The sequence below is a fragment of the Dermochelys coriacea genome, chromosome 9 (assembly GCF_009764565.3).
Source record: "Dermochelys coriacea isolate rDerCor1 chromosome 9, rDerCor1.pri.v4, whole genome shotgun sequence".
Classification (NCBI taxonomy): domain Eukaryota; kingdom Metazoa; phylum Chordata; order Testudines; family Dermochelyidae; genus Dermochelys; species Dermochelys coriacea.
Window position 1 is genome coordinate 7,791,932 of NC_050076.1, and position 144,179 is coordinate 7,936,110.

At 45.2% G+C, this 144,179-nt stretch overlaps 2 protein-coding genes and 1 long non-coding RNA gene across 10 annotated transcripts; 1 reads left to right on the forward strand and 2 right to left on the reverse strand.

Annotated features, from left to right (window-relative positions):
- Positions 1-19,942: 19,942 nt before the first annotated feature.
- RNPEPL1 (arginyl aminopeptidase like 1) lies at positions 19,943-49,288 on the reverse strand. Its single transcript, XM_043492538.1, is given in 13 exon segments — positions 19,943-22,433; positions 23,241-23,380; positions 23,574-23,642; positions 23,645-23,693; positions 23,695-23,804; positions 24,759-24,869; positions 26,164-26,280; positions 27,340-27,453; positions 32,634-32,869; positions 34,680-34,796; positions 37,053-37,204; positions 38,004-38,144; positions 48,378-49,288. Coding segments are annotated over 13 exon segments (2,385 nt in total). The 5' UTR covers positions 49,134-49,288; the 3' UTR covers positions 19,943-22,160.
- On the forward strand, positions 47,940-55,909 carry LOC122455828. The gene is made up of 2 exons (XR_006274318.1): positions 47,940-48,425; positions 53,750-55,909. It is a non-coding gene; the product is annotated as an uncharacterized LOC122455828 (long non-coding RNA).
- On the reverse strand, positions 54,823-118,332 carry ABCC5 (ATP binding cassette subfamily C member 5). 8 transcript variants are annotated; one of them, XM_038415588.2, is made up of 30 exons: positions 118,179-118,331; positions 115,983-116,165; positions 94,321-94,478; positions 93,902-94,057; positions 92,960-93,107; positions 88,153-88,386; positions 87,881-88,054; positions 86,073-86,220; positions 85,409-85,557; positions 84,519-84,626; positions 81,237-81,587; positions 79,267-79,338; positions 78,568-78,692; positions 77,891-77,963; positions 77,199-77,402; positions 76,116-76,259; positions 73,924-74,026; positions 72,768-72,952; positions 69,320-69,466; positions 68,757-68,886; positions 67,741-67,894; positions 67,477-67,605; positions 66,623-66,809; positions 65,805-65,894; positions 62,794-62,983; positions 61,770-61,929; positions 60,864-60,942; positions 59,875-59,988; positions 57,949-58,113; positions 54,823-56,411 (listed from the first exon to the last, which is right to left on the reverse strand). In XM_038415588.2, the coding sequence occupies exons 2-30, from the start codon at positions 116,109-116,111 to the stop codon at positions 56,310-56,312; spliced, it is 4,308 nt and encodes a 1,435-aa protein (XP_038271516.1). In that variant the 5' UTR covers positions 116,112-116,165; positions 118,179-118,331; the 3' UTR covers positions 54,823-56,309. The 8 variants fall into 8 exon arrangements, with proteins under 8 accessions (XP_038271516.1, XP_038271512.1, XP_043348471.1 ...); XM_038415584.2 differs by having other exon boundaries at positions 94,321-94,481; XM_043492536.1 differs by lacking the exon at positions 69,320-69,466.
- Between the last annotated feature and the right edge of the window lie 25,847 nt (positions 118,333-144,179).

The window sequence follows — 144,179 nt, forward strand, 5'->3', positions numbered from 1 at the left end:
GCTCGGCCAGCACTGCAAACGCTCGAAGAAGGCGATGGCCCCATTTCTCAAAGGGGAGCCAGCTTGCGAGCCCAGAACACCAACTAGCGCAGGGACCAGCTACTCTGAGTGCGGCCTCCCATCCCAAATTGAAAACACTTTTAATTATATTTAACACCATTATAAGTGGAAACATCTACACTCCTAGTTTTAGTCCCGAAACATGAGCGTGAGTCAATTGACCCAGGCTCTGACTTGCTGCTGCCAGGCTGGTTTTTGTTTGGGTTTTTTCAGTATAGACATACACTAAATCACTTTAGAAAATGGGACTTACGTGATTTTGAAAATTTTATCCCTAGCCCATAAATCCACATTCGGCACATAAATGAGACACCTGATTTTTGAACGGTTTCAGAGTAGCAGCCGTGTTAGTCTGTATTCGCAAAAAGAAAAGGAGTACTTGTGGCACCTTAGAGACTAACAAATTTATTAGAGCATAAGCTTTCGTGAGCTACAGCTCACTTCATCGGATGCATTGAAGCAACAGAGCGTCAGTAGCTTCGGTGACTTCATACAGGCACTCAACATCTTTGAAAATCAGACCATTTATGTAGGTGTTTAAATATCGGTTAGTTGCCTTGGTACAAGAATCCCATCTTGAAAAACGGTGGTGATGTTTACAGGTAGAAGGAAATAACTACAATAAATGACAGAAATTACGTCAGCACCTATAGATAAAAGTGCATTGATAGTCATAGAATATAACAGTACAACCATGGGTAGAAGTGCACTCTGCATTAGACAGGTGTCCCCCAAGGCATTTCAACACCTCACAGTCACTGGTATCAAAGGAGGCTGCTAGCTCTAAAAGAATTCACATTGGACAGCCTATTATCCTCCCTCAAACAACATTCCCAGCACACTATACACTGGTCTGAAACCAAACTAACTGGGGTTAAAGACCTCAGGACAAAAGTACCGCTGGCAACGTCTCCCCACATCCTTCTCTATAATCTTTCCCAAACATGGGAGGATACTGTGATGACTGGTTAGAGAGAGACAAGGAAGTTCCTTGGCAAAATCTAACAGTTATTTCTGTAAGCGCTTGGAGGTGGGGAAGGGAGGGCTCTAGCAGGTGTAGGAATAGGTTGCAGGGAAAAAAACATTGAACAAACAAACAAATAAACCAATTCTCCAGGAAGCCTCTGAGCCCTGCCATGTATAAGCCCACGACACAACATGGGGAAGAAATACTGGGAACGAACCTTCAAGTGTCACTTTGCACCAAAACGATATAAGAATGTTAAAGAAAGAAATAACCCTTTTCACCAGTAAGACTTTTTAAGTTGGGGGTCCCAGGCCGACCAGAAAACTCTTCTGAATGGAAGATAAGACCATCTTTGACAGCTTGGAATCCATTCAGTATCACCATGGGGGTCTGTCCCAGCCACAAAGTGTAGATATTTCCATAAATCTTTGCCAGCTGGAGAGAGAAAATTGGCAAGAGAATTAGATGTTCACATCTGTATAAAACAGAAAACCTATCTTAGCCTACATGGGTGGCAGGAGGAGCCCCCTTTGGGGAGGCTAGCCCCTGGTTCCACCCCTTCTGCCACACCCTCCCCATGGCCAGAGCCCCAAGACACCCTGCCCCCACAACCAGAGCCACAAGTTCCCCCTCTCCCCGCCACAGGAGCCCCGGGCTAGCTAAAAGCCTGAGCACTCCCTGCTCTTGGCTGGAAGAGCCCCGAGCTGGCCACAGCCCAGTGCATACCACTCAGCTGGAGAAGCCATGGCCTGACTGCAGCCCAGAGTGTCTCCCACCCTCGTACTGTGCTTCCCCTCCCCGGACCAAAACTTCTGTTACTTAAAAAGAAAAGGAGGACTTGTGGCACCTTAGAGACTAACAAACTTATCTGAGCATAAGCTTTCATGAGCTACGTACTCCTTTTCATTTTGCGGATACAGACTAACATGGCTGCTACTCTGAATTTTGTTACTTAGTAGACACTTTTGATAAACCCCATAGAGGTTTTTGGAAATATAAGAAGTGGGTTTCTCTAGACCCAACAACTAAGCAAGTCAGGAGACTAGGTGAGGCTGGTCATTAAATCCTATTAATTGACTGAAAAAAGAGCTCTGTTAAATGATTATATACAAATAAATACCTCAATAAGAGTCTCATGCTGAAATCTGAAGCCCAGCTGCCACATGTTCCCTACGATCAGGACTGGGGGTTGGACCGGGGGAAGCCCAACGCAGCTTCAGATACAGCACAAGCAGGAAACGCGCAGCCAGAGCTATGAAACTTATCCACATCTCCTTGCCTTTTTGTCCTTCTCTTTATTCGGGTCTCTCTGAAAATCTACTGCACTTGTGGAGACTGAAATATCTGTGTCATGAACTCTTCTGCATCCTCATTCTTCCCAAAGGCTCCTTGCTCCTATCTGGGTCTCTCTTATTTATTTCCCCTTTCCACTCCTTCATGTTCCCTCCTATTAATCCTCTTTTATTCTTTATGATGACATGACTGACAGGCTCTTAATTAATATTCTCTCTTCATTCAAATCCTTTTTTAGGCTCACCTCTTATGTGTTACTGGCAAGCAGTGAGGCAATAGTCAGTATTAATAATTACTAAATGAACAAAAACACACAGCTCAATCATACCATCCAGACACACACAGTCCTAAACTGAATATCTAGGTGATCTTCTTGTTCTAATTTCATCCTTCCTTGCCCTTTTCCCCCCCTGCTTTTTGCTACCTTCACTTGACATGCCACAATTATTAGATTTCAGGGATAAGGACAGAGTAGTAATTTTGGGTGCTTCAGTCTTTGGGTGGCCCAACCTGAGACACTTTAAAGGAGCACAGTTTTCAAAAAGTGCTGAGCTAGGTGCCGCTTTCATGTTTTTTTCCTGTGCCAGAGAGGCACAATGCGGTTAGATTATAATTCAGGATCTATTTTACTTACCCATTTAAAAAAAATGAAGGACAATGATTAGCAAAACTGTACGACTTTCATGTGTGAAAGTCTGAGCAATTTAAAGCAACATTCTACTTTACTTTTATTTTGGTGTTTGGTGTTCTGTTATGTAAATTTAAATGAAAATCCAGGATTATAAATGAAATGCAAGGTATTTTGGTTACCAAGTATATGTAACTTAACTTTCATATGTTTAGGAAATACTGATCAGTTATTGTGATTTTTTTTTCTGTATGGTAGTTTAAATAAATTACCAAAATAAGTGAAACTGGTGTGATTAAATTGCATTATTTTGACAAATAAAATATGCAGAATTTTGCAGAATTTAATTTAATTTTTTGGTGCAGAATTCCCCTAGGAGTAGCAGATGGTGTGTGGTTAGATGCAGTAATTAGTGCTCTACCAGCTTTCTGTATGAATTTCAAAATTGGACTCTGTTGTGTTAATGGATTTAGTCTAGAAAACAGACCCCACTGTATCTTTTCCTATCTTACATGCCTAGTGACTCAGCAAGACTTCTCCCTTCTCACTCTCCCCTTCTTTGTGTTTTAAGTACAATCCTGTTTGTTCAGGTTTACACCTTTAGGGTGAAAGCAGTTACTCCAGTTGTCCCACATGGACTTGCTGTCTCCAAGAAGACTGAAAAGTAATGAAAGGTGGATCTTTTCAAAGTATTAGTAGTCTACATTCGCCTGCAAAAACACAGCAGACCTGTCAAATTATTTTGGATACCAATATTTGATTGATCCAACCAGTTTGATAAATATGGAACCAGTCAATAAACTCAATTTAATAAACTCGCCAGAAACAGAACACCCAGGATGGTATAAAGAGGCCTCTAGAATCATAGAATATCAGGGTTAGAAGGGACCTAGGGGGTCATCTAGTCCAAACCCCTGCTCAAAACAGGAGCAATCCCCAACTAAATCATCCCAGCCAGGGCTTTGTCAAGCCTGACCTTAAAAACTTCTAAGGAAGGAGATTCCACCACCTCCCTAGGTAACGCATTCCAGTATTTCACCACCCTCCTAGTGAAAAAGTTTTTCCTAATATCCAACCTAAACCTCCCCCATTGCAACTTGAGACCATTACTCCTTGTTCTGTCACCTGCAACCACTGAGAACAGCCTAGATCCATCCTCTTTGGAACCCCCTTTCAGGTAACTGAAAGCAGCTATCAAATCCCCCCTCATTCTTCTCTTCCGCAGACTAAACAATCCCAGTTCCCTCAGCCTCTCCTCATAAGTCATGTGCCCCAGCCCCCTAATCATTTTTGTTGCCCTCCGCTGGACTCTCTCCAATTTTTCCACATCCTTCTTGTAGTGTGGGGCCCAAAACTGGACACAGTACTCCAGATGAGGCCTCACCAATGTCGAATAGAGGGGAATGATCATGTCCCTCGATCTGCTGGCAATGCCCCTACTTATACATCCCAAAATGCCATTGGCCTTCTTGGCAACAAGGCTGTTGTTGACTCATATCCAGCTTCTCTTCCACTGTAACCCCTAGGTCCTTTTCTGCAGAACTGCTGCCGAGCCATTCGGTCCCTAGTCTGTAGCGGTGCCTGGGATTCTTCCGTCCTAAGTGCAGGACTCTGCACTTGTCCTTGTTGAATCTCATCAGATTTCTTTTGGCCCAATCCTTTAATTTATCCAAGGTCCTCTCTATCCTATCCTTACCCTCCAGCGTATCTACCTCTTCTCCCAGTTTAGTGTCATCTGCAAACTTGCTGAGGGTGCAATCTACACTGCCTCCAGATTATTTATGAAGATATTGAACAAAACTGGCCCGAGGACCGACCCCTGGGGCACTCCACTTGATACCAGCTGCCAACTAGACTGGAGCCATTGATCACTACCCGTTGAGCCCGACAATCTAGACAACTTTCTATCCACCTTATAGCCCATTCATCCAGCCCATACTTCTTTAACTTGCTGGCAAGAATACTCTAGGGTGCTCTTTACTTTATTGATACTAAAAATCAGCACTCATATTATGTTTTACTTTAAAATGCTTTACAGACATTAACTTAGCCAAGTGACTGACTTTCTTTTTGAGTTGGAGGTCAGACTAATGATCTAAAGGTCCCTTCTGCCTTAAAATCCATGAACCCAATGGAAATAATGCTAGTGATATGTTACAGTAACTTTCTATTAGTTAATGCATGTCTCATCTCATTTATTTTCCTTCTCCATATTGTTTCCACTGGCCTCTCTTGCAGTTGCAACACAGGGATGATGGGATATCGGAACATTAGAAGGCGTAGGTGGAGGAGTGGGAGAAAATCCCAAATGCAAGAGACCTTGGAGAAGCTGAAAAGAATTTTATTGCAATAACAGTTAAGCAGCCACAGTCATTTCTCCTTGTGTATACAGGGCTCTTTGATACTGAATTCGATCAACCCCTGAATTCCCCTAAAGCACCTTTGCACTGGGCATCTCTAACTCTCCAACAGTTTTCCCACTGTCACACTGAGGAGGCCAGTCATCTACCCACACCCCTTGCTTAGTTTTTCTCTGGGTCAGTTTCCTGCCCACACCCATTCTCATACTTCTCAGAGTGGTGTTGCTGGTCTTCTCCCAGAAGACTAGTTCAGAACCACACCTCTCATTTTAACTGTCCCCTGACAAAACACTCAATTTAACAACTGAAACATGCTTCTGGGTAGGAATATCACTCTACAGAAATACCAACTACGCCAAGATAGCCCCATTCTTCCATAGTCCTACATCTACACTAGGAAACTTACCATTGCAGGTAACACGTGCCGTGAACCAGTGTTGGGAACAATTTAACTGCAAATGTGGACAGGACCAAAGTATGTTCAACATCATCTTGGAAACGTTAGTGGAGCTGTGAGGGCCTTGTCAATACTAAAAGCATTAGTGCCTGCATCCAATCAACTGCCAGCAACTGGGCAGCTCTCCTGTTGGCAGCAATGGTGTAAACACTAGTATAGACAAGGCTCAGGCCCCTCTCATTCCTTCCCTTCCAACCTGTCTATTCCACCTGTCCCTTCAATCCCCTCCAAAATGCCTCCCATCGTCACCAACCAAAAATGGCCACGCTGAAGTCATTAGCAACCTCTTCCTGGCCAAATCTCAGGGACTCTTCTCAATGCACCATCTCTTCCCTTTCTCCTCTTTATCACTGTTGACCTGCTCCTTTCTCTCTCACATCTTTCCCCTCTCTCTGCTTCTGACACTATCTAGATCCCTTCCTTTCCCACCAACCACTCCTTCAGCGTCTCCCCTTCAGTGACTTCTGTTCATCCTCTCTTCTGGCATTCATCAGGATCCAGCCTCAGACCCCTCCTTTTTCATCCTGCTAAACTAATTTCCCAAGCAATTTCACGGTACATGGACGACTCTCAAATCTAACTCTACCCCAGGCCTGTCACCTCAGCTGTAGCTTCCTCCTCTCTGGAGAACCGCTATTGCCTTGTTCTGGGACCCATCTGTGCAGTTTCAGAGTCAGTCTCTCTGTGACACACTGTGCCCCATATTCACCATGGTGATATAATTGTGATATGTTTTGAACAAACTCTGCCTTGTGCGGTATCATTTTAGAAGTCTTAATCAGCTGACCATTAATAGCCTGTTGTCTGTGCTCTCATTGTGTATGAAGTTTTGCTGTGTTTGTGCCACTGAAACATGTTGTGAGGTTGGGAACACCCACAAGCAGTCTTACAGATATAACAATAAAAAGGCCAAACAACATTGATGGCTCATTGAGGCGAATACACTCACAAGGGTCACCCCAGGAACTGTGAACAATGGAAACCCCTCAGAGATAGCACATATCCAAGGGTAACTGTTTGACTCATGTCACAGCAAAAGATATTTCCAGCAAGTTGGAAGAAGATATAAAAGGGAGAAGTGACCTCATGACTTGGCCTCACTTCCCCTACAACAGAGCACCTGGAAACACCTTAGGAACAAAAGTCTGAACTGGGGAATGGGGGCCCCAGCTGGGAAAGAAGGAAGCCTGCCTGTGTATGAAAGCTTGGTATTTATACTATCTAACAGGGTGAGACACGGCTTGATTCAAATCCTATCTGATTTAGAGAACTTGGATTGCAATTTTGTTTTATTTCTTAGGGTAATCTACTTTGCTCTGTACGCTATTACTTATAATCACTTCAAAACTCTCTTTCTGTAGTTAATAAATCTGTTTTATATTTACCTAAGAATAGTGTGGGTTAAGTGAAGTGCTTGGAGAAAAATCTCAGCTCAGTCAAAGGCTTTTGCATATTCCTCCCCAGATTCAGGGAGAGGTGGACTGGGTAATAAATTTATACTGGGTAGGCTTCTGACCAGGGCAAGACGGTACAGCTCTGGGGTCCTAGGCTGTGGAACTGGGGAGAAGCTTTCGTGTAACTGCAGCTGGGTGTGTCCCTGCCTGTGTAAAGGTTTGTGCGAGTGCAGGACTGGGAGTGGTCTGCAGTTTGTCACAGCAGCACAGTGTGAGAGGGAGCCCAGGCTGGTGAGACAGAGGGCGCAGTGGTACCCCAGTTCCTGTCTGCACCCCGGGGGGGGGCTGTCACACCCTCCTCTTCACATCAGACAGGAAAGCTGGCAAACAATAAGAAAGAAGCATACTCACATCCCTCAGCAGGAACAATGCAACCCTCACTCTGCTTCCAGCCAGGCTAATTCCAGTTTCCCATGGAAACAGGAAAATGGAGGCCACTCCATCATCACCTCCTGGCGTCCTTCCTGCTCCACCTGATTGTGCCTGGTTAATGGAATCTCTTTTCAAGCCAATGCCTTGCTGTAGGTCTAACTGCACTTTCATTGTCTGTCCCCCAAAGGGTTGCGGGGAGAATGAGTTTATGTTCACAAAGTGCTTTGAAGATATAGAGCCAAGTATTACCATTCTCAGGAACAAGCAATGGGAAAGTAGAAGAAAAGGGAACCCAGAGTGCAATGGAGGTGGGGGCTAGGGTGCACACTGCAGGCCTACTACTCTATGTGAGTGACCTTCACTACTCCATTTCAACACAGTAAGTTTCAGCCATTTCCTATCAGGACCAGGAACTCACTAAAATATACAGGACTGGGATTTTCAGCCAGCATAAACCAGCATAAATGGAAATTCTAAGTTCCACCCTGTGATCAGCTTGGTGGACCAGTTACTGCCAGTCATCTTGAAGCATGTGTCTATGTACTCCAGTATAATCTAGCCAAACATCCCAGACTTTCACTTGACTGGATGCATTCCAGTAGCAACTGTTCCCTTTTTAACCTAAAAAAAGAAAAGCAGTACTTGTGGCACCTTAGAGACTAACAAATTTATTAGAGCATAAGCTTTCGTGAGCTACAGCTCACTTCATCGGATGCATTTGGTGGAAAAAACAGAGGAGAGATTTATATACACACACAGAGAACATGAAACAATGGGTTTATCATACACACTGTAAGGAGAATGATCACTTAAGATAAGCCATCACCAGCAGCGGGGGGGGGGGGAGGAGGAGGAAAACCTTTCATGGTGACAAGCAAGGTAGGCTAATTCCAGCAGTTAACAAGAATATCAGAGGAACAGTGGGGGGTGGGGTGGGAGGGAGAAATAACATGGGGAAATAGTTTTACTTTGTGTAATGACTCATCCATTCCCAGTCTCTATTCAAGCCTAAGTTAATTGTATCCAGTTTGCAAATTAATTCCAATTCAGCAGTCTCTCGTTGGAGTCTGTTTTTGAAGCTTTTTTGTTGAAGGATAGCCACTCTTAGGTCTGTGATCGAGTGACCAGAGAGATTGAAGTGTTCTCCAGCTGGTTTTGAATGTTATAATTCTTGACGTCTGATTTGTGTCCATTCATTCTTTTACGTAGAGACTGTCCAGTTTGGCCAATGTACATGGCAGAGGGGCATTGCTGGCACATGATGGCATATATCACATTGGTAGATGCGCAGGTGAACGAGCCTCTGATAGTGTGGCTGATGTGATTAGGCCCTATGATGGTATCCCCTGAATAGATATGTGGACAGAGTTGGCAACGGGCTTTGTTGCAAGGATAGGTTCCTGGGTTAGTGGTTCTGTTGTGTGGTTGCTGGTGAGTATTTGCTTCAGATTGGGGGGCTGTCTGTAAGCAAGGACTGGTCTGTCTCCCAAGATCTGTGAGAGTGATGGCTCGTCCTTCAGGATAGGTTGTAGATCCTTGATGATGCGTTGGAGAGGTTTTAGTTGGGGGCTGAAGGTGATGGCTAGTGGCGTTCTGTTGTTTTCTTTGTTGGGCCTGTCCTGTAGTAGGTGACTTCTGGGTACTCTTCTGGCTCTGTCAATCTGTTTGTTCACTTCAGCAGGTGGGTATTGTAGTTGTAGGAATGCATGATAGAGATCTTGTAGGTGTTTGTCTCTGTCTGAGGGGTTGGAGCAAATGCGGTTATATCGTAGTGCTTGGCTGTAGACAATGGATCGAGTGGTATGATCTGGATGAAAGCTAGAGGCATGTAGGTAGGAATAGCGGTCAGTAGGTTTCCGATATAGGGTGGTGTTTATGTGACCTCGCTTATTAGCACCGTAATGTCCAGGAAGTGGATCTCTTGTGAGGACTGGTCCAGGCTGAGGTTGATGGTGGGATGGAAATTGTTGAAATCATGGTGGAATTCCTCAAGAGCTTCTTTTCCATGGGTCCAGATGATGAAGATGTCATCAATGTAGCGCAAGTAGAGTAGGGGCATTAGGGGACGAGAGCTGAGGAAGTGTTGTTCTAAGTCAGCCATAAAAATGTTGGCATACTGTGGGGCCAGGCGGGTACCCATCGCAGTGCCGCTGATTTGAAGGTATACATTGTCACTAAATGTGAAATAGTTATGGGTGAGGACAAAGTCACAAAGATCAGCCACCAGGTTAGCTGTGACAGTATCGGGGATACTGTTCCTGACGGCTTGTAGTCCATCTTTGTGTGGAATGTTGGTGTAGAGGCTTCTACATCCATAGTGGCTAGGATGGTGTTTTTAGGAAGATCACCAATGGACTGTAGTTTCCTCAGGAAGTCAGTGGTGTCTCGAAGATAGCTGGGAGTGCTGGTAACGAAGGGCCTGAGGAGGGAGTCTACATAGCCAGACGATCCTGCTGTCAGGGTGCCAATGCCTGAGATGATGGGGCGTCCAGGATTTCCAGGTTTATGGATCTTGGGTAGCAGATAGAATACCCCAGGTCGGGGCTCCAGGGGTGTGTCTGTGCGGATTTGTTCTTGTGCTTTTTCAGGGAGTTTCTTGAGCAAATGCTGTAGTTTCTTTTGGTAACTCTCAGTGGGATCAGAGGGTAATGGCTTGTAGAAAGTGGTGTTGGAGAGCTGCCTAGTAGCCTCTTGTTCATACTCCGACCTATTCATGATGACGACAGCACCTCCTTTGTCAGCCTTTTTGATTATGATGTCAGAGTTGTTTCTGAGGCTGTGGATGGCACTGTGTTCTGCATGGCTGAGGTTATGGGGTAAGCGATGCTGCTTTTCCACAATTTCAGCTCGTGCACGTCAGCGGAAGCACTCTATGTAGAAATCCAGGCTGCTGTTTCGACCTTCAGGAGGAGTCCACCCAGAATCCTTCTTTTTGTAGTGTTGGCAGGAAGGTCTCTGTGGGTTAATATGTTGGTCAGAGGTGTGTTGGAAATATTCCTTGAGTCTGAGACGTTGAAAATAGGATTCTAGGTCACCACAGAACTGTATCATGTTCATGGGGGTGGAGGGGCAAAAGGAGAGGCCCCGAGATAGGACAGATTCTTCTGCTGGGCTAAGAGTATAGTTGGATAGATTAACAATATTGCTGGGTGGGTTACGGGAACCATTGTTGTGGCCCCTTGTGGCATATAGTAGTTTAGATAGCTTAGTGTCCTTTTTCTTTTGTAGATCTTGTAGTCCTTTTTCTTTTGTAGATCTTGGGAGACAGACCAGTCCTTGCTTACAGACAGCCCCCCAATGTGAAGCAAATACTCACCAGCAACCACACACCACACAACAGAACCACTAACCCAAGAACCTATCCTTGCAACAAAGCCCGTTGCCAACTCTGTCCACATATCTATTCAGGGGATACCATCATAGGGCCTAATCACATCAGCCACACTATCAGAGGCTCGTTCACCTGCGCATCTACCAATGTGATATATGCCATCATGTGCCAGCAATGCCCCTCTGCCATGTACATTGGCCAAACTGGACAGTCTCTACGTAAAAGAATGAATGGACACAAATCAGACGTCAAGAATTATAACATTCAAAAACCAGTTGGAGAACACTTCAATCTCTCTGGTCACTCGATCACAGGCCTAAGAGTGGCTATCCTTCAACAAAAAAGCTTCAAAAACAGACTCCAACGAGAGACTGCTGAATTGGAATTAATTTGCAAACTGGATACAATTAATTTAGGCTTGAATAGAGACTGGGAATGGATGAGTCATTACACAAAGTAAAAACTATTTCCCCATGGTATTTCTCCCTCCCACCCCACCCCCCACTGTTCCTCTGATATTCTTGTTAACTGCTGGAATTAGCCTACCTTGCTTGTCACCATGAAAGGTTTTCCTCCTTTCCCCCCCCTGCTGCTGGTGATGGCTTATCTTAAGTGATCACTCTCCTTACAGTGTGTATGATATACCCATTGTTTCATGTTCTCTGTGTGTGTGTATATAAATCTCTCCTCTGTTTTTTCCACCAAATGCATCCGATGAAGTGAGCTGTAGCTCACGAAAGCTTATGCTCTAATAAATTTGTTAGTCTCTAAGGTGCCACAAGTACTCCTTTTCTTTTTAACCTAGTAATATGTGCACTTGAGAAGACAAGGACCCCCCCTTCTGGCCAGTACATGAAATGTAGGGACTGGATAGGCAAGAATGCTCCATTGCAATATATTTACTGGCTCCAGCAGAGGAAGGACAGCACAGTTCCAGAGTGAGTTTCTTTTCCCCTGCAGGAAGCACGAGTCTTCGGGCCAACAAATAATCCAGAAAATGTAATCTTGTAAATGAACACGGAGGACCTGACAGGTCCTGTCTCAAGAGTGAACGTGCTTGCATGAGCAGGTTTGGGGGCTTTTTTCTATTTCTGAAGCAGATATGAAGTAAAGTGGTAACTGAGAAGAAGTAGGAAAGATCCCGGGCAGCAGCAGTTGACTTGGAAAAGATACCCGAGTACGAGAAATAAATATTTGAGGTTAAGGACTGTGACAGAGTGTTAGGCAAGAACAGCTGAACCAGCACCCTGGTCCTGGCAGCTCCAATCAAACAATGGAGAATGGAGCTGGTTAAACAGAGCTACGCCGAATTTGTGGATGGAGGAGAGTTGGAAGGCTAATTAAGCAATTAGGCTGAGGCTAGAAATAGGCACAAGGAGGAAGTGGGGGGGACGGGACAGGCAGCAGGGAGAGGAGAGAGATTGCCCTTCCCTTTTTGTTGCAGGAGCTGCAGGCTCCCTAAGACTGTTGGAGCAGAGCAGTATATAGCATGAAGGGTGTGGATATCCACATTTCAAATAAGCTACACAAGGTGTTTGACCAGCACAAGAGTCTCTGAGCGGTTCGTTGACCAGCGCACAAGGTGGGATGAGAGAAGCCCTCAAATCTGACCACTGATTTGGCTAACTGCAAGCAGTGAATTGCAGGTGCCCTTTGGATTAATGAGCTTATGTTGCCAGATGTCTCTGTCCCTAGTCACACAAAGTCCTTCAAAATCCTAGTAAAGACACTTAACTTATGCCAATAAATCTTGAAAATGATTCAGTTCTAAAATCTGGCTCATCCTTCAGCTGCAACGAGACTGTAAGGTTCTAGAGAGGATCACCCCCAGCTAGTATTTCAGGTTCAGCTTGGGAAGCTGGAAGTGGAATCTCCGAATCAGTGAGGCAAAGATGACAAGGTTCATGCTGGCCCCAGACTCCCCTGAAAATCACATCATCCGAGAAAAAACACAAAGCTGAATGATTCATGAATCTGTAAAGAAATAACTACATGCACTGATGTGTGTGCACTCTCCATGCACAGGGTTTATTTAATAAAGCTACCAGTGTTCAAGCCTTCAGACTCCCCAGTCTACTTGGAGACGGTTGTAACTCAGTGCAGTGCAGCTGGGGAGCACTTTCCCTACGGCTGTGTCTACCTTAATCTTCCTCCGATGCTGTGCTACAACACCACTCACTCCTTGGGGGGTACAACCATTACAGACTTCACCAACACCGCATTTCAGATTTTTTTCTAGCTGCTCTCATGCGGTCTTGAAACAAGAATGAAGATTTTTTAAAAGCCAAAAACTCTACCCACTATTTACTTGAGGAATTGGGGTAACCATGAAACTGGACATACCCATGGACCCCTGTTGGCGTGATGTTGGCAGGGAGAATTATAGTGTCAAACAACCTGGGAAATCCCATGCTAACTGCCACTTTTGCACTAACCTAACTGCCAAATGTTAAATGGCCCAGCCTTCAGCTCTGATGAGAAATACATTTTAAATTCAAGGGGGTAGCCGTGTTAGCCTGGATCTGTAAAAGCAGCAAAGAGTCCTGTGGCACCTTATAGACTAACAGACGTAGTGGAGCATAAGCTTTCGTGGGTGAATACCCACTTTGTCGGATGCATGTTGTGCCACTACATGCATCCGATGAAGTGGGTATTCACCCATGAAAGCTTATGCTCCAATATATCTTATTTTAAATTCAGTCTCTCAAGCAATTAATAATTGGCCCGGAGATGTATGTTTGTCCTACGTTGGTATTAGAGAGATTATTCCTGGTTTATCTTTCCTGTTCCTTCTCCTTTTACATAGTAGAAGCAGCCAAAATTTCAGCACAAACAGCATTTCATGCATAGACTTCTACTGGCAAAAGAACACACAGAGAGTAACTGGGACACGTTCTTCCTCCTTCCAGAAAAATTCTACACCGAGATTGACAGCGACATTGGCCATTCTTTCCCACCCTGCCTGGAGATCCTTCATATTACTTGCCTTGCACTTCATGATGTTTCAGCAGAAAGAGCAGCACCCAACGCAGAATGGTTTCAGGGCCAGCAAAAAAACAAAAACAAAAAAACAACAAAAAAAATCAACCATCTATGAAAACATAATCCAGGTTCTCTTCCATGAATGTGCTATCAGCTCCATCCTGTCCATCTCCTGTATTGGTTGATAGAGAACATGCCAGCCACGTGCATCTGCGCAAAAGGTTTGCAAAGATCAAAGCCATGGGAAATGGGGACTACTGTGTAGAAGCTTGTAACTTCAATACACCAGAGCTTGGAACCTCCCACACCAAGAATCTCAGAGAGCAGCAAATTACTAGGGAGAGCAGAAATGGTTAGATAGCCCTCAGCCCACTCCCTGCTCACCCATAAAAGTCTAACTAAACTACATGAAGGAAGAGGGGGTCAGACCTGCACCCAGAAGTCAACTAATGGCTTTCCTACAAATAATAAATCATTATAATACCACCACCCTCTTATATAGCACTTTTCATCAGTAGAGCTAATGAAAGTGCTTTACAAAAGAGGGTCAGTATCATTAGCCTCATTTTACACATGGGGAAACTGAGGCACAGAAAGGGGACATGTCTCCACTCCACTTGAATCTCTAAATATTTTGGGGTTTTTTTCCCATCTCAATAAAATTTCCCAATCCAGATCAGCGCACCAAGCCCAGTATCCTGCCTCTGGCAGTTTCCAATATCCAATGTTTCATAAGGCAGCACAAAAAATTCCCGATAGAGTTGGAAGAAGAATATCTTTCAAGATAATCTGCTGACCCCATGGAGCATGAAACCCAATGGTCACCATTTAACTGGCAAAATATTACTGGGCTCAAATTATCCCTCTTAATTTTAAATCTTTCCACAGCACACTCAATCTTGCCCTTAGTTTTCTCCCCAGAAAAGTTACAGGTGGCAGGTCCAGCACAGCCAACCTTGTCAAGGTCACCGGCTGTTCCAGTCCTGGCAGTCTCTAGGGTGAAAGCTCTCCCATTTACCAGAGTGAGATGAGCACATCAGCCACACTATCAGAGGCTCGTGCACCTGCGCATCTACCAATGTGATATATGCCATCATGTGCCAGTAATGCCCCTCTGACATGTACATTGGTCAAACTGGACAGTCTCTATGTAAAAGAATAAATGGACACAAATCAGACGTCAAGAATTATAACATTCAAAAACCAGTTGGAGAACGCTTCAATCTCTCCTATCACATGATTACAGACCTGAGAGTGGCTATACTTCAACAAAAAAACTTCAAAAACAGACTCCAATAAGAGACTGCTGAATTGGAATTAATTTGCAAACTGGATACAATTAATTTAGGCTTGAATAGAGACTGGGAGTGGATGGGTCATTACATAAAGTAAAACTATTTCCCCATGTTATTTCTCCCCCCACCCCACCCCCCATTGTTCCTCAGACGTTCTTGTTAACTGCTGGAAATGGCCCACCTTGATTATCACTACAAAAGGTTTTCCTCCTTCCCCCCCTCCTTCCTGCTGGTAATAGCTCATCTTAAGTGATCACTCTCCTTACAGTGTGTATGATAAAACCCATTGTTTCATGTTCTCTGTGTGTGTATATAAATCTCCCCACTGTATTTTCCACCAAATGCATCCCATGAAATGAGCTGTAGCTCACGAAAGCTTATGCTCAAATAAATTTGTTTGTCTCTAAGGTGCCACAAGTACTCCTTTTCTTTATTTCATTCAGCAGTCCATGAAATTCAGTGGCTCCTCTGGGTCATCGCTCTCCAAGTGGCAGCTGATCTGTTCCCTCACAAACTGCTTGATCGCCTCCCAGTTACAGGAAATCCTCTGATGTTGCCCTGGGCTGATTTCCATGAGGAATGTGAAGGCATTGTACAGCTTCAAAAAATCCAAAGAAGTTTAAAAGCTATTATTGGCAGAATTACAGTGGTATCTTATTGCAATAGGAACTGGCACCAAGTAGGCAGCTGCATAACAGACCTTTATTGGGTAAAAGCGTAACCTAACATTGCCGTCCCCAAAAAGGTTTATTTGGTATGACATTCCCTCACTACTCACACTAATTCCTGAATGGCAAATTGATACTCGCAGGCTTCTACCAGCTAGGCTATCTCCCATAGCACTCCAGTGCAGGGTTAGAGTATTCCAAGCACGGCCACTCTGTGCACCACTTTGGAAGCTCCGCTTTCAGATAATTGAAAAGCCGATGAATAACCCTCCAGGGCCTGAATGCAAGATCACCTCAGTCACAAATGGTACCAAGGCTAACGCCCAACACTTCAGAAAAGAGCCATAGTGTCTCATGATGGAAGCGCAGACCAACTGAACATGACTCTCACTAGTTCAAGCAGTGACATAAGACAAAGCAAGAAGATGCTGGAGCTCAGATGTGGAGTGCACCTAATATTGTCAAATGTACATTCACATGCAATGTAATGAACAAGTTATAACAAAAGAATAACACTATGGACATCATGTAAGATGCAGCTATAATGAACTTTAAACTGAAGGGTAGTTCAGTTGTATTATTTGAAAGCACCAGGACCTCAACAAGGAAGCTGTTCTTCAAAGACAAAGGCTTGAATTAAAATGTAACAACTCTTTGGCAAACCTTGGGATTCTACCACAGCAGCTGCCCTACACACCTTGATGCAAACACTAAATCACAATTCATGAAAACCTTGTGTGACCAGGGGAATCACTTACCACAAACAGGAAAGAAAGCTGGGTTGTTAAAGAAATTGTCTGGATATTTGAAACTGTAGAACAACAAGGGAGACTTTACCCTTGAGGAGAATAAACCCAGTACAGAATCCTGTACCCAGAGCCTTCCATCCACTTCTGTAGACTCTTCCAGCAGGGCTAGAAACCATTGGTCAAAGCAATTTCCAAAGACAATGGCACACATCACATTTGAGATAGCTTTATCATTAAATGGAGATCGACAAGCTGTGGTGACAAAAAAATAAAAAAGCATGGATCTCCTTATTTATAATGATCAATACATTTCCTTCCCCATCAACTGTAAAGAATCACAAAAGCAGGAAATCCAGAAATAAAAGTGCCAACCCATCCATACCTTACCTTTATTAAACAATATAAGCTATGAACCCCTGCAGAGTGACCCTTGCCGTGAGACAAGAGACAATAGTGCCAGGTACCTTCCCGGTGCTTGTAGATTACACTCATACCCTTTAACCTTATTCTGATTCAGTGTTTAACAAAATGCCAAGGCAACATTATTGGATGATCAGAAGTCAGTAACTTTAGAGCCAAGGTCTCAACAGGTGGGATGGCCCTTTAAGGGAGTTCGATCTCAACTCCCACCTCTGACTAATTCACTCCCTCCTATGTGATGGGTCTGTGGCCAGGGATAGGTGATAGCCATCAGATCACCAGGGTCTCAGATCCAAGCCCAACAAGAAGCTTGGGTAGAAGAGAGAAGAGAAGAGAGAGACCTGCTGGGAGCAGGCAGTCTCCTGCAGGAGACTTGAGATTGGAAGAATGAAGCAGTAACTGCAGGCACCCTATCAGATGTATCAGCCTTTACTCTAGCAAGTTGGAAAGTGTATTCAGGTGCCCAGTTACTGTGCTGACAACAGGATGTATTTAATCTGAGTAACAACTAATAAAACAGCTTTTGGAGATGGTTCAGAATATACAAATCAACTAGCACTCTTGAGACTGTTACTGGAATACTGCATCTAGTTCTGGTGCCCACACTTCTAAAAGGATGTTGAAAAACTGGGGAAGGGTTCACAAAAGAACTACAAGAATGTTTTGCGGTCTGGAAAACGTGCCATACAGTGAGCAACTTAAGATGCTCAATCTATTTAGTTTATTCATGAGAAGGTTAAGAGATGACTTGATCACAATCTACAAATACCTGCATGGGGAAGAGATTTCTGGTAGTAGATGGCTCTTTCATTTGGAAGAAAAAAGGCATAGTGTGAATCCAGGGGCTGGAAGCTAAAGCTAGACAAATTCAGTCTAGAAATCAGACACAATTTCTTTTCTTTTTAGCAATGAGGGTAATTAACAGTTGGAATAACTTATCTAGGAATGGATTCTCCTGATTTAAAGACTTTAGAAAGACATTCACTCCATCATTTAAAAGATGCACTATAGTTCAAACAGAAGTTATGGGCTTAATGAACCTCACCCCGTGATTTCTTCTATGACCTGTGTTATGCAGGAGGTCAGGCTAGATGATCATAATGGTTTCTTCTGGCCTTAAAATACATGCAGAGACATGTAAAACAAGTATCACTAGATTTATAAAGGATTTAAAATGTCAGAGCAGGAGGCGGCCTGAAGGATTTTCTTACTTTGTATCAGCAAAAGGAAAGTTTACCTGCCACAAACGTATTTCCAATTTTTTTTATCCCTTTGCAATAAACATAAATGCACCCCTAGTTCATAGAGGGATCCTGAGCCCCTGGATAATGGAATATACAATATTTTTACCAAAAATTTTACCATGAGCTTTTGAACAATTGAGACAGAGGACAATTCTCATGAAAATAATCTCTTCATAAGATTTTACAGAGATCAGGGTGGAAACACCAACCCAAATCTTGCATTCTTTATTCAGGAAAAATATCTATTGGTTTTGAGAAGTGTTTCCTTCCCATCTATGCACTTATATCGGCTGGATTTTGTAGCCAATGGGTTAAACTACAGGTTTAAAGTTAGCTTTTACGTAGGATATAGGTATAAAGCAGTTATGCAAAAAGCCTAGAAGTCCATACCTCTAAGACATTAACTTAAGCATTTAGGTTTTAGCATAAGTAAGTTGACCAACAGTGACCCAAAGTCACAAGATGACATAGGATATAATTTTGCAATACACAATTCTGCTGAAATTCCAAATAAAACGCTCACAGGTAACCACAAGAAGTCAGTTGATGCAAGTTTGGGTATTTCAGGATAGGAACATCAGCAGATGTTGCTAATAGTAACTAACTGACATATATGCTAGTAAGTTTGAGCTAATAAATATACTAACCTATAGAACAAGGACACTGCAATATTATTAGTGTGAGAAAGTTAGATATGGGCAAAGGAGGCCAAACATTTTTATGAATATTCAAGGCAGCCACCAGTCCCTATAATAGGGCTAACCATGGCCTAGACCATCGAGACCTTAACTATTGGAATAGTTTGGCATGCCAGAGAGAGGACAGGACCCTCACAGACCACCACTAGTCTCCCTACTCCTAGGTCTACACAAGGATTGTGTGAGCATGCCTAGGACATGACACTGGACATAAAATTAACATTGCATTACTGTTACACTCTTGTTTGGATCAGATCTTGTGTGTGTTTACTAACCTTGTTAATAAAACAACTGAAAGCTTAGAACATTTTTGCTTAAGCGTGACTGTTGCAACCATGCATTTCGGGGTTTCCAATTTAACTGTAATTCTAATTAATTCTGGGCCTGGCCTAGGAATTCAAACCTGTCAAACCTCAGAGTGTTAATCTGTCAATTGGGGATTATTAAATTATTAATGCACACTAAATAGATTAGGCAACAATTTCAATATACTGTAATACAATAGGTAACATTTATCTTAGACGGTGGACGTTTCCCTCTCTACGAGGCTCATGCCATGTTTTTGCCACACTGCTCTGCCGTAGCTTCTAAAATCCAGGCGTGTGGTACATCTTTTCAGCAAACAACAAAACAAAGACAACACACCCTGCTTGTTCTTCCATCTATTTATAACAGTCCACCAGTTTTCATTAAAAAATGCACAGCATTCGGATGGGCGCAAAGGACAAAAATAGTCACCCTACATTAAGATTAGAAAAATTCTTGTTTAGTCTGTTTCCCACAGATTACTTCTGCACTTCCCACACAATTGTGTGTCTTTCTCTCACACACCTTATTCCCCACTCCTCTTTCCAGCCAAGATCCTTTGTCTTGCTTCCTCTCAAGTTAACAGTACAAAGCTCGCCGATATCTGGCAGGAACACAGTAAGGCAGACAGGCAGAAAAGTAAGACATGTCACAAAGCTTAGTTTAATTTGATATTTAATCATAAGGCATCAATGTAAATTAAAAAATTTCCACCAGGGTCATATACATTCTCCCGCAAAATAAAATGCTGCAAAACAGAGGCCGAGGGCTGCAAAATGAGGCTAGTGGTCACTGGTTTTAGCCAGGCTGTCACTGCTGGCAGTGGTGTCCAGGATACTCAGTGCCAACAATAGCAATAAAGGAAGCGGAAAGGTCAATTTGCATAAATCGGCATAACACGCTACCAATGAACGAAAGGAAAGAGAATCGTATGGAAAACCCCATTGAACAAAAAAGGTTAATCCCATTAAAAGAGCAAATAGCACAGCTTGGAGATGTCAAGCTCCCAAATGCTGATGGTACATTTTGGAAACGACTGTAGTACTATGCAGGCCTGAGTTCATTATTGCTTTATCCCAGTTTGGCCCAGGCTAAGGTGAATGTGAAATCCGACTTCATTTAAGGCCAGAAAAATAGATCAATAACAGCACCTAAATCCCCATCAGTACATGGGTGTAAACTGATTTCATTTGGAGTAATATCCCCCAAGTTTCCTTTCTTGCCAGTGCTATGTACATCTTCACAGCAGTACTAAAACATCTGTCAGAACAAATGATGTTACATGGAAATCACTGGGGAAGTCACTAGAGCGGGCATGTCTAACAGGCACTTAGTAACAGCCCCTCTCAGAAAACATAGGCAGACTTATTTTAAAAACACCTCTCATCCGAAAAAGGCAGCTTCCAGCTCAGTTCTCCTTTAGCTGAGACTACTCCAAAGCTTTCACCGTTTATCAAGCTAGTTTACTTGCTACAATGCTACATCAGTTCCAAGAGAGCTGCAGGGCACCCACAGAGAGGCCCGAGATACTGCCCACATTTTAGAACAGAAAAAGTTCTTTAGAATCCGCACTGTATTGCCTGTGTTGTGTCATTTATTGGGGCTGCACTAGCGATTCCCAAAGGATTCCCATGTGTTTATTTCTGATGAGCAACTACAACACCACTTTGCCCACAGGGAATGGACAGTGGAGATTCTCTCTCTCTTTTTTTTGCTAGTAACAGTCAGGTGTGCCAGGCCAGCGATCCTGGGAAGCACTCTGGGTATATGCCTTGGTACTGCACTAAGTCAGGGAGCAGACTTGAGTAAAGTGGGGTTTAGGCTCCAGCGTTTGCATCCAGAGAAGGCTGCTTCCCTCATCCCTCTAACAGACTGTTATTCAGACTAAGGGGGGAAAAAATATAAAATAGAATTTTAGCATGGTCACCACCTCCATGGTTTTCTTGCAGGTCCATTGCACGCAGGTGATTTTTTTAAATTAAATAAAGGTCCCATTTATTATTCCCGAAGGCAAGTAAGTAGGAAGAACACAGGCCATTTGAAGGATGCAGATGCTCTACATGCCAGGAAACTAGCGAGGGTTGAAGCTGGGCTTGTCAAAGGAGTTTAAGGGATTTAGTTTCCAACTTCCATTGAAATTCAATGGCATTTGGGCACTGAACTACATTAGGCCCCTTTGAAAATCCCAATCTGTTTGCTCATCATTCCCAATCAGTGCAAAGGGAACACAGAAGGCAGGGTTCAGTTAATGGGGAGGATTTTAAATCCTCCATGAGATTTCTATGCTCTCCATATGTAAGAAACCCAGGTGCTGTTTTAAACTAGATTCTCAATTATATAAGCATTAGTTTCTCCACCTTCCAAATCCCACATTTATGTCACAGAAAGGAGCACAAGCAGAAACCATGTTCGCCACCACTTCAAATTCTAAAAAGTCTATTCTTTACAGAGCTCTGACCCAAATCCCCATCATCCTGCTTCTTGACCCTCCTGGCCCCCCCCCACACACACACACACAGCAAGTACTGTGTGTCACCTCAGATTACTCAACAAACCCATCCATAAGAGCCCCCAAAAAGAGAACTATCCACTTGCAGAGGGGAAACAACTCCATGAAGTCCCTGTCCATGATGCAATGGATCAAAATATCTATCCCACAGTAGTTCCTGCTCTCATCTGAAAAAGATCCCTGAAACCTGGCAGTGTCACTGTGTTGGGCACTTGAAGGCACATTTGCTTTGTGTCTGGCGGATTTAAAAACATCCAGTTACAAAAGACTGCAGCTGTAGGGCTGAGGAAAAGGAGGCAACACATTTTATTTTTCTTCTGTTCCTGTCCCCCTTCTTGAAGCGTTGTGCCTGGCATGAGATGGTGATCTAAGCAGACACGTTCACATCCCTGAGTGAAATGGCACTGTTAGCAGCCTCTGAGGGTTTGTCCTCAAGCACCATAGTTGGTGTGTCTGTGGCAACTGCTGTAGTGTCTGTGGTGGGAAGAGGATTCAAGCCCTGTGTCAAAATCTGCTGAATGGTTTTCCGCAAGTTGGGGTGCAGCTGGTTCTGGGTCTGGTAGAAAACTTCTAAGGCAAAGGACTTCAGGGTGCCAGTACAGAGGTCCTCATAAAGTGGAATTGTGTACATTCGAGACATCTACAATAAAAATAAAACTGGATAACACATAATACATATAAAGGTTAAGAGACTCAACTATGCAAAGAATAAACCAGACAGTTCTCCATGACCTAAGATCATAGGCAGTTACTATATTTCTTCAGACTCTCTCTTTGGAAAGACTTTTAGCAAATTACTTTAAATCAGGTCAACCTGAAGCCAGATCAGTATCAGTAAGACAACAGGCTTTTCTTTGAATGTCTGTCTAAGAATCGTTAATTCCACTACTCATGCACAACAAATAGCTCAAACAGCAGGCCAAGGGGAAAAGACACAGTGATGGAAACACATCAGCTTTTCACTTCTGCTCAATCAAGTAATGAATGAATGAATGAATGGAGTCTGATAGGCCTCAACCTAGTCTATGGACATTTATCCACTGACAACAAAACTATCACACAGATTGGCATGGGTTGCAGTCTCTGCTCTAGAGAGCCCAGGCCTGGAAAAGAAGGACAAGACTGAGGTGGGCAGAGCTAGGCTAGGGGTGGGGAGCCAGACTAGAATAGTATAGACTATGCTTAGGCAAGTCAGATTATGTCCTAGCCAAACCTTCATCACAGAAGGAAGGCGCTGAACAGAAATATGGCCAGGGCAATGTTGTATTCCCTCACTTGCAGCCATCCCCACCCACTAGCAGGTGAACCAAGCTCAGCCCCTTCGCAACACACCTGATCTATACTTGGCCAGGAAGCAGAAGTTCCAAGGTCTCTTTCACGTCGCATGTCTCATGCACATGTCTCATGCACTGAGAGGTGCAGTGCTGTTTAATCCAGCAGTTAGTACCTGGTATTCCAAGAAGAGTCGGACTTTGTAAAAATCTGGGTAATAGTCATTTCGAACTACGATCTGCAACCAGCGGATACGGATCTCTGCATTCATGGCATCCAGCTGAGAGGAGTAACATTCTGAAAGCTTTTTATCACCTCTAAAGAGAACATATACACAAAGAGAAAGTTTGTTACTAGGAGATATTTTTGCCAAGTTTAAAAATTAGAAAAAAGTGGATGAAAAAACATTAACTGGGGGGTGAGGGGCTATGTGTTAAGTGAGCAAAGTAAGCGATAACATTGTTTCCTTCACTGGTTGTACCACTTGCCTACTGGTTTGCTGCAGTACTCACCAGGAGGCAACGGTGACCATCCAGCAATCTGTCCAAAAAAAGCACAGTTTGGAACGGTCTCCAGTAGTGATGTCAACACTGCTAGCAGCAGCAACGGCATCAAGAGGCTCAGTGGTCCCAGAGTTTGAAGAGTGGTCTCCACTGGTCCTGATCAGACTGGATCCTGAGATAGTCTGGCTCAGCTAATGGAGGTCCTGTAGCATTGAGCCAACGTTCAAACTCCAGTCCTGGAAATGAGGAGCACCAAAAGGGTCAAGCAGGAGTCTCTGCAGCTGACTTGACTGTCTCCAAGGCCCAGGACTGCTTCTAGCATAGTATAAAAAAATCTACACAATAGCAATTGGATCAACTTTCTAATGGGTAGCAATACAGCAGGGAGCAAGATCCTAATAGTGACCCTACCAGTCTTAGCTATTTCTCTGCACTATATAGCGTTTATCGGGTTAGATTGTTGTTGGCTCCCTTCCAACCGTAACCATCTCTGTCTAATACTAACCCTGATGCTATCTAGTGCTTAGTCGCTAGGTGATGGTAACTCAAAATACCCAAGATGATAATGTTGAGATAGACAGAAAGGAGATGAGGCAACTTGGATCCAACTTTCTCTCAGACTTCCCCTTCATGCACGTCACTTTCTCGGCAATTTTAAGACCTCAGTTTCTGACAAAGACTCAAGTAGAGACTAAAACGCATGTAAGAACTGGGGGAGAGCTTCAGCTCTGTAGAAAGGGGGACAGGTGACTGCCCCACTAATGGGAACGTAAGTGATTTCAGATTTATTCCCACTATCAAGGAAAGACCAAAATAACCTCCTATAATGCACAGAGCCCTGCCAACCCGTTTGTAGAATCAATGGCAGGATACAGAAAGGCATTTAGACATGAACTTCAGGAAGTGTACAGGCTGCAGCTTCATAGTGAGAGAAATGTGTATCTAAATTCCACTTTATTTAATTATAGAAAACATTTCTTTTCTATCCTCTTTCTCTAACTTTGATGACTGGCATTACAAGCAGAGAGATATGGCATGAATCACGTTATAATGGTTTGAATGCCAAAGATGAATCAGTAAGGAAGTTTCATTTCTTCAGATCCAGGATTTCCCTATACACCCTCTAATCCCAGCCTAGGCTGTTCCTTTCAAAAGTCTTTGCTTAAACAAAGAAACTCTCTCTTTCCCACCTGCTTTGTTGTCAACACTTTGCTCTTTCAGTTCTGGAAAAAAATTCAGGAAGGAATCCAAAAGATCTTGGGCTACAACGCTGGTGAACTTGTATTTCTCAAGTGTAGGGCCTGAAACAGAGTGAAAGAGTGAATTATGGTTAGAAAGACAGTGAGAGTTGGTGGGAAGAATCTGGATCCTGATGTGAAATACAGAGATGGGAGAGTGAGAACAGCTATGGAAAGGGGTTCTGGTACCAAGGGAAAGGCAAAGAGGAGGGGAGATTCTGTACGAGAAGCTAGGTAAGGGAAGCACCATTGTATGCAGAAAATGTGCAGTCCAGAAGGTTCTGAGTTCATACAAACGGCCCTGCCAACTGAAGTATCAGTGCAAGGAGGGGAAGGTTTCAGCACATCACACTTGTGAAAATTAGAACACAACTGACCACCAAGCTATTCACCAACCAGATACGGATTACAGGAGGACGTACAGATGTCTCTGTACATGCTTGATGTATTAAGGATAGAAAGAAGATGAGTCAGAAGATACTGAGAGAAAGAGAGCATAGTGAGGTGACACCAATGTGAAAGTAAAGGAGAGAAAAGTCAAGAAAAGAGCAAATGAGCTTTGTTGTCAGTTTTTAAACACAACGCAGTAGAAGACCTCAATTTATATAGCATATGCCACAGTGCCACAGGATACCAAGGCTTCCCCATCTATAATAAAAAGTGCTCTATCCAGGAAGTCCTGATCGTTGGGTTTGCTAGTCACGCATGCGAAAACCACAACAAACTAGGGACTCTCAGTAGCAAAATGAAGGTAATCCCAGTAATACCTAAATGATTCCATGCAGTGTTTTCCATTGATCTGAAGCCCTAAACAACGAGTTACAAAGATATACTGATTGTCAGAGCATTGTTAATTAAGTCATTGGCAATCACAGGACACCCTTTCAGCCTGCAGCTGGAGATGGACAGGAGCCTGTCCACGTTCAGTTAGGAGATAACCCAGGAGTCACTTCTCTCGATGACACTTCTCATCAGAATTAGAGTGATGACACTATTGTTCTTCTGCTCTCTCAGACCTAAATGCCTCCTAGCCTCTCCTCACTTAGGCCATGTCTACACTACCACTTACGTTGACAAAAGGTACGTTGCCCAGGGATATGAAGAACACATCTCCCTGAATGACAATGTGCACAACACACAAGTGGTAGTGAGAAGGTAGTTTTATTAGGTCGAATCTCTCCCGTCAGCATAGAGCGGCTACATGAGCGACTGTACCACAGCGCAGCTGCATCGGTACAGCTCTGCCACTGTAAGCTCACTAGTACAGACATGGCCTTAGCTGCAGTGACAAAACCTGACATAACAGCAGTTAGAAACACAGGTAGAAATGTGCGCAGGACGAAGTATGTATTCACACTAACTCTGAGGAAGGAGTCAAAGTGTTTGGAGTCTCCGCAAAGCTGGGACAGGTAGTAAACAAAGCAGTAGCCTTTCTCGTAGGTGAACAGGTTCATCAGATTACTCGGATTCACACCTGAAAGTAAAAGATAAACAACAGCATTGTAGGGCACTGTATAGCCTGGGACATCATCTAAACTAAGCATAAAATCCCTATGATTTCAGCCATTTCAAATTCCAGATCAGTCTCTAAGGCCTCTCTTTGGAGACAGATCTTTTTCTCAATTCCATATTCTTCAATGCAAACCTTCAGAATCTCTCAGCGTACACAAAGTGCTGCTAATTTCCTTGTCAGTGACTCTCGAGATGCCAACACTTGGCACCTTCAGTATTTTTCAACCTGCACTAAATTCTTATGTGCATTTCATTTTGTTCTATGTAGCACCTAGACTGTAAGACTACTTTATGGTCTGGTGCTCTGTGTCCCCTTTACACAGTCAAAAAATATACAAACGAAGTATAAAGACAGAAAACCAGCACCAGAAAAAAAAAACACATATCAGGGTATAGAAATAAATTTAGCTGAGGGAGTAACAACAGATCAGCCTCTAATACTGCAAAGCTGTATGAACAGGAAAGCAAACCATGCATTTTAATGTGTGCATATATCCCTGTGTGTGCATTACTATATATAAATATATAATTATTATAGATGTGCACACCAGGGCATCTAATAGAGCAGACTTTCACAGAGGTTGCAAAACAAATCGTTTGCATTTTAACCACTTATTTTGACATGTTCAAATTTTCAAAAGTATTCAGCTTTCAGGGCAGAAATTTTCCACATTTGGTCTTTGCCCAATGATGCTTATTTTTGAAACAGAAAAAAAAATCCATTCAAACATCTGAGTTTAGAAAAGGTTAAAATAAATAATTTAAATATATATATTTTTAGAAAGGGTTATTTTTAGGACAGGGCTGGAATGAAAATGCCAGGGGACCGGCTGCTCACCAAAGGCAAGTTCCTTCATTTATATTTAAATTGTTCTTCAAATTAAACAGACTGAAAATATAGGCCAAGATTTTAAAAAAACTGGGTGTCTACACTTAGACTCCCGAGTACATATTTAGGCATTTAAATATTTGGGCTGTTTCTCGCAACAGCAACTCCCAGCAGTTCCAGGACCAGCCATACCTGGCTCCAACTTAACCTGAAGCTTGCTAACAGGGTTGTCCTCCCCAAGGAGCTTCATCTGTCTGTGGAGGGCATCAAGACGGAATGCGGTCTCCAGGCATGTGAAGGCAGCACCTGCCCCGAGAGAGAGAGATTGATTATACACACTATCCAGTTCCAGGCAGAAAACTGCCTCACTGATGCATGTAAAAGATACAGACTACTGGAAAGTGAAAGACAAATGTCACAACAGGAGAAAAAAAATCACATGAAAGTACTTTACAGGGAAATCAACCATAGAAAACCGTTGCAATTAGTGAAAATTATTTGCAATGCAAGTCTGAACTTGAAACATTGTATTTCTGAATTCTGGCTATGTATCAGTCCGAAACAAAAGGAACTTATGGAATTAAACAACATGAAAACGACACTAGATTTCCCACTGCAGGCTCTTATCAGATTTTTACAAGCTAAGCAGAGTGGTACCTGGGCAATATTTGAATGGGAAACTTTCAAGGAACACCCAGGTGATACAGGAAGCGATATTGGGAGTAGAGTAGTGGGCTCTTTTCTTATGATTCAGTACTTCATCAGCACCTGAGCGTGTTTGGGACACTGCTGAAGGATATGCCACCTCACGGAGGAGATCTAGAGAGACGTTCTGACAAAGTGTGGCTATTAAAGATTCTATGGCTCTTTTTGAAGCAGTAAGGGCTTTACCTACAATCTCCTGGCCAAATTCTGATTCAAGTTATATCTCCTTCTGTCTCCCCTGCAGCTGAAATTAGGTAAATTATTCTACATTTCCTGTCCCTAATTTCTGTGCAGAATTACTCTGTGCTGTTAAGGCACTGCTGCTTTCACCCTACAGCCGGCTGAAATTTTTTGGCAAGTGAAGTGATCTCGCCTATACCTTCACAGACATAGGGAGGTGTTGGAGAGAGGGCCTAAAAGCTAACTTTTGATTAAGAAAATGACTTAAGCCCTCTACAGGAGCTTTCTCTGAAAGGTTTCCAATTTCACTTGCAGAGTCAGCTACATAGGGGCAACTTCACAGGTTTTGAGGTCTGGAAAGGCCTATGTAAAGAAGGGGGGGAGGAATTAAATGCATCAACTCCTGGGGAACTTGGGGGGGTGGGAGGGGAGGAAGAACCAGTACAGGAGGGATGGGGGAGCTCCACATCAATCAAAGTGGAACCAACTGCTAGCACAGAAAATTTATAAGATTTGGGGCCCATTTTTTCAACTAGGAGCCAGGGAAGACCCAATTGGTGTAGAGGAGCACTCCAATTGGGCAAAGACCTAGGGATGTCAGTAATACAAAGGTATCTCTCTAGTAAAAAGACAGTATATAAATTGCTGTAACTGCTAGTTCTAAAGGAGAGAGGAACAAGACAAACCAGCAAGGATCTTCCTCTACCCCACAGAGATAGAGATGGGAAAGGTAACATGTATTGGAAAGAATAATTTGAACTGGAAGAGGGCTAAGATGAGAGGTACTGTCTGGAGAAGTAACAGGGTGTCAGACAGAGGAATTTAATAAAGAGCCGTACAGCAATAAAATAAGATCTGCAAGAGTCTAGCAATGGGAGAAGCTAGAAGATCAAGTTAAATGAACTAGAATGCCTGTGGTGGAAGAGATCTGGACATGAGACCATGGTGAAATGACAAAGTCAGAGAATAATGTAATACCTGACTACAAACCATACAGAAAAGATTAATTAGATCACAGAAGTCAGGTGACATTGTACTATACACCAAAAAGATTCCACATAATCTAATGAGGTTCAGTTTTTGAGTGGAGAGGACCATACACTAGAGCAGTGGTTTTCAAACTGCGGGTCGTGACCCAGTACTGGGTCGCGGAATGTAAGGCACTGGGTCACGGTGGCTCTGATCAGCACTGCTGCTGGGGGATGTGCCTGTGGGCGAAAGCCGCATGGAGCCACTTGTGCGTCTCTACCTAGGAGCCAGACCTGCTACTGGCTGCTTCCGGGGTGCAGCGTGGTCCGGGAGCCGCCGGAGGTAAGCCTGTGCCCCAACCCCACACCCCAATCCCCTGCCCCAGCCCTAAGCCCCCCCTCAAACCTGGACCCCCCTCCTGCACCCCAAACTCCTTATCCCTGGCCTCACCCCAGAGCCTGCACCTCCAGCCCAAAGCCCTGACCCCCTCCTGCACCCCAACCCCTTACCTTAGCCCTGAGCCACCTCTCACGCCCTGAACCCCTCATTCCCAGCTGCAACCCACAGCCCGCACTCCTGCACCCCAACCCTCTACCCCAGCCCTGAGACCCTCCCACACCCCAAACCCCTCATCCCAGCTCCGTTGGGTCGCAGGCATCAACAATTTTCTTCAACTGGGTCGCCAGATAAAAAGTTTGAAAAACACTGCACTAGACTATGGATACAAATCCTAAATCACAAGACTACAAATAGGTTTATACTACTGGCCTCCTGGTCAGGAAAAGGATGTTAGGGAAACAGTGAGGAGGGAATTCAAAGAGGCAACTAAGTCTAATGAAACAGCAATAACAGGTGACTTTATATATTAATCACATATAAAATGATCAATTGTCACATCAGGACAACATATAGGGGAGCAGTTTCTGAACGCCCTAAACAACTGCTTTTTGCAACAGCAAGTTCTAAAGGAAGGAGAGGAGAAGAGAAGAGACTGAAACCAGCAAGGGTCTTCCTCTTCCCCTCAGAGATAGAGATAGGTATTGGAAACAAATAATTTGAACTATTCAGACAGATTGTCTTTCACCAATGTAACTGTGACCACCCAGGAAAGAGACCTGAGCATTACTGTGGTCTGTTCAATGTACAATGGCAGTCCAACAAGGGAACAAAAGGTTACAATGGAATCCAAAGGATACCAACAAATATTATAATGAATGCCTTTTTATAAACTTCTGGCATCCCTTCTCCTAGAGCTCTATTCTGGTAGCCCTACCTCAAAAAAAAAAAAAATCAAGATATAGGAGACCAGGAAGGGACATCAAAATTGATTATAGGCATTGCAAGGCTGCTAGGAAAGACTGAATAAAAAGGGATTGTTTAGTTTACAGAGGAAACATACGAGGGGATATGATACTGGTACACAGAATAATGAATGGAAGAGAGAAAGTAAATTGGGCACTCCTGCTTACCCTCTCTCCTAAAGGGTGGGCAAGAGAAAGCCAGTCAAATTGAAGATAGGGATGTGCATACTGTTTTAAAAGTCAACCGTTTAAACAATTAAAAATATTTCATTTAAATGGTTAACCGATTAAGTGGCTGGGGCCATCCTGCCAGCCAGCGCAGCTGGCGCTGGCACAGGGCTGGCGGGCCAGCCAGTGCTGGGGTTAACAGTTAAGGCGGATTAACCAGCAAGACTAATGCTTACCGGTTAACCAGTTAACATTTTACATCCCTAATTGAAAGATGACAAATTAAGAAATGATTAAATGAAACGCTATTTTAAACACACAGCACATAATTGACCTGTGAAATTCACTGTCACAAGATAGCACTGAGGCCAAGGGCTTAGCAGGATAAAAAAATATATATCGATTTTTTTGCACAGTTAGTTAGATTTGATAGGGTAACTTACAGGATATAAACCCTCATACTTCAGGGCATTAGCCAGCCACTGACTGAGGACAATTAGGAAGAAACTTCACCATGGGCAGATTATTCCATAAGTAATTACAACCTTTTTTTACTTTCCTCTGAAGCACCTGTCACTAGCCATAGTCAGGCACAGTTTACTGAACAGAGAGACCGCTGGCCTGATCCAATACAGCAATTTCTTCTACTACATGTAAATCTCTTTGAGATCTTTGGCTGAAGCACAAATAGGAACACCAGATTTATGGTATCCAGTGTGACAACAGCCCAAAACAGGGTGGATAAAAAAAAAAAATCGGATTTTTTTATTTAAATAGGTTTTTCCCCTCAAAAATCCAATCTCAAGATAGTCTTAATTAAGATACATTATAGCTCAAAGATATCTCACCGTTGAATAGGGATTATAAATTCCAATTCTATAGTATGAGACATATTTATGTAATGTTTAAGAAACATTTTGTAAATGAGTTCCAATAATTCATGGATTAGGGACCCAATCTTATGGGGGTTCCACAGGCTTCTGTATAGATTATTTAGGTTAATCTTTCTATCTACCCAATGGGACCCAGTGCTCAGTCTAGAAGATACCATCAGAGATGCTTAGTTTTGCAGTTCTCAAAACTGTGGATTTGTGTCTCCAGAGGTAACATGATTGTTAACATCAAAAATGTTTTAAAATAAATAAATAAATATATAGAGGTGAGAAATAACAGACCTCAACTCTATTGTCCCTCTGCAAATTTTTGTACACAAAGTCAATCCCTTACCTCTCTCTAAAAGTGCAAAGTTTCAAAAAGTTCAATGAATAGAATATTGTTGGGGGCGGAATAGATCTGGACAAAGAGAAGAAGTCTGGAGATAAATGTGAGAAGCGAGGGACATATGCTTGTTTTGTTAAAATATTATATGTTTGCTGTTGAAGGAAAAAAATCCAGAATACTTAACGTTGTTTTATTTAACTAAACAGTTTAAATGTCTGTCTGGTTCTGATGTTCTCCTCCTAATACAGCATGACAAGAAAATCCTCCAAATATTAATGATTAACCTGTTGAACTGGAGATAGATCACCTCCCAATGACTTCATAACTATCTGCTTCAATTACCTTTGGTAAATGAAATAACCAATCATTTGTTTTCTGATATAGCTGTAAAATTAATCTGAAAAGTTTTCAAAATAAATCACTGTTTAAAAGTGTATAGTGTGTACCTTCTAAAAATGAAACCCACATCTATCTCTGAATTGTGAAGAATATGTATTAAGGTTATAACAACTAACAAGAATGCACTTTTATGTAGAAAACCATGATTAAATCGAGTCTTCCAGACTAGCGATTTAAGTCATGATTTAAATCAAATCCACCCTGGCCCAAAGCAAATCAAACCAAAGAGATGCAGAATTCAGGGTGCTACGCTCATCAAATCCACTGTGGAGTATGCTCACGAACAGTAAGAAAAAGAACCAGAAACTTTAACAGCAATGTTCTAGTTGTTTTATGACACAATGGAGCTCCCAACACTAATATTTTATATTAGGACTTCAAAATCCCAATTTTCAGCTCCAAGTGGTTAAAAGTCAATATTTGTATGCCTCCTTCCTCTTATTTTACTTAAAGCTCAAATATTCCTTAACCCTCTTCCCATGAGCTGGGAGAAGTACAGCATCAGTCACACATGTCAAACAAAAACAATCGCAACATCTATACCATAGGTCTCGGTGGTGATCCGGCGCTGTGCATACGTGGCTAGCCCCTCGCTCAGCCACATCTCCTCCCACGTGGCGTTGGTGACTGCATTTCCAAACCAGCTGTGGGCAATCTCATGAATGACGTCGATGATGAGGAAATCGTCACTCTCCAGAATGGAAGAGATTATGAAGGTCAGGCATGGGTTCTCCATAGCAACAATGGGGAAGGATGGAGGAAGAAAAACAATATCATACCTGAAATAGAGGGAGACAGAAAGAGAGAAGCCAGAGGAGCCAAATTACTTTAATTTATCCAAGCTTACACGGAAGTTTTGTTGAAGGAAAGCTTACTTGAGGGCTAATGGGTTTTCCCCATTTCACCTCCTAACTCATTACTTGAGCCCTCTAGTCAATGCACTCCAGGTCAGACTGCAGCAACCCGCCAACCTCCCCCACCAAGTTATCAGCATTGGCCCATGATCAGAGAGCACTGCAATCAGCTTTGGTGGGTAGGAAAGCTTTCCTCCTGCCTATTCTTAACAAAGAAATACAGAAGCCCTGTGCACATAGCTTACTCCAAGAACAAAAGCAATTCCCTGAAAACTGACAGACTCATCTGATAGTACCAAGTCTTCGAATCAAAGTCAGACTGAACTCCAACAATCAGTTATAGGGGGTATAGGGCCCACCCCTGCAAAGTGCTGAGCGCCATCAACCCCCACTTCAGTAGGAGATGAGCGCATTTAGTATCTCACAGAAGGCTCTTCACACCTTGCAAGATTGGGCTCCAAGCACAGTATTGACTCTTATACACTTGGCTAGGTGAGCTTCAAGCCCACATTGTCCCAAGGACATAAAACAAAAGTAAAAAGAAAGGGCTGAAATGAAGGAAACAGGGAGAGAGTTCTGGCTTAGTCCCTAGAGGAAGGAAGGCTGCATAACGAAGTGCCATGGCACCTCTAAAGGACTTCACCACTCCACAGGAAAGACCCAGTGTCCAGAAAGCTCCGATCCTCAATACTGCCCACCCCGATGATCACGAGGTATAAATACCAAATGATGAGACACAAATGGATTCTCCAAAGCAAAAATTAAAAAAAAAAAAAAGAGGGAGATTGGGGGATTGCTGTTCTTGTTTTGAATAAATGAAGTTTCCTTCCTCCATATTCTTCCTTTTTGCGACATTCTGAATTTCAGAGATTGATGATCTAACCATAGCATGAACCACTCCCCCTCACAAGTGGAATGCTGTGAAAGTTGAAATAGAGACATTTTCCACTTTAACAAAAATGAATGTGGCAAATGTAGAAGGAACTTTTATCATCTGCCTTCACGTTATTACACAGGCTACACAAATCCAGAGGAAGATAATGTAGCAAAATACACAAACGGTTTAAATACTGCAGGATGACACATGAAGTCAAGTGGGACTTAGCAAACATTAGAAAAATAATTTCTCAACTCAGCTGAAAAATCCAAAGTCTCCTGGGAAATATGGTATAAAGAATTATATTGATTGCTCACAAAAGAAAAAAAAATAATCCACTGAGAGCTCAGCATATCATCTAGAACTGGTTAAACCCAGTTCGCTCAGATTGTCTGCAGCTTCCTGGAAGGTACTGAACTTTGCCCTTGTGCCACATCCTTTAAGCTTTTTGCCGAAGGTCAATTCTAGCCAGACATTTTTTATTTTAATGTCTTGTAGTATTTTATTGTGCAGAACTTATATACTGCTCAATACGTGCTCTATAAGTGTACTGAATAAATAACATGTGTTATTACTTTATTTTATATGTATGCTGTGTTTATAGCATAGATTTTCTAATTTTCTTTTGGAAAACTAAACTGAAAAACAAGTTTGTGTGTTTGATCCTCTGCATTGACCTCCATCAAAAACAGGTCCACTGCTGAACCAAGACTCTGCAGACAATTATTAACTCCACACCATACACTCCTGAGATGCTTATCAGGCCTGCCAGATAGAACTCCATCATGTATGTCCATCTTCTACATTGCTTTACTATATTCCTGTCATGAGTATCCAGAAGAATTCTATTGAACTCACCTTCCCCATATGTAGGGGCCATAGAGGTTCTCTGCAGCACTCAGCCAACTCTCCACCATGCCAGACAGCTTGCTGATGGCTGTTGGCAGCAGACAAGGTTCTGCCCACACCCTACTCCTGCAACAAAGCATAAGATTGGAGTCAATAATTCAAACAGAATTAATTCCCTCTCCAAAAAAATAAAACCTTATCTTTCCACCACACTTATTTCATATCTGTATTCCAGTAGTGAATACAGAGGTCTCAGGTCAGGATCAGTGCCCTTCTGTGCTAAGCACTGCATGGACACACAGGGAAAGATGGTCGCTGCCCCAAAGATCTTACAATTTATTAAGACTCAAGTAGATGTACCCATCACAAGGAACATGGAAGCTTAGATGAGGGCAAGTAATAAACACATACAAATTAGGGTTGTCACATGATTAAAAAAATTAATCACGCTGTTAAACAATAATAGAATACCATTTATTTAAATATTTTTGTATGTTTTCTACATTTTCAAATATATTGATTTCAATTACAACACAGAATACAAAGTGTACAGTGCTCACTTATATTTATTTTGATTACAAATATTTGTACTGTAAAAAACAAAAGAAAACGTATTTTTCAGTTCCCCTATTGCAAGTACTGGAGTGCTCTCTCGTTATCATGAAAGTTGAATTTACAAATGTAGAATTATGTTAAAAAAAACCCTGCATTCAAAAAATAAAACAATGTAAAACTTTAGAGCCTACAAGTCCACTCAGTCCTACTTCTTGTTAAGCCAATCTCTCAGACAAACAAGTTTGTTCACATTTGCAGGAGATAATGCTGCCCGCTTCTTGTTTACAATGTCACATGAAAGTGAGAACAGATGTTCACATGGCACTGTTGTAGCCAGCGTCACAAGATATTTATGTGCCAAATTCCCTGAAGATTCATATGTCCCCTCATGCTTCAACCACCATTCCAGAGGATATGGATCCATGCTGATGACAGGTTCTGCTCGATAACGATCCAAAGCAATGTGGACCGACACATGCTCGTTCTCTTCATTTGAGTCAGGTGCCACCAGCAGAAGGTTGATTTTCCTTTCTGGTGGTTTGGGTTCTGTAGTTTCCACATCAGAGTGTTGCTCTTTAAGACTTCTGAATGCAAGCTCCACACTTCATCCCTCTCAAATTTTGGAAAGCACTTCAGATTCTTAAATCTTGGGTTGAGTGCTGTAGCTATTTTAGAAATCTCACATTGGTACCTTCTTTGCATTTTATCAAATCCGCAGTGAAAGTGTTCTTAAAACAAACACGTGCTGGGTCATCACCCGAGACTGTTGTAACAGGAAATATATGGCAGAACGCAGGTAAAACAGAACAGGAGACGTACAATCCTCCCCCAAGGAGTTTAGTCATAAATTTAATTAACACATTATTTTTTTAAATGAGCATCATCAGCATGGAAGCATGTCCTCTGGAATGGTAGCCAAAGCATGAAGGTGCATACAAATGTTTAGCATATCTGGCATGTAAATACCTTGCAATGCCAGCTACAAAAATTGCCATGCGAATGCCTGTTCTCACTTTCAGGTGACATCGTAAATAAGAAGCGGGTAGCATTATGTCCCATAAATGTGAACAAACTTGTTTGTCTTCGCGATTGGCTGAACAAGAAGTAGGACTGAGCGGACTTGTAAGCTCTAAAATGTTACATAATTGCACTCAAAACAAAACAATGTAACAAAAAAACTACATTTGTAATTTGTACTTTCACAATAAAGAGATTGCACTTCAGTACTTGTATGAGGTGAACTGTAAAATGCTATTTCTTTTATCATTTTTAGAGTGCAAATATTTGTAATCAAAAATAATATAAAGTGAGCACTGTACACTTTGTATATTCTGTGTTGTAACTGAAATCAATACATTTGAAAATGTATAAAAACATTCAAAATATTTAATACATTTCAATTGGTATTCTATTGCTTAACTGTACGATTAAAACTGTGATTAATGTTTTTAATTGGGATTTAATTGTTTTGAGCTAATCGCATGGATTAATCGCAGTTAACTGACAGCCCTAATACAAATAAATAATAGCAATAATGTGTTATTATATTATCACAGTGCCTAGGAGCCCATCTTGGACGGGAACCCAGTGTGTAGGCACTGTACAAACCCAGGACAAAAAGACCGTCCGAAGAACTCACACAGTCCAATTCTGTGGCATTTCTTATACCCAAGTAAACCTCCTGCTCTCTGAAGGGTCACAGCTCTCACTCCCAGATGGTAGCACGATATGCAGCATTAACCCTTACCCACACTATTGCCCTACCCCCCAACACAGCTTTATATGGACACAAGGAATAAAGTAGAAACAGCTGGATGCCTATCTCACCTGCGGCCAATATCTGCAGATACAAGGTCCCCTGCCACCAGAGCCACGAGGTAGGCAGGAACTGGATATTCCATATAAAACTGGTATATGCCCTCCTGTTCCAAGTAGGTACTTTGGGTGGCACTCATCAACACCTGGATACCCGCAGGGGCCTGAAACATCAACACATCTACTTAAGCTGGCTCAACAGGCTGAGATGATTGGGACCAAGGGGCCAGACTCGCAGGTCTTACTTTTCCTGGAAGGATGCAATTTAATGGATGGGAAAACATTTTATATAGAGAGAAAGAGACAGAGTAAGGTCAGATCTTTGTTTTTGTTTTTAATCTGGATAAGCTGTCTGTGAAGTGACCACAACTAACCCTATTACAGAATGTACATGTGGCTATTGGTGTTCAAGGAGCGCTCACATACCAAGGGGCTCCATCCACCCAAGAGATCACATTACCCGGTACAGCTTTTTCAGAACTGTGCACTGCCTAGTCATCACTGGGAAGGGTTACCCCTCAAAAACCATTGCTAGAAGTTACCACCCAATCTAAGGTTTCAGAGTAGCAGCCGTGTTAGTCTGTATTCCCAAAAAGAAAAGGAGTACTTGTGGCACCTTAGAGACTAACAAATTTATTAGAGCATAAGCTTTCGTGAGCTACAGCTCACTTCAAGCTTATGCTCTAATAAATTTGTTAGTCTCTAAGGTGCCACAAGTACTCCTTTTCTTTTCACCCAATCTAATTCCTCTTTCATAATATGCACTGCAGAACAAATGGTCCCAGAGGACCCTGGCTATTTGAATGCAAGGCTTGGGAGTTGCTCCAAAATGGCTATGCTGGTTACATTCAGGGAGGACCCAAAGTCTCATGTCTGCTACCAGATCACCATTTCTTCTCTCTCATTAGCTGTCACTGGAGCACTGTGTTGTTCCTACCCAAGATAGCCACTGGAGTTACCTACCTTGACCGTAGCTGAATAGGTGCACTTCACTGCTGGTGTGTCAAAGCAGGGAAAGAAGGACCGATTACACACTGAATGACCCTGGGTGAAGACAAACGGCTTGGCTTTGCCACAAGTTAGCTCTGGGTCCAACCACCAGATCTGTTGGAATGTCAGATGGAGCAGAGGTGAGAAAAAGGAACAAAATTGATACACGGGGCAGAGGAGCTGAAATTAACAGGTACACTGAAAGAATCAAAGGGAGTTAGTGATTCTTCATTCATACTCCTGGGGTAATGCATATTTCCACTTCCAACATTTTCAGCCGCCATACATTTGCCATGGCTATCCAAACAGAGTAATTTTCTTTCACTATCTGAATATGTAGCGCAGTGCACAGCAAACTATAACCCCACTCAGCTCAAGCCCTTCAACAACAGGAAATATGGATTTTCTTGTGGAGTAATCTCCTGCCAAACCTGCAAAAAACCTCTCTCCTTGAGTAAAATGTAGTATCAATGTTAAAAAATAAGAACATATGGGGTCAGTAGTGCAAGCTTCCAAAAGCAGGTTAAAACAGTGTAAATATAATTATAGGGTGATAAGTAATAGCCAATATGGAATTGTCAAGAACAAATTGTGCATAACTGGTTGAAAAACCATACTCAAAGAATAGTTATCAATGGTTTGCTGTCAAATTGTCTAGTGAGGTGCGGCAGGGGTCTGTCCTAAGTCTGGTACTATTGAATATTTTTATCAATGATTAGGATAATGGTGTGGTGGGTATGCTTATAAAATTTGTGGATGACACCAAGTTGGGAAGGATTGCAAATACTTTGGAGGACAGGATTAGAATTCAAAATGACCTTCATAAACTGAAGAACTGAAAATCTGAAATCAACATGATGAAATTCAACAAAGACAAGTGCAGTACTACACTTAGATAGGAAAAAGCAAATGCATAACTACAAACGGAGAATAACTGGCTAGGCAGTAGTACTGCAGAAAAGGATCTGACGGTTAGGGTTTGTCTACACTTACCGGAGGATCAATGCTGCGGCAATTGATGCATCAGCAGATAATTTAGCAGGTCTAGACTGATTCTAGACCTGCTAAATCGACCGCCGATCACTCTCCCATTGACTCCTGTACTCCACCTGATCGAGAAGAGTAAGGGGAGTTGACAGGAGAGTGTCTCCCATCGACATTGCGTGGTGTGGAGCCCGCAGTAAGGAGATCTAAGCTATGTCAATTTGAGTTACGCTATTCACGTAACTCAAATTGCATAGCTTTGATCGACTTTTCCCTTTAGTGTAGACAAGGGTTCACAGTGGATCACAAATTGAATACAAGTCAACAATATGATTCAGATGCAAAAAACTAATATTCTGGGGTGTATTAACAGGAATATCACATATATGACATGGGAAGCAATTGTTCCACTCAGCACTGGTGAGGCCTCAGTTGGAATACTGTGTCCAGTTTTGGGCACTGCACTTAAAGAAAAATATGGACAAATGGGAGAGAGACCAGAGGAGAGCAACCGACATTTTAAAAGATTTAGAAAATCTGACCTAAGAGGAAAGGTTAAAAATCTGGGCATGTTTAATCTTGAGAAAAGACAATGGAAAGGGACCTGTTAATAGTTTTCAAATCTGTTAAGGGCTGTCATAAAGAGAAAGGTGGTCAATTCTTTTTCACATCCACTGAATGTAGGACAAGTAGGAATGGGCTTAATCTGCAGCAAGAGAAATTTAGACTAGATATTAGAAAAAAACTTTCTAACTATTAGGATAGTTAAGCACTGGAATAGGTTACAAAGAGAGGTTATGGAATCCCTGTCAATACAGGTTTTTAAGAGCAGCTTGAACAAACACTTATCAGTGATGGTCTAGGTATACTTGGTCCTGCACAGAGGGATGGACTAGACACTCTTTCAAGGTCCCTTCCAATCCTACATTTCTATGATCAACTGGTCCACAAACCAGCACTGTTGAAATGCAGCCATCTCCGGGGAAACATGGGCAGCAGCCAAACAGAGGGGTACACTGCATACACATCACATTCAGAGAGTAGAAAATTTTGGCCAATGACACCGACGCAATGCCTTTTTTTTTTTTTTTTTTTAAACAGAATGGGCAATGGGATCTTTAGTATCCAGCAAAGCAATCAAAACCTGTTTCTTCTGTCTCGCCTGGAATACCCCCATCGCATGCAGGCAGGCTAAGAACTGTATGGAAAGAGAGAAGCTCTTCTGTTGCTTCACATTAGCCTCAGGATTATACTACCGAGTCACATCGGGGAACTCAATTAGTTCCAACCACAATATAAAGGGATAGTAGTGTCTCTTTGGGCCACTTATACTGTAAACAGACCAGTTACTAAGTCCAGGCTGTGTTGCTAGAGGTGCTGGATAGAATCTGAGCTAACATAGCCTGGGAGGCACAGACTGGGGAAGTATAGAGGGGAGTACAGGGAATTAGGGTGAGCAAGCAGGACTTTCTACATATTTTTTTTAATTTGTTTAAATTCTTAGCATTTTCTAAATATTCTAAAAGAAAGAACTTACAACACAAATGAAATCCTCCCCTTCTCCATTATCCATATCCCCGAACCAGGGGAAACACACATGCCTCTGATGGACTTCTAAGGTCGGCAAAAAAGATGCCCCACTTTGGTGCACCTCATAAGCTCTGTTGAAGCGGAGCTCCCCTCCTATAGGCCTTACACGCCAACATGATTTATACTAACAGCTCAGTAAAAAACAAAACAAACAAAAAAAACACCACCACCACCACCAAGGAAAGTCCCAAATAAAAAATAAATTTAAAAAAGAACTACAGCTGGATGCGTGTTCAGTGGCGGCCACTTAATGCCCAAGAATTCATATTGCATTTTCTTTAAAAAAATAAAAATTGTGGAAGGATCTAGTCCATTCTTCACTGCCACATAACCCTTCATCATTCATTAAATACCCCCTTCCAACTTGTAGCCCTCTCTCAACTTTAGATTTGCACAAATATATGCAAAGGTAAAACCAAACAAACAATTAATAAATTATAAAATTCTATTTCCTTTTCAAGGATCCATCTCCAATATTCTATAACATGAACACACAACATTACTCAGTACAACATATTAGCTGAAACATAGTTAACAATAAAAAGTATAACCTTGCAATATCTCATATGGTTACATAAATCAACATCATCTTACAATCACACATATCCTACAGCAACAGACCACTCCAATCCTGTTCAGAAAAATATCCCACCTACCCCACCATCAATCCCCCTGTGCTGCACGAGGGGTGGCTCAACTAACCCCACAAACAGCCATGTCCCAGCTTGTGTTGCTGCCTGTCCCTGAGATTGGAAAAAACCTCACTCTTCCCCATAGCCACTTCACACATGCTCCTTTCCTTACCACCCAGTCATGGCTTCCCCTGAGAGACATTTCCAGGTGTGCGAATACCAGCCTCCCCTACCTTAGAGAAACAGGGGTATGGCTGCTTTGCCCAATTCCCTCCACTGGGGTGACCAGCTGTCCCGATTTTATAGAGACAGTCCCAATTTTTGGGTCTTTTTCTTATATAGGCTCCTATTAACCTCCACCCCCAGCCCAATTTTTCACACTTGCTGTCCGGGCACCTTACCCTCCACTGAAAGAAAGGTGGTTTCCCACAGTCTTGCTCTCCTTCTCCACATGGACGGAAGAGAAGTGGGGCACTGACATTGTATCTCAATCAACCAGCACAAAGCTTCATATTTTACTGAACCAGATAAGTGTTTATATTTATTCACTCTGTGCCCCAAAGGCAGATAGCTGGGCTTCCTGCAGTTTTGAAACCTACAGCTGATACTGTATTTATTATTGGTCAAGCCACTGAAAAACCACCAGTGTGCCAGTTTCTCGGCAGGGTTGGCATTCATACCTGTAGTGAGGAATGGGCTGTTCCATCTGAAACAAGAATCTCAGATCTATAGGAAGCAATTCAACTGCCCATCTGAAATACAGAGGACTTGGGTAAAAGAGAGCCACACCTGGGGAGCAGGGAGTGAAGTGTCACTCAGGGATGTAGGAAGAACTATGACATCTCCAACTGAAATGGTACAGAGGTCAGCTGTCTGAACACAGGTTGACTAGTGTGCTGTATCACAGGGAGGAGGAAATACTAACAGTTTTTATAACCTGAAATGCAAACCCTGGCTTGTCCCATCGTCATGGAAAGAAAACAATAGTGGATGACAACATATTAAATGCCAAGTCAGAGACATGTCACAGCAGGAGATTTGAAGTAGAACTTGCTTTCCCTGGAATGGCACAAAGAAATTTTTTTTTTTGCAGAACATCTCTAGTCCTGAAAGGTTGGGGCTGAATTGCCCTCACTTCAACGCACTTCACTACTGTATGCAGTCCACATACCACTAGGGTAGTGCTGTGCTTAACACACGCTTGCTCCTGGAGCGTGAAGGTGGTATACAGATCATAATTCCCTAACAGAACACAGTCCCATAAAGGAACTGGAATGCTCTGTGAAAGGCAGATTTAATCTCCCAGCTGTCCCTTAAGAGCCATCCACCATAAAACTATATTGGCTCCTGCCAGATCTGCATGAGGAATAATGGACAGCTGAACAGAGATAGCTAAAGCCAAATAAATGAATGCAATACAATTCCATGTTTCAATCAGATATTTCTAGCCTCTCATGCTACCTTACTGCTGATACCTCTATGCTGGATTGAAACATTTAATAACCCCACCCACAAATATACTAGGGGCCTCAGAGGAAACAGTCCCTGCCCCCCAAAAAATCATCTTAAAAAGATCTTGCAAAGACTGAAAAGATCCAGGAAAGGGCAATGAAGATGGTTTTAAGTCTAGTTAGGACTTCTATGAGAGAGAAGTCTCAAAATCTACAGTTATTTAGCCTGCAAAGAGAAGAAAGTTTGTGAGGAATTTACTAATGTATTGACAATTATAAAGAGTGAAAACAAATCACTCTGAACACAGCGTCACCTATACTATAGTGTAGTGCTACACTAAAAACAATAATAACAATGGCACCACATTCCCACCACTCAATTGCTCTGGTGCCAATAAGACTGAAAACGCGCAAGTGACAGCATACGCTCAGACATGATGGGGCTGAGGAGCAGATGTTAACTGAAGGCATAATTTGGCTTGCAGAGTATTTATGACAATGTGCAAGTCAGAAAACACAATGTGGCTTGAGATCGTGAAGCAAAAGCGAGACCACTCTCTGCTGCCAACAATATCCTTAGGACACCAGGCTTTGTAACTAACTATTTCAACAGAATCAGTCAATGCAATCAGAAAGATAGCAAAAAGGCTGCAAGACAAAAGCCCCAGGAGAAGAATAGCTGCCTCACACATCAGAGTCGGAGACCTCCTGGACTATGACCAGGGAGACCGGCTGGATCCCCTGACGCTCGCTCGGTGCATGGGGCTCTCCAGACCTCATACTCCCCGGTGCGTATTTCAGGAGGTGAGGGCCACTTTGCCACCCACTGCTTGTGTTTTCCTCGACCAGGTCCTGTGAGAGGGCACTCCCCGCCCACCCTCCACCCCAGGCCCTCCGGACCTTTTCATCAGGCCCCCGCCCCTTTACCGTGAGCCGGCTACACGAGTTGCAGCCGGTTCGGTTCCAGACCACGCCAAGGAAACATCTGTATATGCTTGTGCTCCACAGCCTTCACGTCCTCACCCTCGCGTCCTGCCCTGACACAAGGTGGCAGGACATCCTGCCACCTCTGGAGAGCGAGGAACCACTGTGAGCCAACCTATATTCCACCCTAGTCCCGAGGCCCACCGGGGACATCAGCTGGCAGCTCCTCACAGAGCCGTGAGCACGGGCGTGTACTTGGCACAGTTCACTCCCCTCCTGGACACCTGCCCCTTTTCCGGCGTGAGGGAGACCCTGGCGCATGTATATCTGGAGTGCACCAGGTTGCAGCCCCTATTCCAGCTCCTCTTGGATATATTATTACAGTTTTGGTTGCACTTTTTCCCCTCACCTGTTCATCTACGCACCCCCTCTCCGTGGCCCCACAAAGTCGCAGGACCTCCTTGTCAACCTCCTCCTAGCCCTGGCCAAAATGGCCATCTACAAAACCAGGGAGAGGAGGTTGACCGACGGGGTTTTCTGTGACTGTCGGACCTATTTCCGCTCCGCAGTCCGTTCACACATCCGGGCAGAGTTCCTCTGGGCGGCACCCTCTGGCTCCCTTGACAACTTTGAGGAGCAATGGGCGCTCTCCAGGGTTCTTGGCTCGGTGTGCCTGTCAGGTTCCCTTCGTTTAACCCTGTGACCTCGCTCCCATTCCTGTTATCTCCTTAGTTGTCTCCCAGAATTATTTGGAATCCCGGACCTGTGGTTCCTCCCCTTGGGCCGGGAGAGGGTCCTTTAGCAGTACTTCCTGGATCCCAACAGGACTCAATCCAGGAAAGGCCAAACCAATGATGATGGGACTGAAGAATCCAGATGAGGGTCTGGACACAGCATCTATGCATTTGTCATCTCCAGACTAGATTACTGCTATACATTGTATCCAAGGGTAAAAGCAGAAGCTCATGCAGAACAAGGCGGACCACATAAGCAGGATGAGAAAATAAGAGATCGTCACCCAAGTCTCAGTGCACTTCTAATGCCAACAGTCTTGGCTCAGGATGCAACTATGTCTGAGACCACTTCTCCATCCATGACCCAAGATAATTCTGCCTATGGCATAAGGCAGCTGGCAAAATCCAGCACAAAGATAAAACATTCTCAGTCCAGATGACTAGACTGTGGAATCAGCTACCAGAACAAGCACGTAGATCTAATTTACCTTTTCAGTACTTCGAAGCTAGAGTGAGGAGTTCTATAAGAACAACCAAGACAGAATATATATACTATTATATAGTTCATGGGGTGACAGCCAGAGATACTCTTTTCTTACTTGTAAGATGAGCAAATTTGATATGGAGTTGTGGGGTCAATTTTTACTGCCACTTCTCAGGACAGAACTGCACCTGAAATATCAGCACATTTAGACCAAAAGGAATTATCACTTTAGGTAGCAAATAGCATATGCAATTCACTGCCACGGTTGAGTCAAATTTTTAAGTGGCTGGATAATTTTAGACCACTGAAGGGTTTTGCAGTTTTATAATCTATAATAAGACCTAGATACCAGTGTTCACAGTGCTTTAGAAATGCTTTGTGATTGGGTAATTTTATGCCCTATTGCCTGCCATTGTCATGAGAGAATCCCCATTCTCACCCCCCTGCTACCACATGCAGCAAATGTGCAATTGGCCAAGTGCATTCTGGAGGTTTTTCTTCCATACCATCAGGCATCAAGCAACATCAGTGGCAGGACAATGAAACTGATCTGATCCGATCGTATCAAAATGACAAATCTCAATCTGGGAACCCTTATTTTAGGGACTGCTAATTTCATGACATGGTGAGCAGTGGTAATCTGATACACGCCTACCAGACAATCTGGGTTTGATAGAGACAGCGATCACAGCCACTAGAAAATAATTTCTTTGTGTTCTGAATTTTAACCACTTTCTCAAGTGGCAACATTACTGTTTATTTTCTGGCATGCTCTAAATCAGGCAGAGAGATGGCTCTTCATGGGACATTTCCAGGATGATCATCATTCCTGACTCAGTAGCTGGAGACTTAATGAGAAAAGTTTGTAGAGCACCCCAGCTAAAGACTCTACAGTCAAGATTATAGAGACTTCATGTGAAGCACTATAGAAGAGGAATACAGAGAGGAAGGTCAGTGGACAGGGTGCTAATCTGAGACCCAGGTTCAATACCCAGCTCTGACATAGGCTACCTGCGTGAACTTGAGCAAGTCACCTAGTCTCTCTGTGCCTCCATTCCCCTTCTGTCCAACGGGGATAATAGCACTGCTCTACCTCAGTGCAGGTTGTGAGGTGCACAAGTACTATAGTAATGAACGAGGACCCGATAAGTACCTAAAAGAGAGAGAAATCTGGTAAATCAGTTCTACCTGGAAATCTGTTCTTTTCACAAGTGTGTGACACCTACTATTTGTTGTTTACTAGATTATTTTACCATAAACTGATTTTTTCTGTTTTTTCCCCCCTTAGATTTTCTGTTTGAATAATGTTCAGCAATTAAAACAATTACACTAGATGCAGCACATGATACTAAACAAACAAAACTAGATAGGTACGGGTAAGTCATATCAGATAAAATGAGCGCGTCCATCACATTAGACTATACAAGTTTTGCAAGTCTCCCAAAAGCCTCTTGAGACCTTATTACATTTTGCAAAGGGACGCAGGCAGGCCAAGTGAGCATAGTACCATCGTATTACAGCCAAATACAAAGAAAATGGATATTGTGCTTTTCAGCTAGAGAGAGCTGAATTGAACTTAATTTAATAAAGTCCAAGGGTTGCTTAGATATGTTTGTTTCCATCATCCCTTGGAATTTCAAGATCAGCTGGGTATTGACTGAAAGTTCAGGGTCCAAGTGGTCACAGAGAATCAAAACGAGCAGCAAAATTTGTAAAGATCTCTCTTACTGCAGGGAAAAGTTGCTTGCCCCACGCAGATTAGCCAGTCAGGGGCCACCACTAGGTGCATCTGTTGAGCATACTGTATTATAATCCAATTAACACTGCCACAACCATAGACATCCAATAGAACGTCTTCCCAAAATGCTGGTAGTTACTCATGCCTGAATTGTGTATTAAATGCAAGCGTAACAATTCCAGCTCCCTGCTATCGTTTACCAAAATGTAAACTGGCTACACAAAGCCTAATTTTTGCAAACATTTGGCAAAAGTCCACTGTATTCTGGCTTACTAGCAGATACCCGGCCTGCTCAGAAGCATTCTGAATGAGGCAGAAAAGGAAAGGAACCGAGGCCGGGTCCACATTACAGACATCGCTGGCATAGACAAGGGTGCTATGAGGTGTGATTTGTGACCAAACACATGTGCCAGCAAAAGCCCTTAGCGTAGATGCAGTTATACTTGCAAAATAAGCTTAAAATAAGATCTATCCACAACAAGCAAGGAGTGCTCTGGCAGTACAGATACCAATATGGCTATACTGGCAAAGCACTTCTAGTGTAGACCTGTCTGAGTGTACTCCACTTGCCTACAATGATGTTCAATTTAAGGGCGTAACTCAGCTGCTTATGCCCATAGTGGCAATGAACCGGAGTATCAACTTTTGAGAGCCATAGAAAGAGCAAGTGGCTCAGTTAGTGCATGTGTTGTAAAAAGCCTTGGCACCCATCACAGGTTGGTGCTTCAGAAGAAGGCTCGTTTATTCAGTGTCACATCCTGAGGTATATATGCCCTTGTTGAGTGGAGAGAGATGTCAAACACTGAATCAGAAGGAGCAAGCTGAATAGGAAGGGGAAAGCTGCTGTTTACACAGAGACCATCTGGTAATCAGAAAAAATGGCAGGATAACGTAGCAGTGAAATTCTGATTTTCTCTAACGCCAACCCACACGCACACACCAACTTAACAGATAGTGAATTATAGGTCAAAAATGAAAAAACAGTAATATGACTTTAAGTAACCTCATGATATTACATACAGTAGTCACCCCCTCGTTCCTATAACTCCACTTTGTCTGCTGTCATCTCTCCCTGGGTCAAGCTTCAGAGTAGCAGCCGTGTTAGTCTGTATTCGCAAAAAGAAAAGGAGGACTTGTGGCACCTTAGAGACTAACAAATTTATTTGAGCAGAAGCTTCCGTGAGCTACAGCTCACTTCATCGGATGCATTTGGTGGGAAAAAAAAGCCACCAAATGCATCCGATGAAGTGAGCTGTAGCTCACGAAAGCTTCTGCTCAAACAAACTTGTTAGTCTCTAAGGTGCCACAAGTCCTCCTTTTCTTTTTGGGTCAAGCTGTGGCTCGTCTAACCTAGCCTGTAAGTGCCTCAGACGGGCGCTGCGTCTTCGTAGGTGTCTGACGAGCTACCCACTCTGAGGACGATATACGGATAACAAGACAGTGAACTGCCAATATGGGAAGCCAGATCCACTGCCACTCCCATGTAACCAAACCACCTACCGCTACCATCCACAGAAACAAATGCTTCAAAACGAACGGCGCGGTCGCTTGGGGCTGGGCCCAGACAAAAGCCCAGGAGAAAGCCCACAAACCCCCAAAGCCCCAGCGGGCAGGGAAGACCGTTTCAAGCCACACCTTCTGCTCTACCCTGGCAGAAGGAGAGAGAAGTCAAGGCCTAGGGCTCTGTACGTCTGGGAAGAGAGCCGAGGGCACAGACCATACCTCCCGCCGGGCGGCTGGTATTTCTGCTGCCTGTCCGGGTGCCCGGACACCCCCCCAAAGGAGGCAGTGGCTCCGAAAGGCTACTTACGGCCGGGCCGTCGGTGGTGGTATAGCGGATGATGATCTGGAAGGGCTGGTGAGGCTGCAGGGCAGCGGGCAGGGAGATGGTGAGGGAGGAGCCGTAGTCAGCGAAGGGGTCTACCCTGAAGACCAGAGGGCAGGGGGCGGCGGAAGGGTCGGGGAAGCTGGGGAAGGGAGGGGGCGGCGGGTCGGGGGCCGGGGGGGCGGCGGGCGCGGGGCTGGGCGGGAGGGCAGCGAGCTGGGCCCGGGCCCCGGGCTCAGGGGCCGGCCCGGGGGTGGCAGGCGCGGAGAGGGGGGTGGAGGCGGTGGAAGGGGCGGACAGGGAGGACGAGGAGCCCGCGGAGGGCTCGGGCAGGAGCGGGGCGAGGGCACAGGCGGAGCCGCAGGGCAGGAGCGGGTCGGCCGGCGGGGGGCCCGCGGGGAAGGCGAAGGCGCAGGGCCCCTCCCCGGCCGGGGCGCGGCGGTAGCCGGCCGAGAGGACGCGCAGGGCCGGGTGCGTGTCCAGCACCAGGGCCCGGGGCCGGGCCCGCAGGCCGCAGAGCTCCAGCACCAGGCAGCCCGCCAGCGCGCGGGCCGCGGGCCGCAGCTCCAGCCCCAGGTGCAGGTGGCGGAGGCGGAAGAGCTGCGAGCTCGAGGCCGAGGCCACGTCCGGCGGGGGGTCGGGCGGGGGCGGCGGCGGCGGCGGCGGCGGCGCCTCGGGCCCGGGCGGGGGCCCCTTGCGGCAGCAGCACAGGCCGGGCGGCCGCGGAGCCGGAGCCGCCATGGAGCGGCGGAGGCGGCGGCGGCGGCGGCCGCTATGTGAAATCCATGGGCGGGGAGGCGGGAGGCCCCGCGGCCGAGGGCACCGGGGGGAGGAGAGCCGCGCAGGCCCCGCTCGGCACCGGCCCACGGGAGCGCCGGACCCGGCCGGCAGCGCGGAGAAGGGGCGGGAAGGCGGCCGCCAGGGGGCGCCGGGGACGGAAATTCCCGGCCGCGGCCGCCAGGGGGCGCCGCAGGGCGCGAGCGATCGGCGGGGCGCGGCCGCCAGGGGGCGCCCGGGAAGGGAACGTGCCGGGAGCCAGGGGAGGGTAGCGCGGCTACGCCCCCTGCTGGAGCCCCGCGGGAGTCGCTAGGCCGATGCTTGGCTCCCCAAGGCCCCAGCTGCAGGGGGCACCACCCACCCCTGGCATGGCAGGGAGGGCTGGAGGCTGCTGCTGGGCTACTGGGGGCGGCCCGCACGCAGTGTCCCCCCATGGCACAGACCCCCCCTTCTTCAGGGGCAACCCGCACCAGCCTGCCACCCAGACACCCCCTCCTCCAGGGGGACAGCCCACACCCGGCGTCCACCCCCACGGCACAGACCCCCCCTTCTTCAGGGGCAACCCGCACCAACCTGCCACCCAGACACCCCCTCCTCCAGGGGGACAGCCCACACCCGGCGTCCACCCCCATGGCACAGACACCCCCTTCTTCAGGGGCAACCCGCACCCACCATCCACCCAGACACCCCCTTCTCCAGGGGGACAGCCCACACCCGGCGTCCACCCCCATGGCACAGACACCCCCTTCTTCAGGGGCAACCCACACCCACCATACACCCAGACACCCCCTTCTCCAGGGGGACAGCCCACACCCAGCGTCCATCCCCATGGCACAGACACCCCCTTCTTCAGGGGCAACCCGCACCAACCTGCCACCCAGACACCCCCTCCTCCAGGGGGACAGCCCACACCCGGCGTCCACCCCCACGGCACAGACCCCCCCTCCCTCAGGGCAACCCACACCCACCATCCACCCAGACACCCCCTTCTCCAGGGGGACAGCCCGCGCCCAGTGTCCACCCATGGCACAGACAGCCCCTTCTTCAGGGGCAACCTGCACCCACCATCCACCTGCCACCCAGACACCCCCTCCTCTAAGGGCACAGCCCACACCCAGTGTCCACCCATGGCACAGACAGCCCCTTCTTCAGGGGCAACCTGCACCCACCATCCACCCAGACACCCCCTTCTCCAGGGGCACAGCCCACACCCGGCGTCCACCCCCATGGCACAGATCCCCCCTCCCTCAGGGCAACCCGCACCCACCATCCACCCAGACACCCCCTTCTCCAGGGGGACAGCCCACACCCGGCGTCCACCCCCATGGCACAGACCCCCCCTCCCTCAGGGCAACCCACACCCACCATCCACCCAGACACCCCCTTCTCCAGGGGGAGAGCCCGCGCCCAGTGTCCACCCATGGCACAGACAGCCCCTTCTTCAGGGGCAACCTGCACCCACCATCCACCCAGACACCCCCTTCTCCAGGGGCACAGCCCACACCCGGCGTCCACCCCCATGGCACAGACCCCCCCTCCCTCAGGGCAACCCGCACCCACCATCCACCCAGATACCCCCTTCTCCAGGGGGACAGCCCACACCCACCATCCACCCAGACACCCCCTCCTCCAGGGGCACAGCCCACACCCGGCGTCCACCCCCATGGCACAAACCCCCCCTCCCTCAGGGCAACCCACACCCACCCAGACACCCCCTTCTCCAGGGGCACAGCCCGCGCCCAGTGTCCACCCATGGCACAGACACCCCCTTCTTCAGGGGCAACCCGCACCCACCATCCACCCAGACACCCCCTCCTCCAGGGGGAAAGCCCACACCCAGCGTCCACCCCCATGGCACAGACACCCCCTTCTTCAGGGGCAACCCTCACCCACCATCCACCCAGACACCCCCTTCTCCAGGGGGAAAGCCCACACCCAGCGTCCACCCCCATGGCACAGACACCCCCTTCTTCAGGGGCAACCCGCACCAACCTGCCACCCAGACACCCCCTCCTCCAGGGGCACAGCCCACACCCGGCGTCCACCCCCATGGCACAGACCCCCCCTCCCTCAGGGCAACCCACACCCACCATCCACCCAGACACCCCCTTCTGCAGGGGGACAGCCTGCGCCCAGTGTCCACCCATGGCACAGACAGCCCCTTCTTCAGGGGCAACCTGCACCCACCATCCACCTGCCACCCAGACACCCCCTCCTCTAAGGGCACAGCCCACACCCAGTGTCCACCCATGGCACAGACAGCCCCTTCTTCAGGGGCAACCTGCACCCACCATCCACCCAGACACCCCCTTCTCCAGGGGCACAGCCCACACCCGGCGTCCACCCCCATGGCACAGACCCCCCCTCCCTCAGGGCAACCCGCACCCACCATCCACCCAGACACCCCCTTCTCCAGGGGGACAGCCCACACCCGGCGTCCACCCCCATGGCACAGACCCCCCCTCCCTCAGGGCAACCCGCACCCACCATCCACCCAGACACCCCCTTCTCCAGGGGGACAGCCCACACCCACCATCCACCCAGACACCCCCTCCTCCAGGGGCACAGCCCACACCCGGCGTCCACCCCCATGGCACAAACCCCCCCTCCCTCAGGGCAACCCACACCCACCCAGACACCCCCTTCTCCAGGGGCACAGCCCGCGCCCAGTGTCCACCCATGGCACAGACACCCCCTTCTTCAGGGGCAACCCGCACCCGCCATCCACCCAGACACCCCCTTCTCCAGGGGGAAAGCCCACACCCAGCGTCCACCCCCATGGCACAGACACCCCCTTCTTCAGGGACAACCCGCACCCACCATCCACCCAGACACCCCCTCCTCCAGGGGGACAGCCCACACCCAGCGTCCACCCCCATGGCACAGACACCCCCTTCTTCAGGGGCAACCCACACCCACCATCCACCCAGACACCCCTTCCTCCAGGGGGACAGCCCGCGCCCAGTGTCCACCCATGGCACAGACACCCCCTTCTTCAGGGGCAACCCGCACCCACCATCCACCCAGACACCCCCTTCTCCAGGGGGAAAGCCCACACCCAACGTCCACCCCCATGACACAGACACTCCCTTCTTCAGGGGCAACCCACACCCACCACGTGCCCCAACTCCCCATGGCTCAGCTCCCTCTCTCCAGTTCACTCCATAGGGCAAATTCAAACTCTTAGGCCTGGTCTGCACTAAAAAGTTAAGTCGGCCCAGCTGTTTCACTCAGGGGGGTGAAAAATCCACAGCCCTGAGCAATGTATCTATACCCACTTAACCCCTGCTGTGGACATGCTAGGCTGATGGAAGAATTCTTCCATAGACCTAGCTACCGCTCTTGGGGTGGTGGATTACCTATGCCGATGGGAGAACCCCTCTCATTGAGGTAGGTAGACTACAGCAGCACAGCTGTAGCCTTCCAAGTGTAGACAAGCCCTTACACTCTTGTGACCTGTCACTCCAAACTAATGCAGATCCACAGGTCCATTTAAACTGCTACTTCCTGCCTAGCTGGTCACACCTGCCTACTTCCAACTGTCCCTGTTCAAACACCCCACCCCATCCTACTCCAAACTGCCACCACTACCAGGCCCAGTTCCACTTGTCCCTACCAGCGCTCCTTCGGGTCTGTTTGTGTGTGTAGTATGACAGCGCTCCAGTTTAAACCCTATGGTCGCAGCAGCATTGGCAAGGAGGGTGGGAGGCTGGCGTGGTAGCACCAGGGCAGAATACTGGGAGCCGGTGCGGTGCTCGTCATTGGGTACTTTCCCTGGTAGTGGATGCATAGGGCCTGGCCCTAGGTTCCACAGCAGCAGGAGGAGGAGATGGAGCCTTCTCAAGAATGGTGCATTGAACAGCACTGACTGAACTCCATAAAGGGTGCACCTGTGTGCAGCTTCTCGGACATCCAACCACTGCCCACTTGGAATTGTTACAGGGCCCCCTGGAGCCTTTGATCTCATTGCCCCAAACCATCCAGTTGCAAATTCAGAGCCTTTGTCTTGCCAGGGTACAATAAAATTGCTGATTTCCACTGCTCTCTTCCTAGCCCCTCCACCCCCATGGCTTCCTTGAAGTTAAGTAAGGGACACAGTTTTGCCAGGGTGCTTGCAGCGCAGATGGAAATGTAGCTACCCTCTCCTCCCAATCACAGTGATAAGTGTCCATCACCTGCTCTAGCCTGCAGACTGCACTGGATTAAGAAAACAGGCCCTGTTTAATTTTCAAAATCTGGTCACCCTCCGTGCTGTGGCTATGATGGGAACTTGTCACCTTTGATGTATGTATGGGGGGGGGAGCTAAACTTCTTTCTGGTCACTTATCCCCTGCAGCAATGTTGCAGAGTGGAGATGGGATGGACGGTCAGCACCAATAGCACCTTATGCATAACAAATGTCCCAGACCCCAATTCTGAAGCCTTCATATCTCCCATAACTTGCTTTCTGATTACAAAGGAACATGGATGCTACTGCCACAGGCTGGGAAAGGGGCAGGAACCACTTTGAACCAAGTAACAAGCTTCTCCCACATTATACACTAACTTGTTTCTGTCTCTGTGAAATTTCTTTTTTGCAGGCAGTGGTGGGGGAAAGAAGTAGGTGAAAGAGGGAGGTTTGCTGGATCCAAACATAAGTAAATCCCTCAAAGCCTGAGGCCCACCTCTCTAGGGATGGTGTACAGGAAACCTGACTGACCCATGCTGACTCCAAATTCCATTTCCCCTTTTATTGAAGACACATCTATTCAGCAAGGGGCAGCAGGGTTGGTGAAAGCATGGGGGTAGTGACAGCAGCTTGGAGAAACCTCCACAGCCCTGTGGTGAGCCCAGCTGCACCTTCTGGCCAAGTTCTCCCTGGATCTCCATATTTTTCTTTCTGCTTAGGAACTGAAGGCAAGAGCCCTGGTGTTAGCTCATTGGTGTGACCTGAACTTGGCAATTGCACTGAGGGTGAGACAAAACAGCAGATTTTCAAGAACTGTCCAAAATATGGATTTGGGTGAAAGGCTCCAACCCACTCTTCATTAACGAATCTGTGACTTGTGGTCGCAGTAGATCATTAAATACAAAGAAACATGAAGCGAACAATGCTTTCTGTGCTGCTCATCTGCATACTAACACCCAGAAAACTTTTCTACTTTTGTTCCACTTCTTCCCTGTGGCAGTGATGGCTGGGCTGTGAGCACCAGGTTCTTTGCTATTATATTCAGGCCTAGATCCTGAAAATCTGTATGCGACATGACTGGAAATACAAGAGTTGGTGTGGGTAGAGGATGGGTGTTTAAGAAGACATGGGCATAAACATTATCCAGTCTACGCTAATAAGGGGGTTAAGTAAGCTCTACACTCCCCTCTCAGGCCTCCCTCCTACTACAGGGCAGAATCTCATTAATGTCAGACTGGGGTCCCTTATGCTCCCTGTCCTGCTCAGCACTTAAACTTGTATCATCCTGTACTGGGCATCGTGGAAATAATCTGCTGTACTCTTAAAGAAACTGATCTGTCTTAAAGGGAAAGTCAGCTCCAGATTGATACATCAAGAGAAACCCCCGATGGTGAGAACTACTCAGCAGTGGGACTCTGCCAACAGCCCTGCTGCTCAGCCAGCGATTTGTGTGCCTCAAAGAAACGCCTTCACGCAACAAGAGTGTACAAAACCCAAAATAGTTTTATTCGCTTTTTCAGATTTTTGCCTCGACAAAACATTTTGCAAACATGCTAAGGCTACAAAATGTCCAAGTTGACAAAGACATGCAATGCTGAGCATTCAATAAGTCACGGCTATAACTGGAGTGACCACTCCCACCTGGGCCCCGGGGCCCACAGAACAGGGATGGTGTACAGTAATTATGGTAACGTACCACACAGGACTCAGCAACCTGAGGTAGGTCTCTTTACAGTAAGAAAATAACTTCCTTCCAGTGTCACACCCTGATCAGTAGGAACCTGTTCAAAGTTGCAGAAGACTTTGGGGTGTTAAGCTAATACGTGTGCAAGACCAAAACAGGAAATGCTGATGTATTATAAGCTTAGTGTAAGTGAGCAGCTTGAAGGGGGAGTGTTATGTATGCCTATAAGAACCAACCTCAACCTGTAAGGAGCATTAGCAGCTTCAAGATAAAGGATTCAACTGGAGCAGCTCAGGAAAGAAAAAAGACTTTAGTGCCAGCAACCCAGGGTTTGGATTTGAACTTCAGAGAGCAATCGTTTTACTGTAGGTTGTTCTATAAACATTTAGATTCTAATCACCAGTTAGATCAGCAAAGCAGGAGTTTGGTTATTTTAATAGAAACAAAACCCAAACTCCATTGATACATTAGGGAATTGCCCCAGGACACTGCACGAGAAAGAGCTGCTGCATTCCCATCACTGCACCAGGACACAGTGATCGTGGAACTTTCCTGTGACCACGAAGTGGTCTTCTCCCTGAACCACTCAGGAGATCATAAAAAAGCTACCCTGGGAAAGCATCATGGGAAGCAGCTGCCACCATGAACATTAGTGATGCTCCAAACAGCTTTAACAATAGTTACGATGCAATAGAGTTACACCACAGAGCCCTTCCCCCTTGTGCAGGACGACAACGATGGAACATTGAAGGACACTACTGCAAAGCTTCACTTCCATTCAGACACGCAGAAAATCCGGCACTACGAAAAGACCAGCTGTAAGAGACTAAATGGTGTCTGATACAGTCTGATAAAGCCAGCTCTCTAGTACCGTAAACTGTACAAAAATTATAGAAAAGAATATGCACTGTTATTAATACAGTGCTCATTTTAATATAAAATAAACAGCTTACATTTCCACTGTAAATATAGGCTATGTACAGAATTATGTATAGATATAGCTACATGTATAAAGCTTCATTATAGGCCTCTGATACATTTATAACTATGGCTCCCTGAGCCATTTGTAGAGTGCATTTAGTAACAAAAAAATTTAGTAATATGAATATGGAATAAATACAATAAAAACAGGAAGAATTCTTACAGGGTTTTAAAAAGTCTCCGGTTTGACACATTGTGCTAAAAATTAAAAAGATGAAAAGGCAATAATCTGCTTTGAGAATGAGGAGCAGGCCTGCCACAGGCAGGGATTGGAAACCTCCAAATTAAAGTGACTGTATCCTGAATTTTAGCCCTTGACAGCAACCTTGTTGTCTGCAGCAGCAAACATGGCATAAAAGCGCGAGTTCTCATTGGACAGAAGGGCAGGCGGAGTGTCGAATTCCACTACCTAAAACAAATAAGGTGGGGAGTTTTCATTAATGAAATTCAGCATAAAACAAATTGCCACAACAGAGGGTATGCTAACATCAAAGTGGGGACTCAATGCAAGGGACTATGCCCAGGACAGCTATATTTCAGGTCCCAATCTGACTCCCTGCCCTCATCATCTCCTGAGGCCACACAGACAGACTGCATAATGCCAAGTTTGGGGCACCCCTTATTTGCTTAGCATCTTTTTTCAAATCATTCCATGGATGCCCACATGCTAGAAAGACTTCAACAGCTGACAGCCTCCTGGTTCATTATCCAGGCCTCCTTTTGCAGATCTGGCTTTAGCCTAATGGCATCTGCTTTAAGATTTTAGATTGTATTCTATTAGGACTGAAACCTCTTTTACCTTCCCCCTTTCATTTTCTTACCACCATCAAGAGTTTCCATTATTTTTTTCCAAGCATCCAACCCCCCAGGAAGACAGAGTCCCACCCCAAAGAGCATTGTAAAGAGGGAGGAATGAAGAGCACCCAGCAATGGATGAAGACAACAATAAGAGCACATAATTATTCAGAGGGCACAGATGCCTCTTGGTGCCTTCACCAAATTAGTCTTAAAAGCCTAGACATGGCTCCTGCTTCACGTGCCAGCTAGAGTTTTAATGAGAATTAGTGCTCCCAGCTCCCTACCAGCCCAGAGTGCAAGAGCAAACTCTGACCCGCAGCAGCAGGACAATGACAGGTGGCATGGTAACAGTCTATACCTATTTGAAGGGTGTAAACGTCAAGCAGGGATAGAAATTACTTAGACAGGGGTGTAACTTGGAGGAATGGGAAAAAATTAAGAAAATGTAGGCTAAACTTTAGGAAGAAAAAAAAAGTTTCCTAAGATGAGACTGATCCAGCTGTGGAATAGTCTCTTGGGGGCCGGGGTGCATATGTCCCGTCTCTGGGAACATTTCAAATGAGACTGGACAAAACACTAGGAATGTACAATAGTGAGCAACCCTGCACTGGCTCAGAGACAGACTTGATGGGACCCAACGGGTCTTTCCTTCTCTGACTTCTAGGACCACACCATATTCTTCACATTTGGAGTTCACTGTATAGAGCCCCTATATGAAAATCTGAAGCATGTCTCTCACAGCCAATTACTGTAGGGATGCACAACAGCGCCAGGGCAAACAGCACTGAACCCTACGGAGATGCAGGCAGCCCTTATACCAGTTAGAATTAATCTGTCTGTGGAGTTTCCAAGTGATAAGCTTGCTCCTACATACCTGCTTCTAGATGGGTTGGTGTTTTTTAAGGAAAAGCGGGAGAAGGAAAATTCATCCCCTTTGATCTCATCATGATGGAGCAGTCCCTTATTCCAACACAGAGAACTACTGTCACAGGGGTGAAAGAACATACAGCCACAAGTACCGTGGCTTTCCACGCTGTGGAGAGACAAGCTCAGCCTGGCTAAGTAAGCAGCACCAGCAAGCAGGCTATACCTAGAGCCAAAGCAATCTAGAAGAATGCCAGCCACAAAGGCAAAGTGCTACTAATTACCTGTCCTTGTGTTAGCACCATGATCCGATCGGAGCCCAGCACAGTGTGCAGGCGGTGAGCAATTGTTAGCATAGTGCAATCTGCAAATGCCTCCCGGACAGTCTCCTGAATCAGTACATCTGTCTCTGTGTCCATCGCAGCTGTTGCTTCATCTAGTATCAAAACCTGCAAACAGCACATAATGCAGGGTGTTACATTCTAGCTATCCCACTTCCCCCAAGTACACAGGCACACAGCGTAGTCTGAAGACAATCCTACTGACTGCCATGACAACAAGGGTGACTGATAATCCTAACAATGCCTCTTGCACTTGAGAGGGGCATCTTGTGCAACTGCCTTGGACGCAGTCACTCCCTGGGCCTTGTTTGCTGAAAGCGTTTTACGAGCACCTGTCCCACTGCCCTATAACAGAAGGGGCCGTGGCGTAAGGCTCAGACAGCAACCTCATTCAGTTTTATATTTCACATCTGAATCTCAGATTTGAGCTTTAACCAGTGAACTATTCCTGATGGAACAAGCACCTCCAGCACTCTCAGGAGAAGGCTTTTGGAGAGAGGAGGAGACGAATGGAGGCTAGGAAGTTTGCATCATCAATCAGCTGTCTAGGACTAAAAGCACTGTGCTGTGGACTGCTGGCTCCTTTAACAGCATTAATGCTGGTGTCTACCTTGTAGCAGCTCTCACTAGCTTGTATCATACAGCTAGCCTGAGAAAGGAAGAGATTCCCACCATCCACCCCTTGCTTAGCTCAAGACCATGCCCTCATTACCACAGATAGGTGACAATAGCTCAAACACTGCAACTCACATAGTATTTATTGTTCTCTTTAGTCTCCGCTTTGAAGTCTTCATACACAGAACTACAATTCAGAGACACTATTCCCCTCTACAGACTTCTGAGGATACCCCCCTCTCTCAAGGTTCCATGTTGCCACTCCCATCTGGAGTTAGTCAATATTGCTCCTTAGTAGCCTGGAGGGGATCGCTGTTAAACAAAGACACCCTCTTTCTCTTCAGATCCAAACAACCACACTACTGGAATGGCAGCTCATCAAATCTCATTGGCTAAACTAGGTGGGCATCGCTGGTACTTCATGTGATACAAGAGAAACCCAGGGTACTGCAGAGAGAGGTGTGGGGATCTTAGCTGAGACCACAGGTCCTTCCAAGCTTGCAATGAATCTGATGGTCTGAGTGGTGGGGTGAAGGTGGGGTGGGGAGGCACTGTGCCGATGGAGGTGCCATTTTTTGATGAGATATAAAAACTGAGGATGTGAAAACTCAATGAGAGCCACTTTTTAAAAAGAAAAAGGCAGTTTAACCCTGAGTCCTGGTCAAGTTCCACTTGGGTCCGTCTGTTCTGAGCTACCTAAAATCCTTTCTTTACTGAAATTATTATTCAGTTTCCCCTCCTAAAGGAACAAAAACCTTGATAATTTTGGCAGCACAGGTCCCATGTTCCACTTCTAGGGGTTACATTTAAGTGGAAGAGGAAGTGATCCTTACACCAAAAGAAAATACTTCGATATTGTCAGAACGAATGGAGCAATGTAAAATATCAGCTCTGCAACAATCTTGGCGAGCACTAGCAAAGGGAGGGGGGAGAGATAGCACCTAGTGCTGTCATGCAACAGGGCAAAGCCACAAGGACAGCCTAAGATTCTAACTGTTAACAAATAACAAATCTCTGGATACAGTATTTGGGAGACCTATGAATTGTAGGGTGTCCTGAAGAACTGACATCTGCCTAAGGAATGCCTTCCCCACTCTCCTGACCCCATATACTCTGTGGGTCACATTAATTGTTGGTGCAACTCCCTTGACATCAATGGAATTATAACAGGGATGAATTTGGCCCACAGAGCAGTCTTCTCATGCTGCAGTGACTGTGACCTCTCCAGCTATTTCCCCTCCCGCAGACACTCACCTTACAGCGACGCAGCAACGCTCTGGCTATGCACAGTAACTGTCTCTCCCCCACAGAGAAGTTTTCCCCATTTTCCATCACTTCCGATTCCAGTTTCATGGGCAGCTGAGCAATCTTCAGGGAAAGAAGGGGGAAGACTGAAGCCACTGTACTGAGATGTTGCACCATCACCACATGAACTGGAAAAGTGGCACTGCTGCTTCTGTGCAAATTCAATCCCACCACAGGACTAAGAAAAGTTCCATCCATCCCATGCCCCTCACCATGGTGACCAAGTGCTTCCCACCCCCTCCTTCTTACCGAAGAAATAGATCATACTAAACAACATACCGAACTAGAACCCATTTAAACTAAGCAGGTCTGATAGCTTGAACGTCTAGTCAGTCTGGCTGAAATGCCTCATGTATTTGATAATGGTACTGTGAATTTACACTAGAATTCTGGATATGTAGGGCTAGACTAGAACACCCAAATGATTTCAAGAGGTAACCTTGCAGTGACATTAGCTTAAAATAAGCGAACAAGTCTCATTCATAAAAGCCAGCATATTCAGAAGTCACATCAGTATGAATACCCTGTCTCCTGACATCCTCTCCCATCAAGAGCAAACCGTCAACCTGGCCCTGTGCTGTGCAAGCTCCTACATGCTAGAGCCAAAGAGGCAGCCTAATGCCATGTGACCGATCCACTGAGGGAAAAGGAAAGAGTTGAAGGTGAAGTGGCAATGAGACTTGCGGCAGATGGCAAGCACACACGGCAGATTCAGAGTTCACTATATGCGCACACACCTTCGCCTCATCACCAGAAAAGTGACACAAGCCTTTTCCATAAGCAGAAGATACTGCAAGGACAGACTTAACTTTACCTGCATGTCTTTAAGGCAGCAGTGGCTACTAGTGGGATACGCAGATAAGATCTTTGTCACTCTCTCTCTCTCTCTCACATAACCATACCCTTTCTTCTCTCCTCCCACTGTGCGTCATACTTACACACTCCTTCATGTGAGTCCTTTCCAAGGCATCCCAGATTTGCTCCTCACTGTACTGGTTGAAAGGATCCAGGTTTGATCTAGAGGAGGAGGGAGAAAATATAACAGGAATCTTTCACCAGTTCAACACTGAATGGCAAAACTGTGGAGTTCTAGCTCCTCAGCATGGACAGCTCATATCCACCCAATGCAGCAACAGAATTCACATCACAGAAGTCAAATACTCCTGGCACACCAGGGTTAAAATACCCACAAAAAAGCAAGAATCTAAGGGAGATTTAAAGTGGGAGGCTAGGTGCAAGACAACACAATGCAATGATCATGCCTAACTCAGAGTCTCTACCAATACCCAGCCTGAACTCAGATTTCACTTGCTTCTGTGTCACAAGCTTGTTATAGTTTTAAAAGCCTGTTAGAACGGTTATACTAAAATGAAGGTTAGAAGTGTTCTAACTAGACCACCAATCCTAGACTCTTGCACTACACACACTGATGGCAGGAGCAGGCCAGTGCCAGAAGGCCCAGCTTCTGCTCCCAAACCAGCATATTGCACCAGGTATCACACACAACAGCAAATGGCAATTCCATGGCATCCAGATTTCTGAAGCTTCTGCTGTTTCCTAGGATCAGGATTCTAGTCAGTTTCACTTTCCTGCTATCCACACATGGTGCAAAATGTAATGAGAAAATGAACATAGGAGAAGGGATGTGTATGCCACAGAAGAATCAGCCAACATGAACTGCTGGATGCTACACTATTGAGTCACTCTAGTTAGTGCCCTGGGGGGAGATCCACTGCTTGGGAGATTTAAAATTAGACTGAACAATACACCACAGAAATAATCTTTCAAGGTTCATGTCAATCTAATGGCACTTTTCGATCTCCATTGTCTATGGTTTTACTAACCTCACAGTTCCACTGAACAACACCGGCTCCTGAGGGATTATTGAGAGTTTGCTGCGGAGATCTGCTAAACCAATGTCATTGATTTTCACTCCATCGATTTTAATGCAGCCTCCAGACAGTTCAACGAGACGAAAGAGTGCCATTCCAAGTGAGGACTTCCCTGCATGGATGGGGGGGGGGGGAGGGGAGGAAAGTCAGCCAGTGGTTTTTGGGAGCAGCAGCTCCATATAGCTGGTATTGTAGGGACAGAGACAGTTTAAAAGAATAGAAGTGTTTCAAAATATTGATACAAAATGGCCTCCAAACAGTTCTGGGTGGGTCTAATCCAGGCTGTGCTTCATCATCTTTAAAAATCCTAAACACCAATTACCCATTTAGAAACAAGAATACTGAAACTTAGCTATTAATTTGATATCTTCCTACTCAACTGCCGTTTTAAACAAACGGCATCTTTCACATTACAGCCCTCTCAAGAAGATTTAGGGTCAAATGTGGCTGCCACATCTATGCAAACAACTCCCAGCAAAACCACAAACATACATATTTTAGGGGAAGAATTTGGCCATTAAAAGAAAGGTTGGATAGCTATATGTTGGCTGAGTAGACAAACATAGTTGCTACTCGAAACTGGGCAACAGCCATAGATGACAGAAGAGGGGTTAATTAGTACTGTGTTGGCCGGAGCGTAGCTAGGTTTTCCCTCTTCAAGAGGGATTATTTTTTTGTTAGAGTCTTCGTCTGTGTGGATCCCACTCAAGGTGTGCAAGTGGGATCCACACAGAAGGCACATGGCACACCTTGAGTAGGATCTGCAAAAACAATTCTGAAGAACCAGTTACATAAGGTAAGTAAACCGTTCTTGTCCAGCTGGACATCTTGCATCCCATTCAAATGCCTTCAGCTCAGATCCTGAAGGAAGCATCTTCACAGTGGTGCAGAGGCTCTCTCATCAATAAGAGCTAACCAGTTATATCCTCAAGCCTGCCAGCAAAGTTATTTAACTCTACCCAAAGCTCCTTCTCACCTGACCCTGTCCGCCCCACGATGCCAATCTTTTCCTTGGGTTTAATGGTAAAGGACACTTTCTTAAGCACCAGTGGGAGATTCTCTCGGTACCGCATCTCTGCATTTTCAAAGACAACTTCGCCTTCTTGGGGCCAGTCCAGTGGGGGAGTTTTATTCTTTATCCGAGCTGGAGCCTCCAGAGAAAGGGTCTTTAAAAACAAAAACAAGACCGAAAAGTCTAATTTCCAGTCAGCAAAATGCATCAACATGGCAAATCGATTACTGTAGTTCTTTACAGGAGTTGGTTTCTTTGTATTGTAGATTTTTTTCCCCTTCTTTTCTCACTGCTAAGCTGTGGAGGGAAGCTGTGCCCCCAAAATTGATCCCAGGTCCTTTGAATGGTGCTCTGCATTTCCCCACTACAGGATCAGCCCCACATGCTGCTTTAAATGCCACCTTAATGAGTATTTAAGGAAGGCAATGTTGCCTAGTGGCAAAGGCACCAGATTAGGAGTCAAGAGACATGAGTTCAATTTCTGGTTAGAACGTAAGAATGGCCACATTGGGTCAGGCCAAAGGTCCATCTAGTCCAGTATCCTGTCTTCCGACAGTGGCCAATGCCAGATGCTTCAGAGGGAATGAACAGAACAGGTAATCATCAGGTGACCCAATCCCTATCACCCATTCCCAGCTTCTGGTTCTGCTATTGGTTTGCTGGGTTACCTTGGGCAAGTCACTTCCCCCTCCTCTTGCCTCAGTTTCCCCATCTGTAAAATGGGACAATTTATTCTTAATTCAAGCTTTATTTTTGTAAAAAGTGCGGATGGAAAATGCTAAGAGCTAGATACTGTTTATAGACAGAAACCATGAAGTTCTTGGGAGCCTGCAGGGAGATTTTATGGCAGTGGGACACAGCAACTATCTTCAAATCACAATTTTACTGCAATGCTACAAAGTGCCATAGAAATGCTGATTCACCCACATTTGCTGTGCCAGGGTCACGTATTAGTTTTGCACATGGGTCAAGCGTGATCTGCATTTACAAGGTGGATAAAACATGAAATTCAACGAGTGACACCCCTCAAACTTCATCTGCCAACCTACCGGGTTGGCTCCTTGCCCTTTCCTTTTGTTGCTACATTTGGCACCCCGTCAGAGCCCTCGCTAAGTAGTTATAATCACATTCCATAGAAAACAAAAATTGAGAATCAGATGCAATCCATGTGATGGCACATTTCTCTTTGGCATGTTTCAGAATGTGAGTAATTGCCACTTTCCCCAATTTCTTCCAAGAGCATCTTCTTGCTAGAAAGCAGAGATTTGGCTAGTGGACACAGTAGATCTACTAGTGTTCAAAAGGGGTGCTGCTCAATGACCGTAGTACTGTAGTTCCTTGAACTAGGTTCTAGTAAAAGAAATCTCAACAGCCACACTGAAAAGATGCCAAGCCCAGGGCTTCATGGGGCACAGAAGCTGCTGGCAGCTTATTTTCTAGCACACAGACACCCATGCCATCCCCAAGACGGAGAACTGAGGCTCTTCATTTGCTACGGTCAAAGATACAGAAATTCACGGCTGGCACACAGCAAAAACTGTGATGGGAAATGACAACAAAAGTCAAATATGCTTTATATTGCAATCAAACCAGTTTTAAATAAGCTCATGATACAATGACCATTTAGACGGCCAACAGGGTAGGAAATCAGAGTTGTCTTGCTCAATAGCAAGCCGTCCAGGGTGACACAGACAGTGACTTTACAAAACCCTATGAAAGGCCTGGGTTTTGTCCCTGAAGACATGGCCATGACAAACACAGCACCACTCAAAGAGAGCTACACTGGGCCATTCACAGGGGTGGGAAGGTACAGAAATGCCTGGGATGGTTCCCTCAGCTTCCGCAGGTAGAAAGCTTCACCTTGGCTGGCTGCACAAGATTGCTAGTTTCCTTTGTTTCTTTGTGTAGCTACAAAATTAAACTAATGTTTCTTTCCCTTGCACATATAGTCTCTAGAGTAGAACAGGATAAACTATCCCAAATATGAACTGCTTAAAGGCCTAGAGTTTCCAGAGGGATACACTTCTATGGCGATTGTCTGAGATTGCTGACCAACTCCTCAAACGGCACAAGGGGAGCTGCACTCTGCAATTCCTGTGTCTGTGGACCTGAAGAAGAGGCTAGTCTGCAAACCCACTGCATATCAGACCCACTGTACAAGCTTCTCCGGGCCCCCTCTCTTCCCACAGTACTAACACAGAGAGCCCACTGTAGCGTAGAAAAAGGTGTGGAGCAGGATTTACTGCTACCTTGAGCAACAGTAACTTGCTATACATTTAGCACGGCAAGTTGCACATCTGTACAAGGACAGCATGTTGTTTAGCGGCTGTCCTGACTCATCCCCATCCATCTTCCCCTCTCAGCTGTCTTAAGGTTCTCAGCTGCCAACTTCAATTCTGGAAGGATTCCAGAATTTTCAAAATATATTTTACAGCAGACAGCTGTGTGGAAAACAAGAGTGACTCAATGGGGACAAAGTGACTTTAAACGCCGAGCAAGTAGAGTTAAGTCTTAAAAGAGCCACTAATAAAATAAACCTTTCAGATCCTGAAGTGACTCAAACATGCCAGAGAGTGGTATTATGCAGCTGCCCTAAAATATTGGATGGATTTCCTACAGTGAGCCCTTCTCACCCCCACATTTCCTTCCTTCTTGCTGCAGGACCCCTTGCAAACATTCAGAGTGTAATTAGGCTTCACTGCAACCAGGCAGAAGCCCTGTAAGTTTATTTACCAAGCAAATGAATTCTTAGGCCCCAGTCCTGAAAACACTAAGCATGTGTTTAACTAAGTGCACCACTAGCCCCATTGAAGTCAATTTTAAGCACATGCATGTTTGCAGGAGCAGGGCCTTATTTCCTATTCTAAAGCAGGTTCCAATGCAGATACAGGCCAGCCCTCCTTCAGCTCATGTCAAGAGCATGAACAGCAACAAAGAATTGCACAAGAGAGTGAGAAGGTGAACTGATGCCTTACCTTAATGTAGTGATCAATCCTCTCCACTGAGGTGAAGCGAGCCTCTGTTTCTGAGGCCAGTCTGACTGTAAACTGGAATAACCCTGTTAACTGGGAGGGGGAAGAGACAGGAACTGAACCATTCATTTCACAGAATTCTACTGGATTTGTTCATTCTTAACATATCTAAGAGCTTTTCCCCACAGAACTTGGATGCCTTGATGCAAAATAACCTCACTTGTGGTAGCTTAATAGTTAATTTTAGAAGGCTTACAATTCCCATTAGTAATTCTTTATTACCTCACCTACCATCTCTCTCTAATATCCTGGCTCTAACATGGCTACAACATTGCATAATATTAAGCTCTTCATTTTGTAATTTCATCTTATTACAAAAAGGGGGCATAAAAAGCCCAACAATGGAACTAACCTGTATGTATTCTAAGCACTACTAGCATAAACTAAAGATCACAGTAACACGCCTCATCAAGCCATCAGATTGGCTAACGTGCGTGTTAATTCTCTAGAAATATCCAGGAAAGAAAAAGGTGCAAATATTCTATCAAGTGCCCAAAACAGCTTCCACTCGAAAATTAAGAGAGAGAAATTCAGCCACCAATAGCAACAGTCTCAAGCATGACACCTCCTAGCCTGTCCCTAATCCCTTGGAAAGGCCCTAATCCTTGATCACTATTGCTCCATTATCAACAGAAGCATCAGTCTCTCTGCCCTCTCCCACAACACTGCATTAAGCAAAAAATTATGGCTACCTACACCAAGATGCACCATGGTTAGAGATTAAGACAGATTCTAGAATACAGATGTGGACAGCACCTCACCTGCACAGCGTAAGAGATGGCGAGCCCAGAGTATGCAGGAGGAATCTGGCCATGCATTAAGACAATCATCAGGCCGGTGGTTGTGATGAGGGCGATGCTGATAACATCTAGTCGTATGGCCAGCCAGCGCATTGCACAGCTGAACAAGTAAAATGGTGCTTGATTGTCATCCAGCAGCTCTTGGTACCTGGAAGCAGGTAAGGGAGAGATTTCTAGAGGGGCAGTTGCACCATTTTGAAGCTTTGTATTTAATGATGACACTTCTAATACTGCTGCACGAGACTAATATCAGAACTCATCTGGATGGACTAATCCTGGTTGTTGCCTATCATGCAGAACGCACTCTGAACCAGACCCAGGGGTAGGGAATTCGCAAATACACACCTTTTATTCTCTGGCCCCTAAATCACGTAAGAGATCTGCTGATCTTTGTGGTTCTCAAGCCAAGAACAAGCCAACATAAACAATAGCAAACCACAAGGGATGCCTCAGCATTCACTAACATTATAGCAACTCCTTTCCCCACATAAATTGAGCAGCATCTTCCAGGAGAAGCCCAATAGCTACAAGCTACTAATCCCATGAAAGCTACAGTGCCACAGAACACTGAGTGTACAAGTACTATTTCAAGAGATATTACAGCACATTGATAGGATTTAATGAGACTAGATGATTAAAACAGATATTAGCATCGGATTTGTAGTTCCAGCTCTGTGTAGCCAAGGAAATGCAATTAATGGAAGATAGTTTTGAAGGGCTCACAAGATCAGCTGCCAGTTTTTCAGATCCTGAAACAGTAGTTCATGCAAGTCCTATCCCATGCTAACGAACTCCAGGCTGAGTGCTGTACTGACCTGTGCAGGAATTCCTGCCTTTTGTTGTAGGCGTGGATTGTGGAGAGACCCTGTATACTAGATGTAATATGAGACAGAAACGGAGACTGCGTGATGTTGTCCTGGCGCTTCAGCTCACGAATAAAGACTCTGGAAGAGAGGAAGGAGCAACTCTGATGGATGCACACAACCATCCATCCTGCACTATACCAGCCTGAAGAATACATTGCCCAATTAATTTAAGAAAGAGAGGCTCTGACCCATTAAAGCGACTGGTGAGCTTACCTAGACACAATATGCAGGATTGTGAAGAGGACGGTGAGGGGCCCCACTGCCACCAGAAACCATGGGAAGACCCCAGCGATCACCCCGGCACAGAAGAACACCAGGATGACATTCTGAATGAACATTTCAGCTTGAAATGGCAAACGGACATCAACTGGAAAAGATGGAGAGAGAAAGAGGGAGGTCTTGGAAACAGGGAGCCAAATAACCTAAATAAAGCAATTCAGTCCAGCTTCTACAACGTCCAGGGATACTGGTTTCCAAGACTTATTTAGGTATAAAGCCTTGCTCTTTAATGAGTGTTTTTGTCTTCCACAATGCTGGTGACCTTTGTAATTGCTCCTCCCGTTCCCACCCCACCAGTAAGGTCACTGCTGCAGCTCTGGCCATTAAACTCTTTGCTCTTAACTTGCCATAAAAAAAAGGCATCAAGGTGGTTTGGATGAGAACAATAAGGTGGCAGGTATGGTAGCAACCACGAGCATCAGGACTGGACTGGAGTTCCCAGGACCAACCTTACTACATAGGGCATGGCTGAGCCTTCAAATCCTGCCAGCCTCCTTCCTTCCAAAACAATTTAAGAGCTTCTAGTGCACAGAGAAATGAATATTAGTTTTATTTTGGGGATGAACACATACCCAAAAAACCATGCAATAAAAATCAATTTTATCCTAGTAATCCTGTGGGCTAGTTACCAGCAGTACCCCAGCACTGACTGGTGGGAGTCCATATGTATTGGATTTAGATATGAAATTGGTTTGCTATATTTCTTTTTGGGCTGGTCTGATTTGGGGCTTTCAATTCATAGGAGACAGCCTATAGCCTAACCCTGGCATGGCCCATTTACTGATTTGTCTATTTCAAATATGCCACGTGCACCAAAGGCTTGTAATGTCTACAGACACACTTTTAGGTTATCTTCATCTCTGCAGCCAGTGACTGGCATGCACAAGTGAGTTAACTGGAAGGTCTGAATGCAGACTGTGCTGTGTTACAGCAGACAGAGAGGGACACACCTTCATCCATATCTTTGGAGAACCTGTTGAGAATCCGCCCAGCGGGTGTAGTGTCAAAGAACTTCATGGGGCTGCGAAGAATTCGTCGGAAGAGCTCATCATGGAGCCTGGAGGAAGCTCTAAGTGTTCCCTGGTAACACAGCAAAGGTTACTGGGGTTGTGTAGCGATGTCTGGCTATGCTGTCATTCACATCACGCCCACCGCCAAACAACTGAACTGGCTTACTGTGACCAAGGGGCCGAACCTCGCATCAGCCACGACCCAAAAGCAAATCTCTGCTCTTGCAGTCTTGAAGGCAGCTACAGAGTCTGTGCTGCTATGCGGTGGAAGGAAGATAATAATCCAAAAGAGGTTTTAACAGTGAAGAAGGTAGTAGCCCCAGGTGATGGAAGGTTGCAGTCAACCCAACTCATGCTTGGGCTGGCCCAAATTCAGGAAGTCTTTCTTGGGAGCTGAAGGCAGCCTCCTCATAATAATATCAAGAGGAGAGAATCAGAATGCCAGAGGCCCCAGCCATGCAGAAAGAGAGAGGGAGGAAAACACAATTGGCCTTAGTGCGTACCTTGACAAAGACAACCCCACGAACAGCTTTCACAATCAACATGACTCCCATAGAGAGCGCATAGATGCCGGCATAGTAGCGCATGTGAGGGTTATCTTTCATACTGTTGCTCACAACAGTTTCATTTCCCAACATCACGGTGGTGTTCTGTGTGAAATCCAAGATCCCAGTTACATGGTTGTAGAAGACAAGAGCAGGCCAGAGGCTCACTGTGCCTGGGGCAATTTGATGACTCTCTCTTTTTTACGTATATTAAAACTTTTTTTTTTTTAAATAAGCTTCTTTTTTAAAAAAAATTTCCATGGAAAAAAGAACCTGGCCAATCTGGAGTGGCAGAGAAATCCAAATTCTCTCACACCTACCCTAAAAGGGAAGCTTGAGTAGAAAGCCAAGATCTTTTTAACTGACTCAGTTACATAGCCACCATCTGCCTATGTACTCAGCTACAAACCCATTCCAGCTGTGCCCCAGTCAGGATCAGTGCTCCTTTATGCAAGGCACTGTATGAACACAAGATGATCCACCCCTCTTGATTTAAGCCAATGTCCCTTTAATCTTTTCTGCAGCTGCACTCTGGACTGAATATTTAATCTATAAATTGGGTCTATCAATACACCCAGAACTTTCTCTCTACTCTTAACTAATTCAGTGGCATTTAACTACAAGTTTCTTGGGTGTTATTTCTACCCAACAGTGTATGTTTAGACACATGGCATTTCAATTTGTAGCTCCATCCCCCCATTTTATTATCGTCAGTAAATGAAGCGACTTTACATGTTCTAGCCTTATCTCAGTCATTAATACAATATTAGAGCATACTGATTAAAATAAAGACCACTCTTCAAACGTCCATGAAATACACACACTAATTCCAACCCTCTTCTGCATTAGTTCTTTAGTCTCCTGAAGTAATCTCTCTTGCTGTATTTGGGGTATTTAAGGTTTCATGTGAAATTTTGTCTAGGAACTTTCTGAAAAGTCCAGAGATACTTAGTTCATATAGTCCAGTATCCTGTCTTCAACACTGAACAGCAAACAGATTCTTCCCAAAAAGGAGCAAGAACCCTACAGTAGGGAAATGTGGAATAATCTATGCCCCACACTCACCCCTTGAAGGACTCACCCCAATCCCTAGTAGTTAAGGGACTATCTTACACCCTGAAGCATGAGGTTTTTATTCCTCCAAAACTCCTTGTTTGTATTAACTGTTATAATGCTGACTACTCTTGTTACACATATAAACCCCCCAACCACCATGGATTTTACTTTAGACCCATGTTTCATTTTGCAAACTAATCACATTGGGACAACAGTTGCTGTTTTCCAGCTCCTGGGTATTTCTGCAGTATCAAAGACGCCCTAAAAATAATGGTTAATGATTTTACTATATGATCCCTAATCTTGTCTTGTTCACATATGGTATTTGATGTTTTACTGACCTTCGTCTTTGCCAGATACTTGCTCAATAATTTCAGGCTCCTATTTTTAGTCATTACTACACAGGCACATGCATCAGGAGCGGGCTGTTAATACTCTCCTCAAATACAAAGTTATTGTCCCTTAGTAGCAAAGCATTCCTGTCACTGTATAAGGGGCAGTGCTGCGGGGAGGGTGGGGGGAGCTTGTGGGGGTCATAGGCAACCCAAAATTTGCCTCAGGCACCCCTCCCCAGAGCTGGGCACGCAGCTCCCACTCTGACAGTCGCCCCTTCTTTGGGAACCTGATCCATGACTGGTGGGGCGCTTGGGGAGTTCACCCACTGCCATGCCCAAGGTGGTCATGCTCATGGGTCTCTGCTGAGCTGGAGAGGGGGGACTGGGAACCTATCTGTGCTGGTGGCTCTGGCTCAGGAGTGGGAGCTGCAGCTGTTGCTATACTGAACAAGTGCTCAGGCTCCTAAGTGCTCAGGTTAAAGGGACAGCACGCAACACATGCCCTCTCACATACGCACACACAGTTGTCCCGTCCCCACCCCCGACCTCCATTTGGCAGTGCTTTATTTATTTTGTGCTTTTTTTGTGTTAATTGCCAGTTCATTTAGTTAAAAGCCAAACTGCTTTTGTTACTTGAACAAAGACTTTGGTTCATGGAGGTGAACAACAGTAACACGAAGAGTGATCCCCTCCCCCAACAAAACAGCTTTACATATGTTTTGAATTTTCAGAGTGTATGTATTTGATTGGCTTTCGGTTTGATGGAATGGAAATATGGGCTCTATCAGCTAGGGAATAAAGGTGTACTTCAGTTTTGGTCGGTTGCTTATTTTGTTTTAAGTCGGGAGTGTGCGTGGTGTTGTTGTTTCGGGGTCCTTTTGGTATGTGAAAATGGCTAATTTTAAAATAGAAGGCAGTAAATTGTCCAATTTAACGTAATTAGCTATTAGTATTATTTAGCCAGTCATTTTTCCCCCCAGAATTATTGTTAATATTATTATTCATTTAATTGTCTTAGACTTTTTCCTGTTTATTTCTGATCGTCTCATTTTCCTGTCCTCCATCGTAGTTAAGCACCTCATTGTTTACTTTAACAACCCTAGCTCGTTGTGCTCCATTGTGCCTGGTCATGTGAATACATCCTTTACCTTCCCTCAGTTGCTTCTTATTAAAAAAAGAAAAGTGCAGGGATTTTTTTTTCTTGCAGCTAGTTTAGAACAACTGGTCATTTATTCCCACTGGTTTGGACATCCAGGCTGGAACTCCACTGAAGATTCCCACTATATCAGGGATGAATTTTACATAATTCACACAAGCTGCCTCTCCACCACCTCTTTAAATGCCAGTCAAGTTTCACTAACCGGGCTTTTTGCTAACTAACTAACACCACACACACACACACACACACACACACACACACACACACACACACACACACACACACACACGGTTATTTCACTCAGTAAGGTTCTTCTCTTGTCATAAATGGCCTTCAGATCTTTAAGTGTATCCATACTCAACCTAAGCCCCGCCAGTGGGGAAAATGCTGCACCATCCTAGGTTGTCATCCCCATCTCCCAAACTATTCCCAATACTCATTTTACTTAACAGTCACCTCCTTTGACAATATAAAAGTGTTATCCCACCAGATGTCCAGGTCACAGTAACAGCAAAGTGATGGACAAAATTAGCTATCGCACTTGTTGCTTGAATACTGTAAAGTAGCCACCCCCCACTGCACTGCTCTGCTCCCATTCCTTACACTGACAGAGCTGAGGAAGAAGGGGCCAACAACAGACTGCATGAGCTGCTGACTATTTCTTTTCCCCCCGTAGATTTCTGTCAGGCTCGGGGATTAGTTTCTTTCTGATGAGATCATCTCCCGAAGAGCCCTACTAACTATCTTCCTTTATGAAGTAGAGTTAGGTTTGTCCTAGACTACCCTAAGCAATCCTATGAAGACAATCCCCCCCCCCCGCCTATTAGAGAGAGTTAGAAGTTCCAATTTCTCTTACCCCGCTGCCTTGCTTGATCCAGTAACTCAGCCACCAGTTGCTGAACGCCATGCTGCCCACATTCAGCACAAAGAGTGCCATGATGATCAGGAATGCAACGGGGCCTCCAGCTGCCTGGATATAGGTGCCATAAACAGACCAGGGGACTGAGCCTTTGCCCTTCTCTTCCAACTGCATCAACTGGCCTAGGAAATACAATGGGGCAAAAAAAAGGTGAGGGGAGAAGAGTTGCTTCATAAAACTTTAAAAAGTTGATTACTTCACATATAAGGGGGTTGTATCACCATAGCCCCATAGGAGGAACACTCACTGTACAGCAGTGGTCCCCAAACTCTGGGGTGTGCCCTTCTAGGGGGTGCAAAGGAATGTTCCACTCTGCCCCCAGCTCTGCCCCAGCCCCCGGCTGCGGCTCCGCTCCAGCCCTGCCCCCACAGCCACAGCTCCGCTTCCGGTCATGGACTCAGCCTCAGCTCCCAGCCTCAGCTTCCAGAGGGTCGTGGACAGATTCCATTATGGGTAAGAGGGGCACAACAGAAAAAGTTTGGGTACCACTGCTGTACAGAGTATTTCTGAGAGCCTAGTTGTTACTTTGCACACAGAACTCAAAGATTCAAGCAATAGAAGAAAGCCACAGAAGACATTTCAATGGCAGAGTCATGAACAGCCTGGAGAGTATGTGAGGGCTCAAACAACATGAGACTGATGCCAAAAATCAGCATCTTTTGATCCTCACCGGTTTATTGTTAACAAAAAAGACGCTGATGGGGAAGACCAGACCTTTCCATTCTTTATACCCAGATGCTGCTTCCTCCCCAGAATTCAGCATGCCAGTAGGTAAACACAAATGCCCCTCTTGCAACAGCAGGGAAGAGAAGTGTGGGAGGAGGGATGCTGATAGCTAAAGCCAGCAACATGTCACATGCTGATTACAGCTGACTCTGCCAACTTATTTAAACTGGAATAGTGCTGAACAGACCATCTCGTATTTCTAATGGATGATCAATGGTCGCCCAATGCACGTGTACTATGTGCTATCGGCAAGACAAGTGACCAAGATGTAGGGCAGCTTTCAGAACTTTTGAGCTTCAAAAAGTGAACATTTCAGGGTCACCAATGTATGCTACGATAAAAGTCAGAAATTTGATTCTACAGTTACCTTCCTCCTTCTTCACCACTTTCTCCTTCTTCAAAGACCCTGCTTTGGTGCTTTTATCCTGTTTTTTTTTTAACGAACTGCTTGTGCTCTTCTTTACATTAATCTGTAAAAAACAAGCTACACTGAAACATACTAAAGCAGTTGTTCTCAACCTATTTACCACTGTGGGCTGTGTCTGCAGCTCTCTCTGGGTTAAGTAGGGTGCATCCACACAGTACATATACTACCTATATGGCCCTGAGGATGTCACATGGGCAGCAGCTGTGTCCTGATTGGACTGCGGGTTGAGAACCACAGTACTAGAGTCATCTATTTTTTCAGACAGATATTGAGTTCCAGTAGCTTAATGTACATACCCAGACAGGACACTCACTGGAAAGAATGCTTGTCCATCACCTTTATAGATGATTTTACTAAGACTGACTGTCAACCATAGACAGAATAAGTTCTCCCCTCCTATTGTCCTGTTCTGTTATCTGTTTGTACTGTGGTAATGTCTAAAGGCCCCCCCAATCAGGATGAGGGTCCCACTGTGCTAGGTGCTGCCCATGCACATGGGAGGATATAATCCCTGTTTTCAAAGAGAGTCTACAGTCTAATCAAGACATCTTTCTCAGAAAGCTCCCCAAGCTCCCTTCAAGAAGGTACATAGGAGCCGATAGTCTCTTCCAGATACAGTGTTGCTCCCAAGACAGCCTAAGCAGTCACTACAGAGCAAAGTGAGAGCCTTACATCCCCAGACATTGAATGCACAACCTATGAGAAGCATACACAGAGTTACTGTTCTAAACCTGGGTCATTCTCCCAATAAGGAAGTTCATTCTGTTCCCAGAATGTATATTTCAATTTTCAGGCTAACTCCACTGAAACCCTTATACGTCTTCAGGACCATCTTCCCAGGCTTTATGCTAAAAAAAGATCATTCTCACTTGTCAAACCAGAGAGAATATCTATCTCCATTGAGCCCTTTCTTCCAATTCCATACGGACTATAAATCCACTGCCCATTCCATGCACTCATGCTTATGGAGAGGAAATGGAGGCCAGCCCAGTAAGCAGGTTGGAGAATCTCATATTAACCATGATTGCTTTAATTTAAAAATGACAGCACCACACTCGTCACAGCACTGAGAAAGGCCATGCGAGGTAACTGATTACATTCATTCCTCTGCCTCTTCCATCAGCACTGCCAAGAAGAAAATCCAATCAAGCACCTCCTATCACTAAACCCATCTCCAACCACATCACAATTCCATCTCACCAGCATGTCTTGGGTCTGATGTCTGTAAGAGGCATGTATTCAATCCATGAAGCGATCGGCCTCTTATCTCTTGATAAACACACCAGGTTATTTTCCTAATCTAATTCAATTAAGATAAGGGCACTGATTTCTGTTAAACATTCGGAACAAAATTCTGAAAACTCTCTCCAATAAAAAGCAAGAACACTGCTACCTCCCAGGCATGGCTGTTGAGGAAAATACTGTGGGAAGAGGATGAGAAAGTGAAATGGCTGAAACTTTTAACACTGTAGAGACAAACTCAATCTCCCACTGAATAGTTCCTGCTTGAAGCCATTTCTGTAATTACATTAAAGGGTGACCAGCTGACTGAAGTGCGGCACACAAATCCCAGTTGCATTTATGGCAATTTCTCCTCAGCAGGCCCCAGTAGCATTTTCTTTTTGGCCCGTTCAATCAGAAGACGACGACATGTCTGGAGTTAAATTCCAGCCTTTTGCTGAGTAGGACTTTTGGACAAGTAATGTTACTTCTGTTGTGTCTCAGTCATCTCATGTTAGAAAAATGGGTAAAAAGCCAGGAAGAAATATAAAACCAAGAGCTGGATTGAGCTGAGCTAACTTGGGAAGATACCATCTAAAAATGAGATGCATATTGAAGGGGATATGCATCCTCCTGTGAGCACGACAGCGTAAACCAATACCTTTCCTCCATATTAGATAAACTAGTTCAGGGGCAGTACTGCATAAGAGAGGTCATCTCTGAAACAGGGACCATGATACTTATTATTACAAAGTGTCAATCCAACAGAAAACAGCCTGCAGGAGATTCAAACTGCCAAATCATCATACCCAATCATTTTCCAGACTTCTTTCAAGTGACTAAGAACTTGGTTCATCTGAATTTTAAGTACAGGCATCTGTCATAATATTTTAAAAAATGTAGTGGAGTACCTCAATGTGCGGTGCCTCTCCCAGCTGCAGGCTATTAAAAATCACTGCATAGTCGCCATTTAAGTTCATCAGTCCCTCATGGCTTCCTCTTTCGGTGATACAGCCCTCTTTCATAACGATTACTTCATCACAGTCAACAAGATACTGGAGACAATGAGAGTGAGAACATGGCTTCATTATCTCAGATTGTCAGAAAAAACACACATGAATTTTCTCAGTAAATAGCCTTCCGGACTTGAAAGTCAGTACTCCTCCTCAGTGCACCCCTGATTGGTTAAGAACCCTGTACTGATTAGAGCATGTGATTACTTCTACAGTACATATAAAACACAGCTTGCGTGATTTAACAGAGACTTTCTGCAGAATGTTGGGGAGATGCATTCAGGTGGCTTTGAACACTAAAAATTATGACATACCAGTTACAATGAGTTTTCTCAGAAGAACAGGTGACAAGACCCCAGTCTCAGAGTACATTTATTTACAGCACTAGGCTGGATTCAATGACATCAAATCCCACGTATTCTAAAATGATAAACAGGCTTTATGCACTTCAGTATTCAGGTTAGTAGAAAAACTGCTTTTGACCAGGTCATACCTGACCCATATTCAGCCAAGCATTCCCAGCTCCTGTTAGCCACCTACCAGACAGCCCTGGCATAGGCTATTTACATCACTGCCAATGCTCTGTATACAGCACACAAATGAATAAAACTTAGGGCACATCTTCACTGGCAGCGCTTTAACATGGCTTGTGTAGTCGTGGCGCAGCGCTGGGAGAAAAAAAAACCACCTCCACGAGGGGAGCAGCTCCCAGAGGTGCACCATCTACACTGGCACTTTACAGCGCTGAAATTTGCTGCGCTCAGGCGGGTATTTTTTCACACCCCTGAGCAAGAAAGTTGCATCGCTGTTAAGTGCCAGTGTAGACAAGCCCTTAAACTATACAGTCTGAGGGAGACGGTGTCATGTTGTAACAGACCAGAGCATGGGAATCTACAGTAAGAGGCAAAAGTGACTAACCAAAAAGCATCTATCTGAACACTTAGAAAAGATCCAAGAAAGGAAGTGTACGGGATACTGTACCTGAAGCTGATGGGTGATGAACAGGACAGTTTTTGACTTCAGATGCTTCCTTATTGCACTGTTAAAAATATGGTTTCCTACATGTGCATCTAAGGCACTAAGAGGATCATCAAGGATGTAAATACTCTTATCACTGTACAGGGCTCGGGCAAGACTGATCCTCTGACGTTGGCCTCCACTCAGATTAGCCCCTCGTTCACCAATCTGTATAATATATGCAAAGTTATTCGGTTTCTTTTTGCAACACTTAACACAAGGCCTGAGATCCCTGGTGTAACTAACACAGTTAATGGAGTAACAGCGAGAATTAGAATGGGCCACATTAAAATTTAGGTGACTTATTTATTGTAAAAGGAAACTTATAGCGAATACCCCTAATACTAACATGCTTGAAACATTCTTATTAAATAGCCAGCGGATACTACGTTTTTTATTAATTATTTTTAATCTAAGTTTTAAAATGTCTCTCTAAGGAAACTAATTCCCAGTGCAATGAAAAATTCCCACATTACGGAGTTAAAAAGCCAGGAGTAATCAGTCTCCATACAGTCCAGGATCTACAAGAAGAGGATTTTTCCCATCAGTTTATAAGCACACCAGACTGATGCACTTCCTACCCCACCACAGCATGTCAGGCTAACACTTCAGTCCACCCATCCCACTCTCTGTGTTATCACAGCCAGGATTTTTACCTCCGTCAGGTCCCCATTAGGTAGGATGGCTAGGTCAGGTCTCAGACAGCAGCCATTCAGCACAGTGTTGTACCTAAAGAATATGGATAAGACAAGCAGTGAGCACTAGCACTTATGAGGGTACCCTGCTAATGGAGCATTATTTTTATTTCCACAGAAACACCAGACAATCTTCTAGCTTTGAGCAATTAACTACTGATCCGCCTCATCAGTAAACTGCAGATAGAACTTTGGGACCAATTTCAGAAGCACTACAAGAAGCACAGTGAAGAGAAGCCAAATTCACTTGAGAGGTTATGCCCGCACAGACTCCAGTAGAGATCCCTGGGGTGGAAAGTCTGCATGTCGGGAGGGTCACATAAGAGACCAGTGCAGCAGGAACAGATGTTGCACTGGATAGGAGGAGGGCATAGCTAAGGAAGCCACAAAGTGTACCAAGCCAGTGCCTCACCCCAGCAGCAGCTACCATCAGACCTCAGTGTTCTCGTGAGAGTTAAAGCTGCCATCCTAGACAAGATGGGTGCAGAAACACCAACTACCATCTGCCAGACAGAACTTCCCTTCTGGTGCAGGTGACTTAGGCAAGGAGGTGCAAGTCTCTCCGGCATCAGCTTTCCTGATGCTGGCCCAAGAATCCCTAAGCGTTCAGGCTCAGCAAAGTGTTCTATTTGACAAACCTTTCTTCATCAAACTCCTTTCCAAAAAGGATGTTGTCTCTAAGCGTAGCATTGAGAATCCAGGCCTGCTGGGCTACATAGGCAAAATTTCCATTCACTGCAATGCTACCCTCCAGCAGGGTCATCTAGAAAACAAGACAGAAGGTCTTGAAATTATGCTATTTCAAGGGTTTGGGTGTAATCCCCCTATATAAAACAAGACAGACCCCACTGGAAATCTCCACAGGAAGCAGAACCAGCATACAATGTAACTCAAAGATCCAGTGCGTGTATGTGTTTGGTTTTTTTTGAAGGTCCCACACAAATACTGTGTGTTTATTCTGAACTTCTCAAAAGCTTGAATTTCAAATTCTGGGCATACACAGATAGATTTTCACAAGAGCTCAGGCCCCAGCTAGGCACCTAAATGAAGTAGCTAGATCTTCAGAACTGCTCAACACTAACAATTCCCAAGGAAAGCAGAAGAAGCTGCTGGGTACAGAGCCCTTATGAAAATCTGGTCCACAGTCCAGAAAGCATTCATTTAATGGATTATAGCAATTTTAAGATTGTTTGTAACCTAAATGTGATCTATTTGATCAGTGTATGATCTAAATTATAGGTCAGATTAATCATCATATGGCGTGAGACCAATTAAACAAATGCAGTTGCTGGCAGAGAAGAGAAAAGGGGAAAAACCATAAAAATATAAATTCTCACCTGTCCTAAAATAGCTGAAATAAGTGAAGTTTTTCCACTCCCCACACTGCCACAAATCCCAACAAGTTTTCCCTAAAACAGAAAAAAATGTAAGTTATAGTAACACGTTAATCAATCCCCCAGACTATCTGCAGTATCTCAAACAGAGAAAGGGGATTTAACACTAAAGCTAATGGAAATGGGGTATATCAAATGGGAGAAAGAATGAGACATTGACCAAGTCTAGCCTAAGAAAACAATTGGTGAATACTTTCCATCAGCAACCAAAACTGAGAGCGAATAGGATAGGTGAAAGGCAGATTCACTAACCCGCTGAGCCACTAAGCTTTCCTCTGTGTAAAGACAGGTGACCAATTCCTTTCCATACAGCTCTGATGCAACCAAACTTTAAATGCTGAATTCAGCTCTGGGCACCACAATACCAGAAAGATATTGCCTGACTGGACAGAGCACTGAAGTGCTACCTGAACCAAAGGGAGTCTTTCCATTAACTTCAATAGGCTTTGGATCCGTCCCAAAATGACCAAAGGAGTGAAAGGACTGACTTATGAGGAAAGATTAACTTTGCACAGTTTGTCTAGGAGACAGCTAAGGGGGAGGAGAGGAAAGGTAACAGCCCAAGACATGTTAAGGGTTTAACACTAAAGAGTGAAGATAGCCTAAATCTCTCTCATATCCATTATTCCTGATTATATCCTTACGTATTGCACCAAACAGCTATCAGATAGATACCTTCCTGATTGAGAGATGGATCTGGTTTAGGAACAGCCTCTCTGGGAAGAGCTAGAAGCGTATCACTTGGAACTTCTAACAACAGACTGGATAACACACTTGGAAATAGGCAGTAGGGAGCATCTTGCCTTGGCTCCCAATTAGACAGAAGGGATGGGATCTGAGAAGTCTTTTCCATCTCTAATCACAATCTCTAAGCTTCTAGTAGTTTATGAGTCCTAGTCAACAGTTTAACAATAGTGCTGAATGGTACTTAACAGGGAAAGTCCTTCTGACACCACAGTAAATGCCCAATGAATTTATCAGAATTACTCTGATTACGAAAGAACCAAAAAAATTAAGCGAGCATCAGTTAAAAACAAAAGTTGTCAGCTGCTGGTACTGGATAAGAACACTGCTGGACTCTTGTACACAAGTTTTTCCTGCTTTTACAATAATGTAGCTTTATACTATCAAACACCAATTTAGTCTTCTTTCAAGGTTCCTGAAAATTCCTAAGACTATGTGGTCACATTGTTTAAGTCACAGGGTTTAAAATATACCACCGTTTGACCACACAAGATTTTCTGAGTTTTTCCTACAAGTAACTTGGTAGTCGGACGTACAAAAACATTTTTATTAAATATGCTCTGGATTAAGCTTGATGTTTTTGTTCAACATTTTATCGTAGTTTTATCCACCTGAACTCCAGGTGCTTGTAACATCTATAAGTCCCTCTGTATCCTTCTACAGAAGTACTGAGGACTAAACATTCTTCAGTGAAACACCTCTGCTATGCTAAACCAGAGCAATGTCAATCATTCCAAATGCACCTGCACAAGGTCCTCAGTTTAACTGAATATCTGCAAAGTTACAAACAGCTGTAGAAATAAGTTCTGTGCTGAAAACCCTTGCTGCAATGTTAAGATCTCTGCATACTTAATAACTTGCTTATGATAGATACCATGCTGAAAACAAACAAAACCTTCACTGAGCCCATGGCAGGGGTGATAGAGCCCAGAGTTCTGCAACTAATGGTACCAGTTTGCAATGATCCATGTGGATAAAAGTGGCACAGCTGCTTGGATCAAGATAGGACATTACATACTGGTATTTATAGTTGTCATGGGCCACATATGCATATTAGAGAGAGATGGCAGCAGTGATCTGCTCCATTTAATACGAATTAAGACAGCCCTTTTTACAGGAATGCCAGGCCAGGAGGGTTCTTGGAATATGCTATAGTTTTTCCTCCTCACCTTTTCAATCTCCAGGTCGATATTGTAGAGAGTCCTCTGAAGCCGAAAGTTAACTAGATGGATGTTTTTATTTTCTTCCTCAGGGCTAGGATGGTCATCACTGTCCACTAGAAGATGGCCCTTCTGCTCAGCCAGCACCGCTTGCGGTCCCTCATGCTGTAGCTTCATTTTCTCCTTCTTGCCCTTGGTGACTTTCTTGTCTCTTTTCATTTTAGGGGTCAGCTTTGGTGAGCTCTGGACACTGGCGTGAGAGAACTCCCAAGCCAAGGTAGCATTTTTCACCTCTATCGCGATGTGAGGACTGGCTGGTTTTTTCTTTATCATATGAACCTCTTCCATTAGAAACAAACTCTGATAGAAGTTGTGAGAGAGGTGTAAAGATGAGACACCTGGTCAAGACTGGGGGACAAGCCTATGGCACACTCATGCAGCAAAACACTTCAGGCTATACAGTGGGAGGAAGCTGAAGAGCAAAAAGTAGCTCATTAGTGTAAATTAACTCCAGGCCTGTTAAGGGGCCTGAGCATTCCTGAATGAGGTGGAAGCTCTTAGATTCTGTAAGACTTTCACAGAATTATTATATTTTGGACACTGATATGTATGCTGTGGGGTGGAGTGGGAGGGGAGATTGTAAAGATGTTTGCAATTGCTTGCCTTATATTTCCAAATATAAGGCATAATAGCAGAGGGCATGAAAATGAAGGAGAGGTGCTCACATGCCTAGCACAACAAATCCTTACAGACTTTTCCCATAACTAGAAGGGATGGGATGGCTTGTTGCACCCACGTGCAGAAGAGGTATAATTTCTGCTGGAAAATGTCACCTGAGACAAAGTTAGCTCATTTGTGAAGTCTTGGGAGTGTGCAGCAGCAACAACTAACACAGTAAGTCCACTGTATAGTTTTCCACCACATCCATCGCTCCTTAAGACCACAGTTATAGATTCTGTAGAGGTTTTCCCACAGTTCAGTTACCAAATCCACATGATAAAACAGCTTTCAATTAGACAACCTGCATTTTGAACTGAACAGGTGCTTTTCAATTACGAGCATTTTAAACTACCAACAAGAATCACTCTCGTACTCGTGAGTCACCCCTCTGAATCATGCACCTGCAAGAAAGCCTCAGACATATGAGAGAGCCAAGCAGTCAGCTACATTTCTGTTTGTAGTATTACCGGCCACCAGAGCCAGCCCATTACCCTCTGCACAGGTAAGAGTAGGAGCCTCAAAGAACTTGAGTGATATGACCTCACTCCTTCCCCTCATCACACAGATACTACCTTCAGTGTTTTTGAATTTAAAAAAAGTCTGATTTTAGGGTGATTCAAAATTAGGATCAAAGGAAGAAGGTGCCTCATGAGCCTTTGGATTTCCCAAGTATTCCACTGTAGATTGCACTGTCTGATTGTACTTAGATGCAGGCTTCTTTCATGCCATCGATTACATGAAGTCCATCTAACTAACATTACCTGTATGCAGACTTTGGGATACACAGTCAAGTTTGGAAACATCAGTGAGATGTTAAAAGCCTAGAACTATATAACTATCTAAGAGATAAAACAGATCACTGGCTTGTCCAGGGAGTTTGCACTGGGAGAGAACACACACAAGTGTGCTCTTAGGGATTGAGAGGTGAGAGAGGAGTGTTTCTGTAATCTGAACTGCAAGTTTGCTGCCTTAGATTTAGTTTAGACAGATTGCAATGTTACATTTTATTCCCAAAATTCTTCGTGCCACATGAATATACATCTATCTAAGCAACAACCACCTTGGGTTAGGCATTTTCTTTCTGGCAATTAGAGTTAAAGCAAGAGTAGAGAGTCTGAGGCTTTGTCACTGACAACTACATGTACTTCATATGTGAGGAAAGTGAAAGTCACTGCTCTCTCCTGTTCTGTTCCCCCTCCACACACATTTCTAGTATCCATTACATTCTCTGCTTTGCAGCTGAAAACCTCCTCTAACATAGGTTTAGAACAACCACCTAAGCAAATTAGACATGTGTTGGTGGTGTCATATGGCTGAAAAAACAGTGCAATTTTGGGCTACATATATCACGGGACAGGAGGGCGATAGGGCCACCAATAACTGCCAGAGGTTAGGATGAAACATTCCTTTATTCTCCATTATGGACTTTCTTGCACTTTTCTCTGAAGCACTTGCTATACTGGCTATTGTTGGTTACAGGATAGCTGATCGGACAGACCATTGGCCTGATTCATACTGGAGATTAGAGAAGCTAATACACATAGGTTAGGAATTCTCCCATTTCACTGCCATCTAAATTTATGTTAATGTACTGATGGATCAAAATCAGCATTCCAGATCAGGACACCTGAACTTCAGGTACATAGGTCCAGATATTCTAGCTTGGGCCCAATATCTGGTGGTCAAGGAGCAGAGAAAGACGTGACCAAAAGGACCTTAAATCATTTAAAAATCAAGAAATTAAAATTCAAAAATGATCACAGTGACAAAGACTTGTATGCTCACTAGAGACTTACACCTTGGACACAGATTACTCTTCAGATGCTTTAATGGAACAGGTTTCAGAGTAGCAGCCGTGTTAGTCTGTATTCGCAAAAAGAAAAGGAGTATGTGTGGCACCTTAGAGACTAACAAATTTATTTGAGCATAAGGCTGCATCCGATGAAGTGAGCTGTAGCTCACGAAAGCTTATGCTCAAATAAATTTGTTAGTCTCTAAGGTGCCACAAGTCCTCCTTTTCTTTTAATGGAAAAGAATTCCAATACAGCAAACCTTTTTTGGTTACAAATAAAAATGTATCCCCAGTTCTTGGAAAGTCAGTCTGCAGAAGTACAAATGTAACACATGCTGGGTTTCACTGAGGAAATATACCACTGAGTTCTAGCTACAGTGAATTCTCCTCTATGAGACTGCTCTTAAAAAACAGTATTGGAACTGCTGTACTAGATAAGACGTGTGGTCCCCAACTAGTCCAGTATCCTGTCTCCAATAGTGTCTAGCACCAGGAAGGTGCAAGAAATCCTGCAGTCATCAGATGTGAGACAGACTGCTCCTCAGGAAGGTGTCATCTTAACCCTTAATAGTTTGCGATTGGCTTAAGCCCCAAGTATGAGGTTTTATGCCCTTTCCGCAGGGAATAAGAGCTGCACATATAACCAGAGAACAACCTCCAGCCTGCTCCAAAATATCCTTGGCATTAAAATGATTCCTTAGCATAGTCAACTGCATTCATGTATTGTAAGAGATGCTCCACACATAAGGATAAAATTATATGGCCAAAAGCCCACTCACCTTGTATCTGTCAACAGACACGGATGCCTCAGATAAAGACTTCACAGAGAAAGGGGTTACTTTCAGAGCAAACGTCATGGAATTGAAGACTGTGACCACTGTGAAAGCCTAAACACAGAACAAACAAAACAAAAAGCTTTTGGAGGCAGTATCCATTAACAATTCCAAACCACCAAGGATTAAGTTCCATCAACAGCAGCAACTCAAGACCATTCCACTTGAGAAGGAAAGGTCTGCAATTCCAGAAGAGCCATTTAAATATAACATACTCTAACCTGATACAGGAAAAGGCAGGGTCCTCCCCATCACAGAGTTTTAGAACAGACTAAACAGGGAGATATAGCCCAGGTGTTTGTAGTTCCATTGGAAATGACATAAACAGAAGACCTACAGGGTGCTGCAGGTTATGGCTTTAGCCTCTCACTTCTAGAGGCCTGGGTTCAAATTCTACCTTAGGTCACAAGGGAAGATAAACTGGTCTCCTACATCCAGCTGCACAACTTCAGCAAAAACTTCTAGTGTCCCAGTCTCATTTTTGCAGAAGCCTGTTTCTACCAAGAGAACACAGGTGCAAATCATGCCCACAAACGAGGATACTGAGTCATCTTCCCAGATGAAAATTTGGCCGTGAGCCCCTGCTCTTGGAAGGCCAGGACTTAACAGCATTGGCCAACCTGTGCATAGGAAGATTGCCTAACTCCTGCCTCTACTTTGTGCCATCAAATACTCACTTCTGTGAGCCAAGCCACAAAATAAAAGAAGACTCTCACAGATCTGGAGTATTTTGAACTGCACCCGCTTAGGATTACAACAGTTTAATCAAGAAAGGCTACTGCAGGAATGATATTATAAAGTAACATTCCCAACTCTGTGATGAGCCAGTCAATTACCTGAGCTGCTGTGAGATCATAGCCAAGGATCATATGGACAGAGAATGTCACCACACTGGCAATAACCACAACAATTGGAGCCACTCCCACAGTGATGCTCTGGAAGTAACCTGCACGCTCTAAGATTTTACGTTCTTCCTCTCGGATTTCTAGAAATACAAAAACCACCACCACATCTCAGGTGCAATTCAGACAGATACAAATGCAGCAGGCACAACTAATGCATTGGGAACACTATGAGTAAGAGAGAATTACCCTCTTCTGCTTCAGCATTTCTCATGTTCTAGAAAGAGCTACCTTTACAGGAGCGTAGAACCATAAGCGTACGTGCATCCTGATCACTCTTATTACATTTAAAAACTGACCAATTTGTACTCAGTCAGTCAAGATTAGTACTCATAGTAGAAGCCACTCCAATGTTAATAAAGGTCTTTAAGCCCAAAAGTTAGAGGGAAGCATTGTGCTAAAAGGTGAGACTTTGGAACAGAGATTGCCATGCCAGCCCACTGTAAAGAAGAATAGCAGGATGTCCAAGGGATGGATGATCTAGCACACCACACATGCAAGAGCATCTACCGAAGTGAGCTAGGAGGATCCAGCAGGATGTGGCTGGGTGGCATGTTTTTTAAAGGGAGATGCGTTTACAGAGAGTGTTTGCACTCACTTTGAACATTCTGAGAGAATGCTTTGACCCAGGCATACATTTTAATGAATTTAATATAGTTAAGAACTTCATTCATCTTCTGCACACGCTCATCGGTCGCCGACACACATTTCCTTCTGAAATAAGCTGTGAGCCGTGATACAAACATCTGAAACAAGAAGAGGCACCATACATCTTAGCAGCAACTCAGAAATGGCAAATGCATCCAATTCCTCTAACTATAGAAGAAAGCAAGTAGACTGATAAAGGGACATCAACGACAGGACAACTGGATACCCTCCCTGGCCAAAGTGATGAGCTGGAAATGCCCCTTCAGAGCATCACACTTCATTCAGCAAGCATAAATGCACTGAACACTGGGCTCTCTCTCTAGTTCTACTCTCAACTGGGTTAGTTTTATTCAGATTTTCAAAAGGCTCTCAGTGCTTTTACTAATATTTAACCGAACTAGATTTCTTTAAAATCCCTCAAGTAAAAATACAGACTAGCCTCAACTAAAACAAACCCTCATGCCAGAAGAATACAAGGTACCCAACATATCCACATCCCATATCCTGCAACTCATTCCCCTAACACCCAAGAAAGAGATGGGCCTTGCACATGCAGAGCAATTTCTTTAGTACACCAAATCTTACAGCAACACTACTATATAAGGGTGGTAAGACAATATATTAGCACCTTTACTAATCAGGTCTAAGACAAGATGGTATCCATGTCCTCATAGACATTGCTCACTCTGTCAAGTCAGTGACATTTACCCCTTCTCTTTCCTAAAATCTAGAAGAAAACCCAGCTCACTAAACAGTTTTCAACTGTTTGCCCCATCTTAAGCATCCTTACTCCTTTTTTAATCCCTCTCAGCTACAGAAAGCAGTAAGGAGGAGAGAGGTGAATAGTGAAAATAGTTGGTCAAGGCTATTAAATTCCACCCCTTCTGTCAATCATTTACCTACTGCACTCATCACTATTCCCCTACTGTTGAGCAGATAAATTAGACCATAGGAGATCTCGCAGGATTCTGCTCTTTACTCATAGCTTTTTCAAAAAAACAAAAAACAAAAAACCACAACATTTTTATTATAATGGGAAAATTACAGCAGTCTTGCAGTGTGGTCTACAGGCAAACAGATTTTGGCTCCGTCTATTTTCCTGGTGGCTCTTTCCCCAACCGTCCGCCTTGGCCAATAACACTTCCTTCTCCAGGTGCAGCACACTTTGTCCTAATTATGACAGCTCTCTTGTCACAGAGGAATGGAACTGCCTTCATGGATGGAGAGACTGTCTCTGATGTAACTGGGTCTTGATCAGTTCATGTATTTAAAGATCAGAACCATAGGCTTGAAGATTAATCAGAAGTGATCTGGAAGCCAACAGAGGATGTGGAGCACAGAAATGGTGTACTCTTGGCTTCCCAGCCTGCTGCTGAGGTAAGCCACCATGTTCTGAACAAGCTGGAGGCCTTGCATTTTTCACCTTCAGTACCAAATCCAGTAAATTACAACAATCCAGCCTGGAAGTGTATCACTCCACGATTTAGTTGCCAATTTTCCATCTCACCAAAATTTATCTCCATCAGTCACTTCTATTGTTATTTCTAATTCCCTTTATTATCTGAATTTCTTGCCTCTGAACTTTTACTTTTCAATGTCTTTTAGATTACATGCAAGACACTAAAGGGACTGAACCAGTATCTATCAATATCTTCTGTTCAGTACACAGACACTGATATTCTTGCAGTGAGGTGTGAAGCACATTTCAAGAATATTTCCAGACTATTTTGTACAAGAGTTTGAATGCTGCTTACTCACCATCGCCGGGTAGAAGAGGATAAAGACAGCAGATCCCAAGAAGCCTGTTGGTCCTAGAATAATTACATTATAAACCATGCCTAGGATGGCAACAATTGGGCCCCCAGCCAACAAACTGCCAACTGCTGCAGCCTCAAACATTCTCTGCCCATCACTGGAACATACGTTTATGAGCTGAAAAATACAAACAACGTAAGTGTTATCCTCAGAAGGAGGTAATCAACAAGTATCCTTTTTTGTACAGTAATTTCTAACAGGGTACTGTAGCTCACCTCCCCCAGAGACTTGTCCTTGATATTCTTCAGCTTCAGAATTTTCTTGAACGCCATTGTCAGGATAGCTCCCCTCAGTCTGACCCCAGTGCGGTAGTTTAAAGCCCAGGTTAGAGCCAGGGACCAAGAGCGCACTATTTCTGTCATTAGGATGCCAAAAACTAACAACAAGCTGTACTGCAGGTTGGATTCACTTTGCTGCGTGTATTCCAAAAGGTGTTTCACAACGAAAGCCTACAGGAAGAAATGCAAACTCGCATGAACACCCCAATGTACCAGAGGCACCATGCAACAACTTATGTTAAGTTAGAAATGAGTGGGCTGCTTTGTCTGTCAATGAGCGATTTGTATTACATGGAATCTTCTTTCTAGAAATAAAAATGGTCAAAACACACAGTACTGTTACACAAAGCCCTGCTGAGAGCAGAGAGGCAAATTTAGCAGGTATGGGGGATTTAAATTTGGAATCTTATTCCTTGCAATAAAAACTTCTTATTCTTTAGGTCTTCTAACTTAACATAAATCTGTCAGTTAGTTGAAAGCAATGCTTTATCATACAAAAAAAGTTTTTAAAAATAGTCTGTATTTATACATTTGAACACATTAAGAGACATTCCTTTATGTGACATTAAGACCTTTTTTGTTTGCGTCAAACGTGCTTATTTGATAAAAAGGAACAATGTACCTACAGTTGTACTGGGGAAGAGTGAGAAGGACATTTGCAAAACATTCCTGAAAATAAACATCAGCAGTTTAATAGTAAAGAAAAGAACATGCAGAACACACAGGTAAGTGATACCAGACTATTAAAAAAAAAAAAAATGCTTTGCCCCACCACCCACCTCCCCCCTCCAAAAACAAAAATATTTTACCTCAGGAATCACATTTCAAACATCACCTGCCGAAAGACAGGACAGCCCCAAGAATCACCGATTCCCACCTCCAGTTGTGTGTTAGCCAACAGCATAGTATATCATCATGTAAATCACATTCATCAGCAATATTAAATACTATCAACTGAGAAATAACAGTCTTTTATTTAAAAACAATAAAGTGCCATGTTAAAATGGGTAACATCTCACAAACACTGTACAACAGGAAGATCATCGCATAAACATACAATCTGAACATACAAGAGAATTATAAAAGGCTAGTATCTAACAAACAGTCTAGCCTCTGACACAAACTAAGTTAAAACTACACACACAAAATTAAAGATACAAAAACAGAACCGATATATGTTCACAAAGTCCGAGAGGGAGTGAAACTTGCAGTGCTAGTCAGGCAGGCTCCTGAGGGTGCATGGATTCTGAAATTTGGTTTAAGAGGTATGCTACAGTAAGGCCTCACAGCTAACAAATGGAGATTCCCTAAAGAAGGCTTTTCGACAAAAATGCTTAAAGACGTTGGCGTTTATACGTTTAGACGTTGGTACTTTATTACAGAGCTGAGAATTACCTTTGCCCACAACACAACAAAATGCCAAAAATGTGAGATCAAAGAAATGATTTGGAAAGCCTTTCACAGTCTGTTGAAGTCCTCTTGGCTAAAACAGGTTTTGCAAATAAGAGTTCTGCATAGCGTGAGCAGGGAAGAAAAACAAAAAAGCACTACTTCAGCAAAGGTAACAGCAGCTAAAGCCCAGCACCGAACAACAGATAAAAATGGAGGCTGAATGCGTTTGTCCTGAAGTGGCTGATTCTGTATCCAGAACCAAGGAAACATGCTGTATATAGTTTTGCTTATTCACTTTCGAAGTGTGAATTAAAGCCAGACGTCCATCAGGTTCTGGAATGGCCCATCGAGAAATTTACACACTAGTCCCTGATCAAATGTGAGGAGCTCACATTCACAGAACTACTGTATTCCAGCTTTCTCCTCACATACATTTAGCTTTACATCAACTGTTTTGGCCACAACTGTATACAGTTGATTTGCAGTTACTAATGAGAAGATTGACTTCTTTTCCTGTTTTCAATCCAACATACACAACTGAGTCACTGAGTAGTGGGAGTCAAAAGCCCCCCTTTTCCTCACGAGCTGTAACTCAGCATGATCGCAGCACGGCAAGCATTTTCTCGCACCCCACAGCACTGCTGAAAGTCTCCAAGGGAAGGTGTGTAAAGATAGCAGATGTTTCCTGGGGTTTCTTTCCTCCCAAAACCTTTTAAGTGCAATTTTTCAGCACTGTTCTATAGAATCAGCATCTCCCGTGATGAGATAAAAGACAATGCTTACATTATACCAAACAAAAACAAAAAAAAACAAAAAACAAAAACATTTCAAAAGAAAAAAAAAAGAGGAAACAGCAGATTAAAGAATTTGAAAGAGGAAAAAGAAGTCACAATATTTAGCATTTACATTTCAAAACATTCCACTTGAAGAAGTTTAATGAAAAAAAAAAATCCAGCAAAGTTCTTTACAAAATTGGAGTTAAAGCTTTAAAAATTTAAATTTAAACTAAGTGGGGAAAGGGACTCCTGTGATTGTTACCATAGTAATTGGTATTAGCTGCTCGGCTGTCTTAAGCATTCCCATTGAATAAACATTACCTTACCTTTACTCTTGGCGTTGGATTCTGACCAGCTTGACTGTCTCATTCTGATCGCAGAATACAGCCATCCTGAAAATTCTAAAGAACAGCTTCTGTCATTGGTTCCACTACAGAGAAAGATTCCCCACCCACATCCAGTATCTGACAGCACAAAGCAAGCTGTGACTGGAGCGGAACTAGAAGAGTGGGAAACTTACCTCAAACGGCTTACCACTCCCCCCTCCAATAACTGTCTGAACGGTCAAGCTGTACTCCACTAAGATAGCAAGTTTCCCCATCTCCCAAACAGGAAGGCTAGTTCTGAGCAAACATACAAATTGTTCAGGCCTGGAGTTAAACTGATTTTGTTTAGTAAATTAGAAATATTCTTTGCCTCTCCCCTCCATCTGAACATAAAAGGTTTAGCGGCTGGTTAAATGGCAGCAACTGTATCAACTGGAGATGAGAAGTATCTCACCTGCACTCATGCATTCTGATGGTTATTAAAAGGTATTCTGACACAGGAAAATAAGCTGTCTCTGAACAGGCTACAAGGTTAGAAATTGTGCCAGATGTGCAGGACTCCTGAAGGATATCAAAAAGCCCAGATAAGAAATCCAATAAGCACCCCTCTCAGTTATAACCATCACAATGCTTATTAGCGAGACCACCACTACGCCATTTCCACTAGCATTCCAATGTCATGGAAGTTCAATTCAGAATTTTAAAGTTTGGGAAAATGTTTAACTCCATTTTGGTCATTTTCACCAATACATGTGGACAAGCTAAGTGCTTTTCCAGATCTCCCTTCTCATTTCAATGTGACTGAAAAGATGCATCAGTACAAGAAAGCACTGATACTTCAGAGGAGACAGCATAGTTGTATCACTATGGGGAGGGTGGTAAAGACTCATCTTTCATTCCAAGTGATGGAACCCAATAGGGTACTTTTCTTATTCAGAGAGCAGTCCAATTTTGACTAGATATAGGCAAATGTTTGAAGGATAACTTTAAAGCATCCAAATTGAGCATGAATTGGAACCTAAAAAGCTAACCTATTGAAGTTTCTTCCCACTCAGCAGTTTGGCTCTGACAAATAGATACAATTATTCTAAAGAAATTAGGGACAACCCTGCTGTAAGTTCTCTGCTAAAGATAAGAGCAGCTATTGGGCCCTGTAGTGAAACAATGACAGAAGCTCTTCTTGGGGGAACCTGGTTCTGTTAAAACCTTAATACTTCAACATTTTGATAATCAACAGTGCACTCAACAGGTTGTCCAAGTGTTTCATAATTACCACAAACTATTATCATTAATTAATTATTACTGTGAAACAATACCAAGAGAACAATTATTGTATTCCTATTACAAGAAACAAGGCAAACTTAAAAGGTTCAAAAAGCAAGAAAAACATTTTTAGAAGACTTTAAACCTAACAACACACCCCCGTTGTACTTACCCAAGTAATGAACCTCCATCTTAACAGCACACTGAAACATGTACTACAAGCAGTAATACTGCTCCTACTCCTCAAGGGAAATTTGTAAAGAATAAATTTAGTCAAGATCGCAACTGTAAATCTGCACAACATGTGCAACAAACAGGTGACAAGAAAATGGTGTGAATGTCAAGTCCCATACGTTGAATCTTCATTACTAACTAGTGCAAGCAGCAGCAGTTCCTAATGGCAATTCCATATTCTAATGCTTCTAAACGTAACCCGCCTGATCAATCCTTGTAGCATCGATAACTACGTTTGCAGACTTCTCCTGAGCCCCATTTCCTTTGGTTTTTAAATAATGATCTAACACCACCACTCAGTTTCATTTCTTGCAGACTGCACTATTAATGTGAATGCTCTACAAAGTGATGTCTTGCCAGTTTGAATTTTACTTCCAAAATAATTACCTATCTAAAAGCAAAAAACTTTAGGCAAGAATTTAGTGCAATATGTTCACACCAGTTAAGGAGGAACTTTAAGCTACACTCAAAACCAGAGAGAAAAGCCAAGTGTGTTTTTCTTTCAGGACACCTAAACCCACTACCTCTCCAGAAACCTGGCCCCATCAGTAAATGATCCACCAGCTGTATGAAAGCTATCTTGCATTGCTGTTTCATTCTGGAAACATCATCTTCTCTCAGCAAACTGTAAGGACCAATATTTCTAACTAATCATACTGTGTCAGTGACCCTGCAATGAAACCTTAACATGTTAGAGCTGGCCATGGGATGGAGCCCTCTATGGTTGTTAAAAAAAGGATGGATATTACTTACTGGTCCACTGAAGCCTGCAAGCTGCGTGATCATCAGACACACTATGGAAATTATGAGCCTGGTGCGGCAGAAGATCCATACAACCCTCCGGAGAGAAGCATCCTCAGGTCCCGTTTCTTTCAGTTCTTCCTGCCATAGTCTCTCTAACCTAAAAGAAGCACAAACCAGGAGTTACAAATCTTTCTACAGGACAACAGATGCTATATCCCAAAGGTTATTCTCTGGTAAATGTGTCAGACACACAACTGTGAGCAACACAAACCATCAAGCTTCATTACATGGATAGCATCTTCTACACAGCCAGGGGAAATAGTTCTATCCTGAATTTCTGTGCAAAGAGGCTTCTACACTGAGCAGACCTGAAAAAGTTAGAATGCTTTTTACTTTATCCAGAGTCCTATTAGGAACATGAATCTCACCACCTCCTCCCCCTTTCTGTTCTATCCTGCAATAAAACCCTGGGGATAAATCTTATAGCTCTTGCCCTGAGCAAATATCTCACTGACCACAACAGTTTAGCCTGACTGCAGGATTTGGCCTGTAATCAGACCATATTCAGTTACTATCATTATCTGATCATTAACTCAGCATTGAATGTTCAGAATCTGGGCTGAGAGACACAGAACTTGTTTAAAAACACAAAAAGAGTTCTGTTAAGGAGCAAAAGTGGAAAAGCAGTTATGAAACACCCATGGGGATAAAACCTGCTCAGTTACAGCAGTGTGACCCCACTGAAGTCAGTGAGGTTGAGGTGTATCTCAGAAGGAACTGGCCCAAGGATAAATAAGTTTAAGATCCCCTCCTCTGATAGAAAGGATTTAAGAGCTGCTTTTTCAATGTCAGCACATACAAATATCTTCAAAAATACCAGACTACAGTATATACCAGGCTGCAAAGGGCTATAGGCTACAAGGGAAATAATATGGACCAGCAGATCCCTACCTTCTACAGTTAACGTCTGAAGACTCATGCTTTGACAAAGGCCACACATCGTCCATAAACAGCTCCCCTTTCTTGTATGCTGTGCGGGCCAGAGGAGTGAGCCATGAAAAGGTCATGCAGGAGAAAAGTCCAGCATTGTCTACTGGGTGCTGGTGTCTAAAAGACGAGGGAGAAATTACAATGAAATGAAAAAGAGAAAATATTGCAGTATCCTTTAAGAAAAACAAAATCCCCTCCAAATACAATCATCATCTGAGAACTCTGCATGGTCTTCACAAAGAAATACTTGTTAAACACATTTTCAAAGATGACATTTCAGCATCAACCAACAAATTTAAGAGCTGCAATCACACTCTGGCAGTCTATTTTCAAGAAGGTTGAGGTTGCCATATCAGTTCTTTTTTAGCACAAAGTCTTACTTGGAAGTAGTCCGTATGGGTTTTAGCAAGTTCAAGCCATGGTGATATTTGCCCTTGTGATGCTGCTCATCCAACATTCTCAGCTGGGAATGCATGGAGATGTCCAGCGCAAGGCCTTCTGCCCGTGCTGCTGTTTCCAAGGCATCTTGACATTCCACCTGCTTTTACAAACAAGACAATGGAGTCAGAAATTGAAGAGTCCCACAATCGTCTTAAAATCAATCATTTCTGTCTCCAGCAACTTCACACCTGTTACTGCTGTCGATCACTGTGATAATGTAGAGAAATCACTGTAACTAAAGATCTCTGGGAACAAATTGATAGCTTGGGGGCCGCAAATCAACATGGGGATCCCATATAGTCTAGATCCGCTTTGGCTCTCTGGATTTCTAGAATGGTGGAGCTCAAATAGTAGCATGGTATCCATATGTTTTGGGTTGCAGAGGATTAAGTACATAGACTTGCCAGACTAGATCAGAACAATGGTCCATCCTGCCCTGTGACTGGTCTCTGGCCCAGTAACAAATGCTCAGAGAAAGATGTAGAACGCTCATGATGGACAATTATGTAACACCATGCCCAATGGAGAGGACTATTCAGAAGTTCAGGCAGTTGGTTATTGGCTTATGTTCTGAAACATGAAGGCTAACATACCTTATTAACTTGTATCCTACTTAATGTAACTCAAGATATCTGTAGCCATATGAAGGTCTAATCATTTCCAGAATCCTATTAAGCTCTAAGCTTCAAAAATGTCCTACAATAGTTCAACAAGTTAAATATGCATTGTGTGAAAAAGTATTTCCTTTGATATTCACAACCGTTGCCATTTACTTCCTCATAATACAGACCAGGGATATAAAATGAAAGGCACTTACACTTGTTCATAGAGGAGCTTCCTAAGAGCAGAAAATCCCTTTCCCAATGCTTCATGGCACCGCCCGAGGAAGCAAATACGCTACCCTCATCTTGGCCGAGAGATATTTTCACAGCTGTCTGAAAAGATGGAGTTGGTTCCAAAGAAGGGAGGAGAAGGTACCACTCTGGACATACGTGTCAGAGACCCTCATGAAACTTCCTTTATTGAGGGGCCAGACATAGCAAGGGTACCAGGTGACATAGTACCAAAGTGTACACTAGCCCAGTGCTCAGTACGGACCCCAATAACTTAAATGGGAGCAGGATTAGGCCCGTTTACATGAAAAAAGTGATACTGAGTATTCTAGTTCTCAGAGAGACCAGTATGCTTTGTACAGCATCCTGACTTTAAAATCTTTGCCACTTTTCACACGGATACAACATGCACATTTCCCCGTTAACTGCCCTATCAATGGTGAGATTATTCTACTTCTCTGAAAATATCAGCTGTAGCTAGCTAGTAGTCTCCTGAAGCATGATGCCCTCTGGGTTAAATGTCCTAAAAGGCCATCAATACCAAGTATTTGATTCCCATTCTCTCTGGTTATATGACTTCGTTACAAGTATTGATATTTGTCTGGGATTCAGGCTCACAGTCTATTAACATGCAAGCATTATGGTATTATTAGGCCTTCATATACCCCAATGTGTACAAGAGACAAGGACAAATTCAGAGGGGCATAAATTCACTCTTCATTTATTTAAATACCACCCCAAAGTAGGCCAGGCACCCTGCAGAAAACCGAAAATACATGGTCCCACCACCAAAGAGCTTACCATCTAAATCTAAACAAATGTGTGGTGACTCAGGTATATGTACAAACTGAAGACTGAATTAAGATTTTATTTAATATAATGTAACTGACTCACTTCTTATGAGCAATGCCTTCCTACTAAGCCTACCCAAATCAACATTTACCATTCGCTTAAAAAGTGACAGCCAAGAAGTAGATCTATTGGACCTACCTTACCGCTGCATCCTGCAGTTATTTTCCTCAAGTTTATCAGCACAGACCTAACAGTTGGGCTCCTCTCTGTGGCGCACGTCACATGAAGAGGACATAAGCCTAGCCGGTGTAATGCACTGGGCACAGAAGCTTTCCTACAGGACAAAGTATCTCATGGAACATTGAAGAAGATTTGACTTGAGTTGGCAGCTACTAGATCCCAATAGGAACCATCTTGACACAGTTTCCCCAACTGGATCCAGCAGTTCAATCCCTAGCCAATGATGCCCTGCTGCCTCTGTTTGCCAAGACACAGAAAGAGCTGTCCGAGCACCTCAACACTGATCAAATGCTCTGGACCAGCACTTCTCACTGTAGAGTTAGCTGCCGTCTCCAAGGGCTTGTCTACACTGGCAATTTACAGCGCTGCAACTTTCTCACTTTGGGGGTGAAAAAACACCCCCAAGCGCAGCAAGTTTCAGCGCTGTAAAGCGCCAGTGTAAACAGTGCACCAGCGCTGGGAGTGGGCTGGTAGCTACGCCTCTCATAGAGACGGAGCGTTCCCAGTGTAGACTAGCCCCAAGGTAAAGCCAGTGCTGCCGAGAATGCACCGTATACTGCCCCAATAGCAGGTCTGGAAAGGAGAGAAGAATTTAGAATGAACTGGCCACAGTTGCAATATACACCTGGAAGCTGGATAGTCTTGTAACGAGCAAATATTAATAACCAATAGGTCAGTAGGTTTCCGGTATAGGGTGGTGTTTATGGGACCATCACTTATTAACACTGCAGTGTCCAGGAAGTGGATCTCTTGTGTGGATTGGTCCAGGCTGAGGTTGATGGTGGGATGGAAATTGTTGAAATCATGGTGGAATTCCTCAAGGGCTTCTTTTCCATGGGTCCAGATCATGCAGATGTCATCAATGTAGCGCAAGTAGAGTAGGGGCACTAGGGGACGAGAGCTGAGGAAGCGTTGTTCTAAGTCAGCCATAAAAATGTTGGCATACTGTGGGGCCATACGGGTACTCATTGCAGTGCCACTGATTTGAAGGTATACATTGTCCCCAAACGTGAAATAGTTATGGGTGAGGACAAAGTCACAAAGTTCAGCCACCAGGTTAGCCGTGACACTGTATTTACGGCCCATTACAACAATCTAACTCACTAACCCTCCTTTGTCCTGTGACTGCCGAAGTGGTAACTGCCTCGAATGGCCTCTTGCAACATGTGTTAAACATAAGGAGTTAACACTCTGTTCCACGTTGTAGTTAGCTGTGACACTTTCCCAGACCTGAGGAAGAGACTATGTAAACTGAATAGCTTGTCTCTTTCACCAAGAGAAATTGGTCCAAATTAACTCGCCCCACCCACCCCGGTCTCTCAACTTCTAGACAATCCAAAGATTTTTTTTTTTTTTAAAAGCACACCCTGTGTAAACAATTTGGTTACCCAGAACTGCCACTCAACAGAGTTTCTCCCACATGCCTAGAAGTGACTGAATGGTACATGAATAGGAAACTGCTTTTGAAAGGAGTCTATATTCTTCTCAATTCACAAGGGGAAAGGTGTGTGTAAACCCCTGGGCAGCAAGAGGAGAATGCATCTCTTGGTGTTGGCACAGCAGACAGAATCTTGATGAGTTGCTGTAAATGCCAGAATTGAGTCACCAGAAAGCAGTGCACCACACTGCTGTATAATAATAAGGTCTGCAGCTCTGTGTCATATTAAAAAAAGCCATTAAAAACATGCAGTTTTAAGCCAAATCCACACTAAAATGTTAAGATGATCCAGCTACACTGCTCAGGGGGTGTGGACTGGATGATGTAGTTAAACCGATCTAGTCCCTGGTGTAGACAGCACTAAGTTGACAGAAGAATTCTTCCATTGACCTAGCCGCCACCTCTCAGGGAAATAGATTAACTGCAGCAATGGGAGAACCCCTCCAGTCACTGTACTCAGTGGCCACACTGAAGCGCTTCAGTGTTGCGGTTGTGCCACTATAGCAGTTGAAGTGTAGATAAAGCCTTAGGTCTTATCTACACAGACAAGTTTCTGCACAGTAAAACAGCTTTCTATGGTGTAACTCCTGAGGTGTACATACTGCCACGCCACTTAGTGCACAGAAACTGCACAGTTGCAGCACTGTTTAAAAAAACAAAACAAACAAAGAAACCATCAGCCCGATGAGAGGCTGAGAGCTTTCTGCTCTGGGGTACAGCGCCGCAGTGCCAGTGTAGATACCCTGGTCGATTACAGAGCTGCGACTGGCCTCTGGGAGGTGTCCCACAATGCCTGTTCTCACCTCTCTGGTCATTGGTTTGAACTCTACTGCCCTGCCCTCAGGTGACCAACCGTCAGCCCCACCCCTTAAATTCCTTTGGAAATTTGAAAGTCCCCTTCCTGTTTGCTCAGTGATGCATACAGTGGTTTCAGCGTATCTTTCCAGGTGGCCATGCCTGCTCCATGCACCAGGTGATCCCCCACTTGGAGCAATGCTGAGCTGCTGGACCTCATCAGCATTTGGGGAGATGAGGCTGTGCAGTCCCAGCTGCACTCCAGCCATAGGAATGATGATACTTACGGACAGATTTAACGATGCATGACAAAGGGGCCATGACCAGGACACCATGCAGTGCAGGGTCAGAGTGAAGGAGCTATGGAACGCCTACCACAAGGCGCAGAAGGCAACCCGCTGCTCCGGTGCTGTGCCCACAAGCTGCCAGTTCTACGAAGAGCTGGACGCAATACTCGGTGGCAACACCATCCCAGAGGCAGAGGAGCCATGTGCCAGTGTACAGTATGGTTCTGGAACATTCATTTCCCCTGCCCCTGCAGTTACTCAGCATTCTGGGGGTCTTGTGGCTCGTGTGTGCTTGTCTGAAGTCAGCCAATTAGTGACAGGTATGTGGATAGAATCCGTGGTCTGTGTGTTGCAAATACTGCTTCTGTAAAATGTTGCATTTTGGTTTCACAGATATGACCTTGGGAGCCCAGCCTCCCTCTTTGTTATTGCTGGCTGAATGGCTGCGCAGAATTAGAACGCGGCCAAGAAGAACTACAGAGGACTTTTTGCGTGATGTCATGATGCACTGCGTGGCCAAAAACCAAGAATTAAAGCAGTGGCGGGACAGCGAGAAGAGGGACTAAAAGGAGAACACAGCGCCAAAACGAAGCCACAGAGTTGCTCTTAAAAGTTTATGGAGTGCCAAGCAGACACGCTCCAGACGTTCCTAACACTACAAACCGAGAAGCTCCGCACATACATGCACGCCCTCCCCTGCAGCCGCTATCACAAAACTCTTTCCCATACGCCCCCCAGACACCGCCAACACACCCTTAACATCCTTGCTCTAGTCAGTACCTGCTGCATTCTACCTCTGCCCCATCACAGTCCAGCCCTGCAGACTCCCAGTACCCACTGCACTCAAAACCCAACCCTCTGCAGTTTGGCCCTGCTGAAGTACAGTACCTGCTGCAATGTATTCCAAAGGACAAGGCTGGATATGATACCTGGACATACACAGATCTTTAACCGTCCCGGGACTCCACCTCCTCCCTTCCCCCATCCCCCACAGTGCTGATGTGTTTTTTTGTCTGTCTCTCTCCTCCAGTTGTTATTTTTTAATAAAAGAATTGTTTTGGTTTGAAAGCCATATTTATTCCATTAATTGAAAGCAAACAGAGCCCTGAAACATGCAGGCAATTTTCTTAAACCTTCATAATGCATCAATCACAATCACCTCCTAGCATTACAAGCACTGCACTCCTGAGCACAGCAACAAATATTAGTGGATTTCAGCTTCAAATTGCTGCCTCAAGGTATCCCTGATCCTTATGGCCCTGTGCTGCGCCCCTCTAATAGCCCTGGTCTCTGTTCAAATTCAGCCTCCAGGTGCTGAGCCTCAGCGGTCCAGCCCTGAGTGAAGCGTTTACCCTTCCCTTCAGAAGTATTATGGAGCGTACAAGCACATAAGCATAGGAATATTGTCATCGGCCAGGTCCAGCTTCCCATATAGGCAGCATCAGCGGGCCTTTAAACAGCCAAAAGCACACTCAACAGTCATTCTGCACTTGCTCAGTCTGTTGTTGAACAGCTCCTTGCTGCTGTTAAGGTGCCCTATGTATGGCTTCATAAGCCACAGCATTAAGAGGTAGGCAGGGTCTCCCAGGTTCACAATGGGCATTTCAACTTCCCCTATGGTGATCTTCTGGTCCGGGAAGAAAGTCCCTGCTTGCAGCTTCCTGAACAGGCCAGTGTCCCGAAAGATGTGAGAGTCATGCACCTTTCTGGACCAGCCTATGTTAATGTCTGTGAAATGCCCACTGTGATCCACAAGCACCTGGAGAACCATAGAGAAATACCCCTTCCAATTAATGTACTCTGTGGCTAGGTGGTCTGGTACCAGAATTGGAACATGCGTGCCATCTATCACTCCTCCGCAGATAGGGAAACCCATTTGTGCAAAGCCATCCACAATGTCTTGCACGTTGCCCAGAGTCGTGATTTTTTGGAGCAGGATGCAATTAATGGCCCTGCAGTCAACTTTCCCACTCTGAACTGGTTAGTGACCGATCAGTAGTAGTTCGGAGTAGCCAGCTTCCACAGTGCAATCGCCACGCGCTTCTCCATTGGCAAGGCAGCTCTCATTCTTGTGTCCTTGCGCCAAAGGGCTGGGGCAAGCTCATCACAGTCCCATGAACGTGGTTTTCCTCATCTGAAAGTTCTGCAGCCACTGCTCACCATCCCAGGTGTGCATGACGATGTGATCCCACCACCCAGTGCTTCTTTCCTGAGCCCAAAAGCAGCGTTCCACTGGGCTCAGCACCTCCGTGAATGCCACAAGCAATCTCATGTTGTTGCTACTATGCGTGGTGAGATCCATGTCAGACACCTCTTGCCTTTGTAGTTTAAGGAATAGCTCCACTGCCACTCAGAACATGTTAGTCAGAGCGAGCAGCATATTGGTCAACAGGGCAGGATCCATTCCTGCAGACCGAAGATGCAGAGCGTGCAGTACACAAACATTGAAAGATGGTGCCAAATGCAGACAGTAACACAGAGATTGCTGGGATGCGAAGCAATGCATCATTGGGCACTGGGCAGGACCCAGGAAGCCCCCCAACCCCCTCCGCCTTCCCACAACTCTTAGCAGCAGAATAGGAAGAGATGCTTGGTGGGATAGCTGCCCAGAATGCACTACTCTGAATGCCGCTGCAAACGTGAACATGCTATTGCGCAGGCAGCTGACAGTATGAATGCACAACAGCAGTTTCCCTTCCACGCTCTCTGAGCAGCGCTGTACCTGCTGGCGCTATCACTCTGCCAGTGTAGACAAGGCCACAGTGAAAAGAGACTTCTACAACACACACACACACACACACACACACACATACTGATTGTACCATCAATGCACAGCAACAGACTTAGCAGTGTTTTTAGTTAACATCAAATTCAGATGTCCAAGGCTTCTGAACTCTCAGTTTATATTATCATTTGTCCAGCACTGACAGTGTGCGGATCTCGCCTTGTTGCACGGGTTTCTTTTATTTTACTTGGTAAGTAAACTAGCATGTACATCAGCAAATACATGAAATAACAGGCTTCAACTCATATCTACTGGATTCAATGACATCCAAGTTGTGGGCATTGTAGGGAGGCGGTGTAGTTCCCCACCGCCCCGAAGAGGGATGAGTTCCGCCGGACACCAGAGCACTCCAAGCCCACCACCCAAGAGGGTCAGGTGCCGGACAGGAAGTATAAGAGCCCAACCCCAGCACTCACTTGAGAGGCAGCAGCTGGAGAGGAACAAACGTCTCTGGCCCAGCTCCTGCTGGGGAAACTCCGGCAACCAGTGGCAGATCTGGAGACTGGCCTGACCAGCCGATCCTTGATGCGGACCAGTGCGTGGGAGAGTTGCCAAGCCTACCCCTCACCAGCTACCCAGAAGAGTCGCTGAGCTTACCCCTCGCCAGTTACTCCGAGGATCCAATGGTGATCGACCCCCCCCCCCGAGGACACCACCTTGACCCAGATAACTCCAGAGGGGAAGTTGGGAAGTAGCCCAGAGACAGCCGACCTAAGTCTGGCTGCAACACTGCCGGAACCCATGTCAGTGTGTTGCGGCTGGGATCCCCAGACGCAGCAACTGGCCTTTGGCTCCGGCTAGGGATGCAGTGGAGCGGGAGGGCCTGCATCCCCCCCCGGGTGGCAGTCTCCCCCTCTCCCAGGCCGCTCAGAGCCTGAAGCCTGGGTGTGCTCTTTACCTGTGTTTGGTCAGCCCCTGTTTTAGGGTCTGAGCCTTACAGCTTAGCTACATTTGTAAGTTAGAGTGCATTAAATCAACCCGGGTGCCCTAACTCCTGAGGTGTCCACATTGGCAAGGCACCTAGAGCGCCTGGACTCTGCACCTGGAGCGCTCCTGGTAATCCTCCTCCACAAGAAGCATAAAGTTTACTGCGCCCCGGCTGAAACGCGCGGATATCAGTGTGGACAACGTGTTGCATTACTGTGCTGTGATTGGCCTCTAGAAACATCCCATAATCCCCTGAAGTCAGCTGGACATTCTTGTCATTGTTTTGAATTTGGCTGCAGGCATGCAGATATTCCCTTTCAAAGCTCCATTTCCGACAGCCGGCATGCTTACCTGCTCTGGGACGAAGCAATCATTAGTGTGAAATGCTGCTTTTGTGAGTGCATGAGAGAGAGAGGTGGGTCTGCTAATGTCTGAACTTACAAGACAGCATGCTGACACACACTCTGTCCCCCAAAACACAGTCTCTCCCTGCACATACACACGACACACTCTCCATCACACTCCACACACACCCCCATTTGAAAAGCACACTGCAGCCACTTGCACACTGGGGTAGCTACCACAATGCACTGCTCTTTGTGGTGTTGCAAGAGCTGCTAACGTGGTCACGTCAGTGCGCTTGCAGCTGATAGTGTAAACACACAGCAGCATTTTCCCTGCGGCAGTCTCCGAAGACTAGTTTAACTCCTAGCGCTCTACATCTGCAAGTGTAGCCAAGCCCATAGACTCACTGCGTGCATGTGCGCTGCTCAGCCCCTGCCTAAGGGCCTGAGCCTTCAACTCATTACTGCCCCTCCCTGACCTAGGGCCTGGGCCTGTTAATTGCTGTTACCTGTGTTTGCTCAGCTCCTGTCGGATGGCTTGAGCCAGGACTCCTGTGGCCTGACTGATTCCCCAGGGACCAGTGCAGGGACTAAGGGAGGTGGTGTGGTTCCCTTCTGCCCCAGTGAGGGACGAGCCCTGACGAACACTGTCTACATGCATGCATGCCAATAAATGGGGCAATTCCTACCACACTTTTTCTAATTCCCTATCTTACTAATGCAGCATTGGGGGTTATTTAATATTAAAATATAAATACATTAAAAGCACATCTAGATTGCAAAGTCAAGCACTCAAAGGTTAGGGAACGACAGGTTTATAGTTGCCCTTTGCACATCCATCCTGGGACTTGAGTAAGGTGGGACCTGTGACAATACGTTATCAAATAATTAAGGAAAGTATCATAATCTATATGCACAAGGGAGACAAATTAAGATTGCACAGACACCCTTTCTACTAGCATTTCCCAACTTTCAGGTATTTGACTTTGCAGCCAAAAAATATTTAAGGTAACTTATGTAATTTCCCAGCGAGGGGGATGTTTTGTTTTTTAATTATATTACATGCAACTGTAATAAAACAGCATCCCTCAAAATTAATCACCAAGTTTGGAAACCTCAACCTTCAACACCGCAGCACAGACTACTACCAAGTGAACTACAGAACTAATTACATTAAGTTGGCAGTAAGAGAAGGCTGTTTTCCCATAAAGGGGGTGAGGGATTCAGAGGGGATGAACCACTGGGTCCAGGTGGTGGGTTTGGGAAACCCAGCCTGATCTCTTTTTCACCTCTAGATTTGAGAGAGCTCCTGCCCCATGTGATTCCCCAAGATAACCCCATTGGCCCATTCCCCCGATGGGCTGGGGAAGCCCAGCCCAGGAATCTTCTCCCCATTCCTGACCTAGTGCATGGAATCACAGTATCACTCTGGTTTGGGACAGCCGGGCACCAAGTCACAACCTTCAGAAGGGGCTGGAACATGAGCCATCACTGGAGAGTGAGTGTAGGAAAAGCTTGCTCTCCCAAACCTCCCCCGCTGCCCGTCCTGGGCCTTCCCTGCACACCAGTCTTGGATTAGGATTACAGTGCCAAGGTGTACAGTGCATAGATGTAGTGGCAGGTCACCCAAAAAAAATTTAGTTGGTAGGTCACCTAAGTAAGAAGTTTCAGAACCCCAAGAGATAAATTGCTTGAAAAAAAAGTTTGATGTGCTTAAATGTATATAAAAACCCAAATATACATGCGACCCAAAAAGTTGGAAAGAAGTTGGTGGAGTTGCCTAGCCAAAATGGAGAACTAGTCTGCGTATATTTCTTCTGGAATCTTTTCTGCCATTAAGAGATTGGAATGTGTGAGTTTTTACCTGAAGAGTTTACAGGTATAGTCAGGTTTCAGAGTAGCAGCCGTGCTAGTCTGTATTCGCAAAAAGAAAAGGAGTACTTGTGGCACCTTAGAGACTAAAATTTATTAGAGCATAAGCTTTCGTGAGCTACAGCTCACTTCATCGGATGCAACATCGGTTGCATCCGATGAAGTGAGCTGTAGCTCACAAAAGCTTATGCTCTAATAAATTTGTTAGTCTCTAAGGTGCCACAAGTACTCCTTTTCTTTTCAGGTATAGTCAGTTACTTAAATTAATTTGTCCCCAGGACAGCTCCAGGGTAACAGGAAGGAGCAGATATTTTGCTGAATGCAATTCCCTTATTTTTTCAGAACCAAGGGTATATCAAGCAGCGTTTTTAACAAGAAACAAGAATGGATATGAGTAGCATTCCCCTGAACCAGTCCTCCCACAAAAGCAGAGACATCTGTGTGCTCACTCTTGCATCAGGAGTCCACGTAAAAGGGGTCAAACAAGGACTAACAGAGCAGCAGGACTATGGCTCAGGATTAAGTGCAGAGGCAGAGCAGCATATACTGCAAGGAACAGAATGGGATGGTTCATCTGCCCGTACGAAATCCAAGTCATAAGCCCTGACTGCACTCTAAATGCACTCTGTGTACTAGCAAAACTCAGAGACAAACAGTGCTTCAAGTGTAGGATACTAACAGAAACTCCTACTGCCCTCTGCCTTACTTGGCTATGGCTTAAAACCAACGTTAGTTTGTTTTGCCTGAGGGCAAAGAAGTGTTTCAATTAATTTTTTCTAAGATTAATGCTGCACTTTTTCCCCTGCCTGGATTTCCTTCTTTGTTCAGACTGTGCAAGCTTACATCTGCACTAGTCTGTCCTCATCTCCCTGCCAATTTTCTTTGAGTATATATGCTTTAGCTGTAAGAACAGGATGGTTTCAACAGGCTCATTGCATACTTTGTATTTAATTTTATATTTGTAAAAACATCAACCTTCTGTATAGCCCACTTCCAAGTGCCTCAGTGAGAAAAAGGGGAGGCACTTTTAAAATCATTTGTTTCCAGTTTCCTCCCTCTTCTTCCTCCCTCCCCCATGTGATTTAGCCACTCAAGCACATATACTCCCTCATCAACCCACAATACATTCACAGCAAGGTGCTGCGACACAATGGGTGTGAATTTAATGTTTGCATGTTTGTGGTAGTTCACAGAAACACCACATTCACCTAAGGGTATGTATGAAAGGGGAGGAGACAGACTTTCATTCCTTGATTTGGTTTGTCCTAGGCATCATAACAGTCACAACCTGCAATTCCTTTGACAGATGCAGCTTTGGTTACACAGGTTTTCAAATTTATTTGAGCATAAGCTTTCGTGATGTACATCCGATGAAGTGAGCTATAGCTCACAAAAGCTTATGCTCAAATAAATTTGTTAATCTCTAAGGTGCCACAAGTACTCCTTTTCTTTTTGTGAATGCAGACTAACACGGCTGCTACGCTGAAACAGGTTTTCACTTCACGTCCTTGCCAGTGACGTGTAATGGAAGAGTGCATGATAATTTCAGGGTCCCTCCTAGTATGAGCTGCTCCATTGCAGAAGACATGAAAAACAGCTCCTCCCTGCTCCACCACCCATCTCAATTCAGAGACAAATGTGACTTTTCTACTCAAGCGAGTGACTTTAGAACTGATTAACTCTGATTTGCCTTGAAGGTCCCCCGGGACACAGCTACTGAAAATCCAATCACCCTCTATAATCCCACACACTGCCAGTACAGGCGATTTGGGGATCACCATCACCACACAAAGCTTCTTCCTACATGTGGTGGCTTATTTTCTGAGCCTGGCTAAGTGGAAGCTTACACTACAAAACCATATACACCCGGTGTTAAACTAAGGACATGTAAATGCAGGTTTAGGTTAACACACCCACTCTATACATAGGTACTACAGGAGTCTACAAATGATTTTTCACATCATACTAGCTAAGAATCAGGGAGTAAGTTAAAGCTGTAATATGTTTGACCAGTTTTTATCGTGAGTTGAGCGTGTTTAGAAATGGCCTTTAAATATTAACTGCTTTCTATGAGGTCTTTAAACCAGAAGTATAAATACATACCTAGGCCCTGGCCACTACATACATAATCAGAGACAGGTGGAAATTTTTTTTTTTTTTTAATAAACAAACAGTTTGACACCAGACATCCATAAAAAAAACTATTCACTATATCACTAATTTATGTAACACGGATACAAAGAAAATACATAGGCCTCACAGATGAATATATTTTTAAAATTCCAGGTCTTTAAAAAATGGATGGGGGAGGGGGGGAGAGGAAGATGTAGACCAGCTCCATTCCCAATTACAGATTACTGGTGGAAAGCATTTTATTTTATGGAACAACCCCGCAAAACAACATTTGAAGCTACATCTTAGCTCTGAAACCAAACGTTTATATTTCCATTCTAGGTCTCCAACAATTTGCATGGATCAAGTTTTAATATTTAAACTTAACCACTAGGGCATATCATAGTAGTAGAGCTGCAACTATAGTTAAGACTGCATAACAGTTTCCATTGTAACCCATTTTCTATCAAGAAGAATTAAGTTAAGTTTGTACATAGAACAACCTGCATTTTCAAAATGGAGTGCTTCACCATTCAATCTGACAGCTCTATTTGTGACACCGACAGGCCAGCTCAAATCAAATCCACAGGCCAATTCACTTGTATGTAAATATCAAAGATATGTTAATGTTTTGTCTTCACTTGCCTATAATCTGTTTATCACCACATTACATCTATCCCATACTTTATTAAACCTAGATCACAAGTATATAGAATCATAGAATATCAGAGGGAGGGACCTCAGGAGATCATCTAGTCCAATCCCCTGCTCAAAGCAGGCACAATCCCCATTTTTTTTTGCCCCAGATCTCTAAATGGCCACCTCAAGGATTGAACTCACAACCCTGGGTTTAGCAGGCCAATGCTCAATTTACTTTATATGTAAGTTTCATGAAAACTAATGAAAGATTATTTGTAACTAAACACAGTGTATATCTCTGTAATTGGATTGCCGATCACATGAAATTGGAACTTTGTAATTGTAAATGCATGCTAACTTCAAAGCATGGGTCATTGGGTTTGACAGTGCAAAATCCACACAGACCTAGTAAGCGTTTAGTCAAAGGAAAAGCCCATGCTGTGATGAAAACACTTGCCAGATTGCTTTCCACGGAAAACAGCTGTACGAATGGATCCAAGGAATAATCTTGTCTCTCTGAGCTGTTTGGATACTTTCAGAGAGCATTCCAGATGCAAGACAGATCTCCAAAGGGTTATTTTGGGTAATTCTGAGACTCTTAGGGAATACTAGCAGATCACTACATCTCTGCTATCACTTTTGATTTACAACCTTGGACTCACCTATTAATGTATTTTACCTGCTTTAACCTCTCACTAACTCATTTTGTTTTCTTAACTAATAAACCTTTATGTTAGTTTATTAGAGACACTGTCTGCCAGCATTGTGTTTGGCACAAGATTGAGAGTATCCATTGACCAAGTAAGTGGCCAATCCTTTGGGATTGGGAGTAATCTAACTGTTGCCTGATTTAGGAGGTTAATAATAAATTTGGATAATATGGGTTGTAGGCTCAACAATCTGTTTGATCAGAAGATAGTAAGGTCCTTGTCCCGAATCAGGCTCAACAGAATTTACAAAGCCTATTGTGTCCATATATCATATGACAGGTGAGTGCACGAGAGTGCATCCACCACAGGGCAGTCAAACTACTGAGAAGAGTGGACATAAACTGAATTTTTATAACCACTATCCCCACCAATTATTCCTTCAGAGTTCATCTCCTTGGTCTCCTACTGTAGGATACATCCCAAAATACTTCCCATTGTCTGTCATCTTACCTCTTGCCTTCTCTCTGTACCTCACTTTCACCGACTAACTGTTCCTTCTCCGCTCTTCTCCCCGCCTCCTATAGCAAGAGAGCATATGCAACTACCATCATGGCAGAGCCAATCCACTCCCTCCTGTCAATACGCTGCTACCTCTGTCTACAGGACATGGGCACAGTTTCATGGAGCAATGGGAGTCCAGAAGAAGGAATTGCTGGACCAGCACTCCTCTACTGCAGCAATTTACTCACAGCATTAGCAGACCAGAAACAGCACAAAAGTGGAATTTCTCCTCCAATACATGAGGTGTAGGCTAAGTGCCTGGCAGAAGCAAAGATGGGGTTTTTAAGAATGAGTGTTTTTCCACTCATGGACGAAAATTAACAACACTCTGATAAGCTTTTAGGGTATGTATACCCTGCAACTAAACACCCGCAGCTGACTAGTGTCAGCTGACTGCGGCTTGCAGATCTTGGGCTGTAAAACTGCTGTGTAGATATTTGGGCTCAGGCTGGAGCCTGAGCCCTGGGAACCTGCAACCCGCTTGTCCAAGCCAAAAAAGGTCTATGCTGCAATTTTACAGCCTCACGGCCTAAGCCAGCTGTCATTGGCCAGCCTTGGGTGTTTAACTGCAATGTAGATATACATTTAGATCCCCCAGTATCCTACTGCATGCTTTGATAAAATGAATGGTTCCTTGCAATCCCAGAATCTCCAAGTGCAGAATGAAAAAAATTCATTCATTAATTTCCAACACCCAGAAATGTAATTATTACAGTATGGGATGTGAAGTCTAAGATTTCTGGCGGCAGGTTTTGAGGATTGTGTACCTTGTATGCAGTTTTTCTTCTATGTTAGCTGTAAACTGAACTATGAGACAGTGACCAAAATTAGACTTCTACTTTACTTAGGTTGTAGCAGATGGAGAAGGTAAAACTGCCAAATACTAGTACAGTTTCTATCTGAACTTGCTAAATGCATCAAGTTAATGCACAAAGATACCTTCCTATGTGATAAGAGATTTTACATGTGCAAACAAATGCCTCAAGCTGGTGAGCACAGTTGTAAAGGCAGCAGAACAGACTATCAAGTTTTCAAAAAGCATACATGTAAACACAGCCATGTTTACTGTGCCCCTGTATATTGCCTCCAACACAGCCAAATGTTGATAGATCTGCTCACTTGGGCAGCAATTAAGCAAACAAATTCAGAACTTTGTGCCAAGTATGTCATCTTGATAAATGGTGCCAATGGTGTTTCACCCTATTTCTACAGCTAATCCACCAGGATTAGCTTCAAACAAACATCTTCAGATATAAAAAATGCCAGCTCAGAACAAATTCTAAAGCCCATTTGAGTCCCCTGACTACATGGGAACAGAGACTGTTTTAAAGAGTGCTTGAGTATTTAAAAGATTATCTGGAAAATGTGTGTATCAGTATTTTCTACAGATTTTGGTCATTCCCCCCCCCCCCCCAGCACCTGAATCTCAGTGAGATTCATTTGTAGAGCTCCTAGCATATGTAATAGGAGTCTTGCTAATAGTCCAATAGCAATTGTGCGGATTGCTGATCAGCATTAGTTCAGTTAGACCTACTCTGAGCATAACAATTCGGCTGGCAACAGCCAGTCTACACTCGGGCTCCTAATACTATAGAGCAGCCCAATGGTGGAGGTGAATGGGTGTCAACAACAATGAGAAATTTTAGGAGTTTTCCTAGTGTAGGCAGGACCTTTGTCTGTTTCAGGACCTAAAAACGTGGTGCTGAATCCCAGGCCTCTTGAGACCTTTAAGCCTTACGGATGTTCAGTGCTATCCCTGCAAGGCTTGCAAACACGCCTACCTAGGCAAACAGTCTTCACCCAATAGAGCATTCAGGAAGGAATCCTGAGTAGGAACGGAGAGAATGGGAGAAGACTGAAGAGAGAATTACTAGGGCTCCATGCACTCCAACCTGGCAACATAGATTTTACCTGATTCAATTGATGAGTCACTGTGATCAGAAAGAAATCAATGTGCGTGCAGCACCAATCACCAGTGTTTGCACCACATTTGAGAGGCGGTCACATCCAGGTCCCGTGGCGAAGACCCTAAGGGTATGTCTGCGTGGCAGCAGGGAGCATGCCTCCAAGCATGGGTAGACAGACACACATTAGCTCTTCTCGAGTTAGCATACTACAGGCAGCCAAGTGACTGTGGCAGCAGTCGCTCAAGCTAGCCACCTGAACACAAATCCAACCCACCCTCTGGGTATATACCAGTGGCCCGAGCCACTACTACGCTGCTATTTTTAACTAGGGTGACCAATTGGAATGGTATGGGGGGGATAAACAGGTGGCCCATTTAAGACAAAGTCCCCAGTATCAGGATGTCTGGTCATGCCATTTTTAAACATGCTAACTGAAGTGGAGCTAGTGTCTATCTACCCACACTGGGAAGCACACTCCCAGCTGCTGTGTACCCTAAGCCTGAGCAGAGTGTGTAGGGCAGGGTGGAGATAAGTTACAGTGTTTTAACATATATTACTTACTTACACACACACACACACCCCCCCCACCCCCATTACTGTTTCAAGTTAAAAACCCTACACCTCAAATTCAGGAATTTCCAGGAGTACACCGGACCCTCGCTAGAACGTGGGATTTGGAATCCATGCGCGGTTCCGTGTTAACCGCATTATAGCGGGGACTGTGTTAAAATGAATTGCAATTGAAGTAATTAAATTTGGGACCCGTGGCCGCGACTGCATTATATGCGAATTTGCACTATATAGATGCGCATTCTAGCGAGGGTCCAGTGTATTATATATCACTATTCCAAAATGCTTTTTGTTTTTAGGTCTTCCTGATAAATTACTTCCTACCATAGCACTTAAAGCTTATCTGGAATGTCAAATTCTTTCCATTCCTTGTAATGTCTCTTTCTGCAGTGGATTTCATGGACACAACTTCCAATAAGGTCCCAGCTAAGGAAATATAAGCAATGCAATCTTTCTGATATACTTCTTTAAAGTACATGGTTAAGAAGTTTGAGAACAAAGGATATTAACTCATGTATTAAAATTCTAGTGAGATATTAATGGGATGTTTTGAAACATGCAGTATATATTTAATCTGGTAAAACACATTGGCTTTTTAGCATCAGTAAAATGATTGTTTGTGGAACCCTGCAACTACCTTTATATGTTAGCACCAGAGAGCAGCATCCTTCATCTGGAAATTAAACATTGTAAAGCACAATGGTGCTAATTAGCATAGCATCTCCTTCTACAGGAGCAAAGTTAAGTGTTTAATGCATCTTACAAAATAGAATATTAAGGTCTCTTCTACAACATGGCTTTTAAAAATCCAGTGTGGCAAAAGCGCGTGTATAATTTGTTATTGTTATTATGTCCATCTTGGTTCAATAAGATTTTCACTGGAACTATATTTTTTAATTTTTAGCTTCCCAAAACACTTTTGACAGGTCCAAGTTTCTATAACAATACCTCCTTCAGGTAGCAGGAAACCTTGGGGATTATTCTTACCTGTATGACAGGGCACTGGGAGTTAATATTTCAGGAATCCTGTCTGAGATAAATACCATCTCTTTTTGTCTATGCAGCCAAGATCTGGTAGTGCTGTGAGCATGATACCCTTAGCTTTCGTGAAAGGAGCAACTCACTCAGCAAATAATATTAAGATAATGTTGAAGTTACTATAGCCACCCCATACCAGCCATCCCTAGAGATTTAGGAATAGCTCTTTCAGCCTTCTTTTGACAGAAGATTGGAGGCCAGAATGCCACACCCTGGGAGCAGATGGAATAAGTAGCATACGAGTGGGAACTCCTTCGGACAAAACACAGAATCTTCTCACACTCAGGATTGGAGAGCAACCCAGGATTGACATGACATCCACCAGTAGCCTCTGGGGTCTTGGCTATGCAATGGCTTATACACCATCCTTTCACCTATGAAAGGTCTAATTTAGGAGACAAGTGAACATTTTGCTGATCTCAGTTTACTAAGCAGGATGTGCTCAACTACTGCTTCTTAAAAGCAGTTTTTAGCACACAGAGAAATACAGAAACCAGAACTTGAAAAGACACTCAGAGGCAAGTCTGGTCTGATGCAGCTGCAGCCCTGCCTGGAAGCATGAGAACCTGGTGACTAATAAAAAATACATACATACATATATACCACCACCTACTTCTTACATAGCATTTTTCATCTATGGATCTCAGAGCACTTTACAAAAGGAGGCCAGTGTCATTACTCAGCACTCCAGGTACTTTGCAGCTCCCACTACATATGAGAGCAAATGAAAAGGACACCCCCCCCAGGACGAGAGGAGGCACATGCCTTCATGATCCTCTGCATGGACAAGAGGAAATTAACACCCCATCTTCTTCTCAGAATAAAAAAAGCTGTGCAAACACTTCTCTGGCATCACACTTTGTAACAAGTGTACTGTGGTACATCTGAGGCTCAGTTTCAATGCAGTACAGCTCTGAACGTCCACATTTCAGCATTTTCATTTCAGATCTTTGTAGTGGCAACTTTGAACAGAAATTAGTTTCACACAATGTATGTTTTCAGCTGTGTTGTAATTAGGAACAACAAAACTACAAACATTGAGCAATCCAGCTAGAATTAGCAACACTTTTTTTTTTTTAAACTAAGCAAAGTGTTCTGTACAGGTTGTTTGTTCTACATTTAATAACACTGACCAAAATTGTTTGAGTGCCAGGACCCTCACATTATTTATTTGTACTATCTGATTGGGTCTTCTGGGCACTACTGCCCAGGCTCCACTGTGCTAGCAATCTGCATGTGCACATGCACGCTCTCACATGCTAAAAAAGAGTAACAATGATTGACAAACAACCAGCAGATTTTTTTTTTTTTTAAAAAAAAACAAGAACTGACTTGAGGGGGTTTTTTTTGTTTTTTGTTTTGTTTTTTTTACTCTGTTATTCTACACCAGCCCTTTCTAAATCTTATTGTCCCCTCTTTGAGACTTACCTGTTTTCTGATTTTTTACCATAGCCCTTCCTGTTTTGTCCTTCTCCGTTAACACTTCGACTGTGGGGTTTTTTGTTTTTGTTTTTAAAACATATGTAAATACATAAACCCAGCCCTACTGCTCCCTGTCCAGCCTGGAGCCCTGGACGATTCATCCCACCTTTGTTCTCAGCCTTCCACTCAGAATTCCGCACCTGTGGCTGACAAAGGTACAGAGTGTTCCACACAGAAGGCACCCCTCAAGTTCCAAACACTCAGAGGGTGCATGGCCTTTCCTGACCATGCACAGCAGGGAAATCCAGGTGTAGAGGTGCATCTCCAAAGACCATCCTGAATGTAGCTCAAAAGTGAATTTCAAAGCAAATGACCATGAAGTTTATTTCTTCTCAGCTGTTCCAAGAGAATAATTTGAAGCACAATACCCCAATCAGTACAAGGGGTACTGGACTAACTGCAGTTTACAAGGAGGTAAACAGCAGCTCATTCCCAGCAGCTTTAATAGGCTCACTGCAGGAGTTACCCTTTGCAGGAGCATGTTCTTAGGATGCACGCCAATCAGAAGAACCATCCTAATATGGCTACAGCTGGACTAAAAACCCATTGGCTAGAAAAGAAACAAGGCTCCCCACCAATGGTAACACTGTTGTCACCACCAATTCAACAGTGAAGAGTTGCTACTGGATAATGTATATTGGGTTGTAAGCCAATCATAATAACGTAATCAATGCTGCTCAGACGCTGCACCATGACTTCAGAGGGGCCCTGCTTCAGTATCATTGCCCGCATTAAAGCGGAAGTCAGATGTTCTGACTTGCCCTGAACAATGCGTTATCGATATTATGCTGAGTCACAGACTGTACAGAAAGTAAGAACTGCAGAGAATGCAAGTACACACGGCACTCGGCATTCTGCCCCACTGCAGAACAGACCATTCTATAACATTTCAGCCTCTAGTACTGCAATGCTTTAGCCAGGGTTACAACCAACGGCCAAAAAACAACTTTGTCATTTATCTTACTTTATTCGTACTTCACATGTAAAAAACACAAGTTCAGATTACCTGACGTTTAATATTAGCCTTTACAACAACATTCTCAATACTTTCTTTAAAAGAAACATTCATAGACTTCTCATGAAAAAAAAAAAAAGTGACTGGTAACTATTTTTCATACCAGGGATTTTAGACAGCTGATCTTTCTAAGGTGTTTACTATGAATCCTGACAAATTAGCATGTTTACTAGAGTTTCATATTGTGTGCACATACAAATAGAGAATCCAAACCTAAGCAAGACACATTTGCAATATTAATCACTTTATTTGTTGTTTGAATTAGTATTTACTTCCTTAGCATTTAGATACAAAAATTCTTGAGAAAAAGATATGCCCCAATAAATTTCAAAAAAGTGTCAGTAGTCATACTAAACATCCCTAATCTAACTTGAATTGGCATAAATAACTGGTTCTGAGCTACACCTTTCACAAAAGTGGATCATGATGGTCAAGATTTAGTGAGTAGTTGGGTTCTTCTGCACACTGATTTGTCTTGCAGTGTTTATGTTTCTGTTAAGGTTACCCGCTAGCTATACATCTGCATAACTCCATTCTTATTAACCCATCACAAACTCACCAGTCCAGATAACATTGGAGAACACTAGCACAGCAGCTGAATGGCAGTGCCAATGCCAGAGTTTGGTTCTTAACTGGCAGGGACAGTTAACTACTTCAGTGTACAGCATAGGAAACACAATCAGCACTAAATAGTAAAGAACTAGAGATACGTAGTGATATATGGATATAATAAAGATTCGAATTCATCCCTCTAAGTACAAACAATTCCTACTAAGGCAAGTAAACATGTGCTTCAGGAAAATAATCCAGAAAAAATGCAGTGCATGATTAAGAATATCTTTAAGCTGCTAGCTCTGACTGGGGCTTGATTAGCAAGAGCTCTTTATGTTTTCATGCCATTTCTGTTGCTTCTGTGTTCAGAAGCATCATTCCAATGGTTAAATCTGACTTGTGCTTACAGATTTCTCTTGGCTTTATATCACCAAAATTAGATAGATAGCCTGATAAATGTGCATCAGAAAATGTTGTCTGTCAGAATATTTGGCATAATTCAGTTTAGTTTATTTAATACTTCTTTAAAAAATTTATTTCAGTTTTGAGCATCTGTTAAGCACTAGTCTCCCTCACTAGTGCAATTTTACACTAGAGGTTAATATATGTACAGCGTTCCTTTAAATGACCTCTCCTATGCAAGAGGCAGAATGTTCATCATTGACCTTCAAGGCAACAAAGTTGGCATGGCAAAATAGGGGTTGCTATATGTAATTTATTAAGCAGCCACACAGACATGGAGAGTGGAAAAGAGAAACTGACCTTATATTTAGCTTGCTGGAATTTCAACCCTTCCTGCTCTTGGAACTGCTCCGAGCCGGCTCTCTCCCTCACATTTCTATACCCAGGACTGGGTATAACATACTCTTTTCCTAGGTCGATGTCTTTCATCTTCTCCTTCCGTAAACGCCAGGGTTTACGGTTGTATTTTCACCTCAGAAAAATCTAAAGAGAATTAAAATCCCACTTTAAAACATATGTCCTATGCCCTAAACAACCCTATATGATTAATAGGAAGCTTTTTAACCACAGGTCTTGGGCAGCAATTTTGAAATCCTATTATAACATGTGACCAAACTACTCCACAGTGCCTTGTGGAGAACTGATCCAAGAGTACATGAACCCCTTGCTAAGCTAGTTAGAAAGGGTATCCGAAAGTAACCATGAGACTAAAGTGACTCAGTGCGGAAGGGCCACTATAATATCTAGCCCACTTATTTTCAAGTATTTGTATCCTTATGTAATCTTAAAAAGAAAAGGAGTACTTTCTTTCTTTTAGAGACTAACAAATTTATTAGAGCATAAGCTTTCGTGAGCTACAGCTCACTTCATCGGATGCTCACGAAAGCTTATGCTCTAATAAATTTGTTAGTCTCTAAGGTGCCACAAGTACTCCTTTTCTTTTTGCGAATACAGACTAACACGGCTGCTACTCTGAAACCTGTGATTATGTAATCTTAATTGCTAGAGATCAGTCATTTGATTCTAGCAAATTATAAATTTTTCAAAAACTTTTCAAACACCTAGAGCTCTATTTTCTTGATTGTGTAAATTTTACATATTAGCATTTCAAAATAGTATGCTAGATTCAACACCCATAGGGCATACAGCATGCAGCTCTGCAAATCTAGCACAAGATATTGTCAGTCTTCTCTAAAGAGCCCACAGACACTATGAAAAAAGTCTATTCTTAAAGATAATTTTTTCCTCCCACACAAGTACTATTCATCTTCATTACAAATTTGCACAAGCATTAAAATGTATTTGCATTAAATTACATGCCTGCCTATACATTTATTTATAAAGAAACAGGTTGCTGTTCTTTCCAGACTGTTATGTCTTTGTTAGAATAGCAAATTTATCCATAAAGCTGCTTGCCTTAAAGTCACTTTGTCCCACGGCATTACATTTTATATCTCCATAGCTGTTCATTTAAAAAAAAAAACGAGTCACTATGAAAAGATCAGTTTAAATCATATTGCAGCCAGAAAAATGTAGCAGCAGGTCTGGTCTGGTGCAATGGACCATAACCCTCTCATATTAATTGCATAAAGATCATCATCCAGGCTATTTCTGTAACATGCCCTTTGCATCCTATTTACAACTAGCCCTATTGACTTACAAGGTGGGTGAAGTGATATCTTTTATTGGACCAATTTTTGCTGGTGAGAGACAGACAGAAACTGGTCCAGTACAAGGTATTACCTCACCCACCTTGCCTCTCTATTATCCCGGGACCCCCGCTACCATGCAACCTATTTACTTACAGAGAAACCAGAATGTTTCCCTACTATGCCCCTCCAGAGAGATCCACTCACGGGAGCAGGCATCCACTGAAAACACATGGGCCGCCTTGCCCCCACCCTTGCCTGCCTTGGGGTTTATTTGTCTGCGCCGGGCGAGAATGGTTCTTCATCTCGCTGCCGCCAGGCCTCCCTTTGCATCCCGGGGGTTCGTGTACCTCGCTGGATGCTCCATCGTCTCTGCTGCCGCAGCCGCAGCCGCAGCGGGCACCCAACGGCTCCAGCGCCGGCGCCAGGCAGCCCCGCCTGCAGATCTGCAGACAGGAGCGGCCCCCTGTCCCGTGTCCCCCCCCCCTCCGCCACCGTGCACCCCCCCTTCCTAACACAGGGCGGGTGTAGCCCCCCCCCGCTGCACCTGCCCGCCACATAAACAAGGGAGGGCTCCTCGGCCCTGACTGCCTCTGCACCCCAATCCCGCCCCCCCCCCGGGGAGCGGGGGACGACGGGGGTGGGCCCCCCCCGGCCCGTCCCATGGATCCCGGCGGGGGAGGTCTCCCCCCGGATACAGGGGGTAACGCCCCCTCCCAGCCCGGTCGCCGCCTGGGTGCCCGGGGCACCGGCCTCCCACTCCCGCCCTGGGGGCGGCCCGGCCGCACCAGTCCCCGGCACACGGTGGGGGGGGGGGGAGCCTCCCCTCCCCCCCACGGGCCGTTACCTCGCCCGGCTTCTGCGGCTTCGGCACTCAGCGGCCCCCGCAGCCAAACCACCACCTTATAGCGGCGCCGGTGTCCCCACTGCGCCGGCGCGGTACCGAGTCTCGCGCGGGGAACGACGGGAAGCGTAGTCCCCCCAGGTAAGGCTGCGGAGCCGAGCCTCCGGGGCAGGAACTACATTTCCCAGCCGTCCCCGCGCCGGCCGGCTCCTGTACTCTCTCTGCCGGTGCCGCAGCGCTCGCCGGGCCTGGAACGTTCTCCGCGGTCCTGTGGCCCCGCACGAGCTGAAGGGGGAGGGGTGAACCTGGGGGAGGGTCCGACGCTGCTGCGGGACCGGGGCGGGGGGGGGGGGGGGGACACCAGGCATCAGCATGCAAGGGTGGGGTAGGACCCTCTGCAAACGGGAGCCCCTCCCCCCCTTCGCCGAGGGGCGGCGCGCGCGCGCCACTGCAGAACGGGACTCGGGCCAGGCCCATGGGGGGGCGGGGGGGGGGGGGAAAATGTGTCGCTCCGCTTCACCGCTGGCAGACACAGCTGGAGCGAGGCCCCTGGTTTCCACTGCCCTTGTTCTTTCACGCGGGCCAGATCATTTACAGGGCATTAGGCCTGGCTGCGGGGGGGTGGGGGGGGGCAGCTTAGAGAAAAACCCATCACACACACGCACCCCATACATTTAAAGACAGATTCCAGTAGAGGTTGTGTCTCATGGGGAAAGACCCTGTTGCGGGCCCTCGAGACAAAGCAATAGGAGAATCTGCATTCTCATATGAAGTGAGCTGTAGCTCACGAAAGCTTATGCTCTAATAAATTTGTTAGTCTCTAAGGTGCCACAAGTCCTCCTTTTCATAGTGTTCATTTGGGGTATCATTCAGCCAGGGCTGAGTGCAACCTAGGATAGCAAAATACATAGGGTCTGTTTCTGCTGCATGTGGCTATGAATAAGGGACAGGTACAGTTACCACAGCCAGACATTCAGGCTCCCACATCCTGACTAACTAGACCCCCCTTCTCTCCCCTTGCATCCTTCATAAATATTAACAGATTGAGAGATAGGGATACAGCTGTATCCCTAAACATACACTTCATCCACTAAGAAACAGATGGCAGCTTTTCACTAGCAAAGACCCTTAAAAACAAAAGGGACTCTAGTTTCTCCTTTGTTTTTTTAAAAGCCTTACCCCAGCCTAGCAATTCTATGTTACTTTCAGAAGTTAATCTTGGCGGATGTCTCAGGTAAGCAATTTATATAAACAGGTGCCCATCTGTATAGCAATTATTTATTCTCCTGTCAGTAACTTTCTACATCAAAGCTGGTGTTTTTCAGGATGCTGAAACAGACTCATTGTAAAACTGGCATGTGGGAACCAACAAGTAAACTAGACCCTGAATGTTTGTTTCAGGTCCAGGATATAAGAGCACAAATAGATTAAAAAAATTGAATTCTGCCAAGCTTACTTAATAAATTCTTTAGATAAATGCTTAATAAAATGGGTACCTGTTTAAATGTTCCGTTGTGTGAGAATACGCGAGACCAGAATTTAATGAAGATGTTGAAATTGAAAAGGTTAGATACATATAGTCAACATCTCATATCAAAAAAACAAATATCCTTAAATCAGACTAAGTTCTCAATTGCCATTCCTCTTTGCCTTTTCATACATTTCAGTCCATCAATAGCAATATTTTTTCACTGGTTGTGCGTACAAAATTGACATTTACCAACATTAGATCTTTATCAGTCAATCCTTCCAAGCCTATATATAATAATGGCACCACTGACAGATGTTTCAGGGTCAGCCTATACATAACCCCAGGAGCATTCCTGAACACACTGACATATCACTCTGAGCCTGTACTATTTCTGGCAAAATTGAGAATAATCTCCATGGAGGACACATGAATATATTGAGACAATAGAACCACAAGTCAATTACTGACCAAAGGCAGAATAGCAATGGCCACGGCACAGCAGCCATGAAAGCACAGGGCTAATATGTTGGGTAATCGTGAGTCTTCCCTTAAAATATTCCACTGAGAACTCAGCTGTGCAATTTCAAACTGGTTTGGTTGGAATTTTATTGTGTTTGGGGATTTCATACCAAGTGATAGGGTGTACTCCATGTTTTATAAACAAGGGCAGATATTTGGACAGGAGCCAGAAGGATAAAGGGAACCTAAAACGCTTTTGAATGGAGTTATAAAACTGGACTCCAATTTACAACACACAAGTTCTGGTGTAAAAATACACCCAGCTGCAATTAAACAGCACAACCAAAGTATAGGGTGTGAGGAATCAACTGGAAGGGACTTCGAGAGGTCATCTACTCTAGTCCCCTGATGGGTTCTTGGATTATTTCTCACCAACATGGATTAAATTCAATATAAATAATTTATTTTAGTGTGTTGACATGAGTCATCTTGACCAGAATAAAATACCTGCCAAATATTAACACAGCTGTGAGTTCTGGGCATCCTGTACCAAGTGCGGGCTTTACACAGGCTTCCCAATGACAAGTTTTCCTTGAGTCTCATTCCAAGGTCATAATTCTAAGAAAGCCAGGAACAAGTGTACTTCGTCCTCTGGCACAAAAATGAGGAAGTAGCCCTTTATCCCAAAATGCTTACATTGCACTTTTTAAAAACAAACCTGCATGCTGCAGTCTTGTTACCAGTGGGATCCAGCATGTAGTTCTCAGCCTTCCTGGCCCCAGAAGGGCACAGAGTAGCTTTCAAGTGAGTCTTTGGAGCCTGAACTGTGGAAGAAACAGGAAAAGAATTAAATTTTAAGTTGAAGAAATGAGAGTGCTCAACAATTCTGTGGCATCTGGTTGGAGACATGCAGAAAGGCTGAACATTCAGCAAAAACACCAAAACCATTGAAAATGAGATGGTGACAAGACAAGTGGAAGAGAGGTCATCCCAATAAATGAAGCAGAAGTAGAGGGTGCTTGGCTGCGACTATCTGGCATTTTCCTTTATGTCTGCCCCCTTTCCACTAGCACAGGGGCAGCTCCACTGGTGGGAGGAATAGTAGGAAAACTAGAACAGGTGCTGACCTTTTAACCAGAATCACTTGCCTTGACCTGACCTGAGCCAAGTTAACAGTGGTTGAACCACCAGCAGCCTATTCACACTTGCATTCCTACAACTATAGATGCCCCATACTGGTGCAATGATAGGAAATTTGAAGAAAAATACTGGTGTAGACATAACCCACTGGTAGGTCTGCATTACGAGTCTCCACTAGTGGCCTGTCCAGAGGATATGCATGTACCAGTTAGAGGAGTTACTTTATTTAAGACCAGTGATGGAAATTCATGCTTTTAGCGCTGGGTTCATTCCCTCATAATGACCAACGATTGATTTTATGTAGGGAATTAAAAAGGTCACTGATTCTATTCTATATTCAATCCCAGAACAGGAATTTTAGAAAGTGACATAGCCAAACCAAGGGACCAGTGACAGCTTTTGAGACCAGTGTCTGAGGAATCACCAACCCTAGAAAATGTTTGCTATCATCTGACAAGTGGGATACCATCAGAGCTGGGATTCAGAGTACATAAAGTATCTGCTTCTAGCCGTGGCAATTGGAGGATACTGAACTGCAATGATCATCTCATTCTGATTACCAACCTGTTTTGGTTTTTTTTGCCACTTGAATTTAAACATTATTTACATTAATAATGTAATCAAACCAAGTTACTGTTGGATCTAAGCCATTTGGATTTGATGTGGGGTGTCACCAAGTTATCCAGAAAATCCACATTCAGTGTATGGAAGTGATGGCCTTTATCCAGCTGTTTACACCACATCCATCACTATTGTATCTGAGCACTTGCATCCACCCACTGAAGCACTCAGAGCACATGTTGCAGAGAATTACTTAGTTACCTTACCTGAAGGTACCAGAACTTCAGTCTCTTGGGTAGAAACAAGCAGACATTGCTGAGTGCTTCAGGAGTTCTTCCCAATTTAAACTAGCATATGAGTTTTGGCATTACTGCAAACGTGGTTTGGATCACCAGTATGGTACCTCCTTTTAGAAGCACACCACAGCCCATCAGTGGAAAGCCTAGTAACATGCACAATTGCACAAAAATAAAATTGGACTGCAGTTTTAATGTTGTCCAGACCCTGGACAAAGCCAGGCAACTTCAGCTATAAAAAGAGGAGGAGATGCGACAGTGGGTTAGTTCAATAATTTCCCTCTGTTGCATGATTAGCTGCAAATTCTGCATAAGGCCCTAAGTGGACATGAGTTGGAGGCTGTGCTCCTAGTCCAAGAAAGTTTGTCCACAAAGGAGAAACAATGTAATTTAACTAAGTGTGGGCTGATTGACAGTGTCTATCAAGAGACCTAGTTTTGGAATAGCGGAAGATGCTTCAGGATAGTAGAGACGCATAATGGAAGCACTTCCAGTGCATACCTAGTCTAACAGTTACCACCAGTCTCAGCCTCTCCCCATCCTGCAAGAGTAGCCAATAGGATGCTCAATCCCCATATTTCAGTCAGGTAGGACGATGCATTAGAATCATCTTGCTTGACAACTTTAAAAGCTAGATGCCACCTGCACTCTGCTTAGTTTTGTTCTTTTGCAACTCATTGTTCAGTGAGTTACTCATCCCCTGTGTGCACAGTCCACAGGGGATATTACTCTGCCACAGCAGCTCTCAGATAGGGAATTCAGTTCAAGCTGCAGAGACTCATGTGTACAGTTCTGGAGGCCCCAGGTTCAATTCTGGTAACATGGTTTGTGCTTTTGCTTCCTCACCAAGGGGCGTGTTCAGCCACAAGACAAGCAACAGGATTGAGAAATTAACTTCCTTTCCCTTGAGTCAACCAGGAGTCCTATGATCATCTATCTAGCTGAGGCACCCTAATTCCCACCAACTCCAATAAAAAACAAGCCCTGGGGAGAACTGAAGGGACTGCAATCATCAGCTTGTTCCCTGTTTTTTTAAATCCACTTTATGGCGGCTGATCTTTTATTAGAACTGAACATACATTCAGTTTAACCCTTCTGATTCCACAGATTTCTCAGAGCTTCTGCTATTAGTTAAATTCTGCTCACTGATAGAGGGGTGCCCAATCAATCTCTCAGCCCCCAAGAACCAGTCCTGGCTATTATCCAACTTGTTTCAGGAACATCACTCAGTAAGTTGTAACAGCATGCTAGGGACTTTGTTTGTTTCAACTCTCACCCATGTCAGATCTGCCAGTGCTAGAACACCAGTCTGATTTACACAGATATCAACGGATTCTGTAATTGAAGTGCAGCACTTGAAAGGATCTTTGTGTGCTGTGTATGCTGGATTGGATTTGTCAAGTGACAGAGGTCACTTCTGCTTTCCTACAAGCCAGGGAGTAACAGCTAGGAATAACCTTGTGATAAGAAGTCATTACAAAGGTGGCAGTTTTGTCATGGTAAGAAATGGGACAGTCACAATTTTAATTTAAGAAAACCTGTGGCACATACTGTACTAATGAGAAATAGGAAATGAGAGTTACCAACACACTTTACACATGTTTTATGCTATTAACAATAAATTAACCATTTCAAATCCTTGCAAATCCAGATTCTGCTACACTGGCCATCTTGGGGGCTCAAAACTTGGATCTGAGCTCTCTCTGCAGAGGGCCCCATCAGATGCAGAAAATCTTCTGTAAGAGATTAGAATGACCATGGATCTCATTGCTTTCAGAACAGAGTGCAAGAGATTGCCCTTCCTCATAACTTTCTCACAGTAAGAATATATAAACACAAAAGATGATTATGCATCACTCTCCCCAGCAGGGACAACAATCAACTTTCATATAAACCACTCCAGTACTAAGGGGATGAGTGCAGGACAGATACAAAGTCCCAGTGGGGCAGGCAGAAAAACAGTCTCTCACACCCACACACAGACACACCCCAACAGTGGAATTTTCACAGCAAGCTAGTTTCCAATTTCATGCAAGGGTTAAGATCTTTCAAGAGCTCAGCTTTTTCATGAGGGACCTGATGGTCCCTACAACTTGCACCCCTTAGATCAGCAGTATTATCGACTACTATGCTAGCCGCCTTGCAAGCCGGTGGGCTACGGTAACTGGGATTTGCCCCAAGCCCCTGTTAAACCAAGTGTTGTGTGGAGGCAAGGGGATGGGATCAGATTGAAGCAATCTGCCCCTCAACTCATGTCAAGGTTCCTTCCCCACTCTGAACTCTAGGGTACAGATGTGGGGACCTGCATGAAAAAACCCCTAAGCTTATTTTTACCAGCTTAGGTTAAAACTTCCCCAAGGTACAAACTATTTTACCTTTTGCCCTTGGACTTTATTACTGCCACCACCAAGTGTCTAACAAATATATAACAGAGAAAGAGCCCGATTGGAAACATCTTTCCCCCCCAAAAAAAAATCCTCCCAAACCCTACACTCCCTTTCCTGGGGAAGGCTTGATAAAAATCCTAACCAATTTGCATAGGTGAACACACAATCAAACCCTTGGATCTTAAGAACAATGAAAAAGCAATCAGGTTCTTAAAAGAAGAATTTTAATTGAAGAAAAAGTAAAAGAATCACCTCTGTAAAATCAGGATGGTAAATACCTTACAGGGTAATCAGATTCAAAACAGAATCCCTCTAGGCAAAACCTTAAATTACAAAAAGACTCCAAAATAGGAATATACATTCCATTCAGCATAACTTATTTTATTAGCCATTTAAACAAAACAATCTAACGCATATCTAACTAGATTGCTTATTAGCCCTTTACAGGAGTTCTGACCTGCATTCCTGCTCTGGTCCTGGAAAAAAAGAGAACCTTTGTTTCTCCCCCCCTCCAGCTTTGAATGCATCTGGTCTCACCATTGGTCATTTTGGTCAGGTGCCAGCAAGGTTATCCTAGCTTCTTAACCCTTTACAGGTGAAAGGGTTTTTCCTCTGGCCAAGAAGGATTTAAAAGGTGTTTACCCTTCCCTTTATGTTTATGACAGCTCACAACTGAAAACCAACCCAGAACTCTCTAAACAAATAAAAGATGGGTTAATTCCACTGATTTCCAAGGCCCTCGGTCCTATGAGGACACATGAGATCTAAGTTAGGCACCAGGGACCCCAAGTAGTGCATCACTACTTCCTCCAAGCTCTCTCTCCTTCGCTGCCCCCCATCTAATCCAATCAGGGCTCTCTCTCTCTCTGTGTGTGTGTGTGTGTGTGTGTGTGTATTCCAATAAGTTTATTTTATGCTGCTCCCAATGTTCCTTATGCTGCAGATCAGTGTAGCTATGCTGTGTAAGGTGGAGTGGGGGGGGGGCAGGAAAGTGGGAACTGTTTGGACATGGAGCAGTTGGGGTTTTTGACACTCGAAGATATGGACACCAAAACCAGCTTCCACGACGGACGTGATGCTTTTGGAGCTGGGGGGGGGGAGGGGGGAAATCTATTGAACTCTTTCCCTCCGTTTCAAGCAGCAGCAGAGCAACTAAAATTTGGAGGGAGTTTTAATTCCTTGTTCCCCACCCCAGCAACTTGCTGTTTCACTGCGTGCCTCACCTGACACCTGCCCCTACATGCAAAATTGACACATACGTACATTAGCTGGATGTTTCTGCAAAAGTGATCAGCCATGTGAAATAGTTCATGCTAGCACTCAAACCGTCATCATGTTTCAGAATTAACCCCCACTGGAATGAACTGGGCAGCTCACACTTTTTCGGAGCTGGGGAGTCAGGCAAACGTCACAGCATTAGTTTAGTATTTTCCCCAACCATAAAAAGGCCAAGGATTACTACTTTTGCTTAAATGAAAGTTAAGCTTCTGAAGCAAAGTTTATGTGGCAATTTAAAATAATCCACAATTTTGCAGCAATGCAAGTCACAATCACATTATGCACAAGGCTCTGCTTACCTCATATTATGGGGATATTTCTCTGTGCTTATTCATTTCTCTGTGCCTTTGGTTTTAGCCAATCTCAGAAGTCTTGCAAGAGGCTATTCTCACTGTATCAATCAGGTCTGTGTTGGAAATCTCACGAAACCAAAGCTTTCTAGTTTAAAGTGAATGTGTAAAGGGAACCTCACTATTACAGCTCACCCTGTTCTATTGTTTAGGTCAGGCAGTAAGGAACATGGCAGAGCGTTCCATCTAACTTTACCTTGCCTCAAGAGCCCTTTCCTTATTGTGAAAGAGATAACGCACTGGTTAAATTCAGCAGCCACGAGTTTGAAACTATTTTTGACTGGGATCAGATTTAATGGAATCAGAAGGTCAACTATTGCAAAGTCAAGAGTAAAATTAAATATATGGAACAAGCCCAGAGCAGTTAATCTGTACTGAGTGTGGGACTGTTTGATCTCTTTAGAAAACCTGATAGCTTCAAGGACAAAACACATGTTAAACAACATCAGTGGATCAGCCTCTTAACAATAGCTTACCCTGCATTTAATACTGCTCATGCCAGATCCAGAGTGACTGCTAAATTAGAAGTCTGTTCCACAGCTAGAGTTTGATTTCTGCACATTCTTGCTGGCAAGGAATGGACAAGTTAAGGCTTAGCCCCTCTAGCTGTTGGGTAGTAAATGAACAGAATTACAGTCTAACAAGGCTGAAGCAAAAAGGGACAGAGATGCTGGTCTTGAAATTGGATTGGATGCTTCTGATTCAAACCCTACCTCCTCCTTCCCCCCACTCCCCGTGGTTCTGGAACGTGGAGTGGAAGTTTTGGTTTGGGACCCATATCTAGCATTCAAACCATAGGGCGCACCTCCTCCCTCCCTCCCAGATCAGCCTATGTTTTTTCACTTGGCAAATGTACATTGTGAAGACAAAGATCATGTCAAGGGACAGGTCCCCAGAGGCCATGTTCCTGGATTTGTTTTCAGCTCTGTATTCTGGCAGGTGGTATTTGCACTGGAACCAGCCAGGGCCCAAAAAACAATTCAGGCCTAAGCGATTCCCTCACTATTGCTAAACACAAGCCTGGCTGCTATCAGTTGAGAACTAGTCTCTAGTCTGAGGAGCAGTTGGAATCCTTGGCTAGAGATAATGGTACAAAAGACTATTCCTTTCCACTGACTCCTGAGGTGCCTACAATCTCAGTCCTGCTGCCTGTACCAGGATGCTCCTCATACTCTTGTTCCAGCAGGGCCAGAAGACAAGAGTCCCTGGTTAGACAAGCCAGGGGTGTTTGTGCTTCTGGAGGAGCACAGGGACAATCAAAACAGCAGCTAGTTTACTTAGCTAGGTCATGTCAGCATGTGATTTTGTAACTGACAGCTGCTTTCCTCAAATCAGGAGAATCACTTCACCAGGCCCCACCAATGTGATAGACCAGGGGTTCTTAAACTTCATTACACCACCCCAAGAGGGGGGAACGAAGCCTGAGCCCACCCGTGCCCTGTCACCCCAGGTGGGTGGGTGGGGCAAAGCCAAAGCCACACCAGTCTTGTAACCTGAGCCCCACCACCTAGGGTGGAAGTCAAAGCCTGAGCCCCACCACCAGGGGGCTTCAGCCCCGAGCAGTGGAGCTCGGGCTTCGACCTCTGCCCTGGGCCACAGCAAGTCTAATGCCAGCCCTGGTGACCCCATTAAAATGGGGTCCTGACCCCCAGTTTGAGAATTGCTGTGATAGAAGTTATGGAAAAAACAAAAATACAGATTTAACCAAACCATAACTGATGTGGCAAGCCTCGAGGTGCCCCCCGGGGCTCAGCCCTGGCACAAATTAAGCCCTACCTGAGCTTCATGGCCAAGTGCTCAGCACCTGGCAGCTCCCACTGTGATACTTAAGGCCAGGTTTTTCCAAGTGAGCTCGGCACCTCACCTGTACCCAATATGTCAAGACTTTGGAAAAAATCCCTCCACTTCTTTAGGCAGAGAGAAAAAACAGGCTCTTTTGAAACTCAAATCCCAATTGTGGGTGCTGAGCCCGCCTGGAAATTCAGGCCTGTTTTTACAGCAGCCACCAGGAAAAACTTCTAGGTTGTGCAGGTGGCAGCAGCAGCCTCCTTCCCAGGCTGAACAGCCAGGACAGCCCTACACCTGCCTTGCACTCTTCACTGGCTACAGCTGAAGTGCAGCAGGATTTCTAGGCTGGCCTGGTTCACTTTGGAGACCACAAGAATGTTTTTCTGGGCCTCTTCCTAACCAGCACTCAGGTCTGAGTTGAGGAGTGGCAGAGCCCAAAAACTTCTATTAGATAGCACTGGTGTTACCAGCTGAACCAGCCACTAAGGGTATGTCTACACCGCAATTAAAAATCTGCAGTGGGTCCGTGCCAGCTGATGCGGGCTAAGGGTCTGTTTAATTGCAATGTAAATGTTCAGGCTCAGGCTGCAGCCTGAGCTCTGGGACTTTCCCAGCACACAGAGTCCTAGAGCTGAGGCTCCAGCCAGAGCATCTACACCACCATTAAACAGCCCCATAGCCCGAGCCCCAGGAGCTTGAGTCAGCTGGCACGGGCCAGCAGTGGGGTTTTATTTGCAATGTAGACATACCCTAAAGGCACAGAAGGGAGCCCCACCTGTCACTAACCAGCACTCCCAGCAGCTGATGTGCAGCACCGATAAGACAGCATCCAGCAGGATGGGGCACAGGCCCCAAAGGATTAACCTCTCAGACTTATGAGAGTACCAGGACTTGCCCCACTCAGGGTCATCCAGAGCTGCAGCCAGTAGGTCACGTGGGGCTTCTCCCTGCTCCCTCAGCCCACAGCCTGGCTAGAACCCTCCACTGGGGTGCAGACTGCCCAGTAGCTAGAGCTTGGCCTGGTCAGTGCTGCCTACCACTCCAGTGTGCCTCCAGATTCCTCCGACCACAGCCCCAGCCTGCCCCTTTCCCACAGATCGAGCTGAGGTTCCCAGGCTCAGGGGGCCTTTTGCTTCTGTTTATGAGGCTGGGTGGTGAGCCACTAAAAGAGGCTCTGCTGCTCTGATCAGACAGCGCTCTCAGCTGGAGGGATCCATAGGAGGGATCCATCAGGAGCTTGTTTAGTTAATACCTTTGTCAGACTGCTGAGGGCATCTTACAGAAACTGATGGGTGTGCGGTCACACCCCTCACCCCGCCTGCTCACCTTGAAACCAAGGGCTGTCATACAGGAACCCAGGCACGTATGGGAAATACCAGACTCCTGGGCTCAGGCTCCAAAGAAGGGACCCCGGCCTGGGTTTGGAAAGAGATCTCTGCTTTGAGAGGATTGGAGCGGGACAAAATCAGCTTTCTGGATCCCTTGGGAAACCTCAGCTCCACAAGAGAAACAGGAGCTCAGGAATGCATCATCAGTGTCTGACCCACATCAGACACGGCGCCAATATTGGTAGCCGTGCAGCCAGCCAGACTTCATGTACAAAGCCATTTGAGTCAATATCTTTAGTGACTCAGGCCCCAGGGCTGCAAGGGAAAGTGCCAGACTCCAGTCAAATATGGACAGATGCTGATGCAGGCATTTTGTACCTGGGGAAGCCCAGGAGGAGCCAAAGATGTCCTGGTACCTGCTGGGTGATTGGAGGATACAGAGCCTTTCAGCTCCAGGCTCCTGATTCAAAATTAATTCAGGTGCCACTGGCAGTGACCATCTGTTGGCAGCCTACATTAGATCAGTTTGATGGGTCTCCATTCATTGGGCAGTGGAAATATGTCCCATCATCTCAAATGGCACGAACTGACACGTTGGCTGGATGTTTCAAGACAGAAGCCAAGGACTGAATAGCCATGGATACTGAATGCATCCCCCTAGAGATGGTCCCCCAAATCAGAGCTGGACCACATTGGCAGGGCAGAGGAAGGAAGGGGAGTTTGTGTTGCTGTTACTGGTCCTGTACATGTTCTGGGGGTAAGGAAAACACACACTAGTGTAAAATAGGCCAGCACCCTTTAAATAAATTCCACACTAATTCAGAGGCTACTGGCTGGGTCAGACCAAGATGCTATAGGATCTTTTGCAGATTCTTTTATTTAATGCATAGGCTCAAATAGCACAAGCCTGATTCTCATAATTAGGGCCCTACCAAATTCACAGCCATAAAAAAAAAAAGTGTGTCATGGACCATGAAATCTGGTCTCCCACATGAAGTCTGGTCTTTTGTGTGCTTTTACCCTATACTACACAGATTTCACAGGGGAGACCAGCATTTCTCAAATTAGGGGTCCTGATCGAAAATGGGGGGTAGCACAGTTATATTAGGCAGGGGGGGTGTCACAGTCACCCTTACTTCTGCACTGCCTTCAGAGATGGGCAGCCAGAGAGCAGCGGCTGTTGGCTGGATGCCCAGCTCTGAAGGCAGAGCTGTGCCAGCAGCTGTTTTGAAGTAAGAGTAGCAGTACCACAACCCTTACCACAATAACCTTACACACACACCCCCCCAACTCCTTTTTGGGTCAGAACCCCTATGACGACAACACCATGAAATTTACAATTTTTAAAATCCTATGACTGTGAAATTGACCAAAATGGACCGTGAATTTAACTCAATTTACCAAGGCTGCCAGTTCACAGGGACAACAGCGAAACCAGAGAGCCACTTCTGCCGGGCTCTTGTGCTGACCCACTCACGGGGAGTCCCGAGCATGTCTGGGTTCTCCTTGCGCCACTGCCTCCCTACAAACATCACGGAATGGAATGGGGTGGGTGCTTGCAGAGATGCCTCAAAATCCTAGAACCAGCCCTGAAAGAGATAAGTCTGTTCTGGAGGAGGAAGGTTGAGCTGACGTACCCCCGGAAGACCTAGGCATACCCCTGACTGAAAACCACTGGTGTAATCACTCAGACAACACTCATCTCAGCAGATGTTTCTGCAGCTAGGCAGTTGCTTTGTGTTTGATCAGGACAGTGTTAAAAGCTCTGGCTTGTGCAGTTACCCAGAGCAGCCAGAAGGCTTTAGACAAGCCACTCATCTGGGATTCAGAGGACACTTGCAAGTCAGCATGTGTTTGTTACTCACCAGCACACCCTCTTCAAGGCTGGGCAGGGACATTTCCCCTCTAGCCTGGTGTCATTCCATTTAATAAACAGAGTTCCTCCTCACAGTAGAGCGGAAATTAATGTGTCTCCCATTGCAATTGGTTAACTGCTTGACAACCGCTTTCCTCTGTGCTGCAGCCAGCCACAGGTCACCCCCTCTCCATGCAAGCACACTTGACAGCAGTGAAGTTAACAGCTGTGATGATGCAAGCAGCAATGTGGCTCTGGGGATGGGGTGTCTGGATTGGCTCAACCTCCCTGTGCAGCAAAAAAGCAGAGAGATGGTCAGAAACTGTGACCTTAAAATATACATAGAACCACAGCTACAGGATGCAATAAATTGGAAAACAGATGTAGCAGCTGGAGGACCTGTCCATCCACCCTCTGAGAAGGGGAGCAGGTCAGATGGTGGACCACAAGGACTTGGAATGGACTCAGCATTACACTAGCTCCACTCAGGGCAGGGACAGGCAGAACCCAGGTCTGCATTAGCAATATTAATTTTACCTGAAGCAAAAAACTTTACAGGAGAAGTGGTCCTGGGAGACCAGCAGGTACCATTATCCTGGAGTGGGAGCGGCCAAAGATGGAGAATAAGGACAAAGCCGCTGAGGTAAGATGAACAGCAGGCAGGGCCATTCCACCATGAGCCAAGGATGCTCTGCACCACTCTTGAACTGGAGCCAGGAACTCTTCCTTTTTCCAACCCCCGCAACCCTTAGGATGGCTCAGAGCCCAAGCTCACTCCCAGCGAAAGGGCTGGCCTACCATGTCACCCCTGAGGAAAGGGGGATGGGAAGAGATTCAGAGATTTTACAGAACTTTTACAATCTTCTAGTTTGACCACCTGCATAACACAGGCCAGACAGTTTCATCAGTAACTCCTCCATCCAGCCCATAGCTTCTGGCTGAGCTACTGCATCTCTTTCAGAAAGATCCAATCTTGATTTAAAGTACTGCAAATGTTGGAGAATGTAGGCAAGGGGCTCCATCCGTGAATTACCCTCACTGTTAAAAATGCATACCTTAGTGCTAGCTTTTGCCTAGCCTCAGCTTCCAGCCACTGTACCTCAGAATGCCTTTTTTTTTGCTAGGTTAAAGAGCAGTCTGTGATCAGAAATCTTCTCCACACCTAGGTACTTGGTGACTGATCAAGTCTATCTCTGGGATAAATTTAATAGTTGAAGCATCTTTAGTCTCTCATTAGAAGGCCTTTCAGTGGGAATGATGCCATCCTTTTTCCATCTAGTTACACTGAAAGCTCCTTGGGGCTGGGATCAGATCTTGCTATGCGTCTATACAGCACCTATCACAATGGAGCCCCAATCCAGACGGGGGCCTCTTGTATGACTAGCACAGACTAACAGACCAGAATGCCAGGTAGCCAAAGGTGCTGTAGAATAAGGTGAGTGCATCGTGTGACTCACAGGACCAGGAGAGCAAGAGATGGAAGAACCCAATTAAGTCCCAGCCTGTCTCTCTCAGGCCAAGGCATAGCTGCAATTTGAATTTAAGATGGGGGGGGGGGGGGGTAGAGAAACAGGACAAAAATCAGAAGGGCAGAAAGACAGTCCTGGGGAAAACAGTGCCCCACATAGCTGGGCAGGAAAAACAAAGAAGCAACCCTATGTCTGGTTCTGTAACTACAGGTACAGCCCAAGTACACCTGGGTCTCTGGGGTCACAGCAAGACCTTTAAGGGATGCAACTCTCCCCACACACAGCTGCATGGCCAGGGCTGTCCTGCTACCTGAACAAGTTACAAGGTAGCTGCTTTAGGGAGCAGCAGTGAATCACAGGACTATCAATAAGAAACTTACTTTGTTTGGCTGCCAAAGGAAAGTATCTGCCTTCCCCTCATTATAGGCCTCTGAACTGTTGAGCTCCAGAGAAAAAGTAGACTGATCTGTAGAGGTTTATAACAACAGCCCCTATCTATAGTCTCCTTAAGCCCTAAGGTGCTCTGTGCACTGCCCTTTTAAAGCATGTGTGGCTGGGTACTGAAGCAGGGCCAATTGGCAGCACCTGTGCTCAGCTCCACACCTGACCAAAGTCCTGTCTGAGTCAGAGATAGGGGAGCTCTTTAGTCCCCCAGCTCTCTGCTCTTACAAGGGGCTGATGGGGGGAGAGAGAGAATAAGGTTATAGAGTCACTGCAGCGATAGCCCAGGGTGGGGCCAGGTGTGAGCAGCCTCCCTTGCAAAGCTACACCTGAGCTACTAGGCCCTGACTGTTGCTGCACTCGCTAGGGGGTGTCGCTAGGACTTCGGAGGGTATAACCCATTGTCCTTAACTTTGCGGTGAGCTGAGCTGCTTGATGGTGCTTTCCCAGTGACTTGTACCTAGTGAGGAGCTGGGGACAGGCAGGCGTCCAGTGACTTGTAGGGGAGGTTGTCTGCTCATCTGGGCACAAGGCATGAGAGGACTAGAGCACTCAGGTGCTTAGCCTGTGTACTTGCTGCAACGTGGGTGCATTATCACCGTGCAAGCAGACCCCCTGCTCTAATCCATCCCCTAGCCACACCAGCGAGCTCAGAGTGAAGGTACCATCCTGTTCACCTGACAGAATCTTGTGTGTGGACAGGAGGGGACGTAGGAATAACACCTGGATAAAAGCCCCAGCTAACTCTCCAGTGAACAGAGACCCCAAAGAGAAATTACCAATTAGGCCAAGCCCTTGAGACTATTTGTTAAGTCTACAGGAACAGCTCAATGGGGAAAACATAGGTCTGTAGGATCTGTATGTTGCTGAGCTGTGCAGTCCTGTCACATGCTCTACCGCTGGGAAAAAAGCCCTCTGGGCATTTCTCAGCCACTAACACAAAAAGCCCCGTGTGTAATCTGGGATTAGCCAGGTCAGCTGGTAGCAAAGTTCTCTGGTTACTGGTTCTCATCGCCAGCTCCCTCTCAACTCACTTATAACATACTAGGAGTCACTGCACTGGGAGCAGTGAAGATGAGGCCTGTTACGCATCCTTAGCGGGGTGGGGGAGAATCCTAGAAGCATCCAGACAGATGAAAATAAGCAATAGCCCCTGCAGTATTTATAGTGTTAAAAAAATCAAACCATTTGAGTGTCTCTTTCTGCATCCCCTCCTCCCCAAGGATTAGTAGGACAGCTATACCCAGACGCACTGCACTGCGCAGGGAGTAGCCAGAACCCATAGCCCTATGGACTGGGGGCAGGGAGGACATTAAAACCAAGGCCATAAAGGCACAACAAGGCTAATCTTGTGTGGTTAAAGCACACGACCGGGAGCCAGGAGATTAGTTCAGTTCCTGGCTCTGCCTCTGACTTGCTTTCTGATCATGAACAAGTCACGGCTCCTCTCTAGGACTCAGTTTCCCCATCTGCAAAGTAAAGCTAGTGATGCTGATTTGCTGTGCAGGGAGGTTGGGAAGCCCAATTCATTCATGCTTGGAGAAGTCTTGGATGGGAGGGGCAAGAGATCTAGTCTTGTTCTACAAAAAATGTCTTGGGGTCCCAAATCTCTGCAGGCCCTGTTCAGAGAAATCTGCCCCTCCCCCAGCAAGCGGTATGGGCCTCAGCATCTCAGGCTTCCTCATGTAGACAAAGGACCAACTCAGCATAGCACAGGCTAGGCATCCACATCTGAGCTAGGGGAGCAGCAAAAAGTGCTCAGTTCGAATCCAGTTCTCCATCCGGGCTGTTGCCTGTCAAGTGATCTTTATATCACTGCAGCCACAGACTGTTCTGCCCCTGCAGCCTGTTTCACGGGTGACAAAATTAGACCATCATCCTAGCTGGGCCTCTCTACGTGTGCACCACTTCTGCCTACAGGATGGAGGAGATTTAGCCCATGCCTGTGTGAGATGCAGTTCTCTTTACTAAGCAGGCTACTGGAGCTGCCTGCATTTTTACAGCTGCAGGCCATGAGTTATATTCTGGTCCACGGGCCAGATTTTGCCCTTCCTTGCACCTCATGTTATCACTGACACCTGTGCAAAGTCGGTGTCAGATGCCACTGACTAAGAATTCCCCACTCCCTCCTATGGATGGGGATGTCATTACAGCCCCTGTGCACAGGTGCAGGTGCCAATAGCAATAACTGCTGCAGGGAGACACAGGCTTGGAAGGTTTCCAGCCATGGCTATTTGCAAGCCCAAAGGATCAAAGTTTATTGCTATTTTTATTATACTTGTATTACCGTAGCACCTAGAGGTCCTGTACAGGACAAGGCTCCCCGTGTGCTGGGTGCTGCACAAACCCGCAGGAACAGAGTCCCTGCCCCATGGGGCAACAATCTCTTTTGAAATGAGGCATGAGTAAGTGTGATGAACAATAGATGGGGTGTGGCAGAGAGGCCAAGGGTAACCGTGACAGGGTCAGTGGTTACACAGGCGAATAATGGGCACAACTCATTGGGTCCCAAGACAATAAACAATATCTGCTCAACCTGGCTACTGAAAAATCATGATTTCAGGTCTTCTTCTGCAATTAAGTTCTGGGCCCCTTGGAATGAGATCTCTGAGCCCTGTAAGCACAACGCTGGGGATTACTGGGGGGGGTTGATATTGGTGCCAAGTCACCCTCTCCGTTGAACAAGGTGCCCTACAGCGGAGGCAGCATCCAGGACTTTGCAGGGGCTCAGAAACGCTCAGACAGCTTTGGCTACGCAGGTGACAAAAGCAGGAAGGACAGCGCGCAGTACTGCCTGCATCCTGAACTGACAAATCAGGTGCCAGCAGCTGCTAGAACAGAGTAAATGGGGAACTATTGCTCTTGTCCTCCGCATCCCCGACCACTCAGAGTTGTGGGGCCTCGCTCCTTGGGCTAAAGGGCAGGCAGAGCCAGGGAGGACCCTCTGCTCCCCCAAACAAGAAAACTAGTAGGGCTGCTTCCTCCCATAGGGGAAGTGAAACAGCCCTGCCTTTGAGACAGGCCAGCGGAGGTGGAGCAATAGCTCCAACTAGCGGCTAGTAGGCAAAGGGTGAGTGCTGCGGTCGGGTGAGATAAAGATGTGCCATGGGGATAGCCAGCGGTTGACAAAAGGCAGTAAGAGGCAAGTCTCCAAGTCCCAGCTGATTACGAGGGGTGCTAGGGCCGGAGAGCAGATGCACCGAGCGGGGTCTGCTGCAGGGGCACAGCCTGGCTCCTTCGGGCTCTCCTGGGAGAGAACTGCCATTGGTTCCCAGACTCTAGGGAACAATTCTGTCATTGTCCCAGACAAGCCTGTCTTCAGACAACTCCTCTGGCTCCCTGCTTGGCTGGCTCTGGTGACGCTGAATGGGAAAGACAGCCCAGACTTGCCCTTCCTGTTTCTCTAACCCAGGGGTTCCAAACTGGGGGTCATGACCCTTCAGGGGTCGCAAGGTTATTACATGAGGGGCCCCGAGCTGTCAGCCTCCACCCCAAGCCCGGCTTTGCATCCAGCATTTCTAATGGTGTTAAATACATTTAAAAGTGTTTTTAATGGATAAGGGGGGGGGGTCACACTGAGGCTTGCTATGTGGAAGGGGTCACCAGTACAAAAGTTTGAGAACCACTGCTCTAATCCTCTGCAGACCTGTGGCAACTGAACGCATGCAGCGTATCTAGCATTGGACACCCCTGTCCTCTCTCAGGATGTAGCGACTGTGGGCGCCAGTGCCGTCTTCCGCTGCTCCAATCTCTGGAAGCTCAGACTCTTGTGTCTTTTCAGGCTCTCCTAATGATGTCTCCTCTCCCCCTGGCCCAGACCTCAAGATCCCCTCCCCTTGGCCATTGTGTATTCCTGAAATCCAAACTTCCCCAGTGCTTTCTGCACACCTGCTTAGACAGCGCTCTTCCAAGCGCACCGGTGAGGCCTTTTCCCCACTCTGTGAATCCCTGCTGGCACAATCTATCCCAGACATGAGCCCCAAGCACCCCACCGTGCCTGGAGGAGTCCCTGCCAACCCCACCCCACCGAGTGTCGGGCCGGCTCCAGAGCCAGGCTGTGCTGCTGGTCAAACTTCCTTCACCCCAGTGGCACCGGCTTCAGACAGAGAGGTTGGGGCCTCAGAATGCAACATGGGTGAGACCACAGCCCAGGTCAGGGGAGGCTTAGCCCGCCCTGGCCTATGATACCCACCACCCATGCTCCTGGAGCCTATCCTGTTAAGAAACAGGAGACTGAGCTAGTGTTATGGTGGGACGTTTGCCACCTGCTTTCCCCCTCCGCTTCATTGGACTGGGAGAGACATCCAGGATCTGTAATTCTCAGGGGTCAGAGACAGACAGAGGCTTTCAGCTAATTCAGCATTGTTCTAACAAAGCAAACAAATCGGCTCTCAGGCTGAAGCCTGGTTTGCCAAGGTTCAGTGCAGAGCCAAGTGCATAGGCTGTGAAGGCCAGACACAGCATGAGAGGACTCTGGGGCAGATGGCCCTTCACACCACTCTGGGTTCCCTTTTCCTGGGAATGCTGCAGGGGCAGCTAGCTCTGTGGTGAGATGCAGGTCTGGAGACATAGGTCAGGAGCAGAGAGGCAAGCTGATGGGTAGCTGAATTCATGTGAGCTGAGTAGTGGAGAGGATCAGCAAGTGGGTCAATGGAAGAGGGACGTGAGAGCTGCTTAGATACCTTGGGATGGAATTCTCCCCATGCTTGTGTAGTCAGGGTAAACCCCAGCAGCTGAATTAGTGTAAACTTTGGCTTGTCCTTGCCCACACTTGCCCGTGTGGGTCAGCACGCAGGAGCAGCTATGTTGATTGCTGAAGCAGGGCTGGCATTCTGAGTGGAGACATGGTCTCAGTAAATGATGCTTCAGCAATAAACTCAGTTAAGCAGGTGAAGAATCAGCAGAGCTGTGAAATAAAGTCTATAGGGAGTAACAGTAAAATCACCCTTTCCACTACACCAAGCTGCTTTCACTGGTGTGGAGACCATTGTCTGCAGGCAGATCCTGGCTGGAGCCCAGGGCAGATTTGCAGGGTACCTCTTCCTGCCGGTCACCCAGACTCAACAGAACATCTGGTTCCAAGCAGGATGTGTGATTTCCTCCTGCAGCACGCTGAATTTCCCTACCCTAGAGGGAGGCAGATCAGGGCAGCTGACACCTGCAATATCAAAGCCAGGGCACTGGGGTTGGCAGGAGATGGAAAACCTTAGCCCAGGATTTCCAGGGCTCAAAGGGGAGGGCAGCAAGGAAGGGAGAGGATGAAGATGAAGAACAGCTGGATTAATAGAGAGGGGGACTCCAAACCTGTGAGCTTTTCCTTTGCCTCCAGGTTGGCCTTCTGTACAAGGTAAAGTTGGGGTGGGGGATTTCAGAGTTCTTTGTGGCTAGGCAGTATGGGCTAGTTAGCAAGAATGCTGGGCTAGGAGTCAAATGTCTTAGGTTCTAGTCCTGGCTCTGCTATTGACTGGCTGTGTGACCTTGGGCAAGTCACCTCTTCTCTGTGTGCCTCTTTCCATGCCAGCCAGACCACGGTAAGTGCATGTGGTGGTTTAATGGGGCAAATGATCTGCCCTGCTGCCCGAGCTCTGCTCTGGTACAACGGAGACGGGGGTTATCAGAAAGCAGCCTGCAACTTCCTGATCCCCACCTATCTTGGTCCCAGTGGAAGTTAGATCTGCCAGGAAGCTACTCTGAGTGGAGCAAGGCCTAAGTGAATAGAGAACTGAGCAATTACACTGTCAGCTAAGCAGGTGAAGAATCGGGCACCTTATGCCAGTGGAGGATTGGGCATAGCAGATTTCTGCTTCACTGCACCCTTGCTGCCCACCTGGAATGCCCCCAACAGGCTTTGCACCTCTATGCCAGAGGTTCTGGGGGTGTCTGGTCCAGAAAGTGGCTATGCTGGCAGAGTTCCCCTGCACAAGGGGAAGTTGCAACGGGCCATCTCTGTCCACTTTAAACCCACATTGGGGTGCTTATGGGAGTGGACTTAGCAGACCAGAGAATCCAACCCAAGGTCCTTTCCCTGCAGAGCTCATAAAGGAACACAGACCTGATAGGACAGGAGTTCAGATACCGAGTGTGTGAAGACCAACAGGGGTGAGGAGAGCGAGCAGCCCAGGGAGGGGAGGGGTGAGGAAAGAAGGGGAGAGGACTTGGTGGAGGAGAGATTGTTCCATGCAGATCTGGGGAAAGCTTGTTAATTGAAGAAAGAAAAGGAGTACCCGTGGCACCTTAGAGACTAACAAATTTATTAGAGCATAAGCTTTCGTGAGCCACAGCTCACGAAAGCTTATGCTCTAATAAATTTGTTAGTCTCTAAGGTGCCACGGGTACTCCTTTTCTTTTTGCGAATACAGACTAACACGGCTGCTACTCTGGAACCTTGTTAATTGAAACACTTCATTTCTAAGCAGGGGATGGGGCGGATAGCTTTGTCCCAGGAGTCACTATGGCTCTGCAGTGGTGTATGCTGGCAGTTCCCACACTGCAGGCCCCAAATTCCAGGCAGGGGTTAGTTTACACTCAGCTGCTTCCTGATCTGGAGAGCTACAGATGGCTGCCTCATCCCGTTTCTTGCGCAGGAAACATGGGGGTAAGAGACAGCACAAAGCAGACAGCTGTGCCGGAGGTGCAGGAACCAGCCCTGTGGAGATGCACGTGAGGGGGCTCTGCGAGGTCTGCGAGCCGCCGGGAATCATCCAGAGCAGCAAGTGAAGGCTGAGACCGAATGGACTGAGATCAGCCTAGTACTGGACATGCTGCTCTTCTGGATCTACTCGGCACGCTGTGGACAGCCTGGTACAGGTCCCCCTAGCACCATAGCTGTAGTTTGACTTCTATGTTTGGGGGGGCACCTCAAGCCAGGCCAATGGGACTGTGCGTGGGGAGCAAATTCCGAGCATGCCCAAGGCTTGTAAATTGGGGGGCAATGCCCTCCATGCTCCCACAAACTACACCCATGCCTAGCAGCCATCCCAGAAACCCCCAACCACCTAGCCCTGGCCCTCTAATGGCAAACATGGAACCCAGGGGCTTTCTTAAAGTTTGACCCTATTTCCAAGTGCCCAGCAGGGTTTTAAACTATGTGATCCCCACCGACCTTATTGGAAGTTGCACAGCTAAACTCCGCTGGCTCACGGCGAGCAGAACAGAATTCCTGGTCAGGGAATGTTGTGCCTTGCTAGTCCTGCTTTAGGCAGTCCATTTCACACTGGTCCCTGACCCCTCTGCAGCAGCAATTATTCCCAAGGGTATGTTACTCCTCCATTTCCAGGCAGGAGAGTAGCACTTCTCTAAGGCACAGGATGGCAGGTTCAGCCTGGGACCTGACAATCCAGCTAGATTCATTCTCCTCAGCCCCAGCCATCACGATCCTAGACTTCTCATGAAGCTGCCAGTTCTGTAGCTGATGTCTAAGGTGGATAGATCCCAAAACACCTTTGTGTGGCTCTCGGGAGTTTGTGGGGCCAAATGAAGTGAAACCCTGGGGTGAAGCACAGCACACACAACTGCAGCCCAGGGGCGGGGTGCAAAGGTGGACTCTAGGATGGCTGGGGACCGAAATAGACCGTGGTATGACTTAGATAGTTCCAGGGAGCAGCTCTAAGTTACACCAGCCTCCCAAGGGCTACCTATGGGCAGCTCCACAACCTAGAGCTCCGCAGAATCCCCACAGCAGCATGGACTTCAGCCCCATCCCCTCTCACTCTGACACACCCCCAGCCTGTCTGTGGTGCACCCCCTTAGCCAGGGCATGGGAGGGAGCCTGCACGGGACAGCCTACAGCTGTCCACCAAAATCCCTGTGCTGGGGGATTCTCTCCCAGAAGCTTTCATGGCCACTGTACTCCACCATAGCAGCACAAAGGAGCAGGAGCAGAGGTTATCCCTCCACTGGGCGGCAACCCAAGAGTAGAAGTGACTCAGTGGATACATGGGGCAGAACTGGCTGGCAGCTGACACTTTGTACCATGACAGCAGTTTAACCCTTTGCTATTCCGAAGAGCTTTTGGGAGTGCCATATTTAAGGCTGCAGCCAGCTTCCATTAAAAAACTCTCTCTTAACACTGTCCCCCTCCCCCCTTATCATTTTGTTTGGGAAAATATGCTTGGCCTACAAATTTACTCTGACACCTCAGGAAAACAGGTTGGCCAAGTCGGAGGAGGATTTGTCAAGCCATTTTGGCTTTACAGTTAATTGCCCCAAGTGGAAATTTTTACTTGTAACTTCCCCTAGTTCAGAAGTGGCTTGTTCCTGCCCCTGCCAGTTTTCCAGGGTGCCATCCTGGAGACTCAGGTGTCGGCCGCATTTGAGGAAAATAGGATGGAATTATCTTTGGGGCAGGTAGAGTCTCTCTGTTCTGGGTTTGTGCAGCGCCTAACACCAAGGTGCATTGGCCCATGGCTGGGGTTCTAGGATAGATAGATAAATAGACAAATAAATAAATAAACTGGGCCATAATTTGGTTGTGGATCTGTATGGGCCCAATCCTCATATCGATGGGAGCTGGGATAGACCAGATTTCTTCAGCTGTCTGTATACTTGGTGGTGTACGCACAAAAAGGAAGACAATGTCTTTGCCCTAAGGCCGTCACAATAAATCTGCCTTTTCCTTTCTAGATCACTCCCCAAGGCTGTAACCTTGGTACTAACATTAGCCTGGACCCTTTGTTCCATCTGCAGTTTGTTTGCTGAGACAGCCTCACTCCAAGCCGATGCTCATATGCTGATGTTGTGTTGCCTGCCCTCTATTTTTAGTAGGAGGAGTGGTGATTTATTTCTCCAGAGCAGTTCATTTCTCAACTACATCATTCCTCGCTGCTTTATTTCTACCCACCAGCATCCTTACTTGAAGCATGAAGAGAATGTCTACGTTGCAATTAAAAACCTACAGCTGGCCCACAACAGGGAACTCGGGCTCACAGGGCTCCTGCTAAGGGGTTGTTTAACTGCCGTGTCGACATTCAGGCTCAGGCTGGAGCCCAGGCTCTAGGACCCTGAAAGGTGAGAGGATCCCAAAGCTTGGGCTACAGCCCAAGCCCAAATATCTACACAACAATTAAACAGCCCCTTAGCCCAAGCCCTGCAAACCAGAGTCTTCTGGCATGGGCCAGCCATAGGTTTTCAATTACAGTGCAGACAGACTCTAAGAGGTCAAGCAACCACCCAAGGATGTACAGTGGAGCATTGAGCTGCAATCCTGGAAGGATTAACAAAGATGGATGGCAACAAATAAATGATCTTTCTAATTATTGCTCTAGTTGTAAATGTTAACCAGTACTGGAAATCCAAGGAACGCCCAGTGCTGCAGGAAGTACTGCTGAGGACTCAGAAGGGAGGATTCACTAGCTCACTCCAGAATGGTGCCAGGGGACACCATGATGCCGTCGAGTTTGGCAGATAGGACATAAACTCAAGTCTCTGGCCCATCCATAGCCATCAAAGTTCCCACAACACTTTCATAACAGTTGTGATGTTAACTACAGGGTCACAGCCAAATTCCAACTCTGATTATTGTATTCTGCTTCCCTACATTCCTCCTGCAAATGCAATTGGATATAATACTCTTCTTTACTTCTTGCCCTAAACTGTTGTGTAGTGTTATTGTGAGCTATTAAACAGCTGTTGTGTTTCACCCCAGAAATGGCTGTTCCATAATGGTGGCTGAAGTGTATACTTTAGGTCTCTATTCTTCAAGAGTGGGCACTTCAGCACTTTAGTTTCATCACAAATCCCTCACTCCCAATGCCTGCAAGACGCTATTGATCTGAACCCACAGAAGTTTCAGCTAATGCAGGTGAGGTAAGGCCATCAGCAGCCGTGGGCTACTGGCACCAGAGCTCTGAGCCTGATGTGCTACTCATACACTCCAGCACCTTGTTGTTGTATGAAGCGTCTCTCACCAGCAAAGCAAAACCTGACTGAATGCTGCTACTTGCTTCATAGCTGTAAAAGTATGCTGCTAATTCCATTGAGAACATGCCCAGCAATGTTCTGACCCAGTGATATCCCCCAAGGCCCTGAGCCACCTGCTGGCACAGGACCCAGGAGTCCTCACATTGGCCTTTGCTTATAACTCCTGCCTGATAAAGGCCTGGAAAGCTGCAGGATATCCAGAGTGACCAAAGAGACAATGGCATCCAACGGAGCAAAAGATTTCCCAGCTGCCAGAGCCTACTTGCTGCGCATCTCCCTCTCTCCTTCCTAGGTTAGGACCACTTCCTACCTGTGGCTCGCATCAGACTGGCTGCCAAACCAGCTCTGGTGACGAGCACAGGATGAGTGTGGGTTCTTCACTAGGTCACGGCAGCACTGGTGTACATATATGAGAGCGCTTAGGAGACCCCTTTGCCACCTGCTGTGGCTGCTCCTTATCCCAGACCCGCTGCTCCATGGAGAGATTACATGATCCCCTTGGTTTTCTCAGGTGACGGGATGGTGAAGAGCAGAATGAGGAGTAGTGGGATTAAGACTTTCATGTCTCTGGTGGAGCTTGAGGATCCCCCAGGCCCATGTCCCAGACACAGCAGTTTGACAAAGAAGATCACAACTTCCTTCAATACCCATCATTGCCCCTTGTGATCAGTCAGAATCACTGCGAAACAATGCGAGGCCTCCACATAGCAATGCAGGAATTGCCAGACTAGATCAGAATGATGGTCCATCTGGTGGTCAGTGACAGTGTAGCAGGTGCTTCAGAGGAAGGTATAAGAAACCCTGCTGATGGCATGGGATAACCTGTCCCCTGGAGAAATTTCCTCTAGACCCCCAAGTCAGAGGCTAGCTCATGCCCCTTCTCAAACTCGTTTGTTTAGCGTTTGCTGTTTTAACCTAGATGTCTCTATTAGCTATGTGTCCAGTCCCTGTTTTAATCCTGCTAAACTCTTTGCCACAATTATATTTGGTGGCAGTGAGTTCCACAGGATGATTATAAGAACATAAGAATGGCCATACTGGTTGAGACCAATGGTCCATCTAGCCCAGTGTCCTGTCTTCCGACAGTGGCAAATGCCAGGTGCCGCAGAGGGAATGAATAGAACAGGTAATCATCAAGTGATCCATTCCTTGTCGCCCATTATCCATTATCTTTAAAAGTATTTTCTTTTATCAGTTTTGAATTTTCCACCATTTCATTCCATTGAATGTCACTTAGTTCTTGTTTTATGAGTCAAGGTGGGT

Coding starts and splice junctions, on each gene's coding strand:
- ABCC5 (XM_038415584.2), bottom strand. CDS start 116,111: ATGAAAGACATCGACCTAGGAAAAGAGTATGTTATACCCAGTCCTGGG. Junction 94,482..115,982: donor TCCAGCAAGCTAAATATAAG/GTCAGTTTCTCT, acceptor TGTTTGTAAAAG/CAGGTGGAATGTCAAGATGC. Junction 81,588..84,518: donor TGTCTGTTGACAGATACAAG/GTGAGTGGGCTT, acceptor AACTTCTATCAG/AGTTTGTTTCTAATGGAAGA.